The sequence below is a fragment of the Cryptomeria japonica genome, chromosome 9, assembly GCF_030272615.1.
Source record: "Cryptomeria japonica chromosome 9, Sugi_1.0, whole genome shotgun sequence".
Classification (NCBI taxonomy): domain Eukaryota; kingdom Viridiplantae; phylum Streptophyta; class Pinopsida; order Cupressales; family Cupressaceae; genus Cryptomeria; species Cryptomeria japonica.
In genome coordinates this window covers 279,045,185-279,189,363 of record NC_081413.1, presented here as the reverse complement: position 1 = coordinate 279,189,363, position 144,179 = coordinate 279,045,185, and the positions used below count along the sequence as shown (strand labels likewise).

Below are 144,179 nucleotides of genomic sequence, written 5' to 3'. Positions count from 1 at the left end.
CATTTCCAGCTGACATCAATGTTGTGATGTCATGTTTCCCAAAATTGATATCCATTTTATTTAGCCTAACATACTTTAGTAAAGGCATAACTTTTGCATTTCTTATCAAAATGTTGATTTTTTATAAACATTGGAAAGGTGATTCAGAGACCTATAAAATGGATAAGGCAATTTTATTAGAGTATACACCAAAAATTAATTATAATCATTTTAAGTTAACCCTTCATTTTTAAAACATTAAATACTCATAAATTTTGCATACAAAGTCTTCTTTTTTAAGATTTTTTTTATCCCAAAAGAATTGAAACATCTTAAAAGTAGTAAATAATGAAACGTTTTGATTTTACATACTAATGAGACTATAAAATTCACATAAATCATCATAAAAATTTGTCTTGTTGTCTTTGATCCTATGCACGCCTTTGTTGAAGTTAATGTAGGAGAAAATGTCGTTCTAAACCTCTATACCATTCTCTATTTACTTGGGTATATCTCACTCTCTCCCCCTCTCCTTATATCTCCCTTTAAATTTAATCTCTCCTTTTTCCCTTATTCTACTTCTATCTATATATTTCCTCTATCTCTTCCTTCTCTACTTATCTCACTCCTTTTCTCATCTCATCTAGATCTTTCCCAATTTATATCTATCTCTACATTTATCTCCCTCTTTCTATTCCTATCTCTCCCTCTCCCACTCTATCCCTATCACTCCCTATTTCTATATCTCTATACTAATCTCTCTTATCTCTATTTATCTTCCTCCCTCTACCTTTCTCTACGTATACCTATTTATTACTTGTCTCTATCACCTCCTTTCTCTCCCACTCTTGTCCCCTCTATCTCTATCTCCCTATAGATTTATCTTCATGTCTATCTATATCTCATTATCTCTAAATCTCTCATATTCACTCCATTTATCCCTCCATTTATCCTACTCTCTCTCTATCACTTTCTATCCATATTTATCTCTACCTCCATCTTCATATCTCCATCTCTTTCCTCGTCCATCTCTTTTTCAATATCTTCCTCTATCAATACATCTCTTCCTCTATACATGATTAATCTATCTCTCCCTCTCTTCCTCTATCTCCCTCTATCAATAAATTTCTTCCTCTATACATTGTTAATATATCTCTCCCTCTCTTCATCCATCTCCCTCTCTATGTATCTCTCCTTTTCTCTACTTTATCTCTTTATTTAGCTCCTCTCTATATATCTTTGTCTCTCTCCCTCCATCCTTCTATATACCCCCTCTATATCTCTATATATCTCTCTCTTTATCTCTTCCTTTTTGAATCTCCCTATATGTCCCCCTCTCTATCTATACCTCCCTCTCTCTATATATTTATCTCTTTTTATCTATATCTATCCATATCCCTCTCCCTTTATCTTCATTTCTATCTCTATCTTCCTCTCCCCTTTCCTACCTCTAGATATGTCTCCCTCTTTCTATCCATCCTTGTCTTTATGTCTTTCTCCATCTCTTCCTAGACCTTAATAGCTATATCTATATGTATATTTTTGTCTCTATCTCTTTTATAGGTATGTCTATCTCTATATATTTCACATTCTATCTCTCCCTTTGTTTATCTCCCTATTTCTCTTCACCCTTATATCTCTACATATCTTTATCTTTATATTTATACATTTATATCTCTCCCTCTCTCCTTCTCTCTCTATCTCTTTATATATTTATCTCTTCTACCTCTCTTTACCCCTCTCCCCTCTCTTTATTTGTCTCTTCCTCTCCCTCCCTACCTCCATCTCCCTCTATCTCTATTTTCATCTATATATATCTTTCTCCCTATTTTTAGTGGAGCTTGATTATCTTTCTAATTTATATGTTTTTGTGTTAGCTATATTTGTATCTTAGTTCTTGATGAGTTGTGTGGATTATCTTTCCCCTTTTAATTTTGTTGCTATGGAGTGAGGGAGAGAGGGGGGAGTATCAACAAAGAGAGAGGGGGAGAGAGGTCTGTGAGATAGAGAGAGGGTAATTGGGGGAAGATATAATGAGAAAGAGAGAGAGAGATGGGGGTAATTATGGGTAGGAGGAGAAGGGGAGAGGGGGAGAGGGGGAGAGGGGATCATCAAAAAAGTGGGAGAGAAAGAGAGAGGTGGGGAGAGAGGGAAGTATCAATAAAGAGAGAGAGGGGAGAGATGGGGAGAGATCCCCCTAATTACCTCTCTCTCTCTCTCTCTCTCTCTCTCTCTCTCTCTCTCTCTCTCTCTCTCTCTCTCTCTCTCTCTCTCTCTCTCTCTCTCTCTCTCTCTCCCACCCCCCCCTAATTACCCTCTCTTTGTGTCTTTCTCTTCACCTCTCTACATCTCTCCCTCTCTTCTTTTGTTGATACTTTCTCCTCCCCCTCTCCTCCTACCCCCTAATTACCCCCATCTATCTCTCTCATTCTCTCTTCCCCCCATTTAACCTCTCTCCTTCACCTCTCTCGCCTTCTACCCTACCCCTAATTACCCTATCTATCTCTGTCTTTGTTCACCTCTCTCCTATTCTCCCATTCTCTCCCTTTGTTGATACTTTCCCCTCTCCCCCTCTCCTCCTACCCCCTGATTATCCCTATATCTCTCTCATTATCTCTTCCCCCCAATTACTCTCTCTCTCTATTGATACTTTCCCCTCTCCCCCTCTCCTCCTACCCCTTAATTATCCCCAACTCTCTCTCTCATTATCTCGTCCCCCTAATTACCATCTCTCTCTCACACACACACACCTCTCCCCCTCCCCTCTATTTTTTTTTTTATCGGGGATGGGAGGGATATGCAAAGAGACAAATCTGGGTCTTAGGGGAGAGAGAGTGAGATAGAGTGGGGAGTGATGAAGAGGTATAAATATAAGTGTAGAGCTTGAGAGAGAGAGAGAAGGAATGAGGGATTCAATGAGAGTTAGACAGAGGTATAGAGAGAGATGTATAAAAAGGGACAAAAAGAGAAGGAAGGAGCAAGGGAGAGGTGGAGTGATAGTTTTAAATATCAGGAGAGAGAGGTAGAGAAAGGAATAGAAAGAGATATTATGGTTTATCAAAATTTATTACACTCCTTAGTAAAATTCATAAATTTTTAATTATTAATTACTCATTTAATGTTTCAAGTATTTTGAGATGATTGTTACAAAAAAAGTCATGAAAGAGGGAATTGATATGCAGAAGATGTGAGCTCGATGTTTCAAAATTAAGGATTAATTTTAATTTATTATAATTATTTTTTATTACATAATATAGAAACATTGCCTATTACATTGTGTAAATCTCTAAATCACCTTTCCAACACCTATAAAATATCAAAATTTTGATACGAAACATAGAAGGTATGCCCATTGTACTAAAATGTGTTTTTCTAGACTTTTCAAAATAGATATCCGTTCTAAAAAACATTGCATCACAACAATGATGTTAGGGAACGGATATCCATTATTATCCAGTACTAATAGATATCTATTTTTTTTTACATAATTTTGTGTCCTCCCTTTTCCCCTTTAGATTCTTTTAGGATTTGGACTAGCCATGTCAAACCTAGAAAGTGAACACCAAAAATATGTTTAGAAGATTTACTTGGTTTTCCAAATTTTTCCCATGTGGTTGACGACCTTTTTTAACCCAAAATTGATGAAATGAAAAGGGTTTTTTAAGGAAATTGTCAACTTTCCACCAATATACATTATGCCTTATTTTGAATTCAACAAATAATTATAATTGATTTTTTACATACATTATGTCTAAAGTCTTGATTGATAGGTTGGTTGAAAAACGTCTATAAAATATGCACCATATTCTATTCTTTCCATACTATAGGATTAAAAATAAATGAATTTCATAAAGTTTTGACCAAGTTATCATGGTTAGACATATGAGTTTTTATATTTTCAAAAAGTTCTAGTAGAAAATTCATAAAAAAAATTACAAAAAAAATGTGTGTCACATTTAGGCATGAGTCCTCTACTTATATTTCAAGTGGCATAAAAAAGTATTATGTTTTGTTTGTCCTTAGGTTGGTCAAACATACACCTTCTTTTTATCTTTTTCCTAGAAATTTAGTACTACTGCAATGAAATTTCAAATTTTCACCAGATAGATTTGAGTTTTTTCAAAAAATAACTAGTAGCTAAGAAACTACATTAAATTTTCTATAAATTATGTTTTTTCATATTTTTCAAATTACGTTGATAACCTATTCAAATTTTCATGTCAAGTAGCCTAACTTTGTTTTTCTGAATTTTCATTCCCACTTAAGGGCCTAGTTTGGTCTACTATGATCCTGCACATACCCTACTTTAAGAATTCATTGTCGATCTACATGCGACATTTAAAAATAGCATACAAGTTGCAACAAAATACCCAAAGGCCACAATCTTCACTTTCAATTATGATATGGAAATACAAAAAAAAAAGAGTACAATGCTACCCCTATTTTTCATCTCTCAATATTACATCAAAATTAGAGTCCTCCATTGAGTCATTGCCACTATGAGAGTCTGACTCATCCAATGAAACCCCAACCAATCCCTCTAGTGCCTCCTCCTAATCGACCCAGGCAATGTCTTCAGGATTAACATCCCACCCTAAAGCTAGACTACTAATACTCTAAATTTTGATGATCTTGAATTTGAAGAGTACTGCACATGACCAATAGCTTCCCTACTCATCTAGAGATAAATTTTTTCCTCTTAATGGAGTTGATAAAGCCATATGTGGACCAATTCCTCTTTGCAATAGGGGAACCGCTAACCTGCGAAAGGAGGCAAATGGAAAACATCTTCAATTATGATGCATTCTTCTCATGTTGTGTCCACCATCCAATAGGGTCAATTTGAGAAAATGTATCTCTATTCAACCTTGCCTCTAGTTCATTGAATCTTGGACCATGGACTTATGAAGGCAAGTCATTGTGTGTGAAGTATTGAAGACTCCCCATCTAAATAAACCTTTTAAAAGGCCTTTATTATTTAGAGAAAGAGTTGTCATATGAAGTAGGGTTCTCATTGCGTTTCACCTCTACATCACAATGGGATTAATATGTTACTCATATAATACCAAAGTAGGATCCTTAGCCAAAATTATTTGCTTTATCTTTCCAAGCATGATATCAAATGTCTCATATATTTCTCCAAAACTACGAAAGTTTGTACCAAAATATTTAATGACATCTACAACAAGTGAGATGAAAGAGAAAGCATATGTGCAAAACGCAAACAAAAAGTTCAAAAGAATTTATTGACATGTTAGAAACTTTTAAAGTTGAAACATTGAACAATAAAATTTAAAGATCAAAATATAAAATTTAATATGAAAATCAGCAATTTAATATTTAATAAAATCAGTATTTTAATAATAAAATCAAGAATGTCTTACTTGACAGTGGACCACCAATTGTCATCAAGGAGTTTTTGTTTGATGGATTTCCTTCAATAGAGCTTGAATTAGGCCATCTACACTTTGAATTCGCCATCATCAGTTGTAGAGGCTCATGCACCTCAAGTATCCTCTCAAACAAAATGAAGCATCTGACATATCTTGTCTCAATAGGTTTAAGGAACTCCTTTGAAAATGTATTGAAGAAAGCAAGTGAGGTGTGGTGGTTGCAAATACATATTTTCTCTAGCTTTTACCACCGCTTGTTTCACCCAATTTATTGTCCTTATCTTTCAATGCATGAATACAACATGGGGTCCAAATTGTGCTTGTAAGCACCCTCCCCCATTATACCAACCAATTTGCACACACATATTGAATCAATAACCACATACAATTTTTGAGGCCTTAACCTCCTCTATAGCATCTCTCAAAATGCTAAACTAGAAATGTGCATCCTTACACTTCGCTACACAATCCACAACTCTAAGAAAATAAGAGCCAATAGGGCATGTGACTATGATATTGATGAGTGGTCGATGTATAATAGCTTGATCCAAGTTTTCCTTATATCCTCCATTAGCAAATTAATCTTAGAATACATTTTTCCAGGAGGGTAGTGCATGGCTTATGATCTCTAAGGGGTACGAATGAGGTACCCAAAGAGGCTACATCTTTGATCATTTGTTTAAAATAAGAGAAATTTGCCACATTAAATGAGGTGACATTGACATAAAAAAATTGGCAATGGAAGACTCTATTGCATCTCGTGCTTGCATATTAAACATAACTTCAACTGTCCTAGCCTCTCTCCAATGCTAATCTTCCTCTTTCCTCTTGTGGAAATTTCACTACTACTACTCACATTCTTTTTAGATTTAATGCAACTTTAAATTGCAAAAATCAAACATTTCTTGCTTTAAGCTTTGAAAAAAAAAAAACTAGCACTTGCACCAGGAGGGGTGCAAGGGTTACACCGATAGAGAAATACATTTATCTTAATATGTTGAAGACACATTATTTATTTTTTATTTGCTTAGAAAATCTTGTTACAACATTTTAATTAAAGATAGGCCTTGGTAATGGCACTCAAGTAGGAGAAATTCACACATAATTATTTCGAAATGAGAAGATGAGATTTATTGGATAGCTAAAGGGGGAGGGCATGATTTTCATGGTGGGTGATGGAATTAATTATGCCCCAACATTAACAATAATAGATGTGGGAATAGTTATGGGTGTGGAGGACTCTGTAGTAGCCATGGAATTTGAGACATAGCTCTCATGTATTGCATAATAAAGATGGTTGGTATAGTAAAAACTAGGGTGAAGATCAATGAGGACAATATACATAAATGTTGCATTCTCCCTATTGAGGAAAATATTTCAACTCCTAGATTTTTTTTTGTCCCAACGTGAGACAACCTTCCTAAGATGCATGCCTTCACTTGATAAATAACAACATAATTATTTTAGAATGAAATAAAACATATTTAACAAAAAATGATCTCTAGAGCCGCATACAAATTTGAAACAAAACTCATTGAGACCATGACAAGTGACTTAATTCAAGATTTTGTGCAAATTATGCCCCGATATCAAAAATCTTGATAAGAAAATGATAGAGTTTGCAAAAATTTAAGAAACTCCACCACAACAATTATTTTTTTAAATAAGACAAACCAAAACCAATCTTTGTACAATCGTTACTTCAATCTATTCACAATAAACTAAAAGTAGATTTGAAAATATCAATACCATTCCCAATGGTGATGTAGGATCATTTGGGGAAACTTGTTCCTATTTTCTTTTGTTGAGGATGAAGCAGCATGGAACAATGTTTTTTTGTTTACTATAGCTAAAAATCAAATCAGATTTAGCATTTAAAAAAATATAAAGGGTGGCTAGCAAAATGAAATAGACTTAGCTTTTATATTTGTAAACTTTGAAGAAGTGCTATTGATATTAAGTGTATCTTAAAAGTACATAAATTAATACTTGAGTCATATCTGGACAAGTGTAAAATCTAAATAAGTATTAATTCTTTAACTCATAACATTGTTTAGATAGAATCCCATATTAACTTCTCTATATTCTACTATTTTTCTTTTGAGTATAATTTCTTTTTAATTAATCTATTAAATAAAATAAAATTAATTTAAAGACTCAAAATTCCTTTCATTTAGGTTTGATTTTATTTTAAGCTTTTATCAATAGACCTAACTTGAAGATGCCTTGTAAGATTACACAATATTATAAATATGACATGTTTTGATAATTTTCGCTTCTTTTAGTCAAAGGGCCAACTATTTGATATGTTAAATCTAGATTTGACCTACATTGTAAACTATAGATAGCATAGGCAGTCTCTTTATATGTTATTAAATCATGTAATAGTTTTGTCATGTCAAAATTCACACATTTTCTTTGTTCTTATTTTTTCATCCTTTATTTTGATATACATGATAATTGATAACAACTAACAAATGATGTCTAATAATTTTCAATCTAACCCATTCATTGCATTCACCTATATTTTTCATTATTGATTCTTTTACATAGGTCTTACCAATAGATAGTCCAAACTTAATCTATTCTCATTTTAATTGTATTCCTTTCTTGTTGTACGTGCTTGTAAAAATCGATATGCACTCCATGATGTCTCCTGCGTTGCAATCGTTGCTGGATATGCACAAAACAGTCTGGGCGAAGAAGCACCGGCTGTAGAGGAGCCAATTTCGAGTGCAATTGTGCCAACATCCTCTCAGCATTTACCAAATGGGAGTTTTTTTTGGCTGAATGGATATTAGAAAATATTGATAACAGATTTTTTCCTCATTTAGGGTGAGATAGGATGTTGGGGGGCCACATAAGAAATTTAAAAAATACTTGTTAATGTTTGGAGTGTTTTTTATTGGATGACATAGCTTTACACTGAGGATGACATGTAAAGTCCCATCATCCCAACATATTAAGGATGTTTCCTTGTTTTTGATGCATTTTGGGGATGACCTGAAGATGTCCCCAAGGCACCCCTTGTACCCAAGGCATCCTAGAAATGGGGATGACTGAAAAACTAAGGGGAGACATTCTCAAGTTTCCTTGTGTTTGATGGGTCATTGGATAGAAGGAACTAAACTCTTATCAGGTTCTTTGTCACTTGTGATATTCACATGATATTTTTGAGATCCATGGATTACCAGATAGGATCCAATTCAAGTTTGGTTTAGTTTGTTACAGACAATGTTGTGTTTGTGTTGTTGGAAAATTCTTGAGACAAATATGCCTCCATGTTGTTTAGCCCATGCACAACACAACCTTGATCTAGCACCAGAGGATATCGGAAAACACAAATGGATTAAGGAGGTATTGCAAAGCTTGCATAGTTACCAAGTTCGTCTATATTCATATGAGAGTGTTGTGTGTGATATAATCTTTCACAAAGGGAAAGTGGCTAATTTGACTAAGGGTGACAATATTTTCTACACACTTCCTTACATTGCAAATTCTTTGACAATAATAAATAAATTTGAATTGATTTTGTTTTAAATGAGAGGATGGAGTTAGGAATCACAAATCAAATGAATGAAAAAATAGTGGTAGGGGACATTTTTTCAACGAGATTAAAGAATTTTCAAAAGGTTTCATAAAATTTTTGAGGTTAGTCAATGGGAAGAAATTCCCCTTGGGTTATTTGTATGATGTCATGGATAGGGCCAAAGAGGTGATGGGAAATAAGATAGAAAATAAAGAGGTACATACCAGTGTGAGACATAATCGATAGGATATGGGATTCAAAAATACACTTCCTTTTCTGTGTCATTGGAAACTATTGAAATCAAACATTTTTTTATAGCCCCTCATTCAAAAATAATGTTGAGGTCACACAAGGCCTACTCAAGTACATGAAGAAAATGTTTTCTAACCTAAAAACCTACATGAAGTTATGGCAAAATTGTCAATATACAAATAGACAAGGTGTTTTTTCTTAAGTATGATTGTTATCCAAGGTAAGAATACCTTCAAACTAATAGAGTCCATATAATTTTGACAATCTCGCTCTATTATCAACATGTATCTTAAGGTGTATCTTGAAATAATGTGTTTTTTAGCACAATGGTATGATTTTTATGGTCAACAACCTAAATATCCTCAATGGATGGTGATGTACGGTTTCAGCCAACCATGTAGTTCATCTACTTGTTAGTGTAATTGGAGTTTTTTAAACATATGCATTGTTAAAAATCAAACCATCTAACACAATAAAGGACGAATGTCTTGGTGTTCATTTATCACAACCTTTGTTTAAAGCTAAGGAGAGTTCATGGTTGGAGTTTTGAAATACTTGCAATCATAATTATAAATTTTGATCATTGTTTTTTCTCTTTTAATTTCTAAAACTAATTTACATATGGACAAAGTATCATTGAAAAGACCAATCAATTGATCTCAAGGAAATTCAATCTTAGTGATTTTGACATCCTAATACAGGTCAGCCTTGATAGTAATCTAGTTGAATGACTTAAGAGAGGATTTGACCTAAGAGCTTCGCTATCAAGACTTGCAACCCTTTATTGTAGCTATCTTCATAGCAACACGAGTCATTGGTCGTCTTTTCTTTTTTTATTTACTTCGTATTTAATTTGTTGGTCAAATTTGTACAAAGTAAATTACAATGGAAATTTCAAAACTATTAGCATCTAGTTATTATTTATGCAATATGAAGTATGTATTGTGCAATGTAATTTAATAACAATATGAATTTAAATGAAAAAAATCTATATCCACAATTCATAAGCAAACTCTCAATTTTATTAGCTCTTTATATCTCTATGATATTGAAATGGCTTTACATTTTAAAAACATTTGTTTTTTTTAATATGTTTTTCTAGTTATTTAAGTTTTTCTTATAAATTGGTTTTCCAATTTCTTTCCCAAAAGATTTATGTGGTAATGGTTTGTTGCATTGAAATCTTCAGTAATGATAGTTTTGTAAGTAAATTGGCAAGTTGGGATTCAAGAAATAAATTCAATTCCATGAGTTCAAAAGCGATGGTGTCAGAAGAATGGTTTTTGAGCCTTATATAGGTTGTGTTGTCCCAATTTTTGGATTTTCAAAAAAATTTACAACCCCTATGAATTTTTACACAAAATGTGTCATTTTTCTCTCTAAAGCACATTTTAAGAGGTGTAAAACTCATATTTGCTAATTTCCAATCATCAAGGGGTGTGTTTGCCATTAATGTCCAAGTTTTGGTTAGTTTTGGCCTTTATTTTCCTAGCTTTCTGAGCAATTTCGGGTTTCAGGTTAATCACTGCAAGTAGGAACTCTTTGTTGTCATTGCAAGTAGTAGGATCATTTACAAAACAATACAAGTAAATGCACTTACTTTCAATCAGGTCTCCAAGACCCGATTACAAGTTGGTTCATTGTTTAAAATGTTTAGTTACAAGTCAAGTGGGGGTTTTACGTCCAACATTGCAAGTAAATTAACTTTACTTGTAATTGGGGTTTTATGACCTGTTGGTGTACGTTTTATCATTCATCGAATACTTAGAATAAAATATCAAGGACACTCTACCATCTCTTGAACAAAATCACTACATATGCCAAGATTGTGAGAAAGATCACACAATGGCTCCAAGGTTTATATGTGTGAATGAACGACTTTATGTTGGATAGCTTCCTTGGTTATGTATGCTGAAATACAAGGGGGACTTACGTTCAACTATGTTGATTACATGTTAGGACTTAGATGAATATAACAATGAATGCCCTCTTTTTTTTATTTTGGTTTTGAACTTGATCAAAAAAAGCATAAAAAGGATGAGGGTTAAGAAGTTCTATACTTTTCCTAAGAACTCGGGAGATGATAAAGACTAGGTGAAACTAATTAACGATACTTTGTTTCGCCACACTATAGATAACTACACAAAGCAGGTGCAATCTTCTAAGGTTGTGCTCAAGGTTTTCATACTTGTGAATAATACCATCAATCGAACAATATTTATTCAAAGTAGAAGTTAAAGCATCCACATCATAAGCTCAAGCTAACTTTACACATTGAACGAAAATCATTCATCCAAAGAAAGTATGAGTAATAGTTTCACCAATCTAAACTATCAAATCATTCATCTAACAACTTTTGAAAGCAAATTTACTCTAAAAAAAACTATTCTATGTTGAAGAAAGATATGGAACAATGCAACCACTTAATTACAATAAGACTTCAAAGCAAAATCTGCAAATGAACTTTTTATTATTCAAGTAGCTCTAAGAGAAAATTTCATAAATCTCTCCACAACACAATGAAATGAGAGAATGAGAGTTTATATAGAGTTTATGAAAATAAATGAAAGGCTGAGATCGATCTAAGATCAATGGTTGAGATTAAGACAACACAACCCTAAATAGAGTTTCCCAAAATAACATTAGAAACCAATGCATGTTAGACAAGTGACATAAAGAGCCATCTCCTAGGAAGGCACGTCCTTATCCTCATGAGCAACAGTGTGACATTTGAGCCAACCTCTTCCATGGTGACATGTGGCAGCATATTGATTCTATATTCCCATCCGTCCAAGTTGTCTACACAAGAGGCAAAAGAAATCTCCTATTCCAACTCCTATTTTTGGAAGGCATCTCGAATTGACAAGAATTTTGATGCCTTGGTCATTTTTTTATTCAGGACTGGTCTTGTGATAGTGGAGAAAATCTCCTGAGTTTTGAGTTTTAGATTTTCCAGCCGCATATCACTTTCTCAGATGGTCTCCTTTTCAAGCAAATCGACAATTATAAGGAAGATTTTACTTTGTATTTCTTTAATATGCTCTTCAGTCTTAGTACTATATGCCTTTACCTTCTCCAAAACTTCACTCTATGCAACCAATTCCCAATGCCATGCATTGAAGTCATATGTAGCCCCTACTGTAATTATCTTTTCATCAATCAATTCCTGTTTAGGCATGCCTTTCAACACTCTATGGCATGGGAAAATCTTGTTCTGAAAATCATGAAGGTCAGCCAATGCTTTTTCCATGCTCGCAATTATGGAGAGCAAGAAGGAAGGTTGTCCATATTTTAGCATTAATTTATCTACGGATGTGGTTGCTTCTTCCCTATTGCTTTCCATCCATTCTTTAGCCTCTCTTGTCATCACCTTTTCTTCTTCAAAATTTTCTACTGCTTCTTGCAAGAATTTCAAAAGTGGAGGAGCTTCTACATCGCCTTGGTTAAGTGGCTTGGTCAAGTGTTGAATGCATTCCTTTAGGCACTCGATTTCCCTTTTGTATTCTCTCTTCTTTCCTACCTCTTTATCCAGTATCACCTTCATGGAAGCGACTAAATTGTCTACCTCTTCCACCTCTTCACTCTTTGTAGTTGGGCCCAAGTCAAAGGTAGAAATTTCATACTCCTGATGAGTTATATCTTCTTTTGACTTGTTTACTTATGGTACAGCAATTTGGATTGTACGACAACCTATCTCATCTCTCTGGAATGTGGAAAAATTCCTAGCAGGTTTCTTCTTAGTAGCAACTTTGCCTAGTCTGGTCAAGAAATTGGTTGTCTCATCTTCTTCTTCCTGGACTTCCACTGGTACTTTTACTTTCAATCTTTCTTTCAGCCAATCATGAATCTTAGGCTTCTCAATGCCTTCCTCTTCTTGATTACTCTCTTCACATGGATATCCTAACCTCCTCGAAGAGCAAAAATCATTCCCTCCTGAAACTCATCACTCAGAATATCCATTTCATTATCTGATTCCAATATCTTTGTACCTGTAGGAGATGGAGGTTCTTCATCTTCTTGCTAGACTGTCATCACATTTCCCTCCTAGATTGGAGAAGGAATTTTTATTTCATCAAGTGGTTGATCCTCGATAATTATTAGGCTGCCTGAATTCCTAGACGTAGAAGAATGGGGTGGCTTTGACATCTCTTTCTTTTGAGGAAGTTCCTCATTCAAGACTTCCTTCCCTCTTGACCTTGAATGGTCATCAACTGCTTCCTTCCTTTTTCTTGACTTGATAATTTCAACTAGTCTGGCACTTTCTTCATTGGAAGAGTATGATTCCATGGTGCCCATCAAGTTGTACGTGAGAGTCATACCTCTTTTCTTCCCTTGGACATGTTGGTCAATCCACCATTGCGAATATTTGACAACTGGTCGCATCAAGGTGGTTAGATCAGCGAGTTCTGGTTCCGACCACTTCACATGAGGAAGAGGCCAATTTTCATCAAAGCATGGCTGAGTGTACTCTCTATCATCTTCCATTTTATCAGGCACATAGAGGAGCTCAATTGTTCTAATCAAGCTTACTAGTAGTCTAGACCATAGTCTTTTCTTGGCTTCAAACTCATTTGCAACATTTGACCAAAAATCCTCTGAGTCAATCTTGTATCTGTACTTTTCTCCATTCATTGATCCAATGTTGTTATTGTTGGCATTTGGCATAACTGATGCAAATAAGGTGATGCAGTTGAAGACTGATGACTACATCAATAAAGGATAGAAGTCTATTTGTGATGAAGAGATTGAGATTCTATGATTAGATGACTTGATCAGTTATTTGTGTTGTCATTGATGGAAACTGATGTCAACTAATGTTCCTGATGTTTTATTTTGTCATCTAAGTGATTTGGTTTACCGGAAGACAGGGCTTACCAGCAGAGAACTAAATTCTATGAAATAGGACTTTAACTAGTAAAGCAGAGATGTTTTGATTGAGCCAGTCGATCGGCAATGATTGGTGATTTGTGGTTTGGAAGGTGAGCTTGTATCATGAAAAGGAGTATTTGACCGGAATCGGAAATTGTGAAGAATACCGAAAGGCGTGTTTCAAAATTTTGATGAAGTTCTACTAAGGTTTTAGTAGGGTTTAAGACCGGTGAAGAAATCATCAAACTGATAATGATTTATGTTATGATGGTGATCGACGAAGAGTCTACATGGTGGTAACATGGCACAACCCATGAGAAAATATTTAATTACTGTTTTGGCACGATTCAAGGAAGAATTTATTGGGAATCAGCGAAACGCTTAGTAGAGTGTTTTGAGGGTTTTACTTTGGTACAGATCGGATTTTCGTGATGGGTTACGATCAACCAATGGTTGATATTGCATTTTAATTTGTTGTAATGATCTGAGATGATCTCTTATGATTTTAATTGTAAATTCATGATGTAATTAGGGTTTAGTGGCCGACTTAGTTGAGATGGCTATTTAGGATGGCACAGTTGATGTTTTTGATGTTGGTGGTTTTAAAGAATGTGTTGAGACATCCAAGTGAAGTGTGAGATCTGCCTGAGAGTTGCAGAGTGTTATGCATAACTGGATCTGATCAAGCAAGCAGAGAAGTGCAGGTAACAGATCATTTTCCTACTATTGTTCCCTAACAGTTGCAGCAGGTTAAATCCCTTAATCGGGTAGGTCCTAACAAACCTTAAACATTTAAGTCTCCTAACAGGGCAGCTCTCAAAAGAGTGTTAAATCCTCTCACGAGGTTGATCCTAATAGATCATCAAGCTCCTAACTGGGCTTCTAGGCAAATCCCTTAACCGGGTGACTCCTAACAGGGCGTATTGTAAGCTCCTAATAGGGCGTACTTCAAAAGAGTACAAATATTTGTGGGTGCCAACTCCCACTATGGCTTTTTCCCTATTTGGGTTTCCACGTCAAAAACTTATGGTGTTCATGTGTGGAATATTTTTTCATGTGATGTTCTTTTTTATGTTTTATTTCATGCATTATTTCTGAGACACTAGTTATGATGTTTTGTTAGAAGTTTATCAGAGGTTGTCGGTACTGATAAGAGTTGATAGAGAAAAGTGATTGATCTAATAAGATAAGTTGGTAAATGATCAAATCTACTTGATTGCTTAAGTGGTGAAAGAATTGATTGATGTGGTAAATGATTTGATTAATGTATTAAGAAAATCCGATAGAGAGGTTTTTAGATATGATTAAAGAAGTTGAGATATTTGTTAAGTGGTCTCAGATCTGATATAAGTTTGATTTTGGTTTTAAAGTTTCAATTGGTCTTAATACTGATTCACCCCCCCCCCCCCTCAATATTAACCGGATCCTCATAGGATTAACAATTGGTATTAGAGCTTTGGTCCTCTGTGTGCAGAAAGCCTAACCGCTTGAGGAAAAGATTTTGAGGAAGTCAAGATGATGAAGAAAGAGGGTCCTAAGTTCAATAAGGATAGCTACAAGATATGGAAAGACATAATGAAGATCTACATCAAAGGTTTTGGTGCACAATATTGGAGGCAACTTGAAACAACATATGTTTCTCCTACTAATACTCCCTTGACACCGGATGAACTCAGAGAGTAGCAAGATAACATGCAAGCCCTAGAAGCTATTGTAAGTACTCTATCTGATTCAGAATATATTGATGTTCAAGGATTGGAAACGGTGGGTGAGGTTTGGGAAAAGTTAGGGACAATCTATGGAGGAGATGAGCATGTTCAAAGAGCCAAAGAGGAAAGCTTGAGAGGAAAGTTTGATGACATGAGAATGTTTGAAGGAGAAAATATTGCACAGTATGGTTAGAGAATCAAAGAAGTTGTTGGCAGCATAAAGGGTACTAGAGGTAAAATAGAAGATGATGATATAAGAGTATCCGCAATCCAAGAACTTAGATCTATTTCAAAGGATAAGGTAACTGTTGATTCATTGATTGGTAAGCTTACAACTTTTTAGTTAAATAGTTTTGACAATAGTGTGACAATATCTATTGAATCTACCTTTAAAGCTTCTATTACCGGTTCATCTGCTAGAAAAGGAAAAGATATATGTCAAAATCATGAGTGTAGGACAAGTCATGGAAGTAACCGAGGAAATGAATACAATGAAGATCAAGTGATGGAACTTGAGGCACTGATAGCAAAGGGATTTCCAAGAGGCACTGGTAAAGTATAAATGAAAGCTACCTTTAAAGTGTTTCTCTTTTGTAGTAAAATTGGTCATATTGCTGCTAATTGCCCTAACGCCGATAAGAAAGAAAAGTTTAGAAGATTCAAAGGAAAGGGCAAGAAACATTATTATGTTGCAGTAGATGAAGATGCCAATGAAGAAATTGTGTTTGTAGTTGTGAAGGAGGAACTGTCAGATGAAAAGGCACTAGTATCTCATATGGAGAATAGTGATGAATGGATTATAGATAGTGGTTTCTCACACCACATGACCAGAGACAAAAGTAAGTTCATAACCCTTAATAAATTTGATGGAGGTGTTGTTAGATTTGGAAATAACTCTCCTTGCATGGTGAAAGGTAAAGGTTCAATCTCTCTAAATGGGAAGAGTAATGCTAACGATGTGTTTTGGGTTGATGGTCTAAAGCATAATCTTTTAAGTGTTGGTCATCTCAATGATAAAGGTTATTTGCTTGAGTTTAAAAGTGGAGTCTGCAGAATTCTTGGAGGTAATGGCAAACTAATTGCTATCGGGAAGCAAACTAGAGGTAACTTATTCTATTTAAATAGTAATATTAATAATTGTTTGGTTGCAAGAATGGAAGACAGTTGGTTGTGGCATAAAAGATGTTATGTTAATTTTGATAATTTGATTAAGATAAGCAAGTTAAGTGTTGTAATAGGATTACCCCAACTTGTCAAACTAGATAGTGTGATATGCAAAGATTGTCAAATTGGTAAAATGACCTCTATTTCTTTCAAGAGCAAGAATTGTATTTCTGAGAATGTTTTAGATTTGGTATATACATATCTCTGTGGCCCTATGAGAACAAAGAGTTATTACGGTGATAGGTATTTCATGATCTTCACTGATGACTATTCTAAAATGATGTTGGTGACATTTTTGAGAGAAAAATCAGAAGCATTTAGTAAATTTAAATCATTTAAAGCTCTGGTTAAGAAGAAAATCGGTAAGAACTTGAAGTGTTTAAGATCAGACCGAGGACGTGAATTCACATCTAATGAATTTGTTAAGTATTGTGATGAACATGGTATAAAGAGACAGATGTCTTCTTCGAGGACACCACAACAAAATGGCATAGCAGAAAGGATGAACATAACAATAGTTGAAGCTGCAAGAACCATGTTATTATAGGGTGATGTATCCAAAATGTTTTGGAGAGAAGTGGTCAGTACTGTTGTATACACTTTAAACTGGATACTGGTAAAGAGAGGTAACAATAAGACACCCTATGAGCTATAATATGGAGAAACTCCTTGTGTAAGTTATTTCAAAAATATTGGGAGTCAATGTTTTATTAAGAGAGATAACTACACTAAGAAATTTGGTGCAAAATTTGATGAGGGAATTTTTCTTGGTTACTCTTCTAAGAGTAAAGCATATAAATGTTACAATAAGAGAACTAAGAAAATTGTTGAAAGTGTTAATGTAAAATTTGATGATCTATCAGATAAGTCTCAAGGTACAAGCAGATTAGAACCTGAAAACGATGATAATGAGGAAAACTTTGTGATCATTGAACTGGAGGCAAAGAATAATGAAGAATCAAAAAATGCAGAATTAGATGCTCAACCAGTAAGCGATGACAATGAGGAAGAAGATGAAGAACCTGATGTTGAAGATGCAGAGCAACATAGACAATACCTAGATATGTCAGATTGAATCATTCACAAGAACAGATAATTGGTGATAAGAATGCAGGTGTGCAAACTAGGAGAAAGATCTGAGAAAACTCATGTTTGATAGACACAATTGAACCCAAGACAGTTAAGGAAGTAGTAAAAGATGACTGTGAGATTTTGCCAAGATCAAGAGCTCAATGAAATGTACAAAATAGAGACACAATATAGGACAAGAATAAACTGTATTCTCATCAATAGAAAATGATCAATAATAATTGTTACATACAATGTAGATGAGCTTGCTTATATAGGCAAGGCTAGGGATATGTGAGCACACAAACATGACATGTGGCTCAATAAGAAACAAGGGTAGGTAGGAAATAGGTGTGGGTAGGTAAGAGAAATAATATAATAGTCCACATGAGGTGGATCAACCACCAAAGGTGGAATTATCACTCCACAATAAGTGGATATGATAAAGTAGTAACAAGATCAACACCATAAAAGGTGGAATTTCTCCTACACACACTATCCCAATGTGGCACAAACACCCAAGCGTCTCATACCCAAACTACTATGAAATGCATTTCCTAAGTAAACTTAAGTAAAATGTAATAATATCCATGATGAATAATTATTTACACCAACACCCCCCCTTAAGTGAAACTTAGGGGAATGCACTTAAGTCTACAATGCAACTAAGCAATGCAAGATGGGTCCTGGCTACTAGGCCATGTTAGGTACCCATGTACAAATGCAAATGCATGCAAACCAATGCAATGAAAACTCTCACAAAGTGGGGAAAGAGAGAAAAACCCAATGGGAAAAACCTTCCCCCAAAAGAGAGATGAAAAACATACAAGAGAACTCTCATAGAAAAATGTGAAGGACAAAACCCCATGTGAGGAAAAAGTCCCCCCCATATGAGAGAAGAAGAGAAGCTAGGAAGCCCCCCCTCAATGTGGAATCTGCACCAATGATAGAAGCTCGATGTATGAAGAAACTGCTCCACGAACGTCGAACAACATTCCTCCCCTTAGGAAGAAACAAAACCAAAGGTGTATCCATGAAGTCTCCCCAATCATGAAGGGAAGATGTATGAAGAAAACTCATGACAAAAGGAATCTCTGAAAACTGCTCAAGTGTCCCCATGTCGATGCTAAAAGATACCCCCTCCAAAGGTGGTAAACTGTGCCACACTGCTGAAAAAGGCACTCCAAGATCTAGTGGAGATGGATGTAGAACATGTCCCAAAGACTCACATGTCTCCTCAAAAAATAAAGAGACCTCCTCCAACTGTTGTACATAAGTATTCACAATCATGTCAACCTTGAAAGAATGATCATGTAGAGAATGAGCAAGAGGGTCAGAGTGTGCCCTCGCAACAATCGAAGAAGGATCATCTTCATCAAAGAGAAGATGAATGTCATCAATGATGTCTCCCAAATCTGCAATGTAGGATTCCATAAACAAACCTGCAATATCTGTCAAGTAATCATCCCATGAATCTGAAGCTGGAAGACGATGAATATCCTGCTGCACTGAATCACATGAAGGCAAAACTGTCGCACTATCCACATCATCAGGTGCAATAGGTGATGTGATATCAACATGAGGAGATGAAATACAAGCCTCAAGAATGGGGTCACATGTGAGAATCCCCATGTTCAAGTGTCCAAAGTTCTCCTCAAAGTCTGAACCATCACAAGAAGTGTGATCATCATGTGTAGAATCATCAAATGTGAAATCATCATCATCAACAAAATCTGAAAAGGAGTATAACCGAGATGCATGATCAACCACCCCAGTCACAATGATAGCTCTAGTCTCCAAGTCTCTAATGAAAACTGAGTCAGGTGTGAACTCCACAACCCTTTTAGTTGCGCCATGTGTGATTTGATAGATAGAAAGGAGATTGTTTGTCAAGTGGGGTACACACAACACATCATTGAAGGAGTTGTCCCCAATGTCAATAGATCCTTTCCCAATCACATCCATGTATGTATGATTGCCCATCAAAATCTGTGGCATGGTGCAAGGCTCAAATGTAAAGAACATAGACTGCGAAGATGCCATATGATGAGAAGCCCCTGAATCTAGAAGCCATCTCTTTGAATCATGAGTGATAGTAGCACATAGAGCTTTTCCTTTTCTTGTCCCAAAAGAGTGAGTCTTCCCACTTGTAGAAGCCATGAATGCTTGCCCTTTTCCTTTTGAATGTGAGGAAGTGGAAGTTGATGAATCATCCTTCTTGTAGACTTTAGGCAAATCAATGTTATGCTTTTTGATGATATGTGTTAGCTCATCAATCTTCTTAGAATGGCAACGATGCTCCTCATGACCAATCTTTTTACAATAAGCACAAGTAGGTCTTTTCCTCTTTGGTGAATTATCTCTCTTGGAAGAGGATGAATCTCCTTGTTGTGGAGAAGATGGTGCTTTTTCTTTAGGCTTTGATTGTCATTTCTTCTTGTTTGAGTTGTCCTTTCCTTGATTTCCTTTGTTCCCTTGATTTGCCACTAATGCTTGAGACTTAGAAGCCTTAAGAATGCCCATGCTTATCAACTTAGTTTGTTCCATCATCAACATTTCATTGAAAGCATCAAAAGTAGGCATTGTGTAGCTTGAACCCATTGTCATCCTATGGGTTTGGAAACTAGAAACAAATGCTACATATTCTTGTGGAAGCTTGCCTATCAAGTTGAATATCAATTGAGTATCCTTTTCATCAATGCCACAATCTTTGAGTTGTGCCCTCGACTCATTTGCCTTAGTGACATAATCTTGTATAGTATCAAAGTTCTTGGGATCTAACATGGTGAGATCACTATCAATTTGATATCCCCTAATCTCATCAACTTGACCATACAAGTCTTGAAACTTTTGCCAAGCATCCTTGATTAGAGTACATTTCTCAATATGAAAAATGAGATCCTTTGATACATACTTTCTTAAGGTACCAATTGCCATGATATTTTTAGTGAGCCAATCCAAGTGACCAACTGGATCAACCTTAGGATCAGCGGGAGCAACAATAGTTCCATCAATGTAATGAGTGAGTCCTTTTTTCATAAGTTTACTCCATGCAACAATTTTCCAAGTAGCATAATTATGAGGAGTTAAGAGAGGAAACTTAGAAGAACCCATAGCAGCAAAAAGGAAGGAACACAAGAGCACAAAAGCACAAGATACACCCCCCCGAATTCACTCAATCAAAGTACCCCCCCAAAGTGATGATTTTGGCACTTTATACTTAGTGCGATTACAATGAGCCACTTGCAAAACAAGGCAAAGTGGACTTATGATGCAAATTTTACAAATTTTCAAATGAGATACAAGAGACTTCAATCAATATTGCAATGAATCTAACTAAGATTCAAGCAAATATACAAGTACCAAGAGAGCCAAAAATGGCCAAAATCTGAAAGTACAATTTCTACTTACAATGGCATCAATCTGATAGCTTCATGTGAAAGTAGATGAAAAAATACGCACTTTAAAAAAAACGGCACCTGAAAAGGAGGTCGTATGACCCTAAACGAAGCCTCTGAAGTTGCAAAAATTGGGATTACTAAGGTATAGTCACCAAAAACTGCATTTTCTAAAAAATCAGTGCATCAAAATCAAAAAAATTCTTCACCACTGTGGAGAGCACAAAATTATAGCCCATTTCAAAAAAAATTGCACCCAAAAAGGAGCAAAAATGAGCAAGTTATGGCCATTTGAAGTTGAACTGCAAAATTAAAAAGCTCAATGAGAGGGGCCTGCAAAATTTTTGAAAAATGTTGATGTGGTGCTGACATCAGCAATTCACTTTGTTAAATTTGATGGCCATATGACCATCACAAAAACTTCGCCTCCCTGCTGACTGGGCGTCTGTACTGTACGAACTGATGACTGTGCAGGTGACTGTGCAGGCCGTACGGATGACGTTACAGTCTGACAATGCGTACGGAGGTCTGCGTGGCATAGGTGACGTGGCAAATGACTTAGTTGCCATATGGAGCTGACGTGTATGGGTTGTACCCGCAGGCCAGTGGCCGCCTGCCACGTGGCGGATGCGGATTCGCCGGTCTGGGTGGTCGCCGAAAGATTTTCGCCGGCAGCGTGTGGTAGCAGGCACCGGAGAGGAGGTAGCAGGCATCGGAGGTCTCTGTCGATGGAGTCGATGTCTCGGCTAGTGAGGAAGCGAGGCGGCCGGCAGCAGCGAGTGGCGAGGACGGGACAGTCGCGGCTACAGGCTTCGGCGACGGTGGGTACAACGCGCAGAGACTGGGAGGACGTCGCCAGTGGTGGTGCCGGGCAGTGCTGCTGCCGGGGAGCTGTGGCAGGACGATCTACAACGCAGGTACAACATAGACGGTGGCGGGGAGATGGTACGTGGGCTAACAGTGCTGCAGACCTACAGAGTACAGCAGGTCACAGGGGGGTCTCTGCGGACCCCCCAAAAACAACAAATTTTTTTGGTTTTTTTTTTTATTTGATTTATTTGATTTTTTTGATTTTTCAATTTTTTTCGAAATTTTTTTTTTATTTTTTATTTTTTACTTTTTTTCGAAAAATATAATAAAAAAATTTTGAAATCCGTACAATAATAGCAAAATTGGCGAAAAAAATTTTCTCACCAAAATAGGCTGACTTTATAACCAAAATTCATGGAAATGGCCTTCTGGACGCAATGGCGGAGTTGGATCTGGTCTAGGACACCTCCAAAAGATGTTACTCCTCAGATCTGCCTCTTGACGTCACAATAATGTCTCTTCAAGACGAATCAATGAAGCCCCAATGGCTCCGATACCATGTGAGATTTTGCCAAGATCAAGAGCTCAATGAAATGTACAAAATAGAGACACAATATAGGACAAGAATAAACTATATTCTCATCAATAGAAAATGATCAATAATAATTGTTACATACAATGTAGATGAGCTTGCTTATATAGGCAAAGCTAGGGATATGTGAGCACACAAACATGACATGTGGCTCAATAAGAAACAAGGGTAGGTAGGAAATAGGTGTGGGTAGGTAGGAGAAATAATATAATAGTCCACATGAGGTGGATCACCCACCGAAGGTGGAATTATCACTCCACAATAAGTGGATATGATAAAATAGTAACAAGATCAACACCATAAAAGGTGGAATTTCTCCTACACACACTATCCCAATGTGGCACAAACACCCAAGTGTCTCATACCCAAACTACTATGAAATGCATTTCCTAAGTAAACTTAAGTAAAGTGTAATAATATCCATGATGAATAATTATTTACACCAACAATGACGACTGGGTGAATGCAATGAATGAAGAATTAGATCAAATTGAGAAGAACCAGACATGGTCACTTGTTCCTATACCGAAGGATAAGAATGTAATAGGAACAAAATGGGTCTTTAGGAATAAATTGGATGAAGAAGAAAAGATTGTAAGAAATAAGACAAGGTTAGTCTGCAAAGGGTATGCTCAAGAAGAAGGTGAGGATTATGGTGAAACATTTGCACCTATTGCTAGATTAGAAGGTGTAAGGATGTTGCTGGCATTTGCTACGTATAAGGGATTCAAAGTTTACCAAATGGATGTCAAAACAACCTTTCTAAATGGGATTCTAGAAGAAGAAGTATACATTGAACAACCGGATGGATTTTCCTTGACTAATGATAAAGACATGGTGTGTAAATTGCATAAAGCATTATATGGTCTAAAGTAGGAACCAAGAGCATGATATGATAGATTACATGCACATTTGATCAAAACTGGATTCCAATGTACTAGTGAGGATAGCAACATTTATTTGAAGACTGATGGAGACAAGATACTGATAGCAGAAGTGTTTGTAGATGACATAATTTTTGGTGGAAATGATGATATGTGTATGGACTTTGCTTATATAATGAAAAAGGAATTTGAAATGTCTCTAATCGGTGAAATAAAGTTCTTTATTAGATTACAGGCCCAACAACTGGATGGTGGTATTTTTATTGGTTAGACCAAGTATATCAAAGTGGTGTTGAAGACTTTCGACATGGAAGACTGCAAACCAGTAGGAACACCAATGGTGACAGGCTGCAAGTTGTCAAAGGAAGATGATTCTCTTGTTGTTAGTGAAAACGAGTACAGATCTATGATTGGCAAGCTACACTATGTTGTTCATAGCAGACCAAACATTGCTCATGCTATTGGATTAGTAGCTAGATTTCAAAAAGAGCCTAAGGAGAGTCACATGGTGGATGTGAAAAAAAAATTTGGTATCTTAAAGGCACAATAGACTATGGTTTATGGTATCCCTATAAAGGAGATTTTACTTTGGATGTCTTTACTGATGTTGATTGGGTAGGTAATGTGGATGATCGGAAAAGCACAACCGGTGGGTCTTTTCTACTTGGAGGAATATTAGTAGCATGGATGAGCAAGAAACAAACTTGTGTTTCTCAATCTACAGATGAAGCAGAGTATGTAGTCACATCCATGAATTGCACATAGGAAATATGGATGAGACATTTGCTAGAAGGATTCAAGATAGATATGTCTAAACCAGTGACTATCTATTGTGATAATACAAGTGCAATAAACATTTCTAATAATCCTATACTTTATTCCAAAACCAAACACATTGAATTGAAGTATCACTTCCTAAGGGAAAGAGTTCAAGAAAAAGAGGTGAAGATGGAATATGTGAAGAGTAAAGATCAGTTAGTTGATATCTTTACTAATTACCGAAGGCTACCTTAGAGTTTCTTAGAGGTAAACTAGGAGTTAGAACCCTACACCAAAAGAACTAGAATGTTGGAGATCCATCAATCCTATTGATTTCATGTTTATCTTTCACTAAGGATTGATGAAGGTGTAGGCTACTCCTTTAGGGGAAAAAGTCTAATGTAAAGTTATGATTTAATGCTCTGTTATAATTTTTATGATTTGAGTAGTAGAGATGATGGAAGAGGTAGCGACAAAATTGAAGACAAGTAATGCATTTACACCTTTGGCATTGTTGTCAAAGGGGGAGAAGAAAATAAATCATTAGATATGGCAAATATGGGAGAAAAAAAGAGATCGGATTGAGAGAAGCATTGGTTAAGGGGGAGATGACAAAAGGAGGAGAACCAGTCAATGATGTGATACCGACAAGGAAGTTGCCATCAATGCCAAAGGGGGAGATTGTTGCTCTGATTGTATATATCTGATTGGTGTTTCCATTAATGCCAAAGGGGGAGATTGTTGGCATTTGGTATAACTGATGCAGATAAGGTGATGCAGTTGAAGACTGATGACTGCACCAGTAAAGGATAGAAGTCTATTTGTGATGAAGAGATTGAGATTCTATGATTAGATGTCTTGATCAGTTATTTGTGTTCTCATTGATGGCAACTAATGATATTCCTAATGTTTTGTTATGTCATCTAAGTGATTTGGTTTACCCAAAAATAGGGTTTACCGACAAAGAATTGAAGTTTGTGAAATAGGACTTTAACCGGTAGAGAAAAAATGTTTTGATTGAATCAATCGATTGGAGATGATTGGTGATTTGCGGTTTGGAAGGTGAGCTTGTATCATGGAAATGAGTATCTAACCAGAACCAGAACATGTGAATATTACCGAAAGGCATGTTTTAAATTTCTGATGAAGTTTTGCTAAGGTTTTAGTAGGGTTTAGGACCAGTGAAGAAATCATCAAACCGGTAATGATTTTTGTTATGACAGTGATCGACGACAAGTCTACATGAAGATGGTAACATGGCATAACTCACATGAAAATATTTAATCACTGTTTTGGCGCAATTCAAGGAAGAATTTCTTGGGAATCAGCAAAACGCTTAGTAGAGTGTTTTGAGGATTTTACTTTGGTACAGATTGGATTTTTGTGATGGGTTACGATCAACCAACAGTTGATATTGCATTGTAATTTGTTGTAATGAACTATATATCGATTTGAGATGATCTCTTATGATTTGAATTGTAAATTCATGATGTAATTAGGGTTTAGTGGCCGACCTAGTTGAGATGGCTATTTAGGATGGCACAATTGATGTTTTTGATGTCAATGGCCTTAGAGAATGTGTTGAGTTATCCAAGTGAAGTGTGAGATCTTCTTGAGAGTTGTAGTGTTGTGCATAATTGGATCTTATCATGTAAGTAGAGAAGTGCAAGTTACAAATCATTTTCTTATTGTTGTTCCCTAATGGTTGCAGCAGGTTAAATCCCTTAACTAGGTAGGTCCTAACAGGCCTTAAACATTTAAGTCCTCTAACAGGGTAGCTCTCAAAAGAGTGTTAAATCCTCTTATGAGGTTGATCCTAACAGATCATCAAGCTCCTAATCGAGCTTCTAGGCAAATCCCTTAACCAAGTGACTCCTAACAAGGTATGCTCCTAACAGGGCGTACTTCAAAAGAGTACAAATATTTGTGGGTACCAACTCCCACCGTGGTTTTTTCCCTATTTGGGTTTCCATGTCAAAAACTTATGGTGTTCATGTGTGGAATGTTTTTCATGTGATGTTCTTGTTTATGTTTCATTTCATGCATTATTTCTGAGACAACGGTTATGATGTTTTATCAAAGGTTTATCATAGGTTACCGATACTGATAAGAGTTGATAGAGAAAAGTGATTGATCTGATAAGCTAAGTTGGTAAATGATGAAATCTACATGATTTCTTAAGTGGTGAAAGAATTGATTGATGTGGTAAATGATTTGATTAATGTATTAAGTAAATTTGATAAAGAGGTCGTTAGATCTTATTAAAGAAGTTGAGATACTTGTTGAATTGTCTCAAATCTAATATAAGTTTGATTTTGGGTTTAAAGTTTCAATTGGTCTTAATACTGATTCACCCCCTTCTCGGTATTAACCAGATGCTCATAGGATTAACAGTTATGAGGATCAAAAACAACTCAAGATTAGTAGAATGTGAATGGATACCACTGCATCTCCAACCTGGCACTCTCAGCTACCTACGTTGTTGGACAAGACTCTAGCATATTTTGATGAAAAATGGAAAGGAAATTTCCACCTTTTTTTTTTTTTTGGAAGCCCTAATATGTTTCTAGTTGCCTAAGGACTTCAAGCAAGACCATTCTATTGGTGGGATAAATCAGAAGTCGATAAGGACATCTAGTAAACCCCTAGACTCTTATGTATGTGAATCTCATAATCTGGATAAACTGGGATCCATACTTGCTTATTAAACTTTTTGCTTCTGGAGTGAGTCTTTGATGGGTTCCTCCTGGCAATGTTCTGGTGATATACATCAGGAACACATCATTTACCCACTTGAAGTGGGCCTTCTCGCTCAGTTGTAGTTGTGGATAATAGATAATCTTTAAACTCATTTTCACCATTTCCTACCATGCCTTTGCAGACAATCCAATGTAACTCCAATTTATTGCCAGTAGGTAGACTATGTAGGAGCTCATGTAAAAGGACTTCGTCCTTTCCAAATTCCTTAGTTGTTCGTCAAGATTATCACTTATTATTTGGGACCAATTGAAAATTTTAACACCTCAGAAGATCTCATCAATGAATTAGTACATCCTTGTTTCAAATGGCACACCCCGAGGGCTTCCCATTACTCTGTTCAATAGCAAGATGAGATCGCCATAGTCTTCTTTGAAGGCAATGCAAAATAATTTATTTGGTACCTTCTTCAGACTGGGTCTTGGCTTCTCTAGCCATGACTTATTAACATTGGTTGCACAAAGTTCATGTTAATCTTCATAGAGTCTTCTGGTTTCTTCCTTAGTTTTATATAAAGTCCTGTTGTAGCTCTAAATCCCAAAGGCTTCCTAAATGGCTAATTCTCCCAGATGAGCCAAGACTCTTCCATCTGGTGCAATAATTTCTCTTTCTTAGGTATTGTAGATGTAGTCACATAAATCTATCCAATTTAATTAAATGAATATTTGTTATTTATTTGATTAAAAAAACCCACTAGCCATCAATTAATTAAATTAATATTTAATTAATTCATCTTCAAACATTCTCCTATTAATTAAATAAATTATTCAATTTATTTTAATTCATTCATTAAACTAGAATCACAATCAATTAAATGAATAAATCCTATTTATTTAATTTAATCCTCTTTCTTCTTTTAAATAAATTAAATAAAACATTTATTTAAAATCATTAAATCCCCCCCACTTGCATTCTCCTAAAAATGCAACTTGCACCTATTTGTTGAAATAAATGAATTTTATTTCAATAAAAATCCTATTTTCTTTCACCCACCAAACCCACTTGCAATCCTAATGCCCTTCTAGATTCTTCTAAACCCTTTCTAATTAGCATAATCCATCCCCTAAATATTGTCACATCCCTAAGCAACTTGGAGTCACTTCTCAGAGACTTCAAAGTCTTTGAAAAACATTTAATGTTTTGTGTGTTCAACAATTTAACCTCTAAAGTCTTCCAAACCACTTATGGCTCTTACATGATCATTAATGGTTAAATCTACTTGCACCCATGGTTAGGGACTTTGACCCCTAAACTCAACCCTCATGTAACCCATGTGTCTCCTCAAGCATTTATTGTTTTGACCATGGTTATCCCTTTAACCTTTGCACAAGAGTTTATCCATTGGATAAAAGCATTATGCTTTGGATAATGAATTTATTCACTCAACCCAACCTTGACCTTAACTCCCAAGTTAATCCTCAGGTCATGTCAAGCATTTAATGCTTATTCCTTCTCCTCTCAACCCCTCTCTTATTTTGACACTTGTCATCTTGGGATTGGATTGAAAGCCCTCACATGGATTGAATATCATTCAATCTTGGCCCTTGTTGAGATTACTCAATCTCAACCATCCATTGCTCCATTTTTCCTATAAATAGAGCTCATTTCTTCATAATCCAAATCCTAAAAACTTGTATGCATTTACATTATAGTCATTTTTAGAGAGCATTTAGATAATCAATCATATTCACTCTTTTGGTTTAAAATTAACACTAGCTAAATAGATAATTTCTCATTTTAGCTCTTGTTCACATTTTGCATAGCATTTTAGATTGATCATCTTGAATCTTGAATCTCCATAAGGCATCCATAGTGCAAAAATCTACTGAGAGCTACACTAATTTGGAACTTGGAGAGGAGATGAATAAGGAAGGAGAACCTACCAACATGGTAGAGAGCATATGGAGATGTTTGGTTATATTTTGTAGATTTATTATGTTTTTTATCTATTTCGTAGTGTATTTCTTGATATGCTTGTTTAGGAAAGTGTTTTGCTTATGATTTCTAACACTAACAAATTGGTTTTCTTCTTGTTTGTGTTGTTTTGTTATCATAACTAACCTTCCCATTTTGCAGAGCATCATTTGGTGAACCCGACGTGAATCCAACAACAACCTTTTTTTAAAGACAACTAACTTTTTGACTGTTTAACTTGACACACAGGTCACGCTTTGACGCTTTTGTTCGTGCTTTAGCGCTATCGTTACTTTGTCTTATAGTGCTTTTGTTTCTATAATAGCGCTATTGTCCAAAATTTAGCACTTCTGTCTATATTCTAGCGCTTTTGTCTCTTAATTAGTGCTTTTGTTTCTTTATTAGCGCTTTTGTCTTACTGTAGAAGTATTTTCTTTTAGCGCTCTTGTCATTACTTTTGCACTTTTGTGTTAAGTAGCGCTTTTGTTTTCACACAGAGTAGCGCTATTGTAACAAAGCGTTGTAAAAAAGGTCTTGTAACCCAAAAAATTATTTTTCTTACGCTTGTGGAAGCCCACCATAGAGGCGGATTTTACTAACTATTTTTTTTCTCTGTTGTGCAAGTTTAAATTAGGCTAAAGAGTAGATTTATTTGTTTTTACTAACTTTTTTTTCAAAGTTGGTCTTAAAATGAATTCACTTTTTATTTTTGTTTAAAATTGAACTTCACACTTCATTTTGGTTTCTAAAATTAAATCACACCTTTTGGGCTTAAAAACAAACTTCCTTTGTCCAGAGTAAAAAAGAACAACAAACTTAAAATCCCACAAATTTGCTTTCATTGCAAGTTAGGATACACTTTATTTTGGTGCTTAAAACAAGACAAATCTCATTTCTTGCATCAAACATAAAGGAAATTCACAATCAACACTTCAATTTTGGTCCAAGTAAAAAGAACAATCAACTTGTCCAAAGCTTTCTTGTGTTTCAAAGTGATTTACTTCATGCATACATGTTTCAATTTAAGTTGACCAGGATTTCATTTTTTTTTCCTAGTTTACTTAGCACATTGCCTTTTGAAGGATAAAAAGAACACCATGAATGTTGGGGCAACATCTCCAAATAGTTAGATCACCATTGTGATGACAAATTAAAAAGAACAAAGTGTATTTTGTGTTTGGCACACTTGTGCAAAAGAGTTAGTCGAGTGGTCCCACTTCTAACACACACTATCCTCTCCCTTGGCTTTCATGGTCCTAGGTGCAAGAGAAAAGTGTTAGTAACACTCAAATTTTATCTTTTTAAGAGAGGTCTTCCAAGAGACACATCACTCTTGAGAACGACCTCGCGCGGTAAATCCTTCAAGTTGCTATAGAAATCAGGTGAGAGTGAAAGTTGTAGCCTTGGGTATAGTTGTTCCTAGAGTGTAACTTGTTGAAAGAACAAATGAGCCCCACCACAAGTTACACGGCTCTTAAGTGAGTCACTGCAAAATGAGCTTATGTCCAAAGACATCAAAAATTACAAAACACATTTATGTAGTAGCCCACTCGTTCTATTGATTGAGGATATTTGTGATAAATTCAGTGCAAGAGCATAGAAGGTTTTTCTCCCAAGATACTCACCATACATATTTCCTTGAGTAGAAACATAGCTTTTTGAAAGGTTACTTGTAGCCCAATAAAAGTGGTGACTCCCCCATCATAGGGATCATCTACTTGTTATGTTCATGCAAGACTTAGTATATCACATCCTTACCTGCCACAGCGGGATTCATAAGGTATGTAGTACCAAAGTTGAAGAAATATCAAGATGTGGGCTGAAATTATCGCAACTAGCCATTTGACCTTAGGGATAAAGAGTGTTTGAAGTGTTTTCCATTTTGAGTCAAGACCAGTGCAAATTGAGCTGACTTCAGGCTTTGGAAACACCTAAAATACATTTGAAGGAAAGGGTCATAAAAAGTTCAAAGGATTGCGTTGATCTAGACCCACACCTATTTGTGCCTTTTGAGGCAACATTCTTGTGTTTGTGTGCTTGCTTTGTTTTCTTGTCAAAGGAAAGATCAAAAATCAATTCCAAAAACAAGTGTTCATCCAACATAAACATTTTCAAAATACCAACAAAAAGATCAAAAACAAAGAGCAACAACCAAAAGTATCAAACTATATGACCATTCTTCACATCTTGAGAAAGAAGAATCTTCATCAACACATCAACTTGAAGAAAAGACCATTGAGCTCAAAGGCATTTATCAAAAGGAGGAAATTTTTCTATCTTAATAGACAAATCTTTGTCTCTCATAGAACCTTCTTACATCACATGCGTCTATACCTTCAAGGGAAATCAAACGAGTTTGATCAAGAATCATTAAACCGCAGATCTTTTACTCAATATAGAGCTTTAAGTTATCATCAAAACAAGGGAGGCAAGATAAAGCTTGCCTTCTTTCAAGATATTTGTATCACATATAACTCAGTTAGGGTAGAACCACCAACCCCTGAACAAGAAGAGGAAGAGTTTGTTCCTTTTGTAACACAAAGTTTCTATTGAATGTCACATCTCATCCATCTCCACATTCACACATCATCAATCCATTCCAACTCTCAAAACATCAAGAGGTTTTTATCCTAAGTTCTATTTCGATATTGCTTGAATCAAACACAATACATCACTTTTTAGAATGTCTCTACATCTAGGATAAACTCATCCTAAGAGGCATTTCTATGCAGGTTAAAACTAGTCTATGAGTGAATCCTCTCATTACTAGGTAGTTGAGTCTGTAACACATCTCAGATCTCTCTAAACCTTATCACATCAAACTTTGTCAATCAAACACAACAAGCAATTCAAGGAAGAACTTTGGTAGCATCTACCTTTAGTGCTAGAGGTCCGTATGCAAAACACTTCACCAAACATCAATCTTTCATTTCATCACCAACTCATCATCATTTTCATCAAACTTCAACAAAAACTTATAAATAAAATGGCTCATACCAAATCAAGGTCTAGACAACAAGAAATTGAAGAGGAAGAGGAGGAAAATATCAATGAATTCCAAGAAGCCCTTGGAGAAAACACGAATGATGAAAATCCAAGTACTCCTACTCCTGCGGCAATAGAAAGGGCACAACACAACCCTCTCTTTAATAAATTTTTTGATGAAATACTCAGGAGCAATGCTGATGCTCGATTTTTAAGACTTGCTCAAGAGGGGGCTAAACTACCCTCTGACTTTGATGTTGCACAACTAAGACAAGCATCAGAACGCCAAAGTCGTAATGAGGATGAAAGAGGTCGAGATCACATTAGATATAAAATTCATCAAGGGAATCCCCCACCTCCTCCTCCTCCTCCAAATGAAATAGACATGTTGCGGCAACAAGTTTAGAATCTCGCCCAACAACTTCATAGTGGTGTAAAAACTAATCAGTTTTCATTCAATGACATTTGTCCCTATCCATTTGATAGGAATCTTCATATGCCACCTTTTCCACAAGGGTTTGAAACACCCAAGTTGGAAAAGTACTGAGGAAAAGGAGATCCTCGCGATCATGTTAGAGAATTCCATTCATCTTGCCTCGAAGTGGCATACGAGGACACATACCTAATGCGACTCTTTCCCCAAAGTTTGGGAGGAACAACCACATCATGGTTTTCCTGACTACCATGTGGCATTAGGACCTTCAAAGAACTAGTTCAGAAGTTCCTGTCACATTACTCACACAACATTGAACGTGATATCACCATGGCTGATTTGTGTAGCACTAAGCAAAAACCAAGCGAGCTATTTTCAGTCTTTTTGCAACGATGGCGTCAAATGTCTAGCAGACGTTCTCTTCAGTTACCTGAACAAGAACTGGTGGAAATATTTATTTCCAACTTAAACAACGAAATGGAATTTCACCTAGACGTAAAAGACACAAACTCTTTCAATGACATGATCACCAAAGGTTTAAAATGTGAATGAGCTCTCATCAAAAAAGGGCTTATCAAGATATACAATGAACCAAAGGATGGCCCTCGCCCACGCTTCAATAGTGACAAGACAAACTTTTGGAACAAAAACAAAAACGTCGTCAATGACGGGGTTGTGGATGCAAGAACTATCAAACATGCACAACCTGTGGTTCGATTTGCAGGACAAAACCCCCCCCACCCAAGAATAACACAGTTGCTCCTCCAAATCAAGGATGCAATATATGTCAAGAGGAACCCAGACAACGTCAACAAAATTTTAAACCAAAACGAACATACACTCCCTTAAGGGAACCTATTGAAACAGTGTTACGTCAGTTGGTTTCTCAAAATCTAGTGACCTTACCCAAAACATCAAATTACGAACCTCAAGTCAAACCTTCATGGTGGAGGGATACTGAACATTGCAATTTCCATCAAGGGAAAGAGCATAAGACAAGCAATTGTCATAGATTGAAAGATCTTATTCAAGATCTTATTGATCGAGGTGAAATTGAAATCGAAGGACATGACCCAAAAACAACAAGCAATGATCATCTTATGTTCAAAAATCCACTTCCATCACAAGATCAAAGGGGTCCTTCCACTTCAGGGAGAAACACAGATACCACTGATTACATGCAAGCCACATATAATTACACTGTGAATCACCTATATGATCCCAGCTCCACTTGCAATGTTGTTACACATCGCAGCAAGATTACCATAAAAGCAGCTCCATAAGGTACCCCATCTATCCCAAAGTAGTATAACCTTGTGGAATAGTTAGACAAAATGCCCACACTGATATCTATCTTAGAGCTATTGCATATATCCCCATCTCATAAACAATCTTGGATCAATCTCTCCAAGAGGCATCAGTCCCTGCAAACCTAAATACAGATTAGTTCCAAGCCATGGTTGGAAACCTAAGATCATCACCTTGTCTCACTTTCTCTGAAAGTGACAATGCATCCTTCCAACAACCTCATAATGTGTCACTCCATATTGAAGGGTTTATCAACCAACATAGGATCAAGCGAGTCTTGATTGACTATGGAGCAGGCTTAAATATATATACACTATATTTGGTCACAACATTGGGATATGCGATTGAATCAGTGGATCCCCGTAAGAAGATAATAGTCAAAGCCTATGATGATGTAGAGCGTTCATCCAAAGGAGTAGTTGTGTTACCAATCTGAGTGGGCCCAGTGGTGAAGCACATCATATGTCAAGTGTTGGGCCTTCCTCTGCTGTATAATTTGTTGTTAGGAAGACCTTGGATACACGCCATGCAAGTCGTTCCATCCAACTACCATCAGTGTATCAAGTTTCCTCATAATGGTGTAGAAATTAAAATCCTGGGTGATGCAAATCCATTTGCATATTGTAACAATATCAACCATCAACTAGAGATTGTCATTCCTAACAATAAAGAAGCCACCTCATCCACCTGATACGTAAGTCCCGCCTCTCTTTCTAGTTCAAACACCACTATACCCAAGCAAGAGAATCTCAAGATGAAAATGACAGAGGAAGGTCCTAGGGAGTACAATCTCAGCCAACTCTTTTGTGTTGGGCAACTAGCCACTTCTCCTAGAACTCATGGTAAACCTCAAAGGTTACTTCAAACACCACTAGTCAAGCCAGCATGCACTTTAATGCCTTTCATCCTTGGAAATAGTCAAGAAGAAGAAACTAGAGATGAAGACTTAGCAAAATGGATCTATAAAGACCCAATCACCACAGACATTCCACAAGCTAAGCTTCCCACAAATCAGTATGGAAAATGTCTTCTCATTATGCAAATAATGGGTTATGATGGTCAGAGTGCTTTGGGACCTTGCAAGCAAGGAAGACATGAACCGTTGCAGCCAAAATTAAAGCCCAAAGATAACACAGGTTTAAGATTTCAAAAGGAGATCCTTCCTAAACTCAGATTCAAAGGGAAACCCAACAAACCACTATATCAGCCTATTACAAAGAGGCCACCTTTGATTATATCAATAGCAACGCACACCATAGAAACTACCCCATTGAGGCTAAACATCCTAGCAATAACATCCACAACACCAATCATCCCACCAATCAAACCCACAATCCCATCAACCACAACAACTGCATCAACAACACCACTATCACTATCAAAACCCCCAACAGTATCTACGACACCAGAATTTCCAGCAAAAGAAGCAGATTCAACACTATCAATACTCCCCATATCGGATTCACTAATCCCTATAATTCTTCGTGCAATAACAATCATTCCATCTATCCAGGTACATCAACCGATCACACCTCCAGTGTTTAATTCAAAGGACATCCTAGTATGGTATACTAATTGGATACTGAAAAGTGACTTAGAGACTAACTCACATGAGTGGGAATTTGATTCCATCCAACTTAATACTTCAGATGAGGAAGATGCATCACTACCTCCACCTCGTAAAGACATCCCTATTTACGAAGAAGCACAAATAAATACCTCTTGGATTCCTGAACTGGAAACTTCTTCCACAGACCCTACGTCACATCCTACGCCTGATTCTAACAGGGAGAGTACCATCAATGACCTTCACCACAACGTCTTAACCCTCACTAACACCTCTAATGAACTTAACCTAATCGATGAGGTAATGTCGATTATCCATCCTTAACTCATCGAATGGAACCAACCTAATCGGCCATGCCTTGACCACTTCCAAAATGATGAGGTGATCATTGACTTTTTGGAACTACGGGATAACATACCAAGTGGGGATCATAAAGCTGGATTTGCCATTGAACTTAATAGCGCAACATACTTTGGGGTGGATGCCAAACCTTTCAACTGCAAAAATATAACAATAAAACATGGATCTTCCAGTGAAAACCACATTGTGGCACTAATTGATCCCACAAAAGTAAAAAGAAAGAGCGTATCCAATGGTGAAAACCTCTCTAAGGCACCTAAGGATGAAAGGTTTGACATTCTCCCCTTTAGTACACAATAGGAACAATCTATGATTCTCATCGAGGAAACAAAAGAATACAACGTGGGGACTCCTGAAACTCCTCACCACATACATCTGGCATCTCTTTTAACTCCAGAGGAATAGCCTAATTTTGTCAAATTCTTTCAGAAGCGCCAGATCAACTTTGCATGGTCATATGCAGACATGCGTGGACTTGATCCGGATTTAGTCATGCATCACCTCACCATAGAAAAAGGAGCCAAACCTGTCAAGCAGAAGCTTTGCAAGATGCATCCCCAGACTGCAGTACTCATCAAAGCAGAACTCAAGAAACTCCTAGATGTTGGTTTTATTAGACCAATTGATTATGCGAATTGGATATCCAATATTGTGCCTATCGGCAAACCAAATGGGGGCATCCATATCTGTACTGACTTTAGAGATATGAACAAAGCATGTCCTAAAGATGACTTCCCCCTACCAAACATCGACATAATAGTGGACCTAACAGCAGGACATGCCATGCTTTCCCTCATGGATGGCTTTTCAGGGTACAATCAGATAAAGATCGCACCAAAGGATCAACATAAGATGACCTTCAAATGTCCATGGGGAACATACTGCTGGAATGTAATGCCTTTTGGTCTAAAGAATGTAGGAGCGACCTATCAAAGAGAAATAACCACCATCTTTCATGACATGATGCATACTATAATGGAAGATTATGTTGATGACTTACTAGAAAAATCACTAGCAAGAGAAGGTCATCTGGAAATATTAGAGAAAATCTTTAACAAATTGGAACAATATCATGTTCAACTCAACCCAAAGAAATGTGTCTTTGGAGTAACCTCAGGGAAGATTCTAGGATACATTGTCTCAAGCAAAGGCATTGAGGTCGATCCTGCCAAAGTCCAAGCAATCATGGACATGCCACCTCCAAAGAACATCAGTTAGCTAAGGACATTACAAGGGCGGCTACAATCCATTCAAAAATTCATTTCACAACTAGCGGATAAGTGTCACCCATTTACACATTTATTACACAAGAACATCCACTTTCAATGGGATGCCAGATGCCAGCAAGCATTTCAGATGCTTAAAGATTATCTTATGAATACACCATTGTTGATCCCACCAGATCTGAGTAAGCCTCTACTACTCTATATATCAACAATAAATACAACATTAGGAGTGCTACTGGCACAACACAATGCAGAAGGAAAAGAGTGTGTTGTTTACTACATCTCTCCTCAATTACACACCTATTGAGCAAGATTTCTTAGCAGTAATCTTGGCAACTACTAAACTGAGGCACTATATGTTAACACATAAATTACAACTCATTGCAAAGATCGATCCACTAAAGTACTTACTCAACAAAGCAACATTGACAGGCCACTTGGCCAAGTGGGTGATGATTCTATGTGAATTTGACATCAAGTATGTGGACCATAAGGCTATCAAGGGTCAAGTTATTGCAGATCAGTTGGCCGATGCTCCCCTCATAGGCGATCATCCTCTCATTTCCAATTTTCCAAACGAAGAGATATTCATGATCACAACAGCACAACCTTGGAAACTATACTTTGATGGTTCATACACTAGGCATGGCTCGAGGGCAGGCATTTTGTTTATCACACCTCAAGGTGACAACATCCCGAAGTCTTACAGGCTTACTTTTTCATGCACCAACAACATAGCTGAGTATGAGGCCTTGATCACAGGACTCTGACTGGTTGTACAATGGAAGTTACAAGAACTACATGTATATGGCGACTCCCAACTGGTTGTTTGACAAGCAACAGATGAATATCAGACCAAGGATGATAAACTCATGTTGTACAAATAAATGGTGGACAGATTAAAGGCATCATTCACTACTATCACCTTTGAGCAGATACCCAGAGATTAGAATCGAGTTGTTGACGCTATGGCTACCATTGCATCTCTCCTAGATCTTCTATAGAATTCAACATGTTATGAGTTCTTGGTCGAACAACTTTGGATTCCTGCTTATGATATCCCCGAATCTGAGATGATATGTTGCCTTGTCAGTTCCGAATCCCCATGGTACGGTGAGTTCTACACCTACCTTTGCGATCACACACTTCCTCCCAACCAATCGAATAACCAACGTAAAACCTTCATTCGCCAAACCGCTCGATATACCATTATTGTTGAAACCCTATACCGACGCAGTCTTGATGGTACTCTCCTTCGATGTCTGGAATAGGATGAGATAACAAAGGCCTTGGAAGAGGTACATGAAGGAGTTTGTGGAACTCACGCAAGCGGTCTGTCACTAGCCAAGAAACTCATGTGCACTGGATACTATTGGCCATCCATGGAAAAAGACTCCTACTATTTTGTCAGAAAATGCAAGAAATGCCAAATTCATGGAAACCTGATACATGCACCAGCACAGGAATTGCAACCCATCACAACACCATGGCCTTTTTGTCAATGGGGACTTGACCTTGTGGGTAAAATCCATCCATCTTCATCCAACGGCCACAAATTCATTATTACTGCTACTGAATACTTCACAAAGTGGATTGAAGTTGTTCCACTTACCCAAGTCACCGGCAAGTAGATCGCCTCATTCATCCTTAATTACATCATCTGTCGATATGGTGTACCCATGTCCATCATCACAAATAACGAGCTTCCATTAAAAAATCAGGATGTCTGTGAGCTCTGTGAGAAGTTTCATATCCAACACCGCTTTTCCACTCCCTATTACCCACAAGGCAATGGTCAGGTTGAAGCATCAAACAAGAACATATTAAGAATCCTCAAGAAAACAATCAATAATGTCGGTCGTGATTGGCATGTTCAATTGAATCCAACACTATGGGCGTATCAAACTAGCATTCGAACCCCTATGAGTGCAACTCCCTACTCACTAGTCTATGGAGCAGAAGCCATCCTACCTATTGAGGTCGAGATATCATCTTTACAGGTTTCCTTGCACAATCTCATAGATGACAAAGCATATAGGGTATCACGTCTTCAGGACTTAGAGCTACTTGATGAAAAGTGACAATTTGCATACAATCACCTCAAAGCATATCAACAACACATGAGCAGAAGCAATAATCATCGAGTTAGACCTCATACATTTGAGGTAGGAGATCTTGTTCTTTGAGAGAATCCTCATAACCAACCAAACAAAGAACATCAAGGAAAGTTTGAATCAAACGGGTTGGGTCCATGTGTTATCACTGTTGTATTTGAGTCCGGGGCATATAAGTTGGCTACTTCAGAAGGAGAACTGCTAGCAGATCCGATCAACAACATGCACCTCAAACGGTTTTATACATAAGCTGCACAGAGCATCACGCTCCCCTACATACCAGAAAAACACCAAAAACATTTAGATAAATGTCCTGCAGAAAATAGTAAAGATAAATCATGCATCCAAATGGTGAACAACCACTCCGGTGGCACCTTGGGTAAGTAAGATGGTGAAAACCTAGCAAACAAGCGCCACTCATAACAACGATGGCTCCATTGTCTTTCAGACTTGTTGCGATCACATTCATTACATGCACACATCCATCCATCCAAACCATGGCTTGTTATTGATCTGCAATCAAGGATAGTATTTCATGCATCTTGCATCCCGCCTTTTCATAGTCATGCTTAAACTGGGGGCAATGCCCCTAATCTGTTTGATGGAAGTGGATTATGCATTACTTGTGATTCATTGAGTTCTTCATTCAAAACTATCTCACAAAATCCAAAAACATTCAAAACAATCATCAAAATACCAAAAACATTTGAAAACTGTCTCACAAAATCCAAAAACATTGGAAAACTATCTCACAAAATCCAAAAACATTTTGAAAACATCAAAAAAAAAAATCAACCAAAAACATGGCAACGCTTTTTGTACATACACATCCAAGCAAATACCAAAACAAACATTGTGAAATAATCAAACGATGACCACTTCTCACATCAACCAAACAATCAACATCAAAACACGCAAATTGTCTTAACAAGGATGCATCCTTCCTTACTAAAAACAAAGACAAGATGACATTTTCTTTGACAAGAAAATTATGTTTAACCTATCAAATACTTGATTGATTTGTAGGTTATTCATTTATTTATATATATCAGGTTCCTACACTACTCTTTGAAAAACATTTAATGCTTTGTGTGTTCAACAATTTAACCTCTAAAGTCTTCCAAACCACTTATGGCTCTTACATGACCATTAATGATTAAATCCACTTGCACCCATGGTTAGGGACTTTGACCCCTAAACTCAACCCTCATGTAACTCATGTGTCTCCTCAAGAATTTATTGCTTTGACCATGGTTATCCCTTTAACCTTTGCACAAGAGTTTATCCATTGGATAAAAGCATTATGCTTTAGATAATGAATTTATTCACTCAACCCAACCTTGACCTTAACTCCCAAGTTAATCCTCAGGTCATGTCAAGCATTTAATGTTTATTCCCTCTCCTCTCAAGCCCTCTCATGTTGACACTTGTCATCCTGGGATTGGGTTGAAAGCCCTCACATGGATTGAATATCATTCAGTCCTAACCCTTGTTGAGATTACTCAATCTCAACCATCCATTGCTCCATTTTTCCTATAAATAGAGCTCATTTCTTCATAATCCAGATCCTGAAAACTTATATGTACTTACATTATAGTCATTTTTAGAGAGAATTTAGATAATCAATCATATTCACTCTTTTGGTTTAAAATTAACACTAGCTAAATAGATAATTTCTCATTTTAGATCTTGTTCGCATTTTACATAGCATTTTAGATTAATCATCTTGAATCTTGAATCTCCATAAGGCATCCATAGTGCAAAAAGCTGCTGAGAGCTACACTAATTTGGAACTTGGAGAGGAGAGGAACAAGGAAGGAGAACCTACCAACATGGTAGAGAGCATATGGAGATGTTTGGTTACATTTTTTAGATTTAATATGCTTTTTATCTATTTTGTAGTGTCTTTCTTGATATGCTTGTTTAGGAAAGTGTTTTTCTTATAATTTCTAACACTAACAAATTGGCTTTCTTCTTTTTTGTGTTGTTTTGTTATCATGACTAACCTTCCCATTTTGCAAAGCATCAGTAGTGTATGGCACATTCAACCATAAGTTATACACACTCCATGGCTGGTGGAAATCTAGCTACCTAGACGATGTCATTTCTCATCATCCGTCGAGCAATAGATGTTGGAAAAAATCCATCTAGACCATACATTCTATTTCTGAAATCTTTGAAGTCTACATTCCCAAGGTTGGTGTCTGTGACATTTTTCCATTTGGAATTAATTTTTTATTCTGGCTGCAACCATTTACTAGAAAACTTCATTTGAGCTTTCCTTGAAGGTCCTCCTCTGGTTGTCATCAAATTGCAATACATGAAAAACTTAACATTACTTTTCAAGAATTTTGAAGATTCTTGGACCCTTTACTTGGAAATTTCACTTTTAGCCTGTCAAAAAGCTAAAATTCTATGAAAAATCAAACTGAAAATGGACGATTTTGGCTAAAGTATTCAATAAATTTCATGAAATAAGTGATTAAGACAAAAGAAATCAGTCAAAAAATATGAATTTTTGAACTTCTGAAATTTACTTTTGACTGATTTTAGCAAAAATTTGCCTTCAATTCTGGAAATTTTGTCTTAAACCCCAAAAAGGCACCCTATTCCTTCTTCCAACACTTAGAAATTTCACTTCCTCTTCAAAAAATTTATCTTTCACCCTTTGCAATCGAACTTCACAACTTGATAGTGAATTGTGAGTGACAAGTTGAAAAGATATAGGGTTGAGAAGTTCGATTTTTAGGAACTTTTTTTTTTTTTTTTAATATTTTATTGATATTCATCAAACTTGGACTTGTTTTATTTCTCCCAAAATGGCAACTTTATCTTCTCTATGGGAGATTGGCATGGAATCTTCTAGATGCTTCTTAAGTTAGAAAATTTTCCCAAGTGTTGGAAAATTGAATTTTTCAAAAAAATTCTAAGTGTTGATCTTATTTTCCCTTTGAAAATAATTCTTAAGTTTGAAAAAATAAAAATATTCCAAGTGCTTGAACTTTATTTTTCCAACTTTCAAATTTAGTTGAACCTTTGCTCATGGTGGATTTCATGTGTTTCTTGTCCAATTTGTCTATTCTCTAGCCATTGTTCTCTTCTTTCATGGTGAGCTTGGTCACTTCACCTCCATGCCAATTATGTCTTGGGCGAATTTCATAGTCTTCAAGCTATTTTCCTCTTACATGTCATGGCGGACTTCATAACACCTTGGATATTTTTTTCTTAGCCTTGGGCGGACTTTGAGTGTGCTAGGCCAAGGCATACTTTGAGTGTGTTTTTCCATCTATTCTTTAAGGTGGACTTTATGGCTGATTAGACATACTTTTCATGCCTAGGCAGACTTTGTGGTCCTTTGGACAGTTTGATTTTTTCCCCCTTAACCTTGGGCGAACTTGACCTTGTGCCAGACATTTTGCAACTTGAGTAGGGTGGACTTTGGAGATGCCTTGCCATAGCTAGGCAAACTTGAAGACTTGTTGGATATCCTTCATAGGGAAGACATTAACCTTGCTTGCATGTCTTCCCTTGTGCCTAGGCAGACTTCATCCTTGTCTTTCCAAGTGTGAGCAGACTTTATCCTTGGCTTGCCAGTGGAGGGCGGACTTGGTTGTTGATTGGAACATGCTTGGCTTGGGAAAAGTTCAAGAGTGCTTAGTCATGTCTAGGGCAAAGTTCACTCTTGGCTGGACATTGAACACTTCATATGCTGGGCGGACTTGGAGAGTCTTTTGCCATGTCCAAACCTTGGGAAAAATTGATGGTTTCTTTTCTAGGACGGTCTTGACATGGGTCTGGCCATGGGTTCATGTGCCATGTTTAAATTTATTTCATCTTTTTTTGACCTTGAATCTTGTCCTTGGAAAAGATACTTGATAGACCCTTTTGTTCAACCATGCATGCTTACCAGGAACATCTGGAACAAAAACCCAAGCTTAAAGTTTTTACTCTTCTTTTTGCACTTAGAGGCACATTTTTTATTTTATTTTGAATACATGAACACTGTTGCCATGACCCGAGGGACCCAATTCTAGGTCTACTTTTAAAAAAGTAGAAAAAGACAAAAAGCAAGGCAAAAAAACTGCTTCCCAAATTGGTCCCAAAGAGCCAAAAATAAAAAAGAAAAAAAGTAGAATTCCTAAAAAAAAAAGATGTCAAAATTGACCCAAATCAATTGCAATCCTCTTCCTTTGGGCCTTCTAAGTGCTTTGGTGATTTCCAAACACTGATCAGGGCATGATTTCTCTACTTGGCTCGGATGACCTCTCAAAAATTTAACTCCAAACTCTCGAAAAAGAAAGATGAAATTATAGAGATAGGACAAAACCCTAAAAGGAAAACAACTGGGGGTCCTCATTTGCAATGGGGTGATGTGTGAAATAGGTCACAACAAGACCTGATTACAAGTTTTCTTTGTAAAAGTAAAGAGACACTTTATTCACCTCCAATTGGGTTTCTAAAGCCCAACTACAAGTCCTTTGGTAAATATGGAAGTGATTATCACTTGCAGCCGAGTCTTAGAGACTTGATTGTGAGTTGGTTGTTCCTTATGCAATCTTGTTTACTTGCATTAGGTTCTTAGAGACCCGATTGCAAGTACTCATTGATATACTTTTCTCTTATTACTCTCCCATGCTGCTTGTCAGGTTTCAAGAAGAGGAGTGCAAGTTCATGGTTGCAAGTTCATCATGACTATACTTGCAATCGGATGTTAAGGACCTGATCACAAGTAGAATGTATCTTATATTATGCATCATAAGAGTGGTTGCAAATTTTCCCCATTGAAGTTCCAAATCCAACTTATAATCAGAGCCTCATGATTTGATTTCAAAAGAAAACCATTAATTTTTCTTAAGCCTTATCAAGTTACTAGCAATAATATATAAACTTTTACTTGCAGTCGGGTCTCTGAGACTCGATTGCAAATTATTTCAAAAGTTTTAAGACTTGCTTGCTTGCCTCCACAAAATTCCTATGTTCTTAAGGAAAATTATGAAGGATTTCCCACAAGATTGCAAGACATGAGTACTTGCTATTAGGTTTTCAAGACCCGATTACAAGTGGAAATGTAAAAACATTTTCCTACATTGCACTCACAAACAGTCCTCCAAAACCCAAAATTGGTCCAAAAACACTTGAAAATGAGTCTCTAGGATCCAATTACAAGTGAAAACTTGTATTTTCCCATTACACATATGAAGTTGCATGTTTGTTCTCCACAATTGCAAGTCAATGCTCTTATTTTTCCACACGTGTAATGCAATCCTCAAAACCCAAAATTCACTTGTGAGCTCATTTTTGCATCAATTCATCCCTTCCCTTGTTAGTCTTGTTGCACACATGACCTAGCAAATCAACAAATTAAGGCATGGGCTTTATTTTGTAAGTAGATTTCAAGATTGGAAAATGATACAAAGAAAGAACAACAACATGGCAGAGCCATACAAGAAGATGGATAAGTGATATGAATGATTAAGAGCATATAACACTTTCAAGAGATAAGCTTTCTTATCTCAACCTTGCAAAGAACTTCCCTCCTGAAAAGCCAGTACTACCCCAAGCAAGAAGATAAGATTTAAGTTTGTTTGCCAAGGACACAAAGATCATTAAGGATGCAAATTCACATTCTGGTTCGAGATGTCTTCACCAATCTTGAATACTTCAAGTTCTAGCATCCTCAAGCAACATGAATATCATCACAGACAAAAGGATGATGTAGTTAGAGTTGTGTCTTCAAACACATAGAATAGTTTCAATTGTGTATTTGTAATTTTCTTTCAACGAGTTACATGTAAAAAAAAAGTTTTGTAATTGCAAGTGTCACTTTCACTTGAATTTTTCTAAAATGTAATTACATGTAAAGCAACTACAAGTTGATTTAAATTAGGAATGTAGTTGGAATAAGTCATTGTGGTTGAGAGAATTTCTCAAGTTAGTTGGGATCCTCCCACCTTTTTCTCAAGGCTTCTCTCCTATATATACTTGAGAGGGTCTATTGTAATGAGGATCTTTTGGGAATGCAACCAAATTCTACCAGTTTGTATGTGCACTCTAAGTCTTTGAGCTTAGATGTAAATCAAATTTCTTTCAATAAAAGAGGCAAGTTGTGTTGAGACTCTATGCCAATTCAAGTTTTTATGTGACGACATTTTTTGGAATTGATTGTGATTTTTGTTTTATTGTTCAAGAGGGATTTAAATTCAATCTTGTAGACTTTAAAATGCAAATTGCATTTAGAGTTATAGGTTTGGTTTTCAGGCTTGGTCTTGCAGACTTTGAGCTACTTATCATGTTTGGAGCGAGTGTAAAAATATCAAGTAAGAAGATAACTTGTAGACTTTGCGCTTCTTTTATTTTTAAAACATGTGCATGTAAGGTGAAGTGCATCATATAGAAAGACTTTGAGCTGACGTGTGTTGTACATTGTTATCATTGTGAGAAGGTTGATAGGACAGTAGAAGTGTTGAAGATTTTGTGCTTTCATTTCTATTATCCCATCTCGGGGAAGTGATGGAAGTCTTTGTGCTTTCATGGAAACTTTGCTTCCCTTTATGTTCTAAAATCCTACAAAAAGTTTCATTTATTTATTTACCATTGTTGTTGTAACTTCTTTTCTAAAATAAGAAAAAGAATATAGTATGTTCTGAAGAAAGAGAATAAGATGTTATCCCATCCAAATTAGATTAGTGTTATTAGTAGTAGAGGGGAAGCCTTCCCTAAATTAGGAGAGTTTTATGCTCACACATTGTAGTCGAAACCACAATTTGCACATCTTCCCAGGTGTACAAAATTTTCAACCAATAGTTTTTGGCAACTCTACTAGGGATACGATATGCATCGAAAGCATCACACACTCCTTTGAAGTATACAATATCCTATTCATTGTAATCTGTTTTCTAGAAATTTCTCAAGATTTCACCAAGGACATGTAAATGGCTGCTCAAGTTTGTTGGGGGAATGTTTTTGGTCTGTTGAATTTGACTCTGCCATTACATGTTTTTCCTTATGGTTCGAGGAAGAACTTTCCCAAATTATTTGGAGATGGAAGACAACATCCTGATGAGCACATTGTTGCATTCTATATTGCATGTGGTGTGCTTGGTGTGGAACATGAGGATGTTTCAGTGAGACTTTTCATTAAGACATTACAAGGTGTTGTTGCAGATTGGTTCTACCACCTCGTGCCACAGATGATCACAAACTGGGCTACACTCAAAACAAAGTTTGAAGAGAAGTTCAAGCCTACAGAAGATGCTCATGCTTTGTTAGCACAGTTGACTTAAATGAAAAAGGAGCCACACAAACCCATGCGAGATTTTGTGGCTAATTTTAACAAGCTGTCTAACAGAATTCCAGTTGTTGCTTAGCCCACTACTAGAAATTTGAAGTGCTTTTTCATCAACGACTTAGTTGCCTGAGGTGATTTTCTTGTTGAGAATGACAGTTCTAAGAGACCTTGCAGTTGCACAAGCCTTAGCAGCTGATGTTGAAGATGATCTTATCCTTGTGGATAAGATAAAGATAGAGCCAAATGGGTCCAAAGAAAATTCTTCTTTGGGATCATGATCTACCAAGAGAACATATCCCATGGTGCAGAGGTTGTCTAATGAACTGCTTGCCCTGAAAAAGCAAATAGCTCAAGGTGTATTCTCTTCCCCTTACAAATACATTCCAAGGAGCTAATATCCAAATATTTATCCTAGTTATGTAGATGAAAATCAAGACAAGCTTCCTCCACCACTAGAAAAAATTGTACTTGAGGCACCACCAACAAATGTAGTAGTGGGAAATTTTGAACCTAAACAAAATGATCTTTCTAATCTCTTCCAAGAGGAGGAAGCATACATAGTTGGCAACTATCATATTTGGTCAGTGCGTTATCAAGGAGATGTTGAGAAAGATACCATGGACAATACACAACAAGAGTTTGAAGGCCACTTTGCTAAGGTGTTGGTAAATAAGGATCATCACATCATGAGATGTGAAAAGATGGACATGCATGAAGGAACTAGTCCAGTTGAACAAGATGAAAATAATGCATCTATATTTCAAGGTCATGAACTTGGACATATTGTGCATATGGAAGATACAAAGGAACTTGATGAAGACCTTTTCACAAACATAATAGAGCAATTTTGTTCAAGTCTTGACGACAACTCAATATCTCCCAAATCTGAAGTTTGTGAACAACATGATGAAGCAAGCTAAGAAACCATATTTTCACTTGACTCACATGAAGAAACTCAATTCTTTTTAGTGTGAGGTTGTGGTTGAAGAAGCATCTAATAAAGTTTTAATCATCAAAAGGAGTTCTGATTTTATTCTTTCAAGAGGATGTTCTATAAGACATCTAGCTTGGTTGAAAGCTAACAAGACATCAACAACCACACTTGTTCCTAAATATGAAGATATAGTTGAGAGTGAAGCCAAAAATTTATTGGTAGTTGAGAAAGAGCAGTCCAAATTCATTGATCCACTTTGGATCAGCATGTGTGATTTGTTTTAGGAGGCGGGTGAATTTGTTCCTTTTTTAAGGAGCAGTTAATCAAGCTATGGTACACTTGTTCGTGCTTCAATTGGTTGTGGTTGCTTATGATCATGCAAGGCATTGCAAGCTGCTAAGGAAAGGCAACTACTTTGGTGATCTCATGAATGGTTTCATTTATAAGGGTTTCCATGGTCCATTACTTTAGGTTAGGTTTGTTTACTTTTTCAATAAGTGTAGTTGCACAAGTTTGTGTCTTGTTTTCAGTTAGTTGCTTTGTGTCAATCATATCGTCATCCTTGTCATCTATATTTATTGTTTGAATTTGTATCCCAATGGATAATAAAGGCACTTAGATTTCTAGATTCCACTCCCTTCAATCATTCCAACAATCAAAGGAAGTTCCCCAATCAGAGGCAACTATTGTCCCAATTTTTGGATTTTCAAAAAAATTGACAACCCTTGTGAATTTTTACACAAAATGTGTCATTTTGTGTCTAAAGCATGTTTTATGAGGTTCAAAACTCATATTTGCTAATTTCCAATCATCAGGGGCTGTGTTTTCCATTAATGTCCAATTTTTTGTTAGTTTTGGCCATCATTTTCCTAGCTTTCTGAGCAATTTTGGGCTTTAGGTCAGTCACTGCAAGTAGGAACTTTTTGTTGTCATTGCAAGTAAAACCATTGCAAGAAGTAGGATCTTTTGCAAAACATTACAAGTAAATGCACCTACTTGCAGTCAGGTCTCCAAGACCCGATTACAAGTTGGTTCATTATTTAAAACGTCAAGTTACAAGTCAAGTGGGGGTTTTACGTCCAACATTGCAAGTAAATCAACTTTAATTGTAATTGGGGTTTTAGGATCCGATTACAAGGTTACTTTGTAAAGTAAAGAGATACTTTAGTCACTTGCAATTGGGTTTCTAAAGCCCAACTGCAAGTCCTCCTTTGGTAAATATGCAAGTGATTCTCACTTGCAGTCGGGTCTTAAAAACCTGTTTGCTAGTTGGTTGTTTCTTATGCAATCTTGTTTACTTGCATTCGGGTCTTAGAGACCCGAATACAAATACTCATTGATATACTTTACTCTTATTACTATCCCATGTTTCTTGTCGGGTTTCAAGAAGAGGAGTACAAATTCATGGTTGCAAGTTTATCATGACTATACTTGCAGTTGAACCTTAAGGACCCGATTGCAAGTATAATGTATCTTATATTATGCAACATAAGAGTGGTTGCAAATTTTCCTCGTTGAAGTTGCAAATCCAACTTATAATCGGAACCTCATAATCTGATTTCAAAAGCAAGCCATCAATTTATCTTAAGCCTTGGCAAGTTACTACCAACAATGCAAAAAGGTTTACATGTAGTCAAGTCTCTGAGACCCGATTACAAGTGATTTCAAAAGGTTTAAGACTTTCTTTCTTACCTCCACAAAATTCCCATGTTCTTAAGGAATATTATGAAGGCTTTCCCACAAGATTGCAAGATATGCATACTTGCAATCAAGTCTTCAAGGCCAAATTACAAGTGGAAGTGTAAAATTTTTTCCCTACATTGCACTCGCAATCAATCCTCCAAAACCCTAAATTGGTCCAAAAACACTTGAAAATGAGTCTCTAGGATCCAATTACAAGTGCAAACTTGTATTTTCCCATTACACATATGAAGTTGCATGTTCGTTCTGCACAATTGCAAGTCAATACTCTTATTTTTTCACACATGTAATGTAGTCCTCCAAACCTGAAATTCACTTGTGAGCCCTTTTTTGCATCAATTTATCCCTTCTATTGTCAGTCTTGTTTGCACACATGACATACCAAATCAACAAATTAAGGCATGGGCCTTATTTTGTAAGCAGATTTCAAAATTGAAGGATGATACGAAGAAATAATAACAACATGGCAAAGCAATACAAGAAGATGGATACGTGATATGAATGATTGAGAGCATAGAATGCTTTCAAGATAGAGATAGGCTTCTTACCTTAGCCTTGCGAAGAAATTCCCTCCTGAAAAGCCAATACTACCCCAAGCAAGAAGATAAGATTGAAGTTTGTTGGCCAAGGACACAAAGATCATTAAGGATGCAAATTCTCGTTCCTGTTTGAGATGTCTTCACCAATCCTGAATGCTTCAAGTTCTAGCATCCTCAAGCAACATGAAGATCATCACATACAAAGGATGATGTAGTTAGAGTCGTGTCTTCAGACATATAGAATAGTTTTAATTGTGTATTTATAATTTTGTTTCAACAAGTTACATGTAAAAATGAGTTTTGTAATTGCAAGAGTCACTTTCACTTGCATTTTTATAAAATGTAATTACATGTAAAGCAACTACAAGTTGAGTTAAATTAGGACTGCAGTTGGAATAAGTCATGGTGGTTGAGAGAATTTCTCAAGTTAGTTGGGATCCTCTTGCCTTTTTTTCAAGGCTCCTCTCCTATATATACTTGAGAGGGTCTATTGTAATGATGATCTTTTGGGAATGCAATAAAATTATGCTAGTTTACATGTGCACTCTAAGACTTTGAGCTAGATGTAAATCAAATTGCTTTCAATAAAAGAGGCAAGTTTTGTTGAGACTCTGTGCCAATTCAAGTTGTTATGTGATGACATTTTCTGGAATTGATTGTGATTTTTGTTCTATTGTTCAAGAGGGATTTAAATTCAATCTTGCAGACTTTGAGCTACAAATTGCATTTAGAGTTATAGGTTTGGTTTTCAGACTTGGTCTTGCAGACTTTGAGCTACTTATCACATTTGGATCCAGTGTAAAAAGCTCAAGTAAGGAGATAACTTGTAGACTTTGTGCTGCTTTTATTTTAAAACTTGTGCATGTAAGATGAAGTGCATCATATAGACAAACTTTGAGTTGTTGTGTGTTGTACACTGTTATCATTATGAGAAGGTTGATAGGACAGTAGAAGTGCTAAAGACTTTGTACTTTCATTTTTATTTTCCTGTCCCGGGCAAGTGATGAAAGTCTTTGTGCTTTCATGGAAACTTTGCTTCCCTTTATGTTCTAAAATCCTACAAAAAGTTTCATTTCTGTATTTACCGTTATTGTTGTAACTTCTTTTCTGAAATAAGAGAAAGAATATCGCATATTCTGAAGAAAGAGAATACGATATTATCCCACCCAAATTAGATTAGTGTTAGTAATAATAGAGGGGGATCCTTCCCTAAATTAGGAGAATTTTATACTCACACACTATGCCTGAAACCACAATTTTGTGCATCTTCCCAGGTGTACAAAATTTTTAGCCAATAGGTTGGACTACCTTTATTATCATAAAACATACACATAGGTTGATCTTGATGATCTTGATGGTTTTTGGTTGGTTTATGATCACATTAGGATCAATCTATGGATATGTTTTATAATAATAAAGCTAGTTCAAACCATAGTTGCAAAAAGCGTTTGAGAAAAAAATTTGACAAAAATCATGAAAAAATGGATTTGAAAAAACAAAAATTGTAGAAAGAGACAAAAATTATTTAAAAAGAAAAAACTTAAGGACATTTCCATAGCATAGGGACATACTGAGCAAATAAAACAAAGTTTAACCATGAGTTATTGAAGACATTTTTTTTTTTTTATATTCATATTGCTAATTACATAGGCAAATATTCAGTTATCTTTTTAAGAGGACAGTCACAAAATGCACCAAATTGTTGTCTAAGTCTGAGATCAACTATTAGCTAAGTCTATCAAGTAACTGAGATCAAAACTTAATAGACAACAATCCAGGTATTGTTAGGAATTTAGCAAAAGTGGAAGCCATTTTGAAGTGATCCAACAATTTCATTGTGATTGAGGCAAGGAGTTTTGTAGGGTTAATTCAATATTTTAGAAAGCTTATCAAATCATATTCGACAATTAGATTGTTTTATATCATAGCAGCAAAAATCGTTTGGGGAAGAAATCAACAAACCAAAAGTTTAAGATTTTATGAAAAAATGGCTAAAAATTTGGATTTCAAAAAATCGTAATACATTGTAGAAAAATTGACACAAACTACATTTTTTTAAAACTTAAGGGCATTTCAATAGCATAGAGATATAGAGAGTAAATAAAATAGAGTTAACCCATGAATTGTAGAAAATAGATTTTTGTTGTTTATATTCATATTGCTGATTACATAGGCAAATATTCAATGAAGTTTTTAAAAGGGCAGTCACCAAATACATTGAATAGTTGTCTAAGTTTGAGGTCAAAGATTAGCTAACTCTATGAAATAGTTGAGATCGAAATTTATTATACATTGTTAGGAATCTAGTAAAACTAGAAGCCATTTTGAAGTGATCCAAGACTTTCATTGTGATTGAGGCAAGGAGTTTTCTAGGGGTAGTTCAATATTTGAAAAAGCTTATAAAATCATATTCCCCAGTTGCAATGCTCTATATTCCCGGTGGCAATTGGTAAGTCTTTTATATGAGGTAGAATTCAACAAAAGGCATTTGTTTAGTTGAAGTACAGCTTCCCTAAATTTCAGAGCTTAAACTTTTAAGTTGATCTGAACTACTAAATGATGAACCACCAACTTTAAAATATTACTAAAAAATCTCAACAACACCCATTGAAATTTTTTAGGAAGCCCCCCTCCATGGGATCTTACCCTAAGTGGTCTCTCTAGGATACACACACATACAGATATATATATATATAGACACACACACACACACACACACACACACACACACACACACACACACACACACACACACACATTATGTGTGTGTGTATACGCATACATACATACATACATATATATGTATACATATATACATATGTATGTATACATATATAAATATGTATGTATGTGTATATATATACATATATGTACATTTTACATCATTTTTAATTTAGAGTTTATTACATAACTATTAATATGAATTCATAATTCATAATAGTTTAATTTTATTTTTTATCAATAATTTTGTCATTTTATTGATTTGAAATACAAACTTTACAATTAACTGTCCAAACATTCTAACAGTCCCAAACCACCCTCCAAAAAACCACCTTTACAAACCATCTTCTAAACCCCCCTGTATTCCCAACCACTAACCCATCACTGTATCATCAAACAAAATAAGAAGCCTGAGCATCCAAAAATGGCTCGTAACAATCTTAAACAGGAAAATTATAAGCAATAAAATAGTTCAAACAAAAAATATAGCGGACCAAAAATAGGGAATTAACCCCCAAGTCATCAAAAAGGGTAAAAGACTCCATTAACAAGCTAATTGGATGAGGAGCAAGGGTCTGCCCACCTATGTTTCCTCGCTTAGCCTCCATCAACAACATTCGTACCCACATCATCAAGGGCTCTGGCCTACTCAATGGCACACTGCAACTCCTCATCCACCTCCATCATGTCCACAAACACCTTCAAGGCCTCCCATCCAATTTGTGCCTCCTCTTTGAAATGAGCATACATCTGGTTGTCTCGCCACCTCAAGAAAGGAGTGTAATTCTGCTCTGGTACATAGTGAAAATTAACAATGCCTTCACACAAATCAAACCCTCTATCAAGGACCACCCATTCAAAAATGGATGTTAGGTTTAAACTGTCATCTTCTGGAATAATTGCACTCACCACCCTCTTTACTGACTCCAAAGAATGCTCCAATTCCATCCCCCATGCAACAATTAAGGAGTATACATCCATATTCATTCAGTAACAGTTCTCTACAATCCCATTAATCTCTGGATGCTTTTCATCAACAATTCCTCTTTGTGTAGAAACATCTCATTCAACCTTCTTTCCATGAACGACCCAAGGAACAAGCAAAGCTCCTTCTTGGTCTTAAGCGTGAAGTTAGCTTCCATTTCTACTAGCACCACCGCACTTACCACCTCCTCGAACCAGAGTTACTCTGCATGCTTTCAACAAAAAAAAGGGGGAAGAGAATCTTTTATTTATAAAAAAAAACAACTTGAAGGCCATTTAAGGCAACACTGGAATGTTCTCAGAGCGCTGCCTTTCAAGTCTGATGTGATAGTGCGCATGCTTCCCAATGAAATGAAAAGATCCTGCATTAAAGGTTCGTACTTCTCCAGGAGTGGGAGCATTCCAACAGATTACTTTCACACATTCCCCATTAATGCACCAACCTTGACACTTAAATGAGAAATTAGGACTTACAATAGTGATGGTACATCTCCTAATCACTAAACTTTTGAATCGAAAGATCCAGCTAGGCATCCCAATGTGTCTCTTCATCTGCAGACCCCCACCACTTAGTTACAAAATAGTTCAACTCGCAAGCCACATTTGACAAGTAATCCGCCACCACATTCCCAACGCGCAAATTGTGTAAAATTCGGAAGTCTTAGAAGGCTCTTAATTTTGAACAAATGATAGGAACAAACTTATTGATTCATCAACACAGAGAGGACCCATTAACAATTGCATCCACAACTACTTGGTAATCTCCTTCTAAATGGACCTTTGGAGCCTTCAGATTCCTTGCCAATTCTATCGCAAGTAAAGTTGTTTGCCCTTCCGCTTCATTGTTTGTTCCATCTTGCAGACTGTTGATTGAAAATTTTGTACACCTGGGGGGTGTGCAAATTGTGGTTTTAGCCACATCGTGAGTTGTTGGTGAACAGATTGTCCTCTTACTTAATTTCTTTTAATTTACTCTATGCCCAATGTTATGAAGAGAACAAAATCATTCACTACAGTTGAGAAAGTATTAATTTTACTTTAACTTCCTCTCTGAATTTTTCTACAGGTACAGCTCCCTTATCTGATTTACAATGAATTCAACTTTTATAATTACACTTTTTCCTGAAAGTGCATAAGGTTCTCTCAACTACTCTTAGGTAGTGAGGTAATTACAAAATACAGATCGCAAATGAAAAGATTCACATACATATAATCAACAAAATCTATCTCAAAGAATGGATTTTCTGCTACATTTTCAACATATATCAAAACAGGAAATAGATGAACTTACGACTAACCAACAGCAATAAGGAAATTTTGAAACGCCGAATTATCTCCACAAAGTGATAATAATTCAACACTCAGAACGCAAAGCTTCAAAGCATAACTCGAAATTTTTCATATATGTATATCAAAGTTCAATGCACAAAGTCTTTGGAAGCTAAAACATGCATATACTATCCTTGATCACTGTACTTCAGAAAAATCTATCTTAAAACTATATTTAACTTGCTATTCTTTTTTTCCCTCTATTGCTAATCCCCCTTTAGACAGTTTTATGCCCCAGCATTTATAGTCGTTTTTTAAAATCCCGAAGGGCCTCCCTTAAAACCCAGCCCTATCGGGTTAATACAAGAAACCGTTATGAAACTAGAAAGCAGTTATCAAAAAGATAGAACGCCAGCGGGTGACGATTCAGTTCCCACTATATTCGCCGACTTCCTCCTCATTTCCGACGGTTTGTCGTACCAGCTTCCAGCTCTGGAAAGTAGACATGAATTCCTGCGTGGCCTGTGAGTGCGGGTTCTTTAAACTCATCAGCCGGGCTCTACATGCATCCTTCTGCCACCTGTACTCCTTCATCTTTAGGCTCTGACATGGCATCAGCTTCTCATTGAGGCGCAACATGGATTCTATACCTGCCAACGAAGTGAAATCATCGACCTTGGGCGTTTCTTTATCTCTAATCTGTTCAACTGCTTCGATGAAACTTTTGGTTAACACTTCAATGTCCATGTTACCTTCATCCAATTGTAAGATGCCTGTGGGGTTGACAATCTTCATGTCTTTAACCAGTTCCTTATGCATGTCTCTGATTTGATTCTTGACGCCTTGGACCTCTTTGATGGCTTCTTTGTAGATGGACTCCTTCCAGCTCATATTACTTTTCAGGATAAATAATGTGCACGGGTCCACGGCTTTCATGGGGTTTTCACCTAAGAATTTGAGAACTCCAAACTTTTCAACCTCAGTTACCCGGGAAACTATGGTTTGGCACCGTGACAATTCTGTCTCCCACACTGATATCAAAGTTTAAATCTCCCCGAGCAATGCTTCACCCTCGGAATAGATACTAGTAATTTCGGAAATAAACTTATTCCCTTGCTCTAATATGCTATTTACCCAACTAACCACAGCGTCAGACAACAATTTTCCCCTCTGCATCTGTTTCATCAATTGCTGGCTTTCGGCGGAATTTGGATCGAATGGCTGAGGCAGCTGGATTATTGGGTTAGGCCCTAAATTAATCAACGAATTGATGTATGTGGCCATCGTCACCACCATTGCTTTCAATTCTTTCTTCTCTTTAGAATCTTTTTCTGATTGAGTGAGCATGTGATCAGCAGAAAATTTAAAGAAATTATTACCAGTACTCCTATTAAGGGTACCTAGTTCAATAGAAGTGACTTTGAATCCTTCCTCATCAATTTCCCCTGATTCCCTTTTCTGTTTATAAGTAGCCACCTCCGCTATGATTTTCCCCATCACTGGATCTTTAGAGAGACAAGCATTTGTTTTCATTTTCTTTGCTTTAGATCCTCTAGCCGCATACCTAGTGACAATATCTTTTACTGGCGAGGCCACTGGTTGTAAACTCCGTTTCTTATTGATTGAATTTGACAACCATAAAGGAACAGTGGGAGTGGTTGATATCATCTGAGTATCTTTAATCGGAGTCAAGAAATTGGGTTGATCTGTCTTTGGTGTTTCAATGAATTGGACTTCATCGTCTGCTTCATCTTGAAAAGGGGACTTATCACTTGAATCCCGCTCTGGTGATGTCATTTTCTGCTTCTGGGAACTAGGCTGCTTCAAAGCTTTGTTCCTGGAATGGGATCTCGTCCTAGGAGCCGTGACTTGGGAAGGAAACTTTATTTTCTTATCTGAGGCCAATGTATCACCTGCAACATGAGAAAGTGGAATGTCAGATTGAAGCGGTTCCGAGAGAGAAATCACCTTAGGAGAAGACTCATTGATGTTTCCATTTCTTTTCCTTTGCAGCCAGTCATCCGTATAAGTTAATATGGATCTAGCTCTCAAATTAATATCGTCATCTTCCTCCTTGCTCCAATCAACTGTCAAGAATTTTGCTTCGTTTGATCCTTCCCATCCGGGTTCAACTAAAAATGAACCATCTTCGACGATTCCCTGTGTTTTGAACTTCAATTTGAAAGAGCTAATTTGCTGCAAGGTGAGTCTAGAATGATCCATTTTCAAGACTTCTTCTTCATTTTCACAGTCTTCCCATAGATCTTCTAGCTGCGGAGCAACTGATGAGTTGATTTCAAGGCCGAGGGTCAGAGCTGCATATCCTTTACTATCGAAGTTTCTCCTGCTGCGGTAGAAACCAAGATTGAATCCCAAAAAATTGCTTCCGATGATGGAAGCGTCATTCATGTTATTACAGACCAAAAAGTGCAGCTTAATAGGGAAAGCCGTCTCCCATTTCTCCTGAGGGAGATTATCCTTAATGACAGCAGAAAGTTGCTTGCACAATTCGGCTAAAATGAAACAATCAAGGGCATATCGAGGCAACCTCACAGGTTCTTCCTCAAACCCTCCGACTCTCAAATATGTGAACCTAGGAAACTAAATAAAAGAACTCCCATAATGTTGAACCAGCCTCAGAGATTCAGAAGAGAGTCATGGCATCTGAACACCTTCTAGAGCCAAATAAATGTTTTCAAACAATATATCATGCACCTTACGGAAATCCTCCAGAACTCTGTCTTTTTGCAACAACGGACAATATTAGAAGATGGTCATTTCCTCATTCCATACCTCATGCGGAAGAGCGGCGAGATCACATGTGCAGGCAATACAATAAGTCAAATATGAGGCCATACGAAAATATTCTCTAGACTTTGGCGCGTTTGAGCTGGCTTCTCAGGGAAGTGGCAATAATCTCCGCCCAATCCATCCATTGTTCACCTTTTAAGATAATTTCAATGTACCTATACATCCATTCTTCGAACAAACATACATCAGCTGAACCTTTCACCCTGTGTAATAATACCACCAGGTCGTGTATGTGGGGTTTCATGTGGCTTCTAGTAATGACCTTCGGGAGTCTAGACCCACGTCCATAGTTAACCTTGGTCCATTTCCTGGCAAGGGTGTTTCGGTACACACTAGGGTTTTCCCGATACTCAGCTTCAGCTTGAATGGGTGAGAAAGCGGCAAAGGTACTTGCTGTTAATTTCAAAACAGAAGAAATGGTTTCCCTGGAGACAGGAAGTATGACATTACCATTTTTGCTTACTATGCTCTTGCTTCTTACATCATAATGGTCAATGCAAAGTTGTAGGAGTTCAAGGTTTACGAAGGCGGGGGGAAACGCAACAGCTTCAATTAACCCACTCGTTAATATTTCCATACATCCCTTAACCTCTTCCGTATTCGCAAGAAAATTTGCTTGAAGACTTTCCACATTTACCCCTTCTAAATTGATATCACAAATCACTGGTCTTTTACATTCAAGGCTAGAAACATTACCGAGAAAATGCATAAGCGACTTCATTCTCAACTTAAACAAGCAAGACCTCTTTCAGACAAACCTTTGAAAATAACAGTTTTGCAGAACAGAACAAAGGTTGCTAAACTCTCACCTGTTTTCCATTGAAAAGCAAATAATCTCCTCTAGCTTCCCTAACTACTCCTTCTCTCCGAAATCAGACCTCCTCTCCTTTATCCTTTTTCTTTGTTTTTTGGATAACTTACCAGGCAACTGAATGAAAATTTATCACAGGGGAACTTTATACATGGGAAGATCGGATAATGATAGTTCATCACCTCACATCAGGATTGACATGCTCGAGGCGTCGATGCATAAATTCCTCGATTAATGATTTACCCTTTCGCATGAGTTAATAATAATTGATTTCATGCGATATCCAGTCATTCATAAAATGAAGGTCTACTCACACTCATAACAATGATGCCCTTTTCCTTGAAAAAGAAATAAAATCTTTGATTTGACATGCTGATGGGACCATTGATTGCTTTGAGAGAAAGGCGGCGCATCGTACTTCCAAAAATAAACTCCCGCCGTCAATACTTGCCAAAAACCACTTTGAATAGGCTTAAACCGAGCTTCAAAATGGTTCAAAGTATTTCAAAGAAGACTGCCGCGATAAAAGATACTTCCTGCCAAAGAAAGAGTATTAGTATGAAAAATTTGGTCGAACCACTTTGAACTACTTCGAACCGAGGTTCGAAATGATTCGAAGCGATTCAAAAGGGAGGGGAGGAATGACCGTGGAAGCTTGCGAACTTGACCAAATTTCTTCAAAGGACGATAGACACTTAGATGATGAAGGGGAGACCTCGAATAAGATAGGTGTGGTTTTTAAAGGGGAACCCTTGAATTAATATGGCGACTCTAAACACAACTAACAGGGGCTCTGACTGGGGACTGTGTATGCGGAATACACAGAGAACTCAGAAACAGGAGATAGGACTCAACACAGCAGACAGGAAAGAAAACAACAAGAACGAGAAAACTAGACACAACAAAATACTATGTACATAGCAGGGGACATCAAAACTTAGAATTTGACCAGCTTCAAATCCTGCCCATTATATGTAAAAGGCAGAATTGTTCCATCTGGGTATCTCAAACGGAAAGTGTTAGGACCAACAACTTCTGAAATAAAGAACGGACCTTTCCAAAGAGATTCAAATTTTCCGTGAGCTCGTTTTGGTTCTTTCCTCTTATCCCACAGGAGTACTTCATCGTTCTTAAGGAAATTTCTTGGTCGAGCTTTCCTGTCAAAGATGCGCTTCACATTCATCTGGTGCTCTGTGATGTGATCAACTAATTTGCTCCTCTCATTTTCCAACTTGTGCAGATACATGACTCTCTTCTCCAATGAATTTTTAAAGAATTGATCTTCGATGACCGATTGCAATTTAGCAGCTAATAACTCCAGGGGTAAAGATACTTGAGCTCCAATCCCATATACTAATTCAAATGGAGCCATCCCAATAGCTCTTTTTGGTGTGATCTGGTCTGCCCACAATGCTTCATAGAGCCTTTTGTGCCAATCTCGGGAATTGTCAGATACCAATTTTTTTATGATGGCCACTAGATTCTTATTGCTGGACTCTGTCTGCCCATTTCCCTGTGGGAAGTAATCTGATGAATGTGCCAATGACACACCGTGCTCGTAACAGAAAAGTGATATTTCCTCTGATGAGAAATAAGTGGCATTATCTGAAACCACTTTCTGAGGTACACCAAATCTAACAAAAATTTGCTCCATCAGAAATTCACATACCACTTGAGAGTTAGATTTCTTCGTTGGAATTGCCTCCACCCATTTAGTGAAATAATTTGTCGTTGTTAGAATGTAGATATGTCCAGCGCTTGATGGAGGATTTATAGGTCCAATAAAGTCGATGCCCCATTGTTGAAACGGTTCATCAATTACTACAAGTCTGAGAGGTAATGCTGCTAATTGAGGACGTCCAGTAAAAAGTTGACATTTCTCACAGTTTTTCACAAATTTATAAGCATCTTTGAACATACCTGGCCAGTAAAAACAATTCCTGAGAATTTTAAAGGCAGTAACAGTGGATGAAAAGTGTCTTCCGCAAGCCTCAGAATGGTACGCTTTTAACAATTTTTCTTGTTGCTCTGCATCCACGCATCTTAAAAATGTTCCATCGATTCCCCTCTTATATAGAACACCATCTGAAATTACATATTTGGCAGGTTTCAGCTTGAGATTTCGTTTATCTTTATAATTCATGTTTGATGGGCATTCACCATATGAAAGAAAATATGCAATGTCAGAGAACCAAGGATCTGTTAGACTGACCAGTAAAACCGTATGAGCTTCATCGGATTTACCGGGAGACACATCTCTATTCTTAGCTATCATTTTGCACAAACCACGCCCCCTTACCAGAGAAGTAGGTTTGATTGTTAAATCATATTCTTGCACTTTAGCTACCCAAGTCGCTCGTTTATTCATTCCTACTTCTTGCTGAGTCAAGATGCTTTTGACTATGGTCCCGGGCACAAATACAACAGAATGAGAGTGCAGTATGTAATACCTGAATTGTTTCAATGCCCTCACTACAGCAAAGGCATGTTTTTCTGTTGGACTATAATTTAATTCATGCTTCTTCAATGGAACACTCATGAAGGCGATTGGAGCTTCTTTTCCTTCATCATTGGGTTGGGTTAAAATACTAGATAGAGAATGCTCAGAAGCGTAACAATAAATAATGAAGTCTTTCTCAAAATTAGGGCTTACCAGCATTGGAGCACTTGTGATAGCTGTTTTGATATCTTCAAAAGTTTTCTTACCCTCTTCTCGCCATCTAAAAGGACGTTTCTCGCTCATCATGTCCAGCATGTATCTCACCTTTTCAGAAAATTCGGGTACAAAACTTCTCAGGAAATTGATCTGACCAAAGAAAGATTTCAAATCACTTCTATTTGTAGGCAGAACCAGCTTCTGTATTGCTTTCACCCTCTCTGGATCGATTTTTACACCTTCTTTAGAAATAATATGCCCGAGCAATTTACCTTCTTCAACGAAGAAAATAGACTTCTTCAGATTCAAAGATATACCATGCTGTCTACATCTTTCTAGCACCTTCTCTAAGTCCCTCAAATGATGTTTCCTTCTTTTAGAATAGACAGTTAAATCATCAAGATATATAACAATTATCTTATCTCGCAGGTCTTTGAAAGAGGAATTCATCGCTCGCTGAAAAGTAGCTCCGGCATTAATTAGACCAAAAGGCATTCGGTTGTAAGCAAAAGTACCCCAGGGAGTGATGAAGGCTGTTTTGTGTTGATCTTCTGGGGCGACACTAATCTGATTATATCCTGAGTAACCATCCAGCATCGACATTACTTCGGATCCAGCTACTGACTGCAAGACATGATCCATAGCAGGAAGCGCATAGTTATCTTTGAGGCTTGCTTGATTCAGATTTCTAAAGTCTACACAAATCCTTATTTCACCGTTCTTTTTCCTTACTGGAACAATATTTGCCACCCATGTTGAATGATGTATTGGGTAAATTATACGGGCCTTCAACATCTTTTCTACCTCTCTAAAAATGGCTTCTGAAACTTTGGGGTTGTAATTTCTAAGCTTTTGTCTGAAGGTGGTGGCCCCTGGTTTCAATGGTATGTGATGCACGAATTCACCATTTCTGAAATTTTTTAAGTCACCATAACCCCATGCAAAAACATCTTGATATTGGATTAAAAGCTCAGATAAGTTCCTCTTTTCCCTTGCAGAACAAGTTTTGCCTATAGAGATCAGCTTAGGATCCTCTTCACTTCCAATGTTGATCTTGTCATGTTCCTCTTTACTTTCATTAGAACCAGCATCTTTCTTTAAAGTACTGTCATCCTTTCTACCAAAAAGATGTTCCAAAGAAACCAGGCCTTTGGGAATTCTATTTCCCTAAAGTTGGATCACTTCCCCTGTTTCCGTTGGTTCTTCACCGATTGGCTTGCCCCCACGTTCAGATCCTTCGAAAAGGATTTCAGCGAAATCTCCTGCGCATGCCATGAATTCTTTTAATTGTTCATCATCATTAAAGACCTGCCAATGATTAATATTATCTGGGACTCTTGGTCTGTATAACACCTCAATCCTGTAAGTATTGTTTTTGAATTCGGGATGGGGTAATAATAAAGATGCAGAGACAGCTAAAGAATCAGCTTTGGTATTTTAAGCACGAGGGACGAATTCAATAGAAAAAGCTTCAAATGACTCAATTTCATCCTAAACCAGATTTCTATAATGCCTCAGTCGCTCATTTTTTTACAGAGAATTGTTTTCTCACCTACTTGACAATGAGTTCAGCATTCCCTTTTGCTTTTAACTGCCTTATCCCTTTTCCCTTTGCTTCTTGTAGACCTAGAAGTAACGCCTCGTACTCTGCTGTATTATTTGTATTATGGAAATCCAGCTTAAAAGAGAAAGGGAAAATTTCCCCGGAAGGTGATATGAGTACTACACCAGCACCTGAGCCTGAGTTCGAGCAACTTCCATCAAATTCTAAAGTCCACAAGGTTTCTTCAGCACTTACCGTGTTCTCTTCACATGACTTCTCAGGTAAGATGATGTAATTCCCGAATTGACACTCCTCATATAATATCTGTGCTTTGGGATTATCAGAAGGTACCACAGTATATTTGTTTTTCGGCTCAGGTTCTAACTTTATTTTCTTCTTTCCTACAGGAATATATGCTTCGGACCAGTCCATTTTAATTTCTCCACCTATATCCTTGCAGAAAGTTCTGCTAAGTAGCATCCCATAGCTAGCTGGAATGTCAGCTACCAGAATAGTAAGCTTCACTCTCTTTTCAGGGCAAGCGTAAAGGACAGCTTGTACATCTTTCACTTGGCCAACCAGGGGTACCTGCTTCCCATCCATAGCATAGCAACACCCAAAAGTTTTTGTGAGCTCCAAACCGAGGGCTTTTGCAACTGGCTGAGGCATAATATTATCTGATGCTCCGGAATCAATAATACAATTACTAAGTCTTTGACCGTTTAATAACAAAGATATATAAAATGGATTGGGCTTTTTCTCATCCGTTTCTTTTTTAACAGAATTAGCAGTAGCTTCAATGTTCTTTGAGCATCTCTCGGATACAAAAGTGGGTTCATCAGCAGCTCCTACATCCTCGGAAACATTATCTGTAACATGTGCACTAGTGACTGAACTTCCCTTCACGTATTGAACCAACTTGTCTAACTCCTTAGGATTAAGCTTTAAATATTCAGCTGGTGAAATGGATATAGAAGAGGTTTTACAGAATTCTACAATGTCAAAAGCTGAGGCACTAGCTTTCGTTTCAGCCCTGAACAAAATCTTAGGTTCCATAGTATCAGTCTGAACATGCTCCTTACCTTTAGAATTTGATACATTGGGGGTGTTTCCAGGATAGAATTTTTGATTCCGTTGGCCTCTAGTCATGACTGTGCAGGCAGGTTCTTGAAGTGTTGTAAAAACATCACCTCCTCTCTCTGAATCAGATTCATATTCTAGGAAGTAACTACCAGACTCATCTTTTTCTACATCTTTTTTTTCAATCATCGCTTCTGCCATAAGAGCACTCTTTGCTAGCTGAATACAATTTAGCCAGTCAGGACATTCTCGTTCATCATGATCCGAAGTCATGTGGAAAGAACACATTGTTTCTTTAGGGGCTTCTTCGATTTGTAGTCTCGGCTGAGGAGCAGTTAATAGGGGAGTTCTCCAAAAATTTTGAGACTGCTGCCGTCTTTGAATGTCTTGATAAGGGGAAGGATATTGATTATGTGTTTTATTCTGCTGCCTCTTCATCATTGCTATGTCATTCATCAGCTTTTGTAAGACTGGGTCTGTGGGTGTAGCAGATGAAACGGTCCCGGGAGTATGTACCTCTCTTTTCCACTTACCGGCATTAATGAATGCATCCTCCAGTTGAATAGCCAACCTCTGAGCAGCACCTAAATCAGCACAAGCATCTTTAATAAGATGAAAACTTATATCTGCTGGAACGGCATTAATAAAAAATGATTTCTGATTTTCTTCACTAGGTCTTGACGCCGTGGGAATTCTTTGAACCAATCTATTGAATTTGGCCACAAACTCTCTCATAGGTTCATGCATATCTTTCTTCATTTGACTGAGTTGGGAAAATAGAGAACATTCATTTTCAGGGGTTTTAAATCTATTTTCAAAGGCATTTTTCATATCATCCCAACTAGTAATAGAAAGATGGGGCAAATGATTGAACCAATCAGCAGCAGCATCAGTCAAAGTTCGCACAAACAATCTCACAGCAACCTCCTGTGTAGGGACGCTTATAACAGCACAGGCAGAATGAAAAGCGCTTAAGTGGTCATCTGTTGAGACCTTGCCATCTCCACTAAACTTGGGTAAAACTTCAGTAGCTCCTTTAGGAAGTGGTGCAGGGTTCACGCCTAAATTCAGTGGACCTATGTTCTGTCCCCAAGGTTGATTAGCAGCCATGTTGGGTGGTATAACTTGCAAAGGTGGAATTGATATATAGGCTGGAACAAGGGCACTCAATGGAAGCAAGGATTGAACCAGAGGTGAGAAGGGAGAAGGCTTTGGTGGTGAGCTAGGCCTGCTTTGGGATTTAATCTGCTTCTTTTTAGGGTCGGTAAAATCTGGCAAGAGTTTTAGGTTTTTCAAGGGCTCAAAGTTCTCATCAAGAATTCCCTTTTTTCTTTCCCCTCTTGTGTATCTATGAGTAGCCAGTTTCTAAACTACTGGTGCGTTCAAGATCTTGCGGGTGCTTGGGCTAGTCTATTTACAACAGCAGCCTCCTGAACTTCCGGCACTCCTCTTAAGAACTCGGCTCTTTCTTCCTCTATTTCCAGAACCACTAATATTTGCTGATAGTGTTGACTACTTCTACGTTCTCGCCAAGCAGTTGCCGCTAAGTCTGAAATTATGTCTTCTTGAGTATCTTCAAATCGAAGATTGGGTTGTAATACAGGAAAGACTTCGTTATGTTGAAGAACCATGGTTATACATTACATTTAAAAATTAAGGTTCCTTCAAAAGGACTCGATTTCTCCAGCAGAGTCGCCAAAAATCTATTGGTGAACAGATTGTCCTCTTACTTAATTTCTTTTAATTTACTCTATGCCCAATGTTATGAAGAGAACAGAATCATTCACTACAGTTGAGAAAGTATTAATTTTACTTTAACTTCCTCTCTGAATTTTTCTACAGGTACAGCTCCCTTATCTGATTTACAATGAATTCAACTTTTATAATTACACTTTTTCCTGAAAGTGCATAAGGTTCTCTCAACTACTCTTAGGTAGTGAGGTAATTACAAAATACAGATCGCAAATGAAAAGATTCACATACATATAATCAACAAAATCTATCTCAAAGAATGGATTTTCTGCTACATTTTCAACATATATCAAAACAGGAAATAGATGAACTTACGACTAACCAACAGCAATAAGGAAATTTCGAAACGCCGAATTATCTCCACAAAGTGATAATAATTCAACACTCAGAACGCAAAGCTTCAAAGCATAACTCGAAATTTTTCATATATGTATATCCAACTTCAATGCACAAAGTCTTTGGAAGCTAAAACATGCATCTACTATCCTTGATCACTGTACTTCAGAAAAATCTATCTTAAAACTATATTTAACTTGCTATTCTTTTTTCCCTCTACTGCTAATCCCCCTTTAGACAGTTTTATGCCCCAGCATTTATAGTCGTTTTTTAAAATCCCGAAGGGCCTCCCTTAAAACCCAGCCCTATCGGGTTAATACAAGAAACCGTTATGAAACTAGAAAGCAGTTATCAAAAAGATAGAATGCCAGCGGGTGACGATTCAGTTCCCACTATATTCGTCGACTTCCTCCTCATTTCCGACGGTTTGTCGTACCAGCTTCCAGCTCTAGAAAGTAGACATGAATTCCTGCGTGGCCTGTGAGTGCGGGTTCTTTAAACTCATCAGTCGGGCTCTACATGCATCCTTCTGCCACCTATACTCCTTCATCTTTAGGCTCTGACATGGCATCAGCTTCTCATTGAGGCGCAACATGGATTCTATACCTGCCAACGAAGTGAAATCATCGACCTTGGGCGTTTCTTTATCTCTAATCTATTCAACTGCTTTGGTGAAACTTTTGGTTAACACTTCAATGTCCATGTTACCTTCATCCAATTGTAAGATGCATGTGGGGTTGACAATCTTCATGTCTTTAACCAGTTCCTTATGCATGTCTCTGATTTGATTCTTGACGCCTTGGACCTCTTTGATGGCTTCTTTGTAGATGGACTCCTTCCAGCTCATATTACTTTTCAGGATAAATAATGTGCACGGGTCCACGGCTTTCATGGGGTTTTCACCTAAGAATTTGAGAACTCCAAACTTTTCAACCTCAGTTACCCGAGAAACTATGGTTTAGCACCGTGACAATTCTGTCTCCCACACTAGTATCAAAGTTTGAATCTCCCCGAGCAATGCTTCACCCTCGGAATAGATACTAGTAATTTCGGAAATAAACTTATTCCCTTGCTCTAATATGCTATTTACCCAACTAACCACAGCGTCAGACAACAATTTTCCCCTCTGCATCTGTTTCATCAATTGCTGGCTTTCGGCGGAATTTGGATCGAATGGCTGAGGCAGCTGGATTATTGGGTTAGGCCCTAAATTAATCAGCGAATTGATGTATGTGGCCATCGTCACCACCATTGCTTTCAATTCTTTCTTCTCTTTAGAATATTTTTCTGATTGAGTGAGCATGTGATCAGCAGAAAATTTAAAGAAATTATTACCAGTACTCCTATTAAGGGTACCTAGTTCAATAGAAGTGACTTTGAATCCTTCCTCATCAATTTCCTCTGATTCCCTTTTCTGTTTAAAAGTAGCCACCTCCGCTATGATTTTCCCCGTCACTGGATCTTTAGAGAGACAAGCATCTGTTTTCATTTTCTTTGCTTTAGATCCTCTAGCCGCATACCTAGTGACAATATCTTTTACTGGCGAGGCCACTGGTTGTAAACTCCGTTTCTTATTGATTGAATTTGACAACCATAAAGGAACAGTGGGAGTGGTTGATATCATCTGAGTATCTTTAATCGGAGTCAAGAAATTGGGTTGATCTATCTTTGGTGTTTCAATGAATTGGACTTCATCGTCTGCTTCATCTTGAAAAGGGGACTTATCACTTGAATCCCGCTCTGGTGATGTCATTTTCTGCTTTTGGGAACTAGGCTGCTTCAAAGCTTTGTTCCTGGAATGGGATCTCGTCCTAGGAGCCGTGACTTGGGAAGGAAACTTTATTTTCTTATCTGAGGCCAATGTATCACCTGCAACATGAGAAAGTGGAATGTCAGATTGAAGCGGTTCCGAGAGAGAAATCACCTTAGGAGAAGACTCATTGATGTTTCCATTTCTTTTCCTTTGCAGCCAGACATCCGTATAAGTTAATATGGATCTGGCTCTCAAATTAATATCGTCATCTTCCTCCTCGCTCCAATCAACTGTCAAGAATTTTGCTTCGTTTGATCCTTCCCATTCGGGTTCAACTAAAAATGAACCATCTTCGACGATTCCCTGTGTTTTGAACTTCAATTTGAAAGAGCTAATTTGCTGCAAGGTGAGTCTAGAATGATCCCTTTTCAAGACTTCTTCTTCATTTTCACAGTCTTCCCATAGATCTTCTAGCTGCGGAGCAACTGATGAGTTGATTTCAAGGCCGAGGGTCAGAGCTGCATATCCTTTACTATCGAAGTTTCTCCTGCTGCGATAGAAACCAAGATTGAATCCCAGCAAATTGCTTCCGATGATGGAAGCGTCATTCATGTTATTACAGACCAAAAAGTGCAGCTTAATAGGGAAAGCCGTCTCCCATTTCTCCTGAGGGAGATTATCCTTAATGACAGCAGAAAGTTGCCTGCACAATTCGGCTAAAATGAAACAATCAAGGGCATATCGAGGCAACCTCACAGGTTCTTCCTCAAACCCTCCGACTCTCAAATATGTGAACCTAGGAAACTGAATAAAAGAACTCCCATAATGTTGAACCAGCCTCAGAGATTCAGAAGAGAGTCGTGGCATCTGAACACCTTCTAGAGCCAAATAAATGTTTTCAAACAATATATCATGCACCTTACGGAAATCCTCCAGAACTTTGTCTTTTTGCAACAACGGACAATATTGGAAGATGGTCATTTCCTCATTCCATACCTCATGCGGAAGAGCGGCGAGATCACATGTGCAGGCAATACAATAAGTCAAATATGAGTCCATACGAAAATCTTCTCTAGACTCTTTGGCGCATTTGAGCTGGCTTCTCAGGGAAGTGGCAATAATCTCCGTCCAATCCATCCATTGTTCACCTTTTAAGATAATTTCAATGTACCTATACATCCATTCTTCGAACAAACATACATCAGCTGAACCTTTCACCCTGTGTAATAATACCACTAGGTCGTGTATGTAGGGTTTCGTGTGGCTTCTAGTAATGACCTTCGGGAGTCTAGACTCACCTCCATAGTTAACCTTGGTCCATTTCCTGGCAAGGGTGTTTCGGTACACACTAGGGTTTTCCCGATACTCAGCTTCAGCTTGAATGGGTGAGAAAGCGGCAAAGGTACTTGCTGTTAATTTCAAAACAGAAGAAATGGTTTCCCTGGAGACAGGAAGTATGACATTACCATTTTTGCTTACTATGCTCTTGCTTCTTACATCATAATGGTCAATGCAAAGTTGTAGGAGTTCAGGGTTTACGAAGGCGGGGGGAAACGCAGCAGCTTCAATTAACCCGCTCGTTAATATTTCCATACATCCCTTAACCTCTTCCGTATTCGCAAGAAAATTTGCTTGAAGACTTTCCACATTTACCCCTTCTAAATTGATATCAAAAATCACTGGTCTTTTACATTCAAGGCTAGAAACATTACCGAGAAAATGCATAAGCGACTTCATTCTCAACTTAAACAAGCAAGACCTCTTTCAGACAAACCTTTGAAAATAACAGTTTTGCAGAATAGAACAAAGGTTGCTAAACTCTCACCTGTTTTCCATTGAAAAGCAAATAATCTCCTCTAGCTTCCCTAACTGCTCCTTCTCTCCGAAATCAGACCTCCTCTCCTTTATCCTTTTTCTTTGTTTTTTGGATAACTTACCAGGCAACTGAATGAAAATTTATCACAGGGGAACTTTATACATGGGAAGATCGAATAATGATAGTTCATCACCTCACATCAGGATTGACATGCTCGAGGCGTCGATGCATAAATGCCTCGATTAATGATTTACCCTTTCGCATGAGTTAATAATAATTGATTTCATGCGATATCCAGTCATTCATAAAACGAAGGTCTACTCACACTCATAACAATGATGCCCTTTTCCTTGAAAAAGAAATAAAATCTTTGATTTGACATGCTGACGGGACCATTGATTGCTTTGAGAGAAAGGCGGCACATCGTACTTCCAAAAATAAACTCCCGCCGTCAATACTTGCCAAAAACCACTTTGAATAGGTTTAAACCGAGCTTCAAAATGGTTCAAAGTATTTCAAAGAAGACTGCCGCGATAAAAGATACTTCCTGCCAAAGAAAGAGTATTAGTATGAAAAATTTGGTCGAACCACTTTGAACTACTTCGAACTGAGGTTCGAAATGATTCAAAGAGATTCAAAAGGGAGGGGAGGAATGACCGTGGAAGCTTGCGAACTTGACCAAATTTCTTCAAAGGACGATAGACACTTAGATGATGAAGGGGAGACCTCGAATAAGATAGGTGTGGTTTTTAAAGGGGAACCCTTGAATTAATATGGCGACTCTAAACACAACTAACATGAGTATGATACTCTCCTAATTAAAGGAAGGCTCTCCATATCTATAAACTATTCTTAAACTAAAAATGGATGAGACAACAGTCTTTCTTCTTCTTTCAAGAAAAACTATATCGTTTTCTCTTCACAAAAAAGTGATAGCAATCGAAAATAACATTAGCAAAAACTTATAAAACAAAGTGAGAGAAAGGAAATGAAGTTTCCTGAAAGCACAAAGACTTTTGTCACTTCCTTTAGGATGGGACAACAATATCAAGCTCAAAGTCTTGAATATGTGAAATCCTATCTACCCTTTTCTATATTAATGATAGCAAGAACAAAGTATGCCAACACAAAGCTTGAAATATCTTATTCTTCTCTACATAAAACAACAAGAACTAGAGTGAGCTCAAAGTCTCCCAACTATTTCTTATCACAAAATCTACTTCTACTTTCTTTCAAGAACAAGTGTAGACATAAAGTCTTGCAACTTCTCTCAACTAAAAATCTACTCTAACAGATATTAATCTCCAATACTTGCAACACAAAGTCTGCAAATCAAATTTGATTAAGCTCTTATAGAAACACTAGCAAGAAAGATAATATTGAATACAAACTCAAAATATTTAGTACAAAGTCTCAATCCTTGAGCAATCTTCTATTTATTTCCACTTCGATTTACACATAAAAAACACAAAGTCTTTCTTGCTGTAAATTTAGCAGAGTTTACTTGCTTGCTTTCCAAAAGATAGATTTTACAAAAGACCCTCTCAAGTGTCTATAGGAGAGGAGTCTTGAGAAAAAGGTAGGAGGATCTCAACTAACTGGAGAAATTATTTCAACCACCATGACTTATTCAACTACTAACTAAGACTTATTCAAAATTACAAGTTCTATTCTAAATTGACTTGTAATCAGCCTACTTGTAATCAGCCTACTTGTAATCAACCTACTTGTAATTACAAGAATACAAGTAATGACTTAACTTGCAATTTACAAAAATTGCTCTTATAAGTAAGCTTGTCAAAAGGGAAACTACAATATTGAAATTACAACTGAGTGTTGAAAAACACTTATGTTGTAGCATATTTGACCATGAATCCTTCGAACTTCTGGATGATCATTTGCAGTTCATCAGGATTCAATTCGTGAGTATTCTTCCAACGATCATGCTTTTTACAATAACATCGTTGCAACGAAGGATTGTAATGTTGTTCTTCTCAAGAGAAGGCTAGATTTCCTGCAAGAAGATTTGGTATTTCACCAAAGCTTGAATCGATACAGTTGAAAATTGTTCATTCCTCCATTCATGACGAATCTTCATCTGTAGATTTGAGAGAACTTATACTTTTGGCAACAATTATCCATTCTTATCCATAATATTACAAGAAGCTTTCCCACAATGATAAACGATATCTTATAACACTTCAGTGCGTAATTTTATGGCATCATCAATATTCTCAATGAGTGACTTGAGAACAAGGACTTTGTTCTCCAAGAGTTCTTCAAATTATAGATACATGATTCTAGAAGGAATAATGTCATGTTCTTGAAGAACATTCAACTTCTTTTGAGGCATCTTATGCCAAACCATCAAATTGCCTTCATCTCTTTTCAAGTTTTGTTTGAAAACCTCAGAAGCCTGGTTCAATTTTTCTTCAATGGTCTCCAGCTTGACCATCATTTGGAACACATCTTTCAACACTTGGGTACATAATTCATGAAGTTGATCTACCCAAGAATCCAACACTTGTACCTTTTGAGCAGCTCTTTCAACTCCTTGGACTGATTCTTTTGCATTTGATGAAGTTGCAAGATTGTCCCCTTCATTAGAAGACTTGGCGATCTTTTGAATTGCTACAACAAGTTGCACATTTTCTTCTTCTAGCTTATCCTTCTTTGCTAGAAGTTCATCATACTGCTGCACCAATGAGGCTACCGAATGTTGAGCATCATGCTTGACCACTTCATGTGTTTGTTTTCCCAACTCCACCCTCAATAGCCTGTAATCAACAACTTGCATCTCTTTTTGTGGCTTGTCTACAATTGGTTCAACAATTTCAGCCACCTTCATTTTGTTACTATCCACTGTTACCCTTGAAATCGTCTTAGCTCTTTTGGCAACCTTGGGTTTTGATTGCTTGAGATGCTGGAAATCAAAGATGTCAGGAGATATTTCTTGCTTCTTTCTTTTAGGAGTAATAGAACTAAGTCGTGGAGGTAAAGCCATCAATTCTCCTTGAGAAATAGCTGAAAGTGAGGTAGAAGCAGTTTTTGTTTGAACGACAGTCGTTATTCTGGGAGAAGTTACTGTTTGAACAACTATAGACTGCTCATTAACCAAAGGACCTGACGACTGCATCATGAACTCATCAAAACTAGAAGTAGAAGTATCAATCTCTGACAAAGGGGCATACGCAAGATTATCCTCAAAGATATTCATCAAATTCTCTTGAGGATGATCAAGAGACGGATCTGTTGTTGAAATCGGAATGACCCTTTGAGGAGATTCACCTGCTGAAACAGGAACAATATGAACAGTGGAAAAAGCATCCACATTCATGTCAAGAGAAGACATAGGTAATTCTAAAGGAATCTGAGGGGGGACTTCATGAGGTGACTCTGAAATGGGTGACTTGGGAGCATTATCTGATTGTAGTTCCTCCTCTGGATCTTCAACATCAATTATATGAATATAAAGATGAGACTTTTCTTTCCGTCAAACTGTCACTTCTTCAGGAGGAAGTACCATTGCTCTACTAACTTTCAACTTGATTCTCGTGCTTGAAGATAATGCACATTCCTTGTTGTCTATTTTGATTTCAGACTTGAGTCTGACAAGTCCTATAGAATCATCTTCTTTTACAATCTCGATCTTGATGAGTCTAACGCCATTGCTCTTGAGCGAAGTATTGGTGTTAGCTAAGATGTGTTGAAATCTATCCAGAATGGAAGTGCATTCCTTATGTGACCATTGAATTGATGGAAGTGATGCTTCATCAACTCTCTTTTCAACATATTCGGGATCAAGTATCTCTCCATCATCAATCATTCCTTCAGGAATGTTCACCAAGTTCAACTCAACAATCTGTTCAAGAGTGAGTCTGCAATAATCCATCTTACAAACCTCCTTTTATGTACGAAGATCAATCCAAATGTCTTCTATTCGATGCACATGCATGAAGGATTTTTTGATCTTTTCCTTTATGCCTCGGTAATCAAAATCTACTCTTGGCTTGAATCTTGAGCTTTATTTCCTGCATTTTGATCTCTCCGGCCTTGGCTTTGGTGGATGTAATGAGGGAATAATGGTCAATTTTCAATGGGTTATTTGTAGAAATTCCCATTCCAACCTTATTCTTAATAGATTGACGTGCATGAACATCCATGATTTGTCTTCCCAACTCCATAAGAATGATCTTATCAGTTGGATATCTAGGAAGCATATATGGCTGGCTGCTATAACATCCAACTCTCATGTAAGTGAAAGTTGGAAATTGAAGGAATAAGCAACCATATTCACTCACCTTCTCCCATGCTGCATCTGACACTCTTCTGTTTTTCAATGTCTTGTCAAACATGCACATATAATGACCAAAGAAGGCATCCTGGACCCTCCTGTAGTGCAATATGTTGGGTCTTAAAGGCAATTGGTCATAGTAATCCCACACGGATAGAAGCGAGCGATCACCCTTGGTAGAAAGACCAATGAAGTGTCTGAGTGATGCTGCTATATACACTAAATATGAGTTCATGTAGAGTGTCATAGTGGAAGGAACTGCAATTGTTCACAAAGGGTATCACTGATGATTTCGCCTCAAGAAATGTGTTGATATTTCCTTATGAGCATGATGAACTTATACATCCATGGTTAAAAAATATTAGAATGTTCCAAACCTATCATCCTATTGAGAAGAGTGATTGTGCCTCCGATCTCCCACTTGAAATCACAACGGTACAACTTAGCACACCATGTAAAAGTAGCCCGTGGCTCACTGATCCATCTATTGATATGGCATTTGCAATCTTCCTCTCTTGAAACATAGTACTCAACTACACTATCTCTGGAGATTTCTATATACACAGGTGCTGGTGATATTCTGAAAACCTTATCAATAGTGTTTGTATCAAGACGGACGAATTATCACTTCCCCATCATCATTCCTGATAGTTCTTGTCTGTTTGTCAAAATGATTGGCACAAACAAGAACAAACTCAGGTTCTAGGGTAGCCACTGGAAAGGAAGAAGCATGGTGAATGTGGATGTCCAACAAGTGTTGCATATTGCTATCCTAGGGATCCTCCACCCGTTTAATGAACTCTGACATGTCAACATGCCCTATTTTCGTATCTTTGATGTGCTCCATTGGAGTGGAAACTTGGGAAGGAGAGATCTCGTTTTGGTACTTATCATATTTGTATTTCATCTTCTTTTGAGAAGAAGATGACAGTAAATCAGTCATCAAACAAGAGCCTGGCACACTGCAACGAAGATCTAGAAGTGTCAAAGCAATAGCAAGATCAATCGAATGAAACATATTTCTTCTTCTCAATGGGGAAAAACTCCATCCCTCTTAAGAGGAAAATGGTGAATAAATAGAAACACTTGAAACTTGTCTTTTAGCCAATTTTGGATCTTGGGAAATGTGTTACAAGTATGCAAGTGAGGTAGAACATATTTGCAATCAGGTTTTTAAAACCCGAATGCAAATAGACTTGTAATAAGAAAAATGAAGGAATGTGCAAAAATGGGATTGAAAAATGATGGGAATGAAGTTTGTGGACAAGGTTAATGAATGCGGATGGATATGAATTGATTTTTTGGAAGACCAATCTTCATTTTAACCACATGGGAATGGGAAAAATCTTTACTTGTAATCAGGTTCTTAAAACTCGAAATTGGAAAGACAAGCTTTTGACAACTTTGAAACTTGAAGTTTTGGCAAAAGAGGATTAAATCTTTTCAATCAAAGGGGAAAAACTAACATTTTCATCTTACTTGCAATCAAATTTTAAACACCTGAATGCAAGTAAAGAAAGAAAAATGTGAAGGGAAAGACAATGCAATTCTCAAATTGCATTCAATACTTGGATAGAATGGGAATATCTCTCTCAAACCCGAATTGAAACAAGAAAAAAAAAACAACTGTCATGATCAATCAAGGAATTTCAAAACAACAAAAATAAAGTAAAGACAAAATTGAAAACAAAACATACCTTGCTTGATCAAGATGCCCTTCAAAGAGATGAACTTAACTTTGAAAGAAACATTCAGCTCCTTAAATAGAAGGAAAAACCAAAATGTTGAAACCCTTGCCACGACTTTAACAAACTCGAATTTCAACCAAAAGCATCAAAAATGCCATCCAAGGAGGAGGAATGAGTCAAAATGCCTAGCAGACCCATGTGTTGAAGCAAGGAGGTGAATCGTTTAGGTTAGAAGACCAAAAACGCCTCCATACGTGCTACAAAAACGACTAGAAAGGAGGCAAAACATAGCAAACAAGGAGAAAAACGCCTTCCATTTAGCAAAAAATGTGGCCCAAGATGCAGCAAAAACGGCTCAAGGATAACACGCCTTCCTCATTCCATGGATTCTCCCACAAAAATCGGTTTGAAACTCCTCCAAAATTCGAACTCCTTGGAGAAAAATGCAAGTCGAGTTCTTGGAGAGAAGGAGCAAGTTTAAAATGCAAGTAAAGACATGCAATCGAGTTTTAAAAACCCTTCTACAAGTTTTAATTGTCTCACTTTTCAACTCCTAAGGCAAATCGGGTTTTAGAGAGGAAAGAGCAAAAACAAATGTCACAATAACTTGTAATAGGGAAATAAAATCCCCTTTACAAGTGTTAAATAAAACAACTTAAAGGACATAAAACATGTAATAGGGAAATAAAAACCCTATTACAAGTAAAAAGAACATTAAAACTTGTAATAGAGAAAAAGAATCCCTATCACAACTTAAAATCACTAAAGTAGGAATTTTTATAAGAAATTACAAGTTCTTTTAAACTTATAATTTTAAATTCACTTGTAAGTTGTCCAAAAAGTTCCTACAACAACTTAAAAAACATAAAAAGCAAGGGGGAAATAAAAAGTAAGTTACAAGTGACAAGTTTTAAATAAAGTGCACTTGTAATTGTTTTAAAATTTCCCTACAACACTAAAACAAGAGAAAAATACAACTTGCAATCAAAGGAAAATTTCTCATCTGCAGTCACGAAGAAAAAACATAGCAAATGAATTCAAAATGCAATGAAAATTGAAACGTGGATCGAGGATGGACTGGGGATTAAGCCAGTCCAAGGGTTAAGCACAATTTTGCCTCGATAAGCGTTCCTTAGAGTAATTTTTTTTCATTTGAAAAGGGGTTGTCTATTTTTGTGAATACAAAAATACGGACAATACGGACGCTGGGCACCTTTAAACAGAATTTGACCATCTTCATTACATGCAACACATCCTGCCCTTGAAATACCTAGATTACCTTTCGAAGCTCCATCAAAATTAATTTTGATCCACCCTTGCTCAGGTTTAGCCCTCGCATCTCTAAGATTAACCTTACCCTGCCCATGAACGGGCCATAATAGTTTAAATTTTAAAACTACTTTATAATATTAATTATAAATTATAGGAGTTCACTCTATCCCTCTCAAAGTGCCATCGATAATAGTGCATAATAGTATTAATTTTAAAGCTAATGTACAATATTAATTATATACTTGCTCGATTTAGGATGATTGAGGCCCTTTCAAATTCGACTGATGACCGTCATTGCTCCTCCCACCCCTTTATTTAGGGATTTCCAAAGGTCGAAAAGAAAACTAAGGGACAAAATAACAATTTGTTTCAACGTTGATTCCACATTGAGTCTGATTTTGTCTAGGATCAGCCCTATTTCTGAGCAACTCAGTTATCTAGGGTTTTGTGAATTTTTACAACAATTTTTTTCACTTATTTTGCAATTTTTTGGGGTTTTTAACATGATTTTAATGCGATTTAAAAGCAAATAATCATTGAAAATTGGGTCAACAATTGGTCAATGATTTTTTTCGTGAATCGAGATTTTTTGGGGGAATAAATCAGCTGGCTTCAAGATTCGGGATTAATTGGGTTTAATCACAATATTTTGCAGACTATTTGCTTCTTTGGTCCAAACTATTAATAAATCAGTCTTACATGCTGTACTATTGACTCTTTGATACTAAAATGCATATGTCAATATGATTAGCCGTCCTCGTCCCCATCCCCAAAATGGCCTAAAAATTCCCGTCCCCAAAACGCGTTTCGCCATCCCCCTATCCTAGAAACTCGGCGAAACACAGGTAAATAGAATAATGGACGGGGAGAAACTTTACTCCTATTGGAGAACTGAAGAAAAGGATGGCAATCACTTGCTGACATGGTGCTCCCATTGACAAAATCTTGTTTTGAACAAAGTTCTGAATACAGTCCATATATCTTCCCATTTTTAGTTATGTCACCAGTCTAACTTTTTAAGATTAAAATGATTGTAACTTTTCAAATTGGGTATTGTTACCTGAAGCATAGGTAAAAATTGTGCTACATTAATAATTTCAAGACAACAGAATTTGATTAAGGCATGGATTATGATAAAATTACTTTGATTATGTGCAGCGATCTATTTTAGAACACTGATGAAAGAGAGGATTCCATACAATAGCTTGATTAGTATTAGTAGGCTGCTAACAGTATCAATTTATGCAGCCATGGTAAAAAATGACAAATAAAGTAATATTTAATCATTCGTTATGTCACAAACAAGAACAGGCAAAGAGTAATGGATCAACTCTTAAACTTAAATAACAAAATTAGACATTATATATAAGAAGGCATAAACCCTGACAATATATTTTCCAATGGATTATTCTGACTGTATCCATGTTAGCATGGAATCTGAACAGAGCAAAGCTCCACCATGAAATGGTCACCAAGAACATTATAGAAACTTTACAAAGTAGGCCAGAGCCAAATAGGAATAGTAAAAATACTTAGGCATTGGTAATATAACAGCCATAGGCATTGGTAATATAACAGCCATATCTTCCACATGTTCCCTTTGTTGATCATATTACTCATGCTTCTAGCATGACACAAATAACCACTCTAGTTGCTTCAATCTTTATTTAATGCATGAATGGAAGTGCCATTGAGAGATTTCTGAACATTGGAGACTGAAATTGAAAAAAAAAAAATTTAAATGTAATATCTTAATGGCCAGCTTCAAACTGCTAGAGATCTATACATTTCTGTTGCAATTTCCAGTCATTGCAACCAAAAACTATTGAGTCAGCTGATTGATAACATCTGTAAAGAGATTTTTTAACAAATTTTCATGAACTATGGTCTTCATTGAATTTTCATGCACCTCCTGCAATCATTTCAGTTTTATTTTGTTATCATGTCAATACCAGGTAAGTATTACTGCAACCTCCATATAAGATTAGGAAACAAGTTCCATTAAAAGAGGAAAATTTGTAGAACAAATACATACAAATTTCTGTGGAAAGTATTGAAGCTAACCATACCTTCTGTTTTGTTTTTCTTTGCAGGTACCACTCTAATACGCCTTGCTACACGAACAAAATCCCTGTATACTTTGAAGTTAATTCAAGACCATCACATTTAGCTTTTAAGGCTTATACCAATCCAGACAAATTTACAGGTAATTTTGTACAAGCATCACAGACCAGTAATTTCTCCCAGAACAACATGGAATAGTCCTGTTGAGGCCTACAATTGATTCAGTATTCTATGCTTTCATATTCGGGACAATTGTTAACACGGACAAGAAAAACAAAAAAAGCCATCAGTTGCATCTCATTTTGATCTTCTTTCAATAGATATAGTCAGATCTACTCCTGGCTATGACATTTGCAGAATTTTTGGTCTCCTGACTGAAAAGCATGCTCAGACTAAAATCAACTTACCTCCATGAAAGATCACCAGCGAGAAGAAGATCACCCTCTGCATCTTCAAATGCAATAACAAAACCTGGAATTGCATTAGAAAGAATGCAATTGTCTGGAGAAGGAACCATGTTGTCTCCCACAACATTGTTCTTAAACATGTCAGATAAGGTGAGAGCAAAACTTTCATATCCATCCAATTTCTGAAGGCACACCTTTCCTCCTGTAGATCTTCCTTCTATCACCACAGGTATGGATGGAGGAACTGCATTTTCATCCGCGTCAACTGTGGGGCCACAGAAGTTTGGAGATGAATGTGACAGCTCTGAAAGGTTTAAGCCCATTTCTTGTGTGGCAACAAAAAAATTGTTAGCAGAAGGAAAATTTTCTGGTGTTAAGCTACTTGAAGGACCTTTGCTATGCAATAGTAGTGACAAGTTCAGGTCTGAAATCAAGCTTGGGAAGTCCTTGGCAGTATTCAACATGTTGCTAGTACCAGGCTGTTGTCCTCTATCTTGAAAGCTAGAATCAGTGGATGATTTTTGATGTAAGGAATGGACAAAATCAAAGTGGCTGGTTGGAGGACCAGAATTATACAACAAATTGTCATTGGGTTTCATAGAAGAGAGGAAAGGGGTACAAGTAACTGAATATGACGAAGCTTGTAGGTTCTGTAGGACCATTTCAGATTTGGATTGCATTTCAAAGGGAATCTCTGGTATAGGTGCATTTGATTGAATGGTTGATAACATAGGTGCCAGTGATATACCAAAGATTGTAGTGGGATTAGAGACAATTTCTGTCCCTCTTTGTGACAACCTCGAATCTTGTGCCAGGTTTCCTTCAATGGAGCAGGAAGGATGCAAATCTATGGTCACATTTTCTGGAAATATAATATTGGGAAAATCTGTTCTTGGAATATGCTGCCCAGTTTTTGATAAAGGCATATGCCACTCAGCCAACTTTGTGCTCCCAAGTTGAATAGGCGAATGATCTAGTTTAAATGCTCCATTATCATATAATGTCACTGGCTCTGAAATATTTCCATATGGCAAACCTGTTGAGATTGGAACTGTTTCATCCCTGATATGAATGTCTGTATTAATAGAGTGCAACATTGACTCATCACTTGATTTGCAGTTGCTATCAAAATAACTAGGCCTCCCATGAAAATATGGCCTTTCCAAGGCTTCTCTACCAGGGAAAGGATTAGTTCCCACAGTAAAATCAGTACTATCCTTAGATTTTGACATAGAGAATAGATAGGGAAGTGATGCTGACTGCTCGAGATGAGAATTGCGTTGACCAACTTGGCTAAAATTCCCATATGTCAGTTGCTGTGACAACGATGGTCCAGATAATGTTAAACAATGCCCAGACACTGATTGCCATGATCTTGCCTGCTTCCAATCCACAGGGATTCTTGTGTGAGCCCAAGACATGTCCTTATCAGAAGACAAAGCCAAATTATTTGAACCAACGACTGTGGCACCATCTCCAATTCTTTGAGAGGGACACTTCAATTGCAAATGCTCATTCTCAAAGCCTTTATTATTTCCCTTGGTATCCAACTTCAATGCACATGACTTGATCTTCTTCAAAGGCCTTCCTTCAAGGTTTAGTTCTCCAGACTCATCGCTACAGGCAGAATCTGCTTCTGTCATATACATAGATGTTCCTAAAGATGCCTGTAAACTTACAACCTGTGCATCAATGCGACTGCCCGTAGCTGCATTCAATTCCACTGCATGAACATCATCAATAGATAATTCAAGCTCATTATTCTGTGGAGGGCCAGATATAGATGAAGTCTGCAACTCAGATGTTGCAGCGTCTTCAGGCTCATTGGATTTGACCATTGTTGGTGAGAAACACGACAATGATCTACTCTTTGAAAAACAATCTCCCTTGTTCGGATTCTTTGATTTGGAGGTGGATGATAAATGAAGGTCAGCATCCCACTTTACACTGAGCTGATTGGAGTGTAGCACTGGAAGGTTCTTGCCAAACAGCCATTTCCACTGTTGAGCATTGCCAAGTATCATTTCAAAACAAGCGGTGACATTCTTGCTTTATATTTTTCTGCTTGAAATTGGAAAATTATATGGTTAGATATAAAAATATCTAACCATCAATATGAGGAAAAATTCTTCTGTCATTCATTCTGATTAGCTTAACTAGTTATGTTAAGAACATAAACTCATGAAACATGGTAAAAAACAGTGCATTGGGCTAATTTATGTAACTCTCATAATAAACAGACAATATTTTCTAAGATTACAATCACCATATGACCCCACAAAAGTAAGTGAATAGAAATATCCAACTGGTACCCAAAAAAACAAAACCTTAGGAAAAACTTAAAACATACAAAAGCTCTACTGATGGACCATTCAACAAATAAAATGAGTTGCCTGTTTCCAATTCTAATTGCATCAAGTGAATCTCTTGGCACGTTAAGAACCAAAGTGATGTGTGCGAGATGGTAGATACTGTTGACGTTGTTGTTAGTCACGTACAGACAAAAACAAATTTCTACAACAAAATCCTATCTCTTTTGAAAGATTTTAAATTCTAAGGAATTTAATATCACAAGGCTTCAATTGTCAAAACTTGACATACTATACTTACTCAAGGTTTGTTGTATTTAACTGTTGTCACAAATGGATTTAACTGCTTACAAAATTGATGTAAAGGAGCTTTAAATGAGTAGATGTGTTTTACTTTGCTTGATTCACCAGGCTTAAGATGAATTTGTAAAATAAATTGTTAACATAGATTAGTTACACATAAACTATTTGTTCAACTTATGAGATTTGCAAATGCACAATTCTTTCCTAAAAGGATTCTAGGGATTTTCAGGAATTTCACTTAAACTTAGTATGATTCTTTAGAGCCCTTAGATTTTATAATGATTTTCCAAAAATATTTACTATTCTCAAGAATTTTCAATTCTTTGCTCAGAATTTCAACTTTCAAGTGGATTTTAAAGAAGTAACAAAAGATTTAGGGGAAAGAAAGGGAAGGTAAGAGAGAAATTTAAATTTAGATATATTAAACATGAATATTCTGAAAGGCAAGCAAAATCAAGACATAAATTGTTACTACACCAGAATTCTTCACAGCTACGTAAATAACAGTGCACGCTTCAAAGGAATACCAATCAACATGTAAAATGCTTCAAATGCACCCAATTGTTGGCACAACAATTTGATATTTCACACAATTGAGTCAGCGATAGCCTTACAAGATGTACAATTATGAATAGCCTTCAAATTAACCTTGACTTTGCAAGTCTTCACAAAATTTACAAGTGTTTACTGAATAAAACAAAAACCATGAAGTAAATTTCAGTTGGTGATTCTCCACCTTAAGTCCAACAAGTATCAACAATTTTTGATCCCCTAAAAAGGACTAATTCCAGTCTTTTTATAAACACAAGGCCCTAGAAGTTAGTTTACAATAATAGTTGAGATTTCCATCAAAATCAATGGAGGGTGGCAAATAGATAAAGAACACATGGGTGATGTCATCACCTTGACAACTGGTATTAGTTGGCAAAATGGAATATCATTCCAGAAGATTCACACCTTTGCATCCAAACAGTTGGCACAAGAATATTCTTCATGAGATCTGCATTTTCACCAAAATAGAAGTAGCTAGCAAAATTTGAGCCAATGATCTCCTTGGTCTCCATATCTTCCTTTACAACATGCTCCCTTGAGACCCTCATTCTATAGTCGTTGTATGCTATCAAAGTTTGGGTGATCTCACCCTTATCATAACACTACAACTTCTTCCAATTAAATTGACAATCATCAAACACATTTTTCATTAGATATAGAATATAATTGATCTTTTCTTAACTTGCTTCCCTTTTGATATCTTTAATTTGTAGGGAATTTTACATTATTGTGTCTATTGTCTCTTTTTTTGAAATTTACCACCAGGTCATTAAGGACTTTATCATATTCTTCCTTGAATTATTTCAATGTCGTTTCTTCATCATACACCTTGTTTGAGTTGCACAACTATTTTGTTAAGTATTCTACTATTGTCACATGCTCAAACAACAAATCCATGACTCTTGTCCCCAAGCTATCCAACCTGTTCACAGCATTTAGCTATTTGTTTCTAAAACCTTGATTCTTTTAGCCAATCCTTTATTTGGGAGACAATATTTTCTGAAACCATTCTCTCATCCAATAGTACACTATCATCCATTTTGTCTACTGCTTGCAATCTTGAAAATTCTATTTCACTTTTCTCTAAGCTCTCTTGGAAATCATCTGTAAAATTAACAACCTTGTCTTTCCACTCCAGCATTTTATGCCAATATTGGCTGGCTATCTTCATCACCTCTCCTCCTTTAGGACAATATATCTTTGGCCCACTCTTCTATCATTTTGAACACATGTCTTCTGATATTAAATTTTGCGATACTAATGCTAAGTTCTGAGGAACCTCTTCAATTACTTGGCCTTGGGTACCTAAACTTCTCATAAAATTCTGCAATTGAGTAGTTTGATTTTTTAGTTCCATCTTTCTCTTTTTATACTTCTCCATCCTTGATGTAGCTACATCAACCTTGACCATAAGTTCTTCAATATATTTCTCTCGAGAAGTATGACCCAATTCTATGGTTGTAATCTGATAATATTCTCAGTTCATTTCTCATTTATCTTTTTCTACCAACAAGGTAGCTCTATTAGCAACCCTAGCACCATCCTCTTTTCTCTTGATTGTAGACATTACCTTAGCTTTTCTCTTATGCCTAGGGGTACATTACCTTAGCTTTTCTCTTAGTCCTAGGGGTTTCTTCTTCTTGAAATAAACTCTTGAAATCAATTGGGACCATTTGTAACAGTTGTGCAGGTTGGAGTTCATTAGCGAACCAATTGGGAACATTAGTTACTTGTTCTGCATTAGGAATTTCTTCTTCATGAACCTCCATCTACATTTGTTTCTCTTGATCTTCAATTAGGGGTTGTTGTTGGTTTATTTCTTCCTCCTCAAGTTTTTTGTTAGCCCAAGAGGAGTTTCAATTAACACTCGCTGTTGTTCAATATCTCTTTGCTTATTATCAGCCACCTTTTCTTCATTTTCACCTTGAACAAGTCCCTCCTTTGTGCTACCTGATGGCACATGTACTTATGAATGTGATGCTTGGCATGGTCCACTTTATTATTGGCCTCTTCTTGAGATTATAGCAAAAAATGACCAACCTTGTCAACTTCTGATGCCCTCTCACTACTAATGCCTTTATTTGATTCCTAGGACACACTGTTTGAAAGAATAGGTTGATTTGATGCAACCTCTGCTTGTTATATGTGAACCTCGGGAAGTATCCCTTTATTTACTTGCTCTACCCTTTCAGTAAAAGTATCTTCTTCATCTGCCTCCTGTGCCAATTGGGAATATGTGGCCTGGAGCCCTAAAAGTGATCTCATGTCCACCCTCGCTGATTCTTCATCATTTTTCAAGTCAATAACTTCAGGGAGAGTAAATCGGGAGACTTGCTCTTTCAATACTTCATTAAGCATTTCCTTTTATCTTAGTTCACCTTAAACAATTAAGACATCTTGCCAGCAAGAAAAATGCTTTATTCTTTTGAGCACAAAGGAGTTTCCTCACTTGTCTCCTTTTCTATTGTATTTTATTGCCTTTGAGGTGAAGTTTTGTGAGATGAATGGAACTGTAGATGATGGAATGGTATGTTCTTCCATCTGATGTGGATCAGCAGTCTCAACCACACCTTTTCCTTTATCCTGCCATTCACCTTGTATTACATCTTGTTGCTTTTCTGCTACTGCAACCTTTTCAATGATTGAGACTACAAATTCGCTTGATGAGACTATCCTAGAGGACCACCCTGACAAGGTTATTGGAATAGCAAACATAGGTTGACCGCTGCCACCATTATCACTCCTACTAGGGCCATTCCTTCTTTCAGCTTCTCAAGCTTCCCAACCTCAAAAACTTTAGTCTCTTCTATTTTTCTCTTCTTTATTAGTCAACCATCAAAATCTCTTCAGTTCTAGCCTTTCTTTTCCCTTTCTTATTATCATCTTTTGGGTAGGTGATAGCTATATGCAATATCCCCTTCCGGAAGTGTCTCTTTTTAGCCTATTTAATTCCCATAGGCTAATTGTTTTGAGATTATTACGTAATAATTAATTAATTAAATTTTAAATAGTCCTAAGCTTCTGAGGATTATATATATTTAATAAATTAAAATCTGAACTTTTTTTATCTAGTTGACTTTATTTTATGTTAATGTAAAATTTATGAAGTGGGTCACTTTATGAGCAGAAAAATGAAATAAAAGAAAAGAAAATTAAATAACTCTATCAAAGACGGATATAAAAGAGTTGAGATCGATAAAGCAATTCGTTCTTGACTTTTTATTTTCTTGAAAAGTTTCTTTGAGAGCATCTGCTTTTCTTTCAACAAACCCTAAGACAAAAACCCACTCAGCCAATCCTACGTGAATTCATTAAGAGTTCACAGGTGCAGTTATTTGAAGAAATAAGGAATTTGTTCACATTTGCTGACATAAGTTGTGTCAGATGCAAACATATTAAATTTGCAGACAAATATTAAATATTATGCAATGTGTGGCTGTTAAAGAACAGAAAATAATAAAATATATTTTATTGGATGAGTTATTTACCCAGCCATTTCCATATCTCTGTCCTAAAAGATGCCGTAGTTTTTGTGTACATGAAAAGTGAACCAAAAATAAAAAACTAAGGAGAATTTCGGCTTAGTGCAACATTCCTAGCTTATTTATTCTAGCCGCAAACTTCCTTAACAATTCCATACCAAGTTTGGAGTAAAATAAGAGGTGATGTGGCATTTTATGAGGGTGAAAACTCAATCAATAAGCTGGAACAATTTGCAAAAAGAATCTCTGCATAAACTAGAGGAGCTGTATCATTTAAAAATACAGCCATACACCTTGTTTCGAATGACATACCTCATTAGGAGAGGGTTGAACATGTTTTTGGAGGCATAGTGAGGTGCTATAAAAATTATTTGTTATTCAATAGGGTTTTAAAATCTGAATTTTGAGTGTTTGACTAGTCAACAGTAGATTAGCAAGCAGGTAAAGTGCCTTGAGTAAGTCAACTATTTGAAATACAAAATATTGAGAATTTATTAATGGTTTTGTTGTTGTGTTTAAATTCTGAGCATATAAAATTTGTATCAACTTATCAATTGTGAATTGAAGAAATATTTACTGTTATGTCTTAAATGTTATTGTGTCAAACTAAGACTTTGTGCAAACTGCTTGATAAAATTCCTAACCATTAAGCATTGGGAAAAGTAAAAAAATTGTGTAGAAATTGGCTTGGGTAATAATGGTATTAGAGTCGTGCTAGCCTAAGGGGTTGACAATGAAAAGAACATTTTTAGATTATGTCAGGCAAGTGACCAGCACTTATACATATCAGTTTCAGCACATTGTTGAAAGATGAAGACAAATCAGGAACTCATTACAAAAAAATTTCAAGACTTTCAGGAATATCAGAAGAATCTAACAATATTACTAGAGCATACAAAGATGCTAAAGCCTTACTTATCAGTTGGAAAAAAAGAAGGGACAAAGGAATAGAATTTTTCCATTGCAATGAAGGATAAGAAAAACAAGAATGAACTGAGAAGAAGAAATTTTTGCTTCTCATGCAAAAGAACTTGGGAGACTAACCACATCTGCAAGTATAAAGAAGTGAAGTTGTTAGGGGAAGAATAAAAAATCATAGAAGGAGAGGATGAAAAAGAGAAACAAGAAGATGTTAAATTGCTCTTCCAAGCATTTCAGTAGAGGAGCATGCTAATGTTGAGCTTATTGAAAATTTCAGTGCCTTCGTGTGATATCTTCAGGAAATTTGTAAGGAAACAAAGAAAGAGGAATCCAGTTTTGAAGGTTATGTTGCTTCTACAAATGAGGATGAAGCTAACTCTTCATGTGCACCTGCAAGTGAAGAGGAGTACATGAGTCTTCATGATAGTGCTAAGATGGAAAGATATGTTGATTTTGGGAGTTTGCTAAATCGGTAACTAATGATACATCATATCATATGAAGGTATGGATGTTTTTGATGACTCGTTGATTGACCATAGAGCTGTCCTAACCTCAATGCAGGTGTTTGGAAAAGGTAATGATAGAGAGGTAGCTGATTTTGAAAAGTATGCTAATGAAGACAACTCAAAAATATGGTTCTGTAAAGAGCTAAATCCCTTGGCTAAGTTTGATCAAAGGCCTAGTGCATTGCAAATTTTGAAGAATCAATTGTAAGTCGCTGCAAAAAAGATTGTTTGAACCTAACTCGTTTTCATAGCACATGCAAGTTCATTGAATACCTCCTTTGGATGGATCAACATGAAGAGAGACATAAGGGTTTAGTGGTTGGAGCCACAACATCAAATCTACAAACTATCAAATGTGCTTTACAAATAATAAATTAGATTACCAACATTTGCTTTCAGACAGAGACCATGCCATCAAGTTTGCAAAGAAGACTTATAGAGAATTCACAAAAAAGGAGAAAGAAGTTGATGAGCTTAACCTTGACTTAATTTTAGCTCACTTTTCTCTCTAGAAATCAGAAAATTAGTATCTTATTGCAAATGCAGACACATCAGAGGGACAAGAATGTGATACAGGGATCTGGAGGTCAAACAAATGATTGAAAGAACTAATGAGCTAGGGAATGATGGATAATTGCTGAATGACTACAGCAGCTCTAATATCACGAAGATTCAACATAATGATAGTACTTGGGAAGAGCATCATGAGTGCAATTTTGTTGGGCTGGATAAGCAGACTTTGTATGATGATACTTCCATTTTTTATGCAAAATTATCTTTTAATAATCTGATTTGTGATACACCTCTTGATTCATGTGATGTGAATAGTGAGATATGGAATCCAAGTGATTGTTTGGGATTCCCAATGGAGCAAGCTCATGAATTTCACATTGATGGCATTGTGAGGTATGCTCATCATTTTTCTTTCATCTCACATACAAATGATCTGATCATATTTTTGATGACACATAAGAGCGGGATAGATAATGGAATACACAGATCACTCTGGTATGAGGTGCTCCCTTCTACAGAAGAAGAATCCAAATCTTGTAGGACTCTTAGTTTATTTCTACATGATGAATATAATGTTAGATTACGAGATAAGGAAAAAGAAACTTGGTATGTTGGTATTCCAGCTGTAATCAGAGTGACACAGTAGTTATGCAGAAGCCATCAAGTATTGGTAATGGGAAAATTCAAATTTGGCTTTGGGATATGATTGGTAGATTGCTCCACATTATAACAAAGATTGACAAAGTTGTTGGGTTCAATTGTATCAAGTTCATGTAGTAGAGATATAGCAGAGCATTCTACAAGTTCATTTGGGATACTAATATTGGCATACTGGCTCCGATTGCAAGGGGACAAACAATCTTTGGGATGGGAGAACTATAATGTCCCCTTCTACTAAATCATCAAAAATATCCTTTTTAGCTTATTTAATTCATATAGGCTAATTTTGGGCCTTATTAGGGAATAATAAATTAATTAAATTTAAATAGTCCTAATCTTCTCAAGACTATTTATATTTAATTAATTAAAAGATGAACCTTGTTTAATTTAATTGACTTTATTTATGTCAATGGAAATTTATAAAGTGGGTCAATTTATGAGCAAGAAAATGTAATGTCCCCTTTTCCACTCTAGTTTGTTTTGGGGACTGTTGGCCAATTCCGAGACCCATTGGTCAGTCAGAGGCAGAATTAGGGTTTCCTATTTTCTAGGAGAATGTTTGACATTTTTGGTGGCTTGCATGTTGGAATTTCACACTTCTAATTTTGGATTCCTTTTGGGTTTTCAGAGAGCTTCGCAATGGTGTGACATGCAACTGAATCTGAGGACTTTTCTAAACTTACTATTTTTAGTAAGTGGGGGCGAGGACAACTTATTTTTCTAGGTTTTCAGAGAGCCTCGCGATGGTGTGACATGCAAACGAATCCGAAGACTTTTCGAGACTTAGTATTTTTAGTAGGTTGTGACGGTTGCTTAGAATGTGGTTAAAATGGCATTTGGACACACTATTTTTAGAAGTATGCTATTTTTAGTAAGTGCTATTTTTAGCAGGGTTTCAACAGGTCAGTTCAGATGGCTATTTCTAGCAGGTCAGTTTGAGCAGTTGGTCTTCTAGCATTTTTGGAGCTATTTTGGCAAGTCTGAGTTTATGTTGAGCAACTTCATGGTTGAGGAAAATTATTTTATAAGTGAATTATTTATAAGGCATGATGGACACCGTAGAAAGAAATAAGTTAATTTTATGAAATAATTCACTTTATTACCTTGAACGCCATAACACACTTTATTGATATTTTTATGAAGGTATATTTTAATGGTTAAGCCTTATATTTATTTTATTTAGACTTGGACGACTTGGAGAGGAGAAATAATATTTTTATCCTAAGTCTATTTGGCGAAATATTTTACCTTCATAATGGGGGCCCAAATGCAGTTTAATTTTATAACTTATGGTTGGATGCCTTTGGAGGAAATTCTCATTAAAAAGGTTTATACTTAGTGTTATCTTGGCATTGGCTAAAGTTGGCGTCCACTTGAGGGAATAATGTATTTGTTGCCAAATAAAATATTATTATTCCTTACGCAATTTGATGAGGAAATGAAATGAAACACAAATTAAAGGAAATTTGAATGTTGTTGTTTAGTCCCACATTGGAGGGAAAAAGAGGTTTGATTTGGGAGAAGGTTATAAATAAGTGCCTTGGCCTTCATTTGAGACTATCTTTGAGCGAATTTATAACGAAGTACTATCAAAATGCAGAGTGAAGCTTCGGGGAACGCTTACCTCCTAGCCATTGCTTGGTTTCTTGCTTGCAATATAGCAACTAGTTGAGCCAGAGCCTGCTCTTCATTCAGAGGAATGGATTGAAGATAATGTTGCAGATTTATGTATTGTTTTCTGATCTTTGGAAGTGCTTTAGAGTGTCCAGGTTGCTATTCGTGTGGTGTGCTAAAGAAGGTTTTTGTTCTTGAGTCTCATTGTGTTCTTCTTCTCGTTCTGGGTATTTCCTCTATCTCTCTTTTTGGTTTAGGCAATACATTTTGTGAGTTTATAGAGCTTAATTTGGTATCTTGGATTTTATTTTGCAAATCACCCCCCTTAGCTGGCCATACCATGTGGCTTAGTGCTTTGGGATGCGTGTGTTATTTATTTGGGTCAGTTTGTAGTGGTTTGTTGTTCTACGCTTGATCGCCTACCTCCTAAGGGTCATATGCTTTCACTCTCCTATCCTTTTGTTAAGATTTGAGGGAGTTGTGAGTGTTTTAGTGGGATTTGGTGTTGCTGGTCTGTGTGTTTTCAACATGTTGGAAGTTTATCAGATTTAGAGTTTTTTGAGTTTGGAGTTATTTTCTTGTGTGGAGAGTCCCTTGTACCTTATGGAGCAGATTGAGCAATATGTGTAGCTATGTTCAGTGATTTACCCTTGCTGCAGACATGATAAATATTGCAATGCTGAATAGTAGTACTATCAACAAGTTGTATTTGGAATTGCTCTTCATTTCCCACTGAATAAGTGGAAGAGGCTGGTTTACCGCCTTGCATTGTTATTTATCTTTCCAGCTTCAAAGTTCAGTTAATAATGTATTGCTCCCACTGCATAAGTGGTTGAGCGATCTATTTCATGATTGTAATTTCTAGTCCTCCTGCTGAATAAGCGGTTGAGTGATTGTTATTTCAGTTTCTTGGCTTGTCCTTGGCTGGTATACCGGCAGGTGATTTTTCAGTATTTATGTCACCTGTTGTATAAGTAGAAGGGGCTGGCTTGCCATCCAAGCATTGTAATATTTCCAGTTATTCAAAGCTAACGATCCCCTCAACACTGTATGCTCTCACCTTCCCATATTGGGCTCTTGGTGATCAAAAAGTGGAAGGGTAACATTTTCAGCATTATTTTATTTCGATTCCCTAACCTTAACGGATGTTTGTGGTGTTTGAAAACTGAATAATTTCAAAAAAAAGGTAAAGGGATATTACAGAAAATGAAATAAAGGAAGGAAGATTATTCTCTCAATGAAGGATATAAAATAGTTGAGAGCAAAAAAAGAAATTCATTCTTGACTTGTCATTTTCTTGGAGAATTTCTTTGAGATCTTGGGCTTTTGGTTCTAATCCTAGGACAGAAACCCTTGGGTGGATTTTGGTTTCATGAACAAAAACCCACTCAACCAATCCTAGATGAATTCATTCAAAGCTCACTAGTGTAATTATATAGAGAAATAAGAAATTTGATCGCAATTGTTGGCATCAATTGTTTCAAGTACAAGTTAATTAAATTTGCAAGCAAATAATAAATATTGTGAAGTGTGTGGTTGTGAAAGAATAGAAAATAATAAAATATATTTTATTGGATGAGTTATTTACCTAGCCATTTCCATATCTCTATCCTAAAGGAGGTCATACTTTTTGTGTAAGAGAAAAATGTACCAAAAAAATGACATAAGGAGACTTTGGGTTTATTGCAACATTCCTTGGCATATTTATTCCAACCGCAACCTTCCTTGACAATCTTGTACTATGTTTGGAGTAAAATAAGCGATGATCTGGCATTTTATGGGGGTCAAAACTAAATCAACAAGTTGATGTAGCTTGCAAAAAGAATCATTGCATAAACTAAAGCAGCCATACCATTAAAAAAAGCAATCGTACATTTTGTTTGGGCTTCTGTACTTCCTCTAGAGCTGTTGTGCCTCTTTGCGAGAGAGTGGAACATGTTGTAGGAGGCATAAGGAGTTGTAAAATTTATTTCTTGTTTCACCAGTGTTTTAAAATCTGAGTTTTGAGTGTTTGACCAATTAACAATAGACTAGCAAGCACCTTGAGCAATTCAACTAGGTCAACCATTTGAAATATAAAATTTTGAGGATTTATTAATAATTTAATATTATTGTTGTTTTTAAATTTTGATCATGTCAATTTGTATCAATTCAACAATTGTGCTTGTGATTGATGAAATATTTAAATTTATATCTAGAATGTTATTGTGTCAAACTAAGACTACATGAAAACTCTTTGAAAAAACGCCTAACCATTAAGCACTGAGAGAAGTGAAAAAAAATCCATAGAAATTGGCTTGAGTCATTACACTATACCTTTTGATTTAAGGGCCTTATCACATCGATTAAGTTAGGATTTTCTATCTTCTACTACTAACCTGGAAATTTTATCAATGATGTCACTTTTGGCTAAGACTAATTAGGATATTTAAGGAATTGGTCAAAAATTATTTTGGCCTCATACCTAGGAATCAATACTTTTTCATCATCTTCTCTCACTTTTGGTGGCATTCTATGCACACCCAAGGTTTTCATTTTCTTTAAATCTAACCTTTGGTATTGCCGCTTCCTTACTTCATGATCATCTAGGAAATCTGTCCAATAATCCTCCAAATGTGACTCATGCTTGTTCTTCTTGTTGATGTAATTTTTGATCCAATGAAAAGGGTCATAGATTGACCTTCTCAGCTCAAATGGCTTCAATCCTAATTCCTACAGCTCTTCTTTTTCTCCTTTGGCATTTGCTAATGCATGGCACTTATACCAACCAATGTGAATAGAGAATTTCATACTACCTCCATGGTGCATTACCTCAAAATTTTCATGTGATTCTATGAATTGTCATGAGAACTCCAATAGTATCACTTTATGAATAGGATATCTTGGCATCATTAGAGGAAAATCAGTAATCCTTCAACTTTGATGCAAGTAAATTTGGGAAATTGAATGAACTATCCCATGGGGATGAATAGCATTTTGTGCATCAATTACAATCCTCATAAGCTTATCTCCTTCAACAGTTTTCACTAGCCACATGGAAAAAAACATTATTTACCCTCTTGTAAAGTCTTATGAGCTATTGCAATTCTAGTTGAGGATAATATTTGTAAACCAAATTCTGTCCTAGCCCATTGCCAATTACACCAATCTTTGTTAGCCCACTAAATTATGTCCTAACTGCAAAAGGGTATACAATATAAGAAGTAATATAAAATGTCCTTGTAATTTTCCAATTTGTCGTCTATTAGTAGATTTTGTCACTTATAGCTTTTGCCCAATGCACTGCCTTTCCTTCATTCTTAATCATTTTGATGAACCCATGCATCCAAGGTTTGAAGGTACCAGCCTTAGGAAGCTCGGCTATCCCGCTTTATGTATAATTTTTTAGGCAACTTGGACAAAAAATTAGGTCTTTTGTCATCATCCAACCATCCTGAATGAATAGACTTCCTACATCCTTCTTTATTATCTTTGGATTGTTTTGCAAATGAGTCCATATCAAAAGGATGCATAATAGGGTACAAAAGTATATTAAAAGTACAAGAGATGCCCTTAGGAATCAGCTCAACATAAACCTTGTCTTCCTTGACAAGCAACATTTTGTTTTCACCGTAATAATGGATGCGTTGTAGCATGAGTTCAAGAGATCCTAATGACAATGGATACCTTGCGTCCATATAAATTCCACTCTCGACAATATTCTTAGCCCACAGTGAGGCATTTTTTTTGTAAACCTTGTATAAAAATCCTTCATATTTACGTGGCCCAAGTTGGTATCTGAGATGACCCCATACTTTGGCCATACCTATGATTAAGGGGCAACTCCTTGAAATTTGTAATTCATATCTTTCATCTGTTTTCTCATTTGTCTCGATGGCACAAAGAGAGATAGGGGTTACTTATAGGCTATAAGTGAATCTAACTTTGTGTCCCACTTTCTGTCTTGGGGTTTGAATTTCATTGCAATTTTGTTTCACTAATCATGATGATATTTCTACTTCTTTATTGAAAGAAAGATTTTTAAAATTTTGACAAAGCAAAAAGAAAGTGAAAGAAACCCCATTCTTGATCAAAATTGATTGTATTAACTTTGCAATTTTAGTCGTGTACCTAGTTTCTTGATATTCCATATCTTTAATGAATTGTATCTATAGACTACGTCACAAACTGGATGCCTTCTTTTGCAACTATAAATTCAACTACAACTCCTTCCAGGTGCTCAAGATTGCATTTTTAATTCACCCTTAGCTCTAATTCTTCTTTTCTTAAATGCCTTGTGTGAAAATGATACAAGAAATTTATTTTTAATCCAAAAAAAACTATCGAAATAGCATTGCATTTAATGCAGAGGATCGATCAGAAGGCTCACTAATGGTCATAATGGGAACTTGTAGTTCACTGTACTTTGATTAGACGTTAATGCCAACAGAAGTTGGAATAAAATTTAATTAGAGCTTGACACTTGGCAACTCAAAGGCTTTCCTGCAAAGATTTTGACTTAGGTGTAATTGGGATTGATTCTCCCACCATTGTGAGAACTCCGAAGTGAAATAGATGTTTATCGACTTAACATTACAATTTCGATGAACAGTCTTGCTAAAAATCTCATCAAAAGAACTAGTGACATAATTGTCAATAGAACAAGGCAATAGAACATGTTCGATAAGGTTGAAAATAGCTATTGAAGTATAACTTGATTATTTTGACAAATTTTCATTGACTTCAAAGGACAACTCTAGCCAATTTTTAGTTCTCTATCCATCCCAAATGGAATTTTAGCCTTCTGATGAACCAAAATGGATATTCAAGAGGTTTTCCTTTTACTAAAAATTCAAGAAAAACAAAAGCAAAGAGGGGGTCCCTAGTTTGCTAGAAGCAAAATGGGGCATGTTGTGAACAAGCAAACCAAATTCCAAACAAATTTAGAGATGTGGGTAGAGGCACAAGGCTTGCTAGAGGAAGACCTAGATAATCACTCAAAAATGGTTGTATCCTATGAGAGAAAGTAGGATATATTACAAAGATTTTCTCTTCTCTGTTTCAGCAACCTATATAAACACAAAATTAACCTACCACTCGTGGTTGCATACTAATTGCTATGATGCGCAAAAATATTCAAATGGTTCAAGAGATTCAATTTATGAAAGATAGTAAACTTTGATCTTGTGAGCCGGGTATCTTCCATTGGGGTGCAAATGCTAGTAATGAGAAAAGTGTAATTATGGAATACCATGCAATAGCTCGATCTGACTGCCTCATCTTAATGCAGCAAATCTTGTATTTTTAGATTGCTGACAACAACTAAATCCTGAATGCCAACATAAGCAAATAGATCCCATATTGCATGAACATCCAAGATTGGACAATGGGATGAGATTGTATCTGACTGGTTCCAATTTTTTATGTTTCTGGTTCTTAAATCTCTCTCCGTTCAAATGAATCCATGCATTCTCATGGAGTTAAAATCACTTAAAATAATTTGTTTATCTTGTAGATCTGTATACTTTTCTTGAGTTTTCAGGACAACATCCTTGATTCTTGCATATGGATGTGCTAGATAGCACAAGAATACCATCGCTCTATCTTTCTTATAAGGTGCAGCATTTAATTCCCAACAGAGTGCTTGATTGTAGTTGTATTGGATGACATGGAAGCATCTGTTCATTGCTTGTTGGTCTGATGCTAGATAATATATGCACAAGGATCACATTGTTTGTTTGGCCATCAGTCAAAGAATAGAATGTTAATTGCTTGTTGGTCTGATGCTAGATAATATATGCACAAGGATCACATTGTTTGTTTGGCCATCAGCCAAAGAATAGAATGAAATACAGATAAGTAACCTCCCTCAACACTCTCAGAATGCCTTGTGAACTTGGAATTCTATCCTAAATGACAATGAGTAGCAACCTGTAGTGTGCTCATGTGCACTTAAAATTTAAGTTCGCAGCTATAGCAGCTTCAAAAGTATTTTTACAATTTTAGAAAAGAAATAGCAACAAATATATATCCAATGGATTTTCTTCTAATGAATTTCATGGAAATTAAATCATTAGCTTGTAATGTCCACATTTTGAAGAAGAATTAATTAATTAATTTAATTAATTAAGTTCTCCAAATTAATGATATATTTTATGGATAGCTTGATTAATTAATTTAATTAATAATATTAAGTTAATTATTTATAAAGTTATCAAATAAATTAAAATTAAAAGATGACTTTATATTTAATTAATTTAATAAAAGTGACTAATTAAAATATTATTTCATAAAGTCACTTCTAGAAGCTTCTGGATGTAGGAATAAAAAAGTATAAAGTCAGATTAAGAGGAAGCTTCAAGGTAGATTGGAGAATTGATATTTGAGTTGAATTGGTTTTGTAGAACCAAGAGGTGTCTGCAGACTACGGTCTTTGGGAACGAAAACTCCCATTGGCAAGCATAACTGAGAGAGTGAAAGATCTCTCGAGGGGTTGCATTGAGGAGGTGACACTTCAGTCATCTCACTTGGACGTCATTGGTGGCCAAAGGCCAGTTTCATGTGGGCTCATATTGGGGACATTTACGGCATCAAGTGTCTTCAACAATTCTACTAGTTGGAGCTGATTTGCACCTCCATTCGCTGAGTTATCTCAGTAATTTCTCAGGTTTATATCAGATTAGGATTGGTGCCACTCTCAGTAATTTTCAGATTTGTATCAGCTTATATAATACCTCGATTTTGTATCCCAAGGGTTCATTCTAATCCATGATTGTATCTGCATTATGGGAGGAGTTGGGCGATTCATGTAAAAACTTTTTGGAGGTGGTCCAAGGTGAATGCATGCCAAAACCCAGTCTGAAGCAAATCAACCAGTCATCTTAACCTCCACGATTTTTCTCATTACACATCAATGAAGCATCGAAGGTTCATTTGGAGGTTAGCGATTTTAACAAGAGACTTGGGTGATTCTCTTTATGGCAATTTGGAGGTGAATTGATAAGGGATCGGCTTCCAATTAATTTCAAATGAGAAATCGAACCTGACTGTCATTATCTTACATTTGGCTCCTAGCTCAAGCATTTGACTTCCAACTTCACATTAAAGAGGGCGATCAATCCTAGCCAATAAGGCGGCCATCTTGGTGGAGTCTTGAGGAGATTTCGGCTGTCATCTATTGTGTTCTTAGTCCACATATTGCAGTAGCAGGGGTGGCTTAGATTGGGTTCAATTTGGCATGGTGAAGAGTCAAAGACATCAATCATTGTATGCTCCTACAAGGCGTCTTGACCAGGTTCTTATTAAATTGCTTTCATTGAGAAATTTTCAGTATGTGTCTGACTGTACTCCCTAAGTCCTCAGAAGTCTGAAAGTGACAGTCCATGTAATCATTAATTAGCTGCCTATATCATGTTCATTAGGCTGTCATTGTAATGTAATTTGGTACATCATATGAAATGAAGTAAGCAGAAGGAAGTTTTGGGTTTGCATCACATCATACTATCTTTTCTGAGGACGCATGACAAGTGTTTGATAAAATGTCCATTTGCTGTTATCTCTTGATTTGATGTTTAGTTTGGAATATAAGTCAGTTCTTTGTACATCTTTTGAGCACTATCAGTCTTGAGGATAATTTAGGATCATTTTGAAGATGTTTGTCTTGAAACATTAATGTGTATTGGCCCACATTGCAAATCTGAAAACACTATGAGAATAACACGAAACTACAAAACTGCATAACACACAATTTCGACAGCAATATCCCTTGATTTCAGTCTTCAAAAGGACGGGGGATATTACATGGCTGAATACTGAAACCTTGAGAACTATCTTCCATTATGCAGTGAAATTGAAGAGAGATTCAAGCCCAAAGGTAAGAAAGAATCTTTTGCAAGTGCCAAGCAAAAGGCAGACAAAAACAATAGGTATGTGGCCAAGGATGCCACATTATAAAAGCAAACACTGAATAATATTAGAAAAATGACTTGGAAGGACACAAGCATGTGTTTTGAGATTCACCGTAGCTTTGTGATCCCGGGACTATTCCAACAGCAAGCCTCTCTTAGAAAATTCACAAGCTAGGCACAAATTTTGCATCATTACATAAAGTTCCATTCAGGTGGAGAATGTTGCAGATTTTATCATTGATGTCTTAGTGTTGAGCACCTGATTGTAAGCTTGAGGTGCTTGCCTACTTGGTTAAGTTGCTTGCCTGTCTAGTTTAGCTGCTTGGATGCTTGGTTGATTTGCTTAGATGTGTGGTTGAGCTTCCTGAGTGTCTATTTGAGCTCATTGGGTTTTTGGTTGGCTAACTTGAGTTGGATGCTTGTCTTCTTAGTGCCATGTCAGAGCTATTGAATCATCAAAGGATGATTTACTCAATGCTAGTCAAAGATTCTATATTTTATATGGTCTTTTTATTCCATATCTAAGTGGAGTGCTGGGAATCAAATTTATTTGACTAGATATACATGTTTAGAGTTTTGAAGAGTGCGTTTTTCTTTAAAAACACAAGGCCATTTCTAAGCATTAAATATTCTTTTTGGTTCGGTTCTGAAAAAAGATGCGTAACTCCTTTTAACGAAGATATGTGGTTGTGTAAGTTTGGTTGTAATGGTATAGCCTTTAGACATTGTAGTAAAAAATAGAAAAGTGATTCCCATATTTTCTGCGATATATTTTTACGATGTAATGAAAAGTGTTGGCAGGTGATTCTACAAATGGTGGTGTCGGCAGTTCGTTGTTTGACACATGACTATCTTTTATTAAAAAATGTAAGAGAAAAACAGAGTGTTGGGTTATACATTTTTCAAAATAAGATTGATGTCGTGTCTTTCCTGTACTCTTCTATGCGAGGTGATTGGGTTCTTGGTTTGGATGTTTCTACATCGTGGAGACCAGTTGCATTATATTATATATTCTGGAAAAACATTTGAAGATGTTTATTTCTTTTACATTGAGTGCCTAATATAATTCAAAAAGCGTTGACAAAGAAAAATACAATTTTTAATGATGATTCACACTAAAAAAAAACGTTTTTTAAGAGACAAACAGGGGTGCAAATCTGCAGGAGATGTTATGGTTTCTTGATATCACTTTGTTGGATGGTCTTTTTCAGATGTCGTTGTTTTGGCTTCAAAAAGTTTTTGGTTTTTCCTTTGAATGCCGACTAGATGTTTTTTTGATATAGAGACAGTTATTTTTTTGAAAGGATGTGGTGTTGAAAAGTTTCTAGTGAAGTGTGGTGGTAGATATATCCGAAGAAATAAGATGCACAGATTGAAATGAAATTGTTTTTTAGAATAGTGGACTGTATTTTTGGAGAGATTACGTTCTTTCTACTGTAGTAGTGCGGTATGATAAAGATAAGTGTGCCGAGTTAGACAATTAATGGCTTAGATTGAATCGAATCCTCTTTGAAAATGACAGTTATATGACAATATGCTTGTGAAGTCAAGACCGTGTTTTGCTAAATGATGAATGAAAAGAAGCACATAAATAGTTTTATGAGTGGAGTGATTATTTCTAAAGAAGGTGTATGATTTATGTTCAAAAGTTTATTGAGGGATATACATAATTCTTAGCAGCAGATTCTAAGAAGATTGTCAAGTTTGGAGATTTTGATGTAGAATTTTGTTCTTCATATCTATGCTTTTAAGTTAGTGAAGCCTGAAGTTGGTGCTTAAGCTGATAAGAGTTGGTTCTCTTTAAGAGTTGGTGCTCTTTGTGAGTTGGTGCTTGTTGATGTATTTTTCATGCACATGTGAACACAAAATAAAATACCCAAAAGTATCTTATCCTCTCTTGAACAAAGTTACTCAAATGCTGAAGATTAGCTTAAGGATCACTTGAGACAACTCCAAGGTTCTTGTATATCAGATCGCGACGTGTGGATAAGCTCGTTGGTTTGATGTGATTATGCTAAAATCACAAAGGGGACTTATGCTAAATTGTTGAATGCTTGAATCGTTGGAACTTAGATTCTATCTACTTGCTTGGAGAATAAAGAAAGAGCAAAAGGCATGGGGTTTAGGGAGTCTATTATAATCCTAAGAATGCAAAAGAAGAGTGAATGATTCGATGGAATCCTATTGGGCGAGGGCTCACCATCAAACGGAACAATTTGACACAAGCTCAGTGAAATCTTCTAAGGGATAACTCAAAGATGTTCAAATCATTATCATCAAACATTGATTACCATTCAAGTTAATGCATAAACAATGGATATATAACAATTTGAAGTTAAGCTCACATCACTCCAGTTGACCATGCAAGGTACACTTACAATCAGCAAGAGGCTAGTTGTATGGACTAAATGGATTCCACACAAATGCATTCAACAAATTCCTCCATTCAATCTAACCAACATGAAAGAAAATGAGAAGTAGAAACCATGAGACTTGTTGAAATCAAGCTTGAAAAACTCGGATTTTGCAATAACTCGGCAAGGCCAAAAAATTTTTAAAACTTGGGACTCGCCAAAACTCGGCAAAACTCGGCAACTTTATCGAACATTTGAAAATACCATTTTTTTTTATATATAATTCAAAAACACACATTTACACCAAATTTGTATTACATATATGATTTCCATGATATATAAATCAAATTTTTTTGGTAATACATAGCAACAAATGCAAGTATCATAGCATAAACCAAAAATCAAGTGCAACATATGAATAAGAGTTCAATACATATCAACGTATCATAGTGACAGTCTCATAGAGTTATAGAGTCATAGACCACAAAACAAGAACCTCTGAAATTCTGATTACATATCAAGTTCAAAGTTTGGTATCAATGAAAATAAGAAATCATAAATTGCGTCTATGACTAAAGCTCAAAACAGATTGTGGCCGCTAGGTGGGTGGTGCTGAAGTAGTGGCAACATCCTCAACACTAACAGGTGCCTCTGCTGCATGATCAACCTCCTGCTCCTCCTCACGTGCTGCCACTTCCGCATCCCATTCCTCTCCTGCCCTCTCCAACTCACTCAGTTGCTCATTACTAAGGAATGGATCCAAATCATTATCAACATCATCAGGAGAAGCAACCCATTCTGCTGCATATGGATCAATGTCATCCAAGTCAAGTGCTTCATGTGAATCTTGCCCTAGCACCTTCTTCTCATGTAATCGAATGTTGTACCGCACATAGACAAGATCATTCAAGTGTTGTTGAGTCAACCTATTGCGCTTTTTTGTGTGGATGTTCTCAAAAACACTCCAGTTGCGCTCACAACCAGAAGCACTACAAGGCTGTGATAATATGCGGATGGCAAGCTTTTGAAGATTAGGCGTTGTGGCACCATAATCTTCCCACCACAAATCTACAAGGATACAAAATGTGATTTATAACTTGTAAAGATTTCAATAATCTTAAAGAGAGAAATAAATGGTAAAAATTAAACATATGTTTTTTTTTACCTGGTCGTAAGGTGGCTCTCCTACGTTTGCAATCAGGTGAAGAAAACAATTCCCCTAAGGCCTTCTTATAACTTTGCAACTCATCAAGTATCAGGTCTCGAAGGATCTCATCATCAACTAATCTCCGAATGCATGTGTCAAGGCCAATTCTAACCTCTGCATCTGCTCTGAAACTCGGAGAGTAAAAAAACTTGGGATTCAAGAAGTAGGCAGCAGCATGAATATGTTGGTGGAGTTGATGGTTCCACCTCCGATCAATTATGTGCCATATGGGTTCATACTTGGTCTTGTTTGACCCATACAAGTGTTGAATCGCCTCTTTGGCCTTATCCATGGCCTCATATAGATACCCCATGGAGTTATGATCCCCATCCACTATTCGTAGCACCCTCACCAACGGTTCCGACACCTAGATATAAAAAATCTAACAAAATCAGCAGATTGAAATATTAGAAAATTAAATAATAAATCATCAATTAAAGTTTCAAAACTTACATTGATGATCTCCTCCACTATCTTGGCAAAATTAGTATCAAAAATGGCAATCACAACCTTCTCTGCTTCAGGCTTTGTAGCATAAGGACTCCCCAACCATCTTTCACTCACGAACATCCGCTTCAGGTTGGGCAATGTAGCAAGTATGCTCTGCAAGGTGAGGAAATTGGTAGCAAAGCATGTGACCCCCGACCGCACAAGATCCTTACCTTCAGTGTGCTCTCTCATAAGACTCAGGACCCATGTGTGATTGTAGATGTATTTGGTGATATTCCTTCCATCTTCAACCACTTTCTTTACCCAACTTAGTTTCCCTATGTCCTCAAGGAGCAAGTCAAGACAATGGGCAGCACAAGGGCTCCAAAATAATGTCGGATGTCTAGCCATTAGAAGTTTGCCGGCTGCCACATATGCAGCTGCATTATCAGTCACAACTTGGATGACATTCTGCACTCCCACGTCCATCACCACCTCATCCAACATGTTGCACAAGGTCTCCGCATTCTTCACTTCATTGGAGGCATCAATTGATTTTAAAAATACTAACTGTCCTCCTGAAGCAACTAGAAAGTTGATGAGTGTCCTATTCCTACCATCTGTCCATCCATCAGAAAGAATGGTGCAGCCATTCTTTTCCCAAATAGTCCTTTGCTCTTCCACTAATGCATGAGTGTTTTGGACCTCATCCTGCAATAACGGTCCACTTACCTCGTAACGGCTTGGGGATTTGAACCCCTTACCTGCCACAGTCAACGCGGTGACCAATTGGTCCCAAGATGGACTAGAAATAGCATTGAACGGAACATCGTTGTAGATAAAAAATCTAGCACACGCCACCTTGGCTTGTTGGTGAGCCTCTTTATTCCATGCAGTGCCAAGCAATCCAAGTTGTGCACCAGGAGTGTTACGTGGAATAAAGAAGTTTTCCATGTTGCTGTCCAAAGTTCCCTTTGCTCGTATCCGTGGCCCAAGGGAAGAACCAGATGTCGCCACATCTGTATGTGACCCTATGGAACTCAAATCTGCCCTTGGGGCTGCCATTGCCTCTACTGTTCTCTTTTTTGTTGCCGTCCTTTGATCATATGCTTCAAGCGTTGCTATTGCATCTCTCGTAGCCTCTTCAGTACATTCCGTACAGCTTGTGGTATCTCGGCATTGAATTTTTGCAAGGTGATATTTGAACCTATTAATGCCACGTTTTACAATTTTTTTGCAATGGTTGCAAAAAACATCTCCTCGTTTTGGACCTGGTCTCCCATGTTTCCAACAAGGGTCTCTCTTTTTGCCACCAACTTTAACTGTAGAAGCTGAATCCATTTTCTTTCAAAAAGATGTGGAAAAGAACCTAGCAAAAGAGAGACAACATTTAGAGATAAATAACATTGTCACCAAAAAAAATCACGAACATCCAAAAATTACAATGACTGTATAACTGTATTTTATTTACAGTCATCTATTAATAGATGACTATCTAAAATTAAAATTTTTAATTGGTTGTGTATTTTTTTAAGTTTTTAACTTCAAATTTAAATTTAAATGAAATACTTTAATACACAGTTGATAGTCATTTCAAATGACTATGAGTATGTATTACACAGTCATTTCACAATTGACTGTGTAATACACAGTCATTAATTACAATGTACATTAATGATTAATGTATTACACAGTCATCAGTCATTTGAAAATGACTATGTATTACACAGTCATTTGTCATTTGAAAATTTGAAATGACTGTGTATTACACAGTCATTTCAAATGACTGATGACTGTATAATACACAGTCATTTGAAAATGACTGTGTATTACACAGTCATTTGAAATGACTGTGACTGTGTAATGATGACTGTGTAATACACAGTCATTTGAAAATTTGAAATGACTGTGTATTACACAGTCATTTGAAAATTTGAAATGACTGTGTATTACACAGTCATTTGAAAATTGAAATGACTGTGACTGTGTAATACACAGTCATTTGAAAATTGAAATGACTGTGACTGTGTAATACACAGTCATTTGAAAATTTGAAATGACTGTGTATTACACAGTCATTTGAAATGACTGTGACTGTAATACACAGTCATTTTCAAATGACTGTGTATTACACAGTCATTTTCAAATGACTGTGTATTACACAGTCATTTCAAATGACTGATGACTGTGTAATACACAGTCATTTGAAATGACTGTAATTACTAATGATTGTGTATTACACAGTGTGACTGTGTAATACACAGTCATTTTCAAATGACTGTGACTGTGTAATGATGACTGTGTAATACACAGTCATTTGAAATGACTGTGTATTACACAGTCATTCGATTAAAATTTAAAATGACTGTGAATTCGAAATAAAACAATACAAAAAGATACCTGGTCGCGCATGCAAATGCAAACAATACACAGTCATTTTGACTGTGTAATACACAGTCATTTCAAATGACTGTGTATTACACAGTCATTCAATTAAAATTTAAAATGACTGTGAATTCGAAATAAAACAATACAAAAAGATCACGAATAAACAAGTAAAAACCTGGTCGCGCGTGCAAATGCAAACCCTACTAGAAATCGCGTGGCGTTTTTTGCCTTCCGGAGTCGCACGAAATGGAATAAAGACTTAGGTTTTTTTTTGCCTGCGACTTAAGTCGCATTTTTTCTCGCGTTTTGTGCCGCGTTTTCGGGCGGGTTTTGGCGATTAACGGCGAGTATTTGTCAAAAAAATCGCGGCGACTATATGAAAAAATCGCGCCGAGTATTTCCACGATTAACTCGCGCGCCATTATGGACCGCGATTACTCGCGAGTTTTTTAATGGCTCGTCGAGTTTTGCAAGCCTGGTTGAAATAATACATTTCACCATAGCTTCAATGAAAAGAGTATCTCATTTACAAGTCTTTAACAACAATTTCTTCTTCTCCTAATCTATTCTAACTTCTAACTTGTACTAAACTATTCTTGAGCTACTAACTCTTCTATTACTATTCTTTATTCTCTATTGACTCTTAAATTATTAACTTTTATAAATGAAGAGCTTGAGATTTATATAGAGAGCTCATTTTACAAAGAATGGCCTGGATGTATTTCAGATCAATGGCCCAGATTTTACAATGAAACCCTAATTAGGGTTTGTTACAACAAACTCTATTATGGCCAATGAAATAATTACAACACTTTGACACATGTCATCTCTGAAACATTCGCCCAATAGATAATGGGGGTAGGTACATTGGAGTTTGCGTCATCCATACGATGAGCTTGGTTCAGTGAATCTGGACGTATTGATGTGGAGCTCCTTGATTTGGTGGAGTAGTGACTAGGATGACACCTCGACTTGCACTTGTAGACTTGGTAGATCCTCATGAATGAATATTGAGCAATATCTCTTGATACTCAAGATTATTCATTTTGCTTAATATGGTGATGATGATAATCTTCTAGCTTTGATTAACTCTTTTGAAACGATCCTCTTGAATGCCTCAATCATGGAGTTGCAAGGTATAGATTTTGACATCCTCTTAGTTTTGAAGTATTGATGTTGCCTTGTAACGAACTCTTGATGTCACAACTACTTCTCTCCTTTGGAATTCCTTTTCTGTGACTCCCTTCATGTTGTTGATTCTTTCAATGCACCAAACCTTGAATAGATGGATCATGCCCTTGTATTAGTGAATGTTTCCTGTGTAGTCATCTCTTGTGCTTGTCTATGAAGTCCCCTTGAGGATATCTTCCTTGTATCTTGATCTTGATGTTGAAATTTTCTCCTTGAGACACTTGTTCCAATCTTCATCCAAGACGGTCCTTTTGATTTCTTTCTTCACCTCCTGCAAAACAAACAAATGAACATCAAACACACATGATATATAACCTCTATAATCTCTTAATTTAACATTATTTCTGATTTTATGTGATTTGCAGGTTTGATAAGTGCATTTAGAGAGAATTCGCTCTCATGAAGGAGCAATTGAAGTGTTTTTCGCTCCTAGAGAGGAGCAATTGAAGCTCTTTCAAATTTCGCCCTTCATCAACTCAAATTCAAAAATTCTCTCATGAAGACTTTAAATCAACTTAAGGCAATGCTCTATAAGAAACTTCGCTTCTTACCTTGGGCAAATGAAGCAAATTTCACTCCAACTATCTTTCATTCATGACAACTCAAATGAACTAAATCATATTTATTCAAGGCTTTAGAGACAAATTCGCTCCAAGAGAAGAGAAAATGAAGTAGATTTCGCTCTAAAGGAGGAGCACTTGGAGTTTTTTGCTCTAAACTTAGAGCAATTGAAGTGAATTTCAAGAAATTGAACTCGCTCTTACTCACTTCCCTTTGTTCAATGGGCTCAAACCTTAAGTCTTCTAGCCATTGATTTATGAAAACATGTCAAACTAACCTCAAGAAAGGCTTTTAGGGGAATTTCGCTCTAAGACTTAAGCACATGAAGTAGAATTCACTCCTACTGGGGAGAAATTGAAGTGGATTGAAATTTGACATTTAGCACTTTCTTATTTACTCTCCTTCATTCAATTCATTCAAGTTTTTCAAACTATGCTCAATGTCCATTCTAGGAACAATTTCGCTCTCAACTAAGGGCAAAAGAAGTATGCTCCAACTAGGGAGCACTTGAAGTTTTTCACCCTCAACTTTGAGCAATGGAAGTGACTAGAGAGTGCATCTTTGAGTTTAATCTGATCACTTTATGCCTTATTTTATGCTTCCATACACCAAAAAACCTCAAAACTCACCTTGAATGTGACTTCCCCTTCAGCCTAAGGCAATGGAAGTGAAATTTGCTCTAAGAAAGGGCAATTGAAGTTTTTCGCTCCTAGAGAGGAGCAATGGAAATGACCCTTACTAGCAATCTCTCTTCATTCCTTGGTTGAATTCATGATAAACTTCACTTCTTCTATGATCAAAATGTTGTTAAAGGCTTATAAACTCACTCATTTCCCTCAAATGTTGCTTAAGAAGTCCACATAGATCCCAACTATGGGCAATGGAAGCAGATTTCACTCCAACTAGAGAGCACTTGAAGTTACCTACATACCTGACCTAATTCAAGGTTATTGATCCTAGATCACATTCCTTGTTCAAATTGAAACATTATACAATGATTAGAGGTATCTTGAGCGACTTGGAGAGCTTGGAAAGAATTTCGCTCCTAATGAGGAGCAATAAATTCACTCATACTAGGGAGAAATTGAAATTTTTATTTACAGTCAAATTTTTGCTCCTGAATCTCACCTCTTATAGAAGTACACTCAAATCATCTGGATGATGAAGGAAGCACTGCAATGTTGACTAGGCTTGATATAAAGGGCCCCTCCATTCATTCACCACTTCATTTCACCCCTCACAACAAGGGCTATCCTCTTGACTCCTGGCCTCTTAACCAACTATACCCCTCCAATGAAAAGGTTAATAGTGAAAAAAACTCAAACTACTACCCTAGAAAGCAAAAAAAATGGGGGTACCCATTTGCAATGGGATGATGTGTGAATACCTCACAACAGTGCTCACCACTGTAATTTTGGGTTGGTACCCATTTGTTTATGAATGCTTTTTGTTTCGTGTTTTTTTACCTGAAAGGGTTTTCCATGAGAAAATTTGTGTTAGTCATTATGATTACTCACTTTGAGCTCTCTTTGGTTTCATGTTTTCAAAAAATTTAAGATACTGATCCACCCCCCCCCCCCTCTGAGTATTTTTTGTGTGCTCTTTAATTGGTATCAAAGCTAGATACCTTCGAAAAAGAGCTTAAAAGCTTGGAGGTTGATCCTGTTAGCACACAATGAATGCACTTGAAGGACTTGCTACAAATAGAGAACCCTTGTTTGATGGCTCTAACTATACTTTTGCGAGTGTGAGAATGAGAACTTATCTTATGTCACTTGGATTTGATGTTTGGAATAGTGTTGTGTCTGGTTACACAATTCCTTCAGCTCCTCCAACAAATGCTGATGAGAAGAAGGAATTTAAAACACAATGCAAAAGCCACAAATGCAATATTATGTGGCTTGTCAAAGACTGAATTTGTAAAGTCAAGCACTGTGAAACTGCTCATGACATTTGGGAGAAACTTCAAAAGGAATATGAAGGAGATGATAAAATAAGAAAGGCTAAACATCAATCTCATAGAATGCAGTTTGAAAGGCTTAAAATGTGAGAAGAAGAGAATGTTGCTGCCTACATTTTGAGAGTTGATGGACTTGTAAACTCTTGAAAAGGTTTAGGAGAGAAGGTTGAGGATAGTAATGTGAGGAGATGGCTGATCTTGACAAAATTACTATTGACAAGCTCCATGGTATTCTAATTGCCTATGAGATGAGAACAAATACCGAGTCCTCGTATAAAAAGGAGACAGCTTTTAAAAATGTGTCAAGTGTTTATTCTGATGGTGAATCTGATTTTGAAGAGGCTCACTTTGTGAGAAAATTAAAAGAGTCTGGAAAATATAAAGGCAAGTTGCCTTTAAAGTGCTTTAACTATGGCAAGATAGGACATTTTGCAGCCAAATATCCTTATGAGAAGGATGAGGGCAACAATTACAAAAAGAAGCCTAAGACTGATAAAAAGAAATACTTTGGTAAGGAGAAGAAGACTCATAACTTCAAGAGAAGTTTCTACTCTAAGGAGGAAAAATGTTCATCGGATGCGAGTGAAGATGAGTCCTTAAATGATGAGATCACATTCATAGCTCTAGAAGAAACAATTACTAAAAATCAAGAAGAAGATGACTACTTCGATGAAGAAGAGGAAGAAGTTGATCTTGAGCAAGAGCTGATAAGTGCTCTAAATGAAATCAAGAAGCTAAGAAAGAAAAATCAGAGTTTAAAGTTGTTGTTACAAGAAGAGCCTAAAGAAAAATCTAAGAAATCTCAAGCCTTGGAGGATGTAGAAAATTTGTTAGTAGATATGAAGATTCAGATAGAAAAATCAAAGAGAATAGAAGATGAAATCATAAATCAGCTAAAAGTTAAAGAAGAAAATTGTGAGAAACTTGAAGTTGAAATAGTTTCTCTCATGGAGGTTCTATGACATTGGAAGGCATCTTAGGCTCACAAAAATAGTCTACTAATAATGCTGGAGTTGGCCTTAAAGAAGGTCAATGTTCTAAATCTACAATAGAAGAACAACATACATTTAATGGTGATAACTCAAAGGATTTTCATTCAAAAATCAGAAATAATGCTTGCAAGTGATCTCCTATCTCAAGACAAATACATATGACCAGGTTTAACAACTCTTTCTATAATGGTTATTGTTATACTTGCAATTATTTTGGACACAAGGCAATAAATTGTAGAGTATTTGCAAGGAATAATTTCAGACTCATGAACAAAAATTCTTTTGCTCCTTTTAGAAATTACAACATTATATGTTATAAGTGTAATAACTTTGGACACACTGCTAGATTTTGTAAGAGTTGTGTGGTAGATTTCTCTAAGAAGGATGATACAAAGGGCAAAGAAAAGGAGAATACCAAAGTATGGAGGAAAAAGGAGAAGCAAGTCCTAGAAGAATCTCCGATTGTGCAAACAACCCTTCTTGCACAAAATGAGAAGGACATTTGGTATGTTGATAGTGGCTACTCCAAACATATGACTAGAGATGAGAGTAAGTTCTTGACTCTCAAGAAATCTAATGGAGGCAAAGTAAGGTTTGGAGGTAATTCATCAACGTAGGTGGCAGGTAAAGGTACACTCATGTTGAATGATGGCAAGACTAAAGTTGAAAATGTGTTGTTTGTGGAAGGTCTAAAACACAATTTGCTAAGTGTTTGTTTGTTATGTCATCACAGACATATAGCTTTGTTTTCAATTCAAATTGTTGTAAAGTTAGTAAAGATGATGTACACATTGCTGATGCTAATAAGGCAGCTAACAACTTGTATATTCTTGATGATGTTAAGAGTGAAACATGTTTAAATCAGCTTGATGAAACTTGGTTATGGCACAGGAGATTGGGACACATGAAATTTGAAAGTCTTATTCAGATCAATAGAAAGGAAGTTGTTAAAGACAAGCCACAACTTACTAAACCTTCGGACACTATGTGTAAGGAGTGTCAACTTGGAAAACAAACAAAGAAGATGCTTCAAATAAAAGGAGTATTCCAGCACTAAGCCTCTTGAGTTGATACACACTGACTTGTGTGGTCCTACAAGAACAACAAGTATGCAAGGTGAGAAATATTTCATGCTCTTGATTGATGATTATTCACGTATGAATTGGGTTACGTTTTTTAACGATAAATTAGAGGCTTTAAAGAAGTTCAAGGCTTTCAAAGCTTTGGTTAAAAATGAGAAAGGCCTGAAAATAAAGTGTCTACATTCAAACAATGGAGAAGAGTTTACATTCAATGACTTCATAAGCTTTTGTGAGAAGCATGGAATCAAAAGACAGTATTCAGCTGCTAGAACTCCTTAACAAAATGGTGTTGTTGAGAGAAAGAATAGATCAGTCCAAGAAATGGCATGTAGAATGATGAATAAATCAAAAGCGAGTTATATTTTTTGGAACGAAATAGTCCATACAGCTGTCTACATTTAGAACAGAGGGCTAATTAGAGCAAAGCATAATAGGACACCATATGAACTATGGAATGGTAAGGCAACATCTATTAAGTATTTTAAAATTTTTGGCAGCCCTTGTTATATTAAGAGGGATGTGTTGTAACGTTATCACACATCGCCCCATTGCAAACGGGGACCCCCACTTTTTCCTTTCTAGGATTAGTTGTCTTAGCTTAGCTGTTAGTAGTTGTAGGGCCTTTTGATATTAGCCTTTCGTTTGAAGAGGTGCACTTTTTCAGGTGGCTAGGCAATGGTAGACTCATTTCTCCCTCCTTAGATTGGAAAGAGGTCGAGTGATGTCAATTTGAGTGTAGTAGGTAAGGAAGGCCAGTTTTAGGTTGAAAAGGCAAAATTTGACTAAGTACATGAAGTTTTCCTTTGCTCATTCACAGGAATTCACACGTCGTCCTTTGCTCCCTTCTAGGAGCAAGTACGTCTTCCTTTGCTCATCCTTTGGAGCGAAATTATCTCTCTAAGGCCTTTCCTAAGGCTAATTTGACATATCCACACACTAGGAAGGCAAAATCATGAGGTTTAAACTAATGAAGCAAAGTCAGGTGAAGGATTGAACGAAGAGTCGTCCCTAAGGTCATGTACCTTGCTCACAAATTAGAGCAAATTTTTTAACAAGGACATGGACCTTGCTCCCAAATTGGAGCGAACTTCTCCTAAGACCCTGTCCTTTGCCTCCCATTTAGAGAGAAGTTCTTCCTTGAACCTTCCTAAAGGTCAAAATCTGAGATGTTTCATGTTGGGGTGATTTAAAGACTTGGGCTATGATTCGATAAAGTGAAAGAAAGTTGGGGAATTGAGTTAAAAATTTGTTCAAGATCCCGTACCTTGCTAAGGACATGTACCCCCGTACCTTGCTAATGAAATATCCCTGCAATAGTTAGATTGAAAAAGCAAGGAATATTTGCTAATGCTGACTGTACAAACTGCGTGTTATGCAGTTTTAAGAGATTTGTGTGTTATGCTGTTTGCTGTCTCAGAAATTTCAGACTAGTGTAGGAGTTGTCAACCACATATTCCCATTAATGAATAGCTACAAATGGCTCCTAATGATAGAAGGATTTCCAAAAGTGCATATACAATTAATTGATAGTGCTCTTTACCAAATTTGACACACAAATAATGCATCTACAGCTAGCTGACATTATGACAAACAATTGGCATACATCCTCAGAAAGATCATGTATGAAGATGCAACCAACTCTCCTCCCTTTCTTATTTCAAATGATGATCAAGAAGACATTACATTGATAGCACTATGATCAAACACATTGACTATTATTAATGATTACTTCCAAATTTTCTGAAGACAAGTGACAGCTATGGACTCATGCATACAAACTGAGATTACAATGAATTATTAATGTCAAATGAACCTAGAGTATAGCGCCTTGAAGAAGCAATCAATATCCAATTTGTTGAGCCAACTCCATCAAATTGAAGAGTTTCCAAAATCGCCCCTGCTACTAATGGAGGTCTGATCATGAATGAAGAATCGGCTACTAGTCCTCAATCTCCTCTCCAAAATGTGTTCGCCTTCATCCCTCAAGTGATGCGCTACCTTCTTTGATAAGGTTCGATGCCAATATAGAAAACTATGAGAACATTAGCAAAGAGATGGGGTCTGGGACAATTTTGCTTCAGGCCTGATTTACCACCAATTGTTCTTTAAATACTCCTTCAAGTTACCTTCAAATGCATTGCCCTTCCTCACCCAAGCTAGGGCTGTCCTCCTATGTATGATATGATGCTGCAATGATGAAAAAGAAACAAAATCATGGGTTTTGGTAGATAAATCCGATTTGTCTGACTTGCAATAAGGGCAGCTATCTCCCAATTTCCACTTCCAAATGATTTCCAAACAAATCGCCTTTCTCCTCTAGTAAAAATCGATGCACCTAGGATGTCCAATATCATAAGCTGAATACACCGTGAATTCCAAACACCATGAAAATGTAGCAAATTCAATAAGCTCAATATGGAAGACTGAGTTATCTCCAACTCTCAGCTGCAACCCCTTGAAAGGTCTTTCACTGCCTCGGTTATGCTATCAATGGGAGTTTTCGTTCCCAAAGACAATAGTCTACAGACACCCCTTGGTTCTACAAAACTCAATTCAATATCAAACACCAATCCAAAGTTGCCTTGTAGCTCAACTAGATCTCCCTTTATACTTTTTCAGTCCATCTCTAGAAGCTTCTAGAAATAATATTATTTCACTTAAGTGACTTTATGATATAATTTTTAATCAAGTCACTTTATTAAATTAATTAAATATAAGTTCATCTTTTAATATTTTAATTTATTTGATAACTATATAAATAATTAACTTAGTATTATTAATTAAAATAATCAATCAAGCTATCCATAAGGAATATCAATAATTTGGACAACTTAACTAATTAAATTAATTAATTATTCTTACTCCAAAAATGGGGACATTATAGCTAAGGACATGCACCTTACTTATTAATTTGAGCGAATTTGCTATGAAACCCCATACCTTGCTAAGGACATGAAACCCCATACCTTGCTAAGGACATGTACCTCCATACCTTGCTAAGGACATGTACCTTATTCATTAATTGGAGCGAATTTTCATCAAAGGACATGTACCTCACTCACAAATTAGAGTGAACTTCTCCTTAAAGCCATGTACCTTGCATCATATTTGGAGCGAAGTTTGTCAAATAGTGAAGAAAGCCATTTGCACGTTGATGATACAAGTTCACCCGATGATAAATGTGAAGCAGTGAATGATAGCTCTCCACATCTTGTACCTCAAGAGGAAGATGTTGAAATACAAGTCAAGGAAGACAATGATTCACATCCCTTTCAAGAAGAGGAATTCCTTGAACAATTTACATTCCGACTACAAAGGAAGATCATTGAGAATCAATTGCAAGAGGTTTCAAGTAATTGCCTTGGAAGGAAAAGATGATAAAATTGAGATAATGAACAAAGAGTTGCAAGTTATCACTAGTGAGCCCAAGCATGAAGAACAATTTGAAGGGACACTCAAAGACTTTGTCACCAACGTGTTATTTGAGGGGGTGCTGAAGAATCTCATGGAAGAAGTACAAATGGAATCACTGCCAAAAACATTTCAAGACAAACAAGTTATTGTGAGTGATATGATTCATCATCAACTCCGGCCTCCCAAAACAATGCTTGAGGGTAAAATACCACCAGAGATTGTATTTTATCAAGTAGAGAAGATGTTTGAAGCTCAACCTATCAAGGAGTCCCTAATTTTCGAAGATATGCTCATTGAATTTCATAAGGATAAGTGGTTTATGCATAAAGATGAGCAAGATGTCACTATGAAAAAAAAGAATGATAAGCTATTCGAAGGGGCGCTAAGTTCATTTCAAGAGGAGCTTGCAAGTGAGGGTCAACATGTTGTGAATGCTCGTAGAATGGTACATCACCAATGGCGACATCTTGAAGCAGTAAATGATCTCCCTTCCTGCAATGCATTCATGGACAATGGGAAAGCATCTCCATTCGAACGTGAACAACACCAGGTTGTCTCTTTCCTTAATCCTAGTTTTGAAAGTTATTATGATTTTGATTACGGGGATTTTGGGAAAACGACTAGCATTTGGATAGACCATGGACCTAATGAATTGCCACAACTACTTATCTTACCTAAGGTGTCGATCGAATATGAGACTTGCATGGAGAGAGCCTAGTTTTCTGTATTCAAGGATGAATTTGCCCAACTACGAACTATCACTTTTGCTATGCTCTTGCTGCATACATTGAGAAATCATGTAAAGTCATGTACATACATCTCTTCTTTGAGTCATATTAAGTCTAGAAGTCTTGTATATAGCTTTAGAGTAGGTTTTCTTTTCGTGTGTTTTAGCTTAGGGGTCTTATTGAGCCTTGTTGCTAATTTGCCTTGAGTCATTTGACTCATGTCTTGGGTGGCTCAAATAATTTAGTTTGTTTGCTTTAGTTTAGCTTGCTTTGAGTCGGTAAGTTGGTTTTGCTTAGCTTAGGTGTCCTAAGTGGGAGCCTCAATTGCGAAAAAGGTGTTTCATGCTCACATGCTGGCACATTTTGGATCTTATGTTCGGATCATTTCTTGGATATCTATTTTTGAATCTGAGGTTGTTCCTCTCCGACTTTATCATTTGGTTAGGGCTTGTACTTGACTTGGAAGGGGATTACTTTCTGTGTCTTGATACCGACATCTCTTGATTATTGTATCTTTAAAAACTAATAAACTTCGAGTCATTATGGTTTTCAAGTGAAGCTGTGATTAGTGAAAAATCCAAAATCTTGCTTCAGCGCCAGCACAATCATCAAACCCTAGTAAGCTTCAGTGCTTACAAGCCAAAGGAATTGATAGAATGAAAAAGCAATATCAAAAGAAGAAAAATGAGAAAAGAACAAAAACAAAGAAAATCTTGTAAAAAAAGAAGAAAACGTATAAAAATGAAATATCACATTTGGCTAATGGGGACATGTGAGTAACTCCATCGGGGCTATGGATGCCCGACTGGCAATGGAGCAATATTCGTGAGATTGCGGCAATAACCTCGTCGGGGCTATAGATGTCTGACTGGCAGCGAGGCTCTATCCAGGATGCTTATGAAGTTGAGATAAATTACATAGCTAATCACAAGGGAACCTAGATATCATAGTTGTCTTATTGAGGAGAATGAATACACTTGCACACATATAGGTAATCAAAGACTAAGTGCCTTGATCTAGTTAAAGATTCTCCTTCCTCTTTGAGTACACTTTCTGGTCTCATGATAAGTTGGGTTGAATTTTCTGAAGGTTCCAAGCGTCAATCAAATCTTTATCTTTGAAATGTTCATGAACATTTATTCGAGGTGGCACTAGATGTTGTGACGTTCTTACACATTGCCCCATTGCGAACGGGGACCCCCACTTTTTGCTTTCTAGGATTAGTTGTCTTAGCTTAGCTATTAGTAGTTGTAGGGCCTTTTGCTATTAGCCTTTCGTTTGAAGAGGTGCACTTTTCCAGGTGGCTAGGCAATGGTAGACTCATTTCTCCCTCCTTAGATTGGAAAGAGGTCAAGTGATGTCAATTTGAGCGTAGTAGGTAAGGAAGGCCAGTTGCAGGTTGAAAAGGCAAAATTTGACTAAGTAGATGAAGTTTTCCTTTGCTCATTCACAAGAATTCACACGTTGTCCTTTGTTCCCTTCTAGGAGCGAGTACGTCTTCCTTTGCTCATCCTTTGGAGCGAAATTATCTCTCTAAGGCCTTTCCTAAGGCTAATTTGACATACCACACACTAGGAAGGCAAAATCATAAGGTTTGAACTAATGAAGCAAAGTCAGGTGAAAGGATTGAATGAAGAGTCGTCCCTAAGGTCATGTACCTTTCTCACAAATTAGAGCGAATTTTTTAACAAGGACATGTACCTTGCTCCCAAATTGGAGTGAACTTCTCCTAAGACCCCATCCTTTGCCTCCCATTTAGAGCGGAGTTCTTCCTTGAACCTTCCTAAAGGTCAAAATCTGAGATGTTTCATATTGGGGTGATTTAAAGACTTGGGCTATGATTCGATAAAGTGAAAGAAAGTTGGGGAATTGAGTTAAAAATTTGTTCAAGATCATGTACCTTGCTAAGGACATGAAACCCCATACCTTGCTAAGGACATTAAACCCCGTACCTTTCTAAGGACATGAAATCTCGTACCTTGCTAAGGACATGTACCCCCGTACCTTGCTAAGGACATGCACCTTACTCATTAATTTGAGCGAATTTTCTATGAAACCCCATACCTTGCTAAGGACATGAAACCCCGTACCTTGCTAAGGACATGTACCCTCGTACCTTGCTAAGGACATGTACCTTACTCATTAATTGGAGCTAATTTTCATCAAAGGACATGTACCTCACTCACAAATTAGAGAAAACTTCTCCTCAAAGCCATGTACCTTGCATCATATTTGGAGCGAGGTTTGTCAAAATCGTGTACCTTATCCAAAGTTGAGAGCGAAATTTGTTAAAATCATGTACCTTGCTCTTGGACTGGAGTGAATTTATCTTGGATCCGTCCCTTGCATCATATTTGGAGCGAATCTTATCTAGGGTCATGTACCTTACGTCATATTTTGGGCGAATTTTCCACCAAACATGTCCCTTGCTCTTAAATTGGAGCGAATCTCTTTAGAATTGTGTACCTTGCTCCATGTTTGGAGCAAATTTTTCTCATGACTGTACCTTGCACCTAAATCAGAGCGAATTTCACCTAAGGTATGTCATTTTCCCTCCATTTGCAGCGAATTCCACTATTAAGGACAGATTAGACATCAAAACAATCATTTGGACATCACTTCAAAACATTTTCTTCTCCAAAAGTGAATTCAATCAGTACAAGTGTGAGTTCAGCCACTAAAGAATCAGATCCAGTAATCAAGAAGGGCGAATTCTATCAGAACAACAACAAATTCACAAAGGAAGGAGTGAATTCATCAAAAGGACAACAAATTTGCTCAAGCAAAAGATCGACCTCCCCTAAACCTGCACCTATCAGATCTGCAAATCACATAAAATCAGAGATTAGGTCAAATTAAGAGATTGTATAAGCTGCATTTCATATGTGTTTGATGCCCATTTGTTTGTTTTGCAGTAGGAAAGGAAAGAAATTAGAGAGACTAGGTTGGAGGAGGATTGGAGCAAGTGTTGATCAGCAACCTTCTTCTGGTATGCAAGTTGGGACAGCAAGTAATAATGTTGGAAATGCTACTAAAAATGGTCAAAATGAAGCAGATGATACACATCCTGATAGTGAAGCAGAAGATATTCAGTTTGGAACAGCAGATATATCAACTGGATACACACCTTCTCATGATCAAAACAAAACCACAATTAGAACATCTTTGAAGACTCCTTCCAAATTTGTTTAAAAGAATCATCCTATTGATTCGATTTTGCAAGAGGACAAACCTAGAGATACAATAAGAAATGTAAATTATTATGAGGATGAAGACATCTCTTTGCTGTCCATGATTGAACCTAAGAATTATGAAGAGGCAATTGAAGACAAACGTTTGGTGGCAGCCATGAAAGAGGAGTTTGATCAAATTCAAAAAAGTGGAACTTGGGAACTTGTTCCTAGACCCAAAGACAAGAATGTAATAGGCACAAAATGGGTCTATAGAAATAAATTGGATGGAGATGGTCAAGTTGTGAGAAACAAGGCAAGGCTTGTGTGCAAGGGTTATGCTTAGGTAGAAGGTATTGATTTCGATGAAACCTTCGCTTCTGTTGCTCATTTAGAAGATATCAGAATGTTCTTAGCCTTTGCTTCTTTTAAAGATTTTAACTTTTTTCAAATGGATGTCAAATCTGCCTTTCTGAATGTTAATTTGAATGAAGAAGTTTATGTAGAACAGCTTGATGGATTTATGTTATCAGTAAAATCAGAATTATGTTTCCAAGCTGAAAAAGGCTCTTTATGGCCTTAAACAAGCACCACATGCTTGGTATGATAGGCTTGACTATTATCTGTTGTGCGTGGCACTTAATGCCCCATCTTTGACAGGGACCCCGTTGCTTTCGTTTAGTCTGCTCGTGTGAGAGAAAGAGGGATCCAAAAGTGTTTTGTGTTCAAAGATAGAACTGCCTAAGCCAATAAACCTTGAATTTGCGTTCAAGCAATAGAGACTCAAAACATGCCATGTTGTCTCCTTAAGCTCTAGATGTCAAGGAATACCCGAGGAATGGGGTGCCCACACAATGGCAAAACCTTTTGCCATCGCACCATTTAAAATACCAAATCACAGTCCCAAATGCAAAGGATAGGGTGTGATATTGTTTCAAGATTTGGTGATTCACCACATCCATTTTTTGTGCTTGTGATTGCCGATAAAAACCCCCGCAAATGTTGAATAAAGCTCCGTCAAAATACCTAAAGCTCAAAGAAAAATGCTAAGTTCAATCCCTCCATTCATCACACTCAATTTCGCCCTTCAAGGCCAAAAATTATCCAAAAGAAATGCCAATGAAAGTCAAGAAAACTAGAGCTCGGGCTTTCTCAGGAAAATCCCCCTTTCTCAGGCTAATACCCATGAAAACGTTGGCAAAATATCAACAAGTTGAATGTTATTGAAAATCGATGAAAGTGAAATAAAAACTTAAGGGTATTTTTCTATAAAAGCCCGATATGACTTATAGTGCCCAATCAAAAGAAAAAGATATACATAACTTCATTTTTTTTTAAGCTTTTATTATCGCCCCCCCCCCTCAACCATCTTTCACATCACCCTCAAAATGCCGAGAAAAGCCCCCCAAATTGCCCATGTGATGCTAATAAGGTGGGACCAGGATAAAGTTCGGGCTTTGCATTTAAAGGAAGTCGTTCCCATTTTTTTATCATCATAAGCTGAATTTGTCCCCTATTTTGTCAATAGAAATCTAAGCACAAAATAATGGAGTTCGAATGTCTTTCAAAATACAAGCATTGGCTACTTTGCAAATTGGCTTTTAATCGCCTAACTTTTCCCTTGGTGAGTTAAATTTTAAATGAAAGTGGAGGTATAAAGTTGGCATTTTTGCCCAAAACGCCGAAGTTTCTCCTTCAGATGGCCAAATGACGAATATAAAGAAAGGAAGGGTGGGATGTTTTTAAAGAACTTTTGGCACTTTTGTTTGAAAATGCTGAACTTTTCCCCTTAGAATGACCGCAGGTGAAGAAAAATAAAGGAATGAAGGGGAATTCAAGGGAATTATAGGCATCGAGGCATTAGCAAACTTTTTGTCACTTTTGCTCCAAATCACCTAAGTTTTCCCTTAAAATGGCTGGATGTTAAGAGGAATGAAGTAATGAGAGGGGTAAAGCGTGATCATTTGTCAAAGCGAAGCCCACCGTTACCTAACAACATTTAATATTTATTAAAATTACTTAAATTTTCGAGGTAATTAATTCAGGTCGAACTTGCTTTTGTAGATATACGCCACTAGAAAGAGATGAGAGAAAACTTAAAGCTCGGAATGAAGAACACCAGGGCCAGAGGATGAAAGATGCAATGCGCAGGATCAAAATGGTGATCATAGAGAATTGAAAAGAGCACCATAAAGTCGGGACCAAAGTGATGTTGTCATGAGTCTCTGAAAGGCATCAGCAAAACACACAAAGGATGCACAACAAGAAATTCCAAAAAATCAGTTTATAAAAACTGAATTACATTATTGTAAAATAACTACCCGTGGGCGCTGTTTAATGCATTTAAAACAAGGTGGTACACAGGTCAGTTATTTCTCAGCTACCTGATTGACCAAATTGATGTAGAACAGTGGCCGGTAGCTAAGGAAGTAGTTGAAGGTGGCAGCTCGGAAGTTATGGGAGGTTTCTAGGCATGGGTTAAAGTTGTCAAGCTTCTAGAAGACAAATTGCAGCCAATGGATGAAATCGATCCTAGCCCTTAGTATGAAATGTAAAATCTATAAAAGACAGTGCCTCTCTCTTTGTAAAGGGTTAGATTCTAGAATTTCTAGGTAGTTAGATTTTTAAGAGTTAGAGATTAGAATAGTTAGATGTAGTTTGCAGATTAGAAGTAGAGTAGAATAGGGACTTCTATAAGAAATTGTTGTACTGGCAATTGAAATCAATATAAGAATATTGAAGTATGGTGTTTGTTGTTCTTGTCTTCTTTTGTTTGCATGGTTTCCCTTCAACTAGTTAAGTAGAGTTCAGTGGTTTTAATGGTGAAGTGTGGGGGATATTTGATGAGATTTCGGGTTCATACCATTGGGGTCCTGCTGATTGTAGGTCATCGTGTATGGTTAGTCTGAACCTTACTATTGTGCTTAGTGCAACTATAGGTATTTGTCTTAGGCTACAATAGAATTGGGTGCTTAAATGAGTACCTCCAATCTGAAAATCCTTCATTCCCTTGGAGCTTGCACTGTTCTTGCGAAGTTGTGAGGGTGTCTCTAGAAAAACAAGAATTAGTTTATGGACGTTTGTCCACCCGTTGCATTAACCATTTCTACCATTGTACTTAGGATCCCTAAACCCTTTTCTTTTGTTATTCATTTCCCTAGCTTGAGAATCGTAGCATCGTCAGATGCAAACCAGCTTGTTGTAAACGTAAGCCCCTTTGTGTTCACCAGCAAAACACATCAAACCACCGAGTTATCCTGCAGTCAAGACCTAACATTTGGAACCTTGAGGTTGTCCCCTTTGATCATTCATAACAGCATTAGGGATTTCCTTAATCAAGAGAGGATAGGATACCAAGCATTTTATTCTATGTTAACTGGAAAGAGCCGAAGTGCAACTTTAGCCGCATCAACATTATCTACAACAGCAAGGATTCAAAAAAGGAATAGCAAACAACAACTTGTATGTGAAAGAAGAAGGTAATTACATGTTGATTGTTGTAGTTTATGTGCATTTAATTTTTGGAAGTGATTGTGAGGATATGTGCAAAGTGTTTGCTACCAATATGAAGAAAGAATTTGAAATGTCCATGTTGGGTGAGTTATCCTTCTTCCTTAGCTTACAAATTCATCAATCTGAGAAAAGTATTTTTATTGCTCAAGCCAAGTACATTAGAGAAATGCTTAAAAGGTTTAAGATGGAAGATTGTAATCCAGTACGCACTCCTATGGTCACAGGATATAAACTTAGTAAAGATGATGAGTCTTCAAATGCCAATCAAACATTTTTCAAGTCTATGATAGGAATTTTGTTGTATGTTACAGCTACTAGACCTGACATAATGCACATTGTTGGCTATGTTGCTAGATTTCAAGATACTCCTAAAGAAACTCATGTTCATGTTGTTCAAAGAATTTTCAAGTATCTAAGTGTACTATGAATTATGGGCTTTGGTATCCTAAAGGTAATGTTTCACACTCACAACTTATACAGATGTAGATTGGGGTGGCTCAGGTGATGATAGGAAGAGCACAAGTGGAGGTGCTTTCCTCTTTGGTGGTTGTCTTGTTTCTCGGTTGAGTAAAAAAAAAGCTTCTACTTCTTTATCTACAACTGAAGCAGAGTATATTGCAGCAATGTCATGTTGCACATAAGTTCTTTGGATGAAGCAGACTTTGAGGGACATACAGGTACAATTTAATCATCCTATTTCTATTTTTTGTGACAACACGAGTGCCATTAATATTTCTAAGAATCCAGTTATGTACTCTAGGACTCAGCATATTCTTATAAAGTATCATTTCTTAACAGAACAAGTGAGTAATCGGGAGGTTAAGTTGGAATAAGTTTCAACTAAAGAGAAAATTGCAAATTTGTTCACTAAGCCTTTGCCAAGAGATTCCTTTGACCATTTGAGACAGAAGTTGGGAGTGATTTCACTCCATCATTGAAGAGTTGTCCTACTTAGGGGGAGTGTTTATTGCTCTATTTTATGCCCCATTGTTTTACAAATTAAAATCAGTCATTGATGTCAAAGGGGGAGTAGTATCTCAGTGGAAGGAGAATTGTTTTGGTTTTGGGTTTTTGCAGATGGAGTTGCCATCAATGACAAAGGGGGAGTTTGTTGAAAATTTTGTCATTGATGTCTTAGTGTTGAACTATGATCTTGAGGTTCTCACATACTTGGTTGAGTTGCTTGCCTATCTGATTGAGTTGCTTAGATGATTGGTTGAGTTGCTTGCCTGTTTGGTTTAGTTGCTTGGATGCTTGATTGAGCTACTTGGATGTGTGGTTGAGCTTCCTGAGTGTCTATTTGAGCTCGTTGGGTGTTCGGTTGGCTAACTTGATCTAGATGCTTGTCTTCTTAGTGCCATGTCAGAGATGTTGAATCTTCAAAGGGCAATTTACTCAATGCTAGTCAAAGATTTTGTATTTAATATGGTCTTTTTATTCCATATCTAAGTGGAGTGTTGGGAATTAAATTTATTTGACTAGATATACATGCTTAGATTTTGAAGAGTATGTTTTTTAAAAAACACAAGGCCATTTCTAAGCATTAAATATTCTTTTTGGTGCGGTTCTGAAAAAAGGCGTGTGACTCCTTTTAATGGAAATATGTGGTTGTGTGAGTTTGGTTGTAATGCTATAGCCTTTAGACATCATATTAAAAAACGAAAAAACTGATTCCCATATTTTGTGCGATATATTTTTTACGATGTAATGAAAAGTGTTGGCAGGTGATTCTACAGATGGTGGTGTCAGTCGCTCGTTGTTTGACACATGACTATCTTTTATTAAAAAATGTAAGAGAAAGACAGAGTGTTGGGTTATACATTTTTCAAAAAAGTTACTGGTGTCGTGTCTTTCCTGAACTCTTCTATGCAAGGTGATTGGGTTCTTGGTTTGGATGATTTTACATTGTGGAGACCAATTGAATTATAATATATATTTTGGAAAAATGTTTGAAGATGTTTTTTGTTTTTATATTAAGTGCCCCGATATAATTCGAAAAGCGTTGGCAATGAAAAATACAATTTTTTTTAATGATGATTTACGCTGTCAGAAAAAAAAAAAAAAAAAAAAGAAGTTTGTTTAAGAGACAGACAAGGGTGCAAATTTGTAGGAGACGTTATGGTTTCTTGATATCACTGTCCTGGATTGTCTTTCTCAGATGTCATTGTTTTGGCTTCAAAATGTTTTTGGTTCTTCTTTTGAATGCGGACTGGATGTTTTTTTGTTATAGAGAGTTATTTTTTTGAAAGGATGTGGTGTTGAAAAGTTTCTAGTGAAGTGTGGTGGTAGATATATCTAAAACAATAAGATGCACAGATTGAAATGAACTTGTTTTTAAGAATGGTGGAATGCATTTTTGGAGGAGTTACGTGCTTTTTACTGTAGTAATGTGGTATGATAAAGATAAGTGTGTCGAGTTAGACAATTGATAGCTTAGATTGAATCGAATCCTCTCTTCAGCCTGGTTTGAAAATGAAGGTTATATGACAATATGCCTGTGATGTCAAGACTATGTTCTGCTGAATAATGAATGAAAAGAAGCACATTAATAGTTTTATGAGTGGAGCAGTTATTTTTAAAGAAGGAAAGTGTATGTTTTATGTTCAAAAGTTTATTGAGGGATATACATAATTCAAGTTTAGAGATTTTGATGTAAAATTATGTTCTTCATATCTATGCTTTTAAGTTAGTGGAGCCTAAAGTTGGCGCTTTAGCTAATAAGAGTTGGTTCTCTTTGAGAGTTGGTGCTTTCTGTGAGTTGGTGCTCACCATTGTAATTTTGGGTTGGTGCCCATTTGTTTATGAATGCACTTTGTGCCATGGTTTTTTACCCGAAAGGGTTTTCCATGAGAAAATTTGTGTTTGTGTCATGATGATTACGCACTTTAAGCTCTCTTCGATGTTTTCAAAAAATTTAAAATATTGATTCACCCCCCCCCACCTTCTCAGTATTTTCCGTGTGCTCTTCAAAGAGCAGTGGAGCAGATCAGCAAATCCACATGCCACAATTGCCTCTACAAAGGACCTTGCACTAGACAACGAGGAATGTCCATTCAACTCATAAATTTGGGTCAATGGGAAGGCCCTAGATTTCATCATGGACAATGAAGTTAGAACTTAATCTGTGTCGAGAGTGTTAAGAGGCTGATCTTGCAAATGATAATAGCAAAAACAATTTTGGGAAAAAATCAACAAACCAAAAGATTAAGATATTTTTTTTAAAGAAGGATTTAATTGAAAAAGAAAAAAAAAGGATTTTCAAAAAACATAGAAAAACACAAAAAGGAGAAAAACCTATTGTTTTTTAATTAAAGGCATTTTAATAGCATGGAGATATAGAGAAAATAAGAATGATATTAAGAGTTTAGCCATTAGGACCTGGATCAAAATCCAAACAGGGAATGTATTGGACCCAAATATGGGTTGTAGACTAGTAACATAAATGTTATGTCCAAAAAATTCTAATTTTTGAGAAGGACAACAAGAGAAAATGCACCTATTTGTTAAAATACAATGATGTACTATGATTATGGGCCCATGTTTATTTGTATATCCATTGACTAAATCACAAGATTCAAGTTCAGTAAAGATAATATTCCTATTAAGTTCGTCAACAAATAAAATTCCAAGAAAAATTATGATACATTTGAACAATATAAATTTTTTACCTTATTTTAATATATTAAATTTCAAATAAATTTAAAAACTTAAATCTAACCTAAATATAAAAATATTGATATTGTCACTTTAAAAGTACTTAATGCATTATTTTATTGTCCTTTTCCCTTAAATGATGCCAAGACTCACACAAAACATTATACAGTTTAAAACAAAATGGAAGAGCAGTAGGGCACAATAATTTATTGCCTACAATTTTTATTTTGTTTAAAGATAAGCATTTTGTACTTGTGTTGTCCCCATCTTTTCACTAATAATACAATAGCAATAAATAATTATATGGTCAAGGAGTGGCAGACCTTGAGCACCTACAAATAGTTAGAAGTAGTTAATAGTAAGTTATACATAGCAAGTAGTAATAAAAGTACCAGGAAAATCCTAAAGTCTTATAAATAAGACGATTTTCCTTTAGCAGCATTAAGAGAAATAAGGGTGAGTCAGAATCTAATATGAATGATGTCTCCATCAACACCATCAAGGCAATAATCATTTTTCCAAACAGAAAACATATTAAGCAACTGTTAAACATTGTTGCATCTCAGTCAACATGCATATCGATATACTGACAGATTGATCATACATAGGAGAAGATTTATGCTTAACAATTCAAAGATGACAACTGCAGATCGTTGATTAGTAATTGGTCTGGCTAAGGTTTATGAAAGAAAGTGATTGACGAATTATAGAAAGCATTGGTTAATATCCTTGAGAAGACAGCGATTTAAGCAACATCTATTTGAGAAAGAAGATGATGATTAGATCGATGAGAATCATAAGTTAGCTATCAGCAATATAGTTAGCATTAATTAATGATGAAGATCAATATTAATTGGGAGACAGTGATTGGTATTGTTAAATCGATTTAAGGAGAAAGATAACTAATCAGATGATTAGTCATCAATAACAACAACATATTAAGAGATCATTCATGTCCGATTATGGTGATATCATTTAACTAATTAACCATCACAAAACGATAAGAAAAGGATTCTTATTAAGTGGCAGCGATTTGATTAAATACTAAGACAAGTAAATGCTAACCATCGATTAATCAAGTAAACCAATCAGCATTATTATGAAAAAGGACGATGGGAAAGGAGGTGTCCCATTTCTTATGAAGAGATGTGATCTCTGCAGTGATCTTTGCCAATTGAAAGCTATAAGAAGGAAATCAATCACACTCAACCAATCAAATTGGAACCTTTTAATTCTTATTTATGCATTCTTGGATCTGCTCAATTGAGCATCTGCCATTTGGCACATTAACCGGTTGCATGCATACAAAGTAAGATAAGAGACAGCACCATTGTTGCAAGGATTAATCGGTCATATCAGAGACAGCATCAGTACTTTGTTGCAAGAATATATATCCATGTCTGAAACAGCAACATATTGCTACAGGCAATATTATCATCATATATATTGCATAAATTTAAAGATTGTATCAGAAATAGCAATTAAATCGCTATAACCAATTAGAAGACATTATAGCATATCCTCCATTGATAGATCAAAGAAGTCTACATCTTATTGTATAACAAGATCATCTTGCATAATTGTTTCAGTCATATCGGACATAGCAGAGATAATCTATCATTGTGAATTGCACTAACTGCAGATATAAAGATCAATTCATGTAGCATATATCTAATTGCCCGATCAGAGATAGCAGTGATATTGATATTAGTCATATATATATATATAGTTCTTGAAATAACATTATCATTATCTATATCATATCAATTACATAAGTTTATGAGTGGTATCATATATTGTAATTCATGGTGATAATTGAGACTTGAAGGAAATAAGTCTCTTGCAATTGATTAAGTGTCCCTACTTTCTAAGTGTTAAATTAAGGGGACATTACAGTACCCAAATTTAAAAATTATTTATAATTTGAAATGTAAAGAACTAGAGGAAATATATGAATTTATTGATGACCAAAGAGGAATAGAGATTAAGGTAAGGGGGAGAAAGACCAATGACATTGGTTATGATGGCTGGAACACAAGGTTTAACACATTTGTTTTGATGATTTGGGGTGGTGGTTGTGTGGTGAGGACAAAGCCAAAGGGTTTCTTTACTTTGCTGCTCACAGTGGGCCGGCGGGTTGCCTCTCATATTGGTGGGTGTTAAGGAAAAAATAAAAAACCCTAATAGTAAACCTATTTTTTAATAATAAAAAATGTAAACACTCATTGTAGGAATATTAGGGAAAATTAAAATGAATTTAAAGGTTTTTTTTAAATTCACTGAATTTTATTGTTGGATTCTACTAGTTATACAAAATTACAAATCTAAATACATTTAATAGTATGCTACTTCATCATTGATCAATGCCAAATGCCAATTAGCAAGGGCGGATTAGGGTTTTTGGCCCCAAAAAGGCAAAAAAAATAGTTTTTTAATATTAAAAAATCACTTTTTGGTGACTTGACTAGCCCAGCCCATGGGTTCCCCTGGGTTTGCACCTGGGTTCACTCGGGTCTGGCCAGGGTTCGCCATTTTGACTGTGGACTCATCATGGGTTCGCCAAGATGACGAATCCACAGTCAAAATGGTGAACCGTGGCCAGGCCCAGGGTGAACCCAACACGGACCCGGACCCGGACCCGCGCGGACCCGATTCGTGTTTGGGCCCCAAAACAGGCGAACCCGGTAACTCTGGTTATATTCCATCAAAATATTCAAAGATGAAGTTTTTTGTGATGTTCCATCCCTAGATGTTTGTGATGTTATGTTGGGGTAATCCTACATGTACAATTGTCATGGTGTTTATGAGTCTAAATATTGAAAAGAATCATCAAACTATGCAAGAAGTATTTTAATACTAGAAATGGCTTCAACAAAGCCAATGTCCCTAATCATTGCAAAACAATGTCAACACGTGGTTGCTCAAATCAAAACATTGCCCTACTTGTGATCAAGTATTGATGACGAATTGAAGGTCATGGTGGATACACGTACTCAAACACCAACATGAAAAGAACAATAAAAACAAATAGACCAGATGTTATTAGAATACAATGAGTTCTCCAATTCACTAATAAGTGTGCCTCAACATTCTTAGAGGAAGCATTCAATTTATCTTGCCCTAGCACACAACTACCAATTGGCCACTATATAGATGATCAATTCTAGAGAATGATAAGATCAGCAACAAAGTCAAAAGTAGATTCAAAAGGGCCACATTCACTCAATTGTACTTGCTAAGGAGGATGGAATATGTGTTGTACCCACTACTACTCAAACCTCTTCTCACAAGATGCAGCAAACAGATTGAACCACTTCTTCAAGTGCATACATCTCATATGGAATAAATCTAAATAAATAATGCTACTGTATTTACAAACATATCCAGTTCGGAATCGATTGTAACGAATATTTACTTATAGATATGTATCATATAACTTATCATATAAGGCTGCTACGTACCTCAATCCCTGCTTCTACAGACTTAACTAATATGATTGGTGTTGATGCTAGGTTGCTGGTATAAGTGATGCCACATACCTGCCCGTATGTTGTTTGCAACTATAAATCAATTTCACTAAATGTTTGAAAGCTGGACTTATTGCTGCCCTTTCTTCCAGTTGGAACAATTGTCTTATATACTATTAGCCACTTATTGCTGCCCTTTCACATCTATTAGCCACCGATTATTCTCTTAATTAATTTGCTGTCACATGATAATAAACCATGCATTCCAGGTATCAGTTAGATTACAAATTAATCGAATTATCGTTAACATTATCTACGGTTTGGTGTTTGTCTTAGAAAGCAATTTTGATCTCTATATATATTTATTTTTTCTCCCGTGTGTCTGCTAATGCATATTCTCATTTCACAATAAATTAATATATTATCATAGAATTCAGACTGTTGTGTGAATGATTGTAACCTTGCTTGTATTATTATTCGTCTTGCTGATCGATATTATTCAAAATGTAATGCCATATCCTTCCCCTCTGTGTCCTAACAAGAACAAGGGTGTTGCTTCTAGTAACTTAATAACAGTTCTGATCTGATCTGATCCATGGTGATGTCCCTGGATGCTTTTGGTTCTTTCCCTTTATATCTCTCAATGTGAGGGAGAGGTCACACCTCTTCATCATATATGCCCTTTGGCAAGAGACACACCCTTTCACCATTAGCACCCTTTGGAAGAGTGCAACTCTGCCCTTTGAAAGGGACACAACCAGTCACAATCAGATCTCCACTTCTAATTCCCAAATTATCCACCCTCAAATGATGCTCTCCTCTCCCTTCTATATTTCATTTTTGGGGGAGTCACAACTTTTCATTCCATCTCCTTCGAACATTCATTAACTAAATTAAATCTTAATTATATTCTTTTATATTTTAATATTTTTATTCTTTTGAATTTTAATTTTATTATTATTATTTACCATTAAATTCTATTCCAAGCTAGTATTAGTGTCATGGCCGTGGTTGCTCGATATGAGCAAATATTAATGTCATGTAATGGTCTCAAGTTGATGCTTGTATGAGCAAAATATTTGTAAACGATCTGGAATATAAAAAAGAAATTATGCATGTATTGCAAAAGGTTTAAACAATACTTGCTTTGTGGAAGATTTGGGGTGAAGACTGATCATAGTAATCTAAAATTATTTTTGAACCAAAAACATTTGAATGATCATTAGCAAAGTAGGTAAGCAAGTTGCAAGCTTATGAATTTGACATAGATTACATGAAAGGTAAGAAAAATGTGGTGGCTATTGCACTTTCTAGGAGGCTTACCCTATGTTGATTAGAGAGTTTCCATTATTGTTGAGTATTCTAAGAATAAATTTTCTATTGATATCCTTGATGAGGTTGTTAAAGATGACATACATGTTGTGATGGAGGGACTAATCCTCTATACAAATGCTCTTTTTGGTGCTTGAGTCTAAGATCAAGGAAAAAAATTTGAAGGCCTTTCATGATACTCCATTAGCAAGACATCAAGGGTATTATAAGACTTACAAGCAGATACGTGAGAGGTTCACATGGAAGGGATTAAAGGAAGATGTTCTTAAACATATCAGAGAATGCACGACTTGCCAACAAAACAAGGGAGAACGAACTTTGCCGACAGGTCTATTTCAATTTTCAATTACTACTGATTCTTGAGCAAAAATGAGATAGCTTCTTTATGGACTTCATTACAGGTCTTCCCAAGGTGCAAGGTAGAGATTGTATTTATGTTGCAATTGATAGATTGACTAATTATGCACTTTCATGTCAAACAAGTGGTATGCATCATTCTAAATGAGATGCAATTTCACCTTCAAAAAGCCAGCTGCTATGCATATATATTTTTTGTATATGGATCTTATTTAGAGTTACTTTCACAAGAAGCTCACTCAACCAACTAGTTTTGTCCAAGTTATGGCACATATTCATTATTGCATTTTAGAATTGTGTTAGATACATAACGTAGAAACAAATAACAGATACCTGCCCTAGAAGCTGAAACTCATAGCTAAAATGTAAATGTTAAATGTTTTGCACTAAAAACATTTTTTTAATATTTTCCTGTCATGTATAGGTGCATTGGCTAAGTCTGATTTACTCCCTAGCTTGATTATGAGATAGGATCACTAATACTGTATTTGATTTTAATAAATAAGGTAAATGGGAAAAATTCCCTTATGGGATTCCACAAGGGATTTCCTAGAACAAATTAGCATCTGGCTTGGCTGTGATTGAAAAAATAGTTTTTATCTTTTATATTTGTTTGCAAACTTTTTTCTTCATCTTTCAAAAATTTGGCAAAACAAAATTCAGGGACTGCTTTCACCTTTTATTTAACTTTTTCATTACATTTCATAATAACAACTTGATTACCAGAATAGACTAAAGAACATAATTGATGAGATTAGTCATATCACCAATTGTGCTAGGCACACACTACGTATTATTGAGTTACTACCTTCTTGGCCCCAAAACATGCTAATTTTTGGATCAGACTATAGCAATTAGATAGCAATAACAGAAAACAAGACAATGTGCACAATAAACACCAATATACCCTGGGAAAACCTCCCTCTTGGAGGTAAAAAAACCCACCAACAAATCTCAAATCTTTATTAGGCAATAACCAACTGTATCTTTACAATGAGCTTCAACACTTGAAGCTATCAGCAAACTAAGCACAGTAATATCTTCAACCTAGGGCACACTAAAATAGTGAACTTATCTGCAGAGTTTGCTAATGATGTCCACAGCCTTCAATGATAGTTTGCTGACCTTCAAGTGAAGACTGTTGTCAGAAAGAACAGTTGCAGGGAGGTTCACTGCCCTTCGAATGGTTCGCTGTCCTTTAAATGATATTCGCTGATCCTCCAAAGGTGAACGCTATGCTTCTAATTAAGTTCGTTGTGCTTCCAACAAGGTTCGTTGTGCTTCTAACAAGGTTCGCTGATCACAGAGATAGTTTGCCGAAGGTTAATGAATAAGATGTAATAGCTGAATATGTGTATTACAATGAGGTTGGTATTAAATACATATGAGGTTCTAGCCTTCAATTTGCCTTAGTTCGGCTAGGTAATTTAATTACAATGCAAAACATAAGATAGGCGCCAAACTGAAATAGCCCTACACGTTACATAAGCAAGATAGGGCAGGGCTAAACCAAATGTGCTAGGTGCAAGGTGTGCTAGGTCGGCCCTTGAAGGGCTCCGACCTAGCTACATACAACAACACTCCCTCTTAGCTAGGGAGGAGACCTTCACAGATCTGAGATACATGGCTGCTCCCATGAAGAATACAAATGAATACAACCACCATGGCTACTCCCATGGATGATGTTCACCATAGCTACTTCCAGAGGGTGAACAAGCACAAGTGTTGAATCATAACATCCACCATGCCTGCTCGCAGAGGGTGGGTCCACCATACCTACTCGCAGAGGGTAAAAAACACAAGTACATCATGGAATTTCTTCCATGACATCCACCATGCCTACTTGCAAAGGGTGGAAGAGGGCTTTCACCTCAAACTTCTCCTAGAGAAGAGTGCATTACCACCATGCCTACTCGCAGAGGGTGGAACAAGGGCTTTCACCTCAAACTTCTCTCGCAAAGAAGAATGCATTAACAAGGGATTGCACTTTGAACTTCTCCCTCACAAAGAAGAACTCATTAACAAGGGATTGCACCTCGAACTTCTCCCTCACAGAGAAGAACTCATTAACCAAATCTTCATGATGACGTGGCTCCCTCTGAAGCTGGAAAGTCAGGCTCCCTTTGAAGCTGAAATGTCAAGCTCACTTTGAAGCTGAAATGTCAAGCTCCCCTGAAGCTGAAAAATGACATTTCCTCCTTTTAGAATAAGAACCCTTCTGAGTTGACATTTGACCTTGGCCCCTCTTGAGGTGTCCCTATGTCAACTTCCGCGGAAGAAGCTAGAGTAGATCTAGATTTGCACTCTCGAGCAATGTGGCCATACTTGTCACATCTAAAACATTGAATGTGAGATAAGTCCTTTTTTGGAACAGGATCTGGACCTCTCTCTCTATTCCTCTTTCTTCTTTTGCCTCTTTCCATAGAAGTATGTGTAGCAAGAACTTGATTTTCCACATCATAATGATTATGCTCAATTCCTCTTGAAATCAACCTTGACTCTTCTTGAATGCAATCAGCATGAAGGCGATCAAATTTGGGAAATTTGGATCTCCTACTTATGCTTTGGATGAATGGCTCCCAAGAGTGAGGAAGGCCATTCAATGCTAGCATGACAAGATCCTTGTCCACGACTTCATCTCCAATGGCACTAAGCTAATCTCTCAATTCTGCAATCTTCATGAAGAAAGATATGACTGATTCTCCCTTTGCCATCTTGACTTGATGAAGTTGCTGCCTCAATGCAAGTGCTCTCCTTGTGTTGTTGATCTCATACATCCCTTCTAATGTCTTGAACATATCTCTGGCTGAAGGCATCTTGGAAATGATAGGCACAAGGTGATCCTTCATGGAGTCAATCAGGATCTTCTTTGCTTTGACATCATTCTTCTTTTAATTGGAGTTTCTCTTCTTGATCTTCAGGTTTAGGCTGATCTTTTCCTTCTACAAACTGAAGTAGATCATTCTCTTCAAGTGCAATAAGGACTCTAACCTTCCATGAGGTGAAGTTCAAGGCTCCGTCAAGTCTATCTTCGACCTTTAAACCGATCACCATCTTCAATGCTGGAAATGGTGTGAAGAATGTGAAGAAGGAGCGTTGCTATCACAAAGTCTGATCAGAACTGAATCAACCTAGGTTCTGATACCATGTTAATTTTAGGATCAAACTCTAGCAATTAGATAGCAATAACAGAAAACAAGACAATGTGCACAATAAACACCAATATACCCTAGGAAAACCTCCCTCTTGGAGGTAAATGAACCCACCAACAAATCTCAGATCTTTATTAGGCAATAACCAACTGTATCTTTACAATGAGCTTCAACACTTGAAGCTATCAGCAAACTAAGCACAGTAATATCTTCAACCTAGGGCACACTATAATAGTGAACTTATCTGCAGAGTTTGCTGATGATGTCCACAGCCTTCAATGATAATTCACTGACCTTCAAGTGAAGACTGCTGTCAGAAAGAACAGTTGCAGGGAGGTTCGCTGCCCTTCGAATGGTTTGCTGTCCTTTAAATGATATTCGCTGACCCTCCAAAGGTGATTGTTGTGCTTCCAACAAGGTTCGCCGATTGCTGTTCTTTAAATGATATGTGCTTCTAATTAAGTTTGCCGTGCTTCCAACAAGGTTCGCTGTGCTTCTAACAAGGTTCACTGATCACAGAGATAGTTTGCTGAAGGATACCGAATAAGATGTAATCGCTGAATATGTGTGTTATTACAATGAGGTTGGTATTACATATATATGAGGTTCTAGCCTTCAATTTGCCTTAGGTCGGCTAGGTAATTTCATTACAATGCAAAACATAAGATAGGCGCCAAACTGAAATAGCCCTACATGTTACATAAGCAAGATAGGGCAGGGCTAAACCAAACGTGCTAGGTGCAAGATGTGCTAGGTTGGCCCTTGAAGGGCTCCGACCTAGCTACATACAACAACAAAACAAGCCTTACAAAAACAGGGTCATACAACGTTTTTTTTCTTGCTTGAGCTAGAATGCCTCCAGGAACTACAATTTGAGCTTATTATCTCATTATATCCACGTGGAGTAAGAAACTTTTAAGTACCTCAATAAGCCCAGGGTTTGTATTTGCAGAGAAAACTTACTTGGACAACAAGCCAAACTTTCTTGAATCTAATGAGCTAAGTTATCTTTCTTTCCACAATAACCATTGCTCTTCGGTAGCTCTTTTGCAATAACATGAAGCCACATCGAACGCTTGAACACCTTTTACAGGAAATCTCAAGGTTTAAGGCTGTTTTGAAAGCTTTTTTGCTAGAGGAAAAGGAAATGGATGCCTAGCATATTCTTGAGAAAAACTATTTCCAACAAATCGACTTCCATGCCAAACAGGGAGCAAGTGGAAAGATCTTTGAACTTCAAACTTCAAACTACCATGTAGACTCTAATCATTAGGCTATCTTTTAAGCAGAATAAAAACTTGAAATATGGCCTCTTTTGATATGAAAACAGTTGTTTTTCACATTACACAGGCAGATTAGACATAACTCATCAAGTGAAATTAAGAAAGCATTGTCACAACTGTAAAGTCATTTATTATGTCAGGTTGCAAAATTGAATTGAGTTTTGTGTTTTATAGGGACAATTGCCATCCAATATCGATGAATTATTGTGTCCTTGGAATTATGGTGATCTGATGGGTAAGTTTACAGTCTGATATAAACCGACAACTTGGCTATCTAAATAACTGTGGATCAATGTTTGAGCCGTGAGCCTCACCAACTCAAATTCAAAAACCGAAAGTGCAATTCAACATTGTTGCAAGGTGCCATTCCTGTGCCTCTTAATAAACGTTATAATCTCAACAAACAACTACTCAAAAAATTGAGGGCAACCATTCTATACCAGCTTTTACATTGCAACACAAGCAAACGCGCAATTCCATGAACAAAATTGCATAAAATTAAAGTTTCCTAGTTCAGCCAAAGCTATTCTAGGATCTAGATGCACATAATTGACAGCAACAATAATCAGAATCGAGCCCACCGAAAGTCTAAATCTAGCTCCCAGAAAAACATAACCATGTTTTTAAAAGTCAATTTCCAAACAAAAAAATGGTATACCAGAGATCTGATTGCAATACCTCCTGATACCCAAAACAATAAATTGAACAAAAACTAAATAAACACTATCTTTCACAAGTTTTTCAAATTGTAAAGCAGAAATTAGCTGAAATGTGTGTATTCAAAGAGCTGAAAAAAATCGTCACCTCTTTCTGGTAATGGCCCGCTGCTAAGAAGAATGTATTGGGTGGCCATGTTGCTGTATGAAATCATGCATAATTTCGAATGGCGATTGTTAGAATGAGATTTGAACGACTGTAAGTGGTATTCTGTTTTAGTGAAAGAGAAAGGTGGTGGTTGTCCACTATCACCGCCTGCATGAATGAGGATGAAGATAAACATGATTCATCATAAGTAGAAGAAGATAACAAACATACATCTTCCGTTTTTATAAATGTAATGAGCGATTGACAAGATTGTTCTCCTACCTCAACATTCACACATCATTGCATTGCCCCGCATTCTTAGATTTTGTTAAAATTATCATTTCATGTCTTTCGCCTCTTCATTTGCCTGTCTCTACCAGTTCAATCAACCACTTTATTTTTAATTTTTTTGGCCGACCTTTTCCTATGTTTTTTTTAAAGAAAGCTTTATGTCATTAAATTTAATATTTAATTATAATTGAAAAATCTGTGAGATATTAGTATAGATATTTTACTAGTATACCTATTTTACTGGTATATCATATTTGTACTTAAAAAATAATTTTATATTATTATATTATAATAAATATTAAATCATTATTATTAAGATATTATTATATTTTTATTAAACTGTTCAGCAAATCATTAAGACTAATTATTATTTTTATATTATCATCTTTATATTAATGCTTCTAGTTTTGATTAAACGATGCAAGAAAAAAAAAATAGTTAACTATATAGTATTTGTGCATCCATTATTAATATTTAGATAACTTCAAATTAAATAAAACCATGTAAAATGTAGTTATTCAAAATATTTATGAATTTTTTTTTTATTGGTATGGTTTTAATGTCTTGTTTTAACTTTGCTTTCAAAAATCTTATTTATAAATTAATAATTTAGTTTGTTAGTTATTTATAATAATTTGTTCTATAAATAGTTATCAAAAATATATTAAGAGATTTTTTTAATTCACTCCCACTACTATAATCTATTATTTTTTTGTCGTTAGTCAATACTATTGTAATGAAAATTCATTTGTTGTGTTTATATGGTTATTAAAAAAAATTATTTAGACCAATGAAAAAGAATTATTTTTCTTTCTTTAAATTTTTTTAATTTATTTTACAATATAGATGCACATTTGTTAACATTATAATTTACAAAAAATATTTTTGTTGCAAACAATTGGCTAATATTGTTTTGCATAATCTTAGGTTTTTTGGAATACGAAATTTAATGATATTTTTTGATTTATTAATTTATTAAAAAAAATAAAGTTATTTCAGTTTATTTTTAATTTTTTTTCCAAACAAATCAATTATTCAAAAGTTTATTTTTACAACTTAAAAAATAAAATAAAAACAATATATTATTTTAATAACATAAATTATTAATAATAATCAAAATCTTATATATTCACAAAATTCATTTGTTATGTTTAAATTATGTTTTAATGTTTTTTAACTTTATAATTTACAAAAATTATTTTACTTGTAAATGATTGGCTAATATTAGTTACAATAAATAAATATTTTCCCCTTATCATTTCTTTTACTAGTATATCTATCTATAAAAACAATTCTTTTACTACTAGTATATCTATCTATAAAAAAAATCTATGTGAAACACGTCAACAAATATCATTATGAAGGAATTATGTTAATTGTATTTTTCTTCCTTCTTTTGTTCTTTTTTTAAAGGATTATTTTTAAAATTACTTATAATGTAATTTGATAAATAAAAATATAAATGATATTTTTTATTAAAAAGATTATTTTTAAAATTGTTTATAATGTAATTTGATAAAAGAATATAAATGAAGAATAATATTTTTGAAATAATTATCATTTTAAATAAAATAAAATAAAAAACACATTATTTAAAATCACTTTTAAAGTCTTATGTTTTCACACAAAACATAAATGGTCAGCATAATATGACCTAAATAAAAGAATTCTTCTAATTATTTTGGGAAAATGGTGTATTATGTTGAATAAAACAAAATAAAATAATTTAATTTGATAATTAAAAAATATATATTAAAAATAATTAAAATATTATGTTGATTGAGTTGATATATTTTAATTTTTTTAATCAGTAATTGGCTTAGATGTCCCTATTGGGAATTGAACTTGGGTCCCAATGTTTTAACCAATTAAGCTCAACCCCTTGGACAATTGAGTTGATATATTATATCATGGTTATGAATTAAATTGATTTTATTTTTTTAATTTGCAAATTGAGAATGAGAAGCTATTTTATTATTAAAATAAAATTATAGTATAATAACAACATAGTATAATATGATAATAATATTTTAATATTATATAATATAATAATAATAATAATAATAACATGTAATAATAATATTATTATTATAATATTAATATATAAAATATATTTTCTTACTTAAATATGTTTAATGTATAATTAAGCTAAGAATAAAATTAATACTAAAATATAATATAACAATATATTATATTTTATTAATATAATAATATATAATGTTATAATAAATGATATACTATATACTATATAATATAATATATTAATATAATACATACAGTTAATGGTTGCACTTTTAACTCATATTATATTTTCACTTTCGAAGATGTTTTATGGGTCAGTAATGTCACATGTTAATAGGCTAGCCATTTTGTCATGAAATGTATCAGGTAGCTTTCTAGTTGAACCTATGTTTTTTGGGTTAGTAATGTCACTTGTTAATTGGCTAGCCATTTTGTCATGAAAAGTATCAGGGAGCTTTCTAGTTAGACTCGACTTCGGGCCAAGGTCAGAAGTGAAGATTATCATATGAACAAATGTAAATATCTTTTTTATTAAAGCCAGTTTTTCTCTTGTTTTTAAAATGCCCTTTTACTTACAAATCCAAGGCTAAGGGTAAAGTTTTCGTCTCTTTATTATGGAGACTAAATCCAAACCAAAAATTTGGGCTGTATGAATTTCATTTTTTTGAAATGCCACTTTAAAATGGGTATCCATTCCAAATGGAATGTGTACACATGTTTCAAATACAAATACTGCATGTTTTAAAGTGAGTATCCATTCTAAAAATAGCATGAGTATCCACTTTTAAATAAGTATGTGTTTCTAATATACCTATTATTTATATATGCAGACATCACTTGAATGTAAGGAATTTACTTACATTTACTATATTTTACCAATTTTGTTTCAAGTCTCCTACAACTAGATGGCACAATTGTCACTACAAGTATTCATCATACATTAGATCAATTGTAGTTCAAAATGCACATTGTAGATTGAGGCAAAATATTAAAGACCTTATATATTGAATTCCTAATTCTAAGTAGCATACTTGGGTAAGTGCACCAAGATGGTGAACAGAAAAGTGGCCACATGCCAAAAAAAAAAAAAATCATAACTCATGCAAGTTCTAAAATTTCAAAAACGTGCTAGGCTTGGTAACACCAAGCCTAGAGAAAAAACAATTAAAAAAACAAAAAGAACATTTTTTTTAAATAAAAAAATTTAAAGTTTCTACCGATTTTGAGAAACATATTTCTTTTGTTTAGGCCATGGGTTTTGGCCATTTTCAACGCCAAAACCCATGGAACAATAGCAAGGAGAAGCCAAAAAAAGCATCGAAGTCGCACGAGTTTGCAACTATTTTTTATTTTCCCATCATCGAAAGCAATTTTCAACAATGGCACCCCGTCGAATAGGTAAGATTTGATTTGTTTGATTATTTTTCTTTGCATTTTAATTAAATTAGAGTTTTTTAATTGATTTAAGTTTTGTTTTTATGAATTTGATGTCAAATTCTTCAAGCAATCCCCAAAAATGAAATAGACAACAAAGACCTCCTCCTGCACAAGCAACACAAGAAAACCCTGTTAACATTGCACAAGAGCAACAAGAAAACCCTCAAAATCCTGAAAATGTTGCTCCTCAACAACCACCACCACCCCGAAACCCTCCACTTCCTCCATTAGATCATGTAGATGCCAAACAAGAGGATCTCATCAATCGCCTTACACAAAATAGTGCCCAAATTTCTATATTGGTGAATAGGTTGAGGACCTCTAGGCTTGAGCACCACTCAACCCTTGCCAGAACACTAGAAACAATGGCTAATAGTGCAAATGAGGTATCTAGGGAGGTTACGAAATGGGGTTCATGGAGGGATAGATGTCGAGCATTTTATGCGGATGGGTTGTCATATGATCAAGTGAAGAAAAAGGGCATAGTTAAAACTGACATATGTGCTCTTTTCACCGATCCTGTTACCACTAACAACCTAGAACTAATTACGACTCGGTTTCCTATACATTGGTGTGTTCATGCTAGGTTGAAAGATGCTTTTTGGGATAGGTGGTATATGGTCTTTGACCAACCACCTTGTAATAATTGGGAGGTGCCTCTATATTTTTTGAGAAAGTTGTATTATGAGTTTATCCTCGGCAAGAAGTCGAATTACTTTGACATCTGACAATTTCAGGGTAGAGGGAGAGGCTCTGTGCAGGATAGACCTAGGGCCCATAGGGTGGTAGATCCACAACATAGGAGGCGTAAAAATCCTAAACCCATGGTTCATGTCACTGTCCCTATATCCTTGAAGGAGTCTATGGAATTACAGACTCTTCAGGCAGTTGCATCATTGACTGATGTCATTGTTCAGCATGGCACACAGCTGGTTGGAGCAGAGGATGTACCAGCACCTCCTTCATTAGCGACATCTCCTTCATCAGCAACACTTCCTTCCTCAGCAACACCTCCTTCATCAACAACACCTCATGTATCATTTGGCACGAGCCAGCCCATTCAGCATATGTGCCCCACCTGCCAGGGTGTATGTTCTGGTGTAGACACTAACGCAGACGAGGATGGTGGGACATCTCATTCGTGTACATGTTGCGGGAGTAGATGCCATGCTTCCACTATAGAGGAGAGAGGGAGAGAGGGAGAGGGAGAGAGTGAGATTGGGAAAAGGAGAGGGGGAGGGGGAGAGAGAGAGGGAGAGAGCGAGATTGGGAAAAGGAGAGGGAGAGAGGGAGAGAGGGAGAGAGGGAGAGGGGGAGGGGGAGAGGGAGAATGGGGAAAGGAGAGGGAGAGAGGGAGATTGGGGAGATGAGAGGGGGAGAGGGAGAGAGAGGGAGATTGGGGAAAGGAGAGGGGGGAGAGGGAGAGGGAGAGAGCGAGATTGGGAAAAGAAGAGGGGGAGAGGGAGAGAGGGAGAGAAGGAGAGGGGGAGGGAGAGAGGGAGATTGGGGAAAGGAGAGGGGGAGAGGGAGAGAGGGAGAGGGAGAGAGCAAGATTGGGAAAAGGAGAGGGGGAGAGAGAGAGAGGGAGATAGGGAGAGAAGGAGAGGGGGAGGGAGAGAGGGAGATTAGGGAAAGGAGAGGGGGAGAGGGAGAGAAGGAGAGGGGGAGGGAGAGAGGGAGATTGGGGAAAGGAGAGGGGGAGAGGGAGAGAGAGTGAGATTGGGGAAAGGAGAGGGGGAGAGGGAGAGAGGGAGAGAGGGAGAGGGAGAGAGGGAGATTGGGAAAAGGAGAGGGGGAGAGGGAGAGGGAGAGAGGGAGAGAAGGAGAGGGGGGAGGGAGAGAGGGAGATTGGGGAAAGGAGAGGGGGAGAGGGAGAGAGGGAGAGAATAAGAGGGGGAGGGGGAGAGGGAGATTGGGGAAAGGAGAGGGGGAGAGGGAGAGAGAGGGAGAGAAGGAGAGGGGGAGGGAGAGAGGGAGATTAGGGACAGGAGAGGGGGAGAGGGAGAGAGAGGGAGAGAAGGAGAGGGGGAGGGAGAGAGGGAGATTGGGGAAAGGAGAGGGGGAGGGAGAGAGGGAGATTGGGGAAAGGAGAGGGGGAGAGGGAGAGAGAGGGAGATTGGGAAAAGGAGAGATTGGGGAAAGGAGAGGGGGAGAGGGAGAGGGGGAGAGGGAGAGAGGGAGATTGGGAAAAGGAGAGGGGGAGGGAGAGAGGGAGAGGGAGAGAGCGAGATTGGGAAAAGGAGAGGGGGAGAGGGAGAGAGGGAGAGAAGTAGAGGGGGAGGGAGAGAGGGAGATTGGAGAAAGGAGAGGGGGAGAGGGAGAGAGGGAGAGAGGGAGAGAAGGAGAGGGGGAGGGAGAGAGGGAGATCGGGAAAAGGAGAGGGGGAGAGGGAGAGAGAGGGAGAGAAGGAGATTGGGGAAAGGAGAGGGGGAAAGGGAGAGAAAGAGAGATTGGGAAAAGGAGAGGGGGAGATGAAGAGAGGGAGGGAGAGGGAGGGAAAAGGAGAGGGGGATAGGGAGAGAGGAAGGGAGAGGGAGAGGGAGGGAGAGGGAGATTGGGAAAAGGAGAGGGAGAGAGGGAGAGAAGGAGAGGGGGAGGGAGAGAGGGAGATTGGGGAAAGTAGAGGGGGAGAGGGAGAGAGAGGGAGCTTGGGAAAAGGAGAGGGGGAGAGGGAGAGAGGGAGATAAGGAGAGGGGGAGGGAGAGAGGGAGAGGGAGGAGAGCGAGATTGGGAAAAGGAGAGGAGGAGGGAGAGGGAGATTGGGAAAAGGAGAGATTGGGGAAAGGAGAGGGGGAGAGGGAGAGAGAGAGAGAGATTGGGAAAAGGAGAGGGGGGGAGGGAGAGGGAGAGGGAGAGAAGAGGGAGATTGGGGAAAGGAGAGGGGGAGAGGGAGAGAAAGGGAGATCGGGAAAAGGAGAGGGGGAGATGAAGAGAGGGAGGGAGAGGGAGGGAAAAGGAGAGGGGGATAGGGAGAGAGGAAGGGAGGGGGAGAGGGAGAGAGAGGGAGATTGGGAAAAGGAGAGAGGGAGAGAGGGAGAGAAGGAGAGGGGTGAGGGAGAGAGGGAGATTGGGGAAAGGAGAGGGGGAGAGGAAGAGAGAGGGAGATTGGGAAAAGGAGAGGGGGAGAGGGAGAGAGGGAGAGAAGGAGAGGGGGAGGGAGAGAGGGAGAGGGAGAGAGCGAAATTAGGAAAAGGAGAGGGGGGAGGGAGGGGGAGAGAGAGGGAGATTGGGAAAAGGAGAGATTGGGGAAAGGAGAGGGGGGAGAGGGGGAGAGGGAGAGAAGGAGAGGGGGAGGGAGAGAGGGAGATTGGGGGAAAGGAGAGGGGGGAGAGGGAGAGAGAGGGAGGGAGAGAGTAAGATTGGGAAAAGGAGAGGGGGAGAGGGAGAGGGAGAGAGAGGGAGAGAGAGGGAGATTGGGGAAAGGAGAGGGGGAGAGGGGGGAGAGGGAGAAAAAGCGAGATTGGGAAAAGGAGAGGGGGAGATGAACAGAGGGAGGGAGAGGGAGGAAAAAGGAGAGAGGGGGGTAGGGAGAGAGGAAGGGAGAGGGAGAGAGAGAGAGAGAGAGAGAGAGAGAGAGAGAGAGAGAGAGAGAGAGAGAGAGATTGGGAAAAGGAGAGGGAGAGAGGGAGAGAAGGAGATGGGGAGGGAGAGAGGGAGAGAGGGAGATTGGGGAAAGGAGAGGGGGAGAGGGAGAGAGAGGGAGATTGGGAAAAGGAGAGGGGGAGAGGGAGAGAAGGAGAGGGGGAGGGAGAGAGGGAGAGGGAGAGAGCGATATTGGGAAAAGGAGAGGGGGAGGGAGAGGGAGAGAGAGGGAGATTGGAAAAAAGAGAGATTTGGGAAAGGAGAGGGGGAGAGGGAGAGAAGGAGAGGAGAGGGGGAGGGAGAGAGAGAGGGAGAGAGAGGGAGATTGGGAAAAGGGAGAGAGAGAGAGAGAGAGAGAGAGAGAATGAGGGGGGAGGGAGAGAGGGAGATTGGGGAAAGGAGAGGGGGAGAGGGAGATGAGAGGGAGATTGGGAAAAGGATATGGGGAGAGAGGGAGAGAGGGAGGGAGATGGAGAGAGGGAGATTGGGAAAAGGAGAGGGGAGAGAGAGAGGGAGAGAGAGGGAGATTGGGAAAAAGAGAGGGAGAGAGGGAGAGAAGGAGAGGGGGAGGGAGAGAGGGGAGATTGGGGAAAGGAGAGGGGGAGAGGGAGAGAGAGGGAGATTGGGAAAAGGAGAGGGGGAGAGGGAGAGAGGAAGGGAGAGGGAGGGCAGAGATGGGGAGAATAGGATCAAGAGAGAGAGAGAGAGAGACGAGGAGAGAGAGAGAGAGAGAGAGAGAGTATAGGAGAGAGAGAGAGAGGGAGAGAAAGAGAGATTTAAGATAACAAAAGGGGGAGGGAGAGGGGGGAGAGGGAGAGGGAGGGGGAGAGAAAGAGAGAGAAGGTGGAGAGGGTGAGAATAGGATAGGATAATGTGTGTCGTGTGTGTGTCGTGTGCTCGTGTGTGTGTGAGAGAAGAGAGAGAGAGAGAGAGAGAACAAGAAGGAGAAAAAGGGTGAGAGAATCAAAAATAGAGAAGTGTGAGGGGGAGAGAGATGAGATAGAACTCAAGGAAGATAATTAGGGCTCAGAATAGACAAAGACAATGATGGGGGAAGTAAGACGAGAGAGATAGAGGAAAAGAAGAGGTACATGCATGTATACAAACATATATACATATATCTATATAAATATATGTATATATAACTATAGATATGCATATCATACATACATAAACACATTATCTAGGTATGTCTAAAACATGTGTAGTAAATGCTAAGTTTACAAGCATACATTATTATGTCTTCATAACCCGTACGGGTTTTGTGAAACAAAAAAAAAAGTTTTTAGTTCTTCATAACCCGTACGGGTTTTGTGAAACAAAAAAATATATTTCTAGTTCTTCATAACCCGTATGGGTTATTTAGAACTGTGAATAGTACTTTTGGTCCTTCAAAACCTGTGCGGGTTTTGGCTTGGTAAGAGGGTTGGAAAATGACCCTAAGGCTTGCAAGCCCATTTTCCCCCCTTTTTTGTTCCTTTACACATTTTTTCATCCTCCGACATGATTTCTCGACTTCATCATCATCAGGTTTACAAATGATGAAGTGGGTATTTCTAAAATTACCACCATAATCTCACACATCTTCTTAATTTTCTAACCATATAATTTTGTTAACTTTTGGACAACATTAGCATAGTAAACTTTAATTTTCTTTATTAGTGCCTTGACAGTCCTCACAGACCTATGTCTACCATTTTTTTAGTAACTTTTGATATACTTGACCAAATTAAAAATAAATTATATATTATTGTTATACACTAGATTCTATACACTTTGAAAAAAAAAATATTGCATTTTTTTATTATTTTGATGCAAGTTATGCCCAACACACGAACAGGTACCAAATTTTTCAAAATGCGGTCACTTCCAAAAATCATAAAAAATAAAATACTCAATGAAAAATTACAAAAAAATACACAACTTCTAGATATCACTCTTACCTATCATCCTACCAAAGGGTTTTGCAAAATACTAAATCTAACTATATATTTTGTGCAGCGTACAAAAACAGCTATGTTATATTTTTCTGAAAAAATCAGGAACAGTTTTTCGTGCGTGAAAGGTTTGACCCTCTTAATCTTATCCAATTTTTAAAAGAATTAGTAGTTTAGAAACTATATTCAAATTACTACAATTATTATTATTTTCTCAACTCCTAGTTTTGAGTGCATGACCTTCAAATAGCTCTTTGAAGTTCAGGTTTACCTGTTTTTAGAAGAAAAAAAAGTGGCCACTTATACCCCCCTTTTTGTTCACCATCTTGGTGCACTT

The 144,179-nt window shown here is 36.8% G+C and overlaps 1 protein-coding gene across 4 annotated transcripts; it reads right to left on the bottom strand.

Moving 5' to 3' along the window:
• Positions 1-77,881: 77,881 nt before the first annotated feature.
• Positions 77,882-134,984, bottom strand: LOC131048616 (uncharacterized). Of its 4 annotated transcripts, XR_009106478.2 has the most exons (5): positions 134,856-134,984; positions 134,574-134,741; positions 78,790-80,850; positions 78,388-78,592; positions 77,882-78,230 (listed from the first exon to the last, which is right to left on the bottom strand). XR_009106478.2 is itself a non-coding variant. In XM_057982640.2 (4 exons), exons 2-4 carry the CDS (start codon positions 80,811-80,813, stop codon positions 78,220-78,222), a joined length of 2,097 nt encoding a protein of 698 aa, XP_057838623.2. In that variant the 5' UTR covers positions 80,814-80,850; positions 134,574-134,830; the 3' UTR covers positions 77,882-78,219. The 4 variants fall into 4 exon arrangements, 3 of the variants coding, with proteins under 3 accessions (XP_057838623.2, XP_059067150.1, XP_059067151.1); XM_057982640.2 differs by lacking the exon at positions 134,856-134,984 and having other exon boundaries at positions 78,388-78,449; positions 134,574-134,830; XM_059211167.1 differs by lacking the exon at positions 134,856-134,984 and having other exon boundaries at positions 77,882-78,122; positions 78,389-78,449; positions 134,574-134,830.
• Positions 134,985-144,179: the final 9,195 nt, after the last annotated feature.

Excerpts from the sequence above, each read along its gene's own strand:
- LOC131048616 (XM_059211167.1), bottom strand. The coding sequence starts at position 80,813 with ATGATACTTGGCAATGCTCAACAGTGGAAATGGCTGTTTGGCAAGAAC. Across the intron at positions 78,450-78,789 it reads GCTGGTGATCTTTCATGGAG|GGATTTTGTTCGTGTAGCAA; the intron begins GTAAGTTGATTT and ends CAAAGTATACAG. Across the intron at positions 78,123-78,388 it reads CAAAGAAAAACAAAACAGAA|GGAAATTGCAACAGAAATGT; the intron begins GGTATGGTTAGC and ends GTTGCAATGACT.